Source organism: Felis catus, chromosome C1 (assembly GCF_018350175.1).
Source record: "Felis catus isolate Fca126 chromosome C1, F.catus_Fca126_mat1.0, whole genome shotgun sequence".
Lineage (NCBI taxonomy): Eukaryota > Metazoa > Chordata > Mammalia > Carnivora > Felidae > Felis > Felis catus.
The window spans coordinates 18939447-19079947 of NC_058375.1; the positions used below are offsets into that span (position 1 = coordinate 18939447).

The 140501-nt window shown below is 49.5% G+C and overlaps 3 protein-coding genes across 40 annotated transcripts; 2 read left to right on the top strand and 1 right to left on the bottom strand.

Moving 5' to 3' along the window:
• The first annotated feature begins 3417 nt into the window (after positions 1 to 3417).
• Positions 3418 to 66589, top strand: MACO1 (macoilin 1). Its single transcript, XM_023258318.2, has 11 exons — positions 3418 to 3645; positions 18682 to 18823; positions 20603 to 20729; positions 25383 to 25506; positions 26858 to 27036; positions 28434 to 28935; positions 52411 to 52569; positions 53826 to 54008; positions 56182 to 56302; positions 60517 to 60691; positions 66109 to 66589. Exons 1-11 carry the CDS (start codon positions 3566 to 3568, stop codon positions 66309 to 66311), a joined length of 1995 nt encoding a protein of 664 aa, XP_023114086.1. The 5' UTR covers positions 3418 to 3565; the 3' UTR covers positions 66312 to 66589.
• An 8484-nt stretch (positions 66590 to 75073) lies between these two features.
• LOC109502159 lies at positions 75074 to 102554 on the bottom strand. 34 transcript variants are annotated; one of them, XR_006584031.1, is made up of 11 exons: positions 101137 to 101229; positions 100165 to 100271; positions 99272 to 99413; positions 98511 to 98587; positions 96929 to 97000; positions 90172 to 90352; positions 87618 to 87760; positions 87069 to 87251; positions 82083 to 84003; positions 80725 to 80942; positions 75074 to 75814 (listed from the first exon to the last, which is right to left on the bottom strand). XR_006584031.1 is itself a non-coding variant. In XM_045035326.1 (7 exons), the coding sequence occupies exons 1-7, from the start codon at positions 100462 to 100464 to the stop codon at positions 83940 to 83942; spliced, it is 774 nt and encodes a 257-aa protein (XP_044891261.1). In that variant the 5' UTR covers positions 100465 to 101130; the 3' UTR covers positions 83759 to 83939. The 34 variants fall into 34 exon arrangements, 4 of the variants coding, with proteins under 4 accessions (XP_044891263.1, XP_044891264.1, XP_044891261.1 ...); XR_006584025.1 differs by lacking the exon at positions 99272 to 99413 and adding an exon at positions 99414 to 99587; XR_006584028.1 differs by lacking the exon at positions 101137 to 101229 and adding an exon at positions 100446 to 101130.
• LDLRAP1 (low density lipoprotein receptor adaptor protein 1) lies at positions 101289 to 125483 on the top strand. Of its 5 annotated transcripts, XM_006934412.5 has the most exons (10): positions 106746 to 107090; positions 110511 to 110653; positions 111496 to 111608; positions 113551 to 113665; positions 119153 to 119225; positions 119615 to 119701; positions 120246 to 120376; positions 121831 to 121865; positions 123443 to 123588; positions 124254 to 125483. In XM_006934412.5, exons 1-9 carry the CDS (start codon positions 106949 to 106951, stop codon positions 123585 to 123587), a joined length of 984 nt encoding a protein of 327 aa, XP_006934474.1. In that variant the 5' UTR covers positions 106746 to 106948; the 3' UTR covers position 123588; positions 124254 to 125483. The 5 variants fall into 5 exon arrangements, with proteins under 5 accessions (XP_023114087.1, XP_006934475.1, XP_006934474.1 ...); XM_023258319.2 differs by lacking the exon at positions 106746 to 107090 and adding an exon at positions 101289 to 101466 and having other exon boundaries at positions 123443 to 125483; XM_006934413.5 differs by having other exon boundaries at positions 106743 to 107090; positions 121834 to 121865; positions 123443 to 125483.
• Positions 125484 to 140501: the final 15018 nt, after the last annotated feature.

Sequence of the window (140501 nt, forward strand, 5' to 3'; positions counted from 1 at the left end):
CTGTAAAATGGCCACTGCTGATGTCCCCTGGTTCCTGACTGGTGGTGGAGGCATGGGGAGCTGGGGGCTCTGTGATAGGCAGATGGCCTGCCTCATCTCTGCCCAGGTCTGTGCCCTTAGGGTCCCAAAGAGCCATTTGATGGCTTGGAGGGGAAAGGCTGGCACTTGACTAAAGCCCAAAGGGGCTTGGGCTAAGGTGGGCCAGAAAGAGATTGTCTGGCTGAGGCAGGAGGAGTAAAAGAGAAGAGAATGGAGAAGGACAGTCTTATGATGGCCTGTCCTTGGGCTCTTGGCAAGAGGACCATTCCCATCATCCCCCTGCAGGTAATCGCCAGATCAACAACCCTCATCATCAATAACTATCTACAAGCACCAGAGCACGTGCCTCTAGCATCAAAGCTTGCTCTCATTCAGCTGTTCCTTGAGCTAAACTGTTCTACCAAGCCAATTGCATAACTTTATTTTCTCTGAGCCTCAGTTTTCTCATCTGTAAAATGGAGCTAACATGACCTGCCCTTAAACATAGGGCTTGAAGAGTCTCCGGAGGGGATCTTGGCACAGGACGTGCAGGAACTCAACACCAGCGAGTTGAGACTGGAACCCAGACCTCCAGATTGCTTCTTCTCAGACCATCTCCCTGAGATCTCTGTCCTTTTTCTTTCTCCCACGTAGCCCTATGCCCAACAGTAACTTCCAGGCACTCCACACGTTTGCCACAGCATGGAATGCCCTTGTCGGGATGGTAGGCTAGGCAGTGAGGTTCAGAACAATGGCACGACTCTCCTAGTGCCTCTGTCATCTTTTCCCTGGATTACTCACCTATTGGTTCCACGGTGTGCCTTGGCACTGTCCTGGATAACAGGGACATAAGGAGGAGTGGGAAAGACCACGGATATGGCCCTCTTATCACCTTCCGAGTGGGTTGTTGGTCTCTGGCCCAGGTAATCTGGAACCTTGAACTCGTGGATCCTGGAACCAGGATCTCACCACGTAACTGTCCTTCCTAATGCATTCAAGCCTCCAGCGTATTGATTTAGGCCTGCTTGTATCCACTTCCATGAAACAATTCACCTTGGCAGCCGAGGCCTTTTCCTGCCGCTCCAAACAGAGCATTCCATTCAGACCCTTTCACAATGATGGGCAGCCGTGGTGAAAGTTTGAGCTCACAGAAGTGTGTTATCCTTGGCCACCAGTGCCGCTTTATCGACATGCTGGAGAGAGGTAAGGGATGAAAAACAAGTATACTATTAACCGTAATTGCTTGCTGCTACCTGCTGCATGCCTGGCCCTGAAAGTTCATTATCCTGTAAGCCTTAAAACATACCTGAGTGGAAACAGAGGCTCTAAGATCCTGTAACTTGCCCAAGCTAGTAAGTGGCCAAGCTGGAATTTCAATCCCACTCTGAGAAAGCAGGTACTCCTGCCATTTTTCTAAAAAAAAAAAAAAAAAAAAAAAAAAAAGCTTTCTAAAGAAGCTTTCATCCTTGGTGGGTGAACAAGCCTCACCCAAGAAACCGTGAAATTAGGAGCAGCACTGCTTGAGATGCTCTGTGAGGGAGCAAAGGCAGGAAGGAGGGAAGAGGAGGTTGCAGTGGGTTGAGGCTTGCTGGCCTGGGTAGGCTTGGAAGAGGAGACTGGGTCCCTGGTGTGACGGCTCTGGATGCCATACTAAAGAGAATGAGTTTTCTTTTTCAGGCATCAGAGGATCTTTTAAAGATTTGTGCGCAGGATAAAGTAACACAGAGCAGATAAGCATGATGAATTTGATATAAATTAAAGTTCCTCCTTGGGGTGGGTGTTGATTAAGGGGGTGATTATATAGAGCAGGAAGAGGTCCACCCAACTCAGGACAAAACCAGAGGCCACCTACTTCCTGGAAGTTTTTGAAATGTGCTGAAGACCACCTCACAGTCCCACTGTTACTGTGTGGTTAAGCTGGTACAGGCCCTTGATAGGAGATTTGGCAACCATCAAAAATACTTAGGAAGGATGCATGATAACATGGGAAAACAGAATACAAAGCTGAATTATCTAGTATGGTCATTACTCTGTTCAGTAATAACAGTAATAGTAATAATAATATCAGCCATGGGGGGAAGTAGGGGGAAAAAATTTAGAACGCTAACAGTGATCGTGTGAAGGTGATGAGATCCATGCGCGTTTCTTCTCCCTCCAACTACTTTTCGACAGCTTCCCAGTTTTCTTTAATGACATTCTTTTTCAAAAGAATCTCTGCTGTCATTTCTCATAGTGATTTTGCCCTACCTACGTTGCAAGGGGGTAATGAGTATATGAACAAATCGACGCAAAGCACTCGGCGCAAATTTTGTGCCTGGCACAAAATCGGGGTTCTAGGAGGGTTGGGTGAGACGGGTCACTGGCCCGGCGTCCCAACCTCTGAGCAGCCTCTCGCCTGGCCCTCAGTCCCCGCGGCCCCGGCCCCTCGCCCGGGCAGAGAAGTCCCCGACAGACACGTCGCCGACGCTCCCCCAGTCCAGCAGGCGCGGTGCCCACCGGGCCAGCCGCACAGCCAACCCTGCGGACGTGGAGACGGGGTCGCACCGCCTCACACACCCCCGGCAGCCCAGCGCGACGTCGCGCGCACCCACGGCCCCGCCCCCTGTGACGTGCGCCCAGGGGGCGGGACCGCAGCGGCCCCGCCCCACGCCTCCTCCGATTGGCCGCCGCGCTGTCACCACGTCGCGGGGAGCTGGCAGGGTGTGTGTGTGTGTGTGTGTCCGTGTGTGTGGGGTTTGCTTTGTCATTCGTACCCCTGTCGCGCGCTGACGCGGCGGGCCTGGCCGAACGCTCCAGGATCCGCAGAAAGGGCCCCTGGCGCTGACCCCGGAGGCTCCTCGAGGGGGAGGATGCTGCGAGCCCCTTACATAATGACGCGACTGACTGGAGCACATGTCAGCGCAGAAACGGCACATGCCGCAAACCCAGGCCTCCCGGTTTCATACGGTGCTAGTGAAAGCCTGCAATGAATATAGCACGGTATGCTCTAGCGTGGATTATAATACAATGAAACGCAATCCAACCGTCATGAAGTGTACCTTCGCAATAAGGCAGAATATAGGATGTTATATTTATAGGGCCTATTTATAAGCCTCTATTTAAATCTTTTCTGATAGGCCCAAGCACGGACTCAGACACTATAATGATTGGCGCATTCTTCTGTCCTTCAAAGAGGCGGGTTCTAGAGTCCGTTTTGCCTCAGCGGGCTCTTGGATTGGCCGGCAGAGGCGTACCGGCGCCTTCGATTGGTCCCGAGGGCCGTCCGTCGGAGCCGAGGAGGCGGGGCAGACGGCTGGCTGGTGCTGGGGCGGGCGGGCCCCGGAATTGTCATTTCTTTGTTTCCGAAGGCGGAGGAGGCTCTGAGCCCCCCCCCCCCCGTCCCACCCCCTCCCCCCGGGTGCTGGCTCCATGTCTGTGTGACCGGCCCCAGGGGTAGAGTCCAGGCCCGACGCGGGGCGGGCCGGCGGCGGCGGCGGCGGCGGCGGCGGCGGCTGAGGTGAGAGACGGCGGCGGAGGCGGCGCGGGCACCCGGCCCCCCAGCGGGAGGATGAAGCGGCGGAACGCCGACTGCAGTAAGCTCCGCCGCCCCCTAAAGCGGAATCGGATCACCGAGGGCATCTACGGCAGGTGAGCGGCGGCGCCCCCGCCTCCGCCCGCGCGGGCCCCGCGGCCCCCAGCCGGCTCCGGAGGGGCCCGGCCCCGTTATGTAACCCCGACTAGGCCGCACGCCCGCGCCGGGGGCTCTTCGGAGGAGCGCGGCCCGGGGGGCTCCGGCCGGCCCGCAGGGGTGCGCCCCGGGGGCGCGGGGCGTGGCGAGGGCCGCCGGGCGGGCGGGGAGGGCGCGGCGGGCGCCGGTCGAGGAAGCCGCCGCGCCGCCGTTGGGAGCGCCCCGGCCCCGCAGGGGGGAGGGGCGGCCAGCCCCCTCCCCTCCTGCGCCCCCAGCCCGCGGCGCGGGGCGCCGGGCGCCGCTCCCGGGGCCGCCGGGCCTCCGCTGGTCCCCCAGTTCCGCTCTGGCCTGGGAGTCGCCGGCCTGAGCCGGGAGACGCGTGGACCATATGCACTAGGGGGAAAGGCTGACAAAGTTGGGAGCAGACGGTGGCCCCACGGTCCCCGGCAGACTGGGCAGGTGGCCACGTTGCCCCTTCTTTCGCCCTCTACTTCTCTTACGGGATCTCAGACTTGGCACCGAGGGCTGAAGCCGATACCCCCTAATCATGCCCTGTGGCCCCGCTCCAGACTCCGAAGGAGCTGATGGTCATTTTTCCCAGCAAACATTATTTTGATCATTCCAGGCAGATAGTTTTCTTTGAACCTTTCACAGGAGATTTTCTCCAAACTCAGTTTTATTTTTCTAGCGAAAAACAGCAATGTTTCTTTAAATAGAAATTGAATTCACGGTTCTGAGAAGGGGGGAAGGACGACAACAGGTTCATGGGGCAACTTAGTGACAATCACAGCTTCCTAGGCAGAACTTGTATATGACTTATTTTCTGGTTCTTCTTAGAATGTTCATTCTACACGGTACTGGCCTTGATAAAGCAATGATTTTAGTGGAGAAATAATTAGTTTACAAAGGAGAATGCTCAGCATGTGCATATTGGTTTAATTGAGTCTTTGTGGCATTTTACAATTTAGCTCTCCTAGCTGTGGGACTTAGAGAGAGGTAGCTGATGACACCCAGGTTGTCACCAAGCTAATGACCCAGTGTTAGCATAACTGTACATCTTGCACATGCTGTTGTTTACATACGTGGAAGATTGCTTTTCACAAGCAGCTGAGTGATGTAAACGGGAGGGGTTTTCTTTATTTCAAGTTTAAAATCATTAAGAAGTCAAAGTATAAAGTTCTTCTGTGTATCTGTCCTTACATATAGATATATCCTTATGTAATGAGCCATAGATCATAGGAATAATTCATTCATTCAGTAATATATATATATTATTATATATAATAATTATATATATTCTATGGCAGGCCCTGTTCTAGCTACGAGAGTACAGCAGTCAGTAAAACCAGCCAAAATTCATGCTGAATCAATCAAACCTGACCATTTAAACTGAAAAAGTAGAAACCATTTTCCTACCAAGTTAATGGGTGGGGGAAATGTCTCTTCAAGTTACACACGCTATGCTTCTTGAATAAAGGATTTTTTTTTCTGCCCATTGAAAAAAGATTTGAACAACTTAATAGTGACACAAGAATAGAAAAAGTGTATTAAACAGAATTGTAGACCAAAGACAAGTGTGGCTTTGAATGGCTGCTATTTACAGTAACATATGAGGAGGTACCTTTATTTATAGAAAGAAGATTGGGGATCCCATATTGTTTACATGTCTTCTGTTGTATTTCCCCGTCTCTTTATATTTGGACAAATGATGCCCAATTTAGTACCTACCTGGTAGTAACCACTCAATCAACATGAACAGTGTGAAGTGAATTCATTCTTAATGAAGATCTATTTATTTTAGTGATGATCTCTTGGAATTCGAATGTTCTTACGCTAAAGGTTGGTAGTAAATACCCTATGCAAGTTATTCAGAGTTTCGCTATAAAATTTTAAAACCCCGGTAGCTCTCAAATCTGTTTACCCTTCTCTGTTTGGCATTTTTTTTTAAGTTAAATGTTAATAAAAGACCTACATATATATTTACTGGTCTTTCCTTTTGGAGCATCATATATCAAATGAATGTTTTCATTCACTTACCTGTTTCTCAGTTTATAATATGGTGTATTGGCCCGAAGCACAAGATCATAGTTTTGGTTTTTTCCAATTCTGTTTTTTAAAAAAAGTTTAGGAAGTTCTCCTTTATTTCTAAAGCAAACAGAATGAGTGGGCTCGTTATGAATTATGGTGTTTGAGGATTTGTGAGTATCACATTTCTGTGATCATCCAATTTAACTATACTGAACTGTGTTTCCTACCATCTATTTACCCATTTTGTTTCTCAACATGTGGCCAATTTTGGTCTCATTAAACAGAGAAGTTTGGTTTTTTTCTGAGTCTCTGTGGACAGTTTTGATAACCACTATCTACTGTTTCACAGCATAACCTTTCATGAACATTATTTTCACGTTCTCAGTCTGCACAATGTTTTGAACCTGGGACGGCAAGGAGGCAGCTGTGATGAAGAGAGCCCTGCGCTGCGGGCCTCAGGAGACCTGGGTTTGGACTCCCAATCCCAGCTCTCCCACTTTGAGTCCCAGTTCGCTCATCTGTCAAATGAGTCTTGAGGACCAAAGGAGATCACGTTCAGTTTGTGACACTCTGTAAATTCTAGCACGCAATACAAATATTATTTACCATGTTGTTGTTATCACAGTTTAACATGTTTGGTTTATCCTGTAAGGAGGCAAGAGAGACTAGAAGATTTGGTACAGCTATAAACAGAAGTTGAGTAGTCAAAACAGAGGGTGAGTTGCTTCTTGGTCTTGCTGAAAAAAATCCTGTTGCTGAGACGCTTTTAATCATGGGCTCCAATCCAGCAACTGTGACTGAGGTGATTGTCAAATGATAGGATTATTGTCTGTATAATGGCTGTGGTAGAATTGTTTCAGGGGCAAGGTAGAAGGAAGATGGATTGTAGACCTGTCAACATGATCTCCATTGATATATGTGCCCTTTGTTTGAAAATTGAAATGTATAGAAATATGTTATTCTGGTCATATTAACAATCAAGAATAGGAGAAAAGAAACAGAAATGGTGATGGACTTCTTTTATATTACTAAGGACTAAAATCCAATGTCACTTATAAACAGTCCAAGCCAGCACAGAGCCAGAGTAGGAATTTAGTGCTCGATAAATGTTGAGCGTGTGCATTAATAAATAAATGAATATAAATGAATTTATCCTACTTGGTTAAGGACCTGCGTTGTTCAGGGAATTGTGAAGGATGTAGGATAAGGCATAGTTTCTTGTCTTCAGGGAGTTTACAGCAGACCATCACAATGCCCTCTTAAGTGTGCCCGGTGGTGTGGGGGTTCCAAAGAACTTTATGTGAAACATATTTTTGTTGCATTACATTTTAACTTGCTATTTTAGTTGTTCACCGGATGCACTAACAGCTTAATTTTGCCCGGTGCTATTTTATGATGAAGTAGACGGTCGCCACTAAGTGAGGGAGTATTTTCTAACTCAGATGAGATAGATGTGAAAGTGCTTTGGAAATTGTAAAGAAAGGTCATTCATAAGAGAAAGTAAAATAAATGAGTCCACTTAACTGCGACATTTCAGAGGTCCTCGGGTTTTACGGCCGTGATCCTCTGCCGGCGTCTGCCTTCACACATGCACCAGACGCTCCCCACGGTAACATCTAATTACAAGCAGTGATTTCTCCAGGCCGGGTGGGGTTGGAGTGCTATGTAGTTTTGAAAAGCCTTAAGGGGATTCTGTGTGGTTTACCCACCTGTCACTCCGCCACACTCCCCACTTCCTTCCCCCTGAGAATTACTGACTTTATAATAGGAGGGTGAGACGAGGTGTGCTATGTAGAAGCCAGAGGCAGAAACGCTGAGGTTTGAAGTCTCTGCAGTCAAAATTGCTACTGACCCAAGTAAGTGTAATAAGAATTTTAAGTAAGGCACCTGTGTTAAGCTTCGGGAAGCTATTTTAGATCTTCGTTACTGTTGGTTGAAGGAAGTGCCCCATCACTTGTGAATTTATGAATACTTCCTGTCATCGTGTGCTGGGCTCTGCGTAGCACGCTGCCTGAAGCGTGGGCAGTGCAGGACGTAGCCGGCTCTTAGATTTGGATATCTTAGTGCCTTAAAACCAGAACCGAGGACTCAGGACTTCCCTGGCAGATGCAATACCTTGTCCCATCTTTATTTCAGACCAGAGTTGCCTGACCTTTGACTTTTTCAAATGACCAACATTTGCATCCTTCTCAGCTTCCTAATTTCCTTTTTTGGATCCCAGTCTGAATAATCTGATCTCCAGAGATTTCACTTTCCTGCTTTTCCTGCCTCTTTAATTAATGATGTTTCCTAAGTCTAGTTTTAGCCTCCTCTGGGCTATGCTTATTAAAGCCACTAGAGGCTGGTATGACCCTTGGCTGCCTTGATTGTACATGTGTTCTGCAACCGAAACCCCAGATACCAATGTTGCAACCTCACAGCCTAAAAGCATTTTGGTAATCTTGGTAGGCTTTAACGGCAGCAACGCAGGACCTGACGTGAAAGTGATAAATTCGATATGGTTTTAGAGTGGTGTTGGGGGAGGGGGTGAGGACAATGTAGAAATGGAAACGTTCTAACCTTTCCAGTGACGTGTTTACCTAATCCTTATTTTTGCAGTTTTCATGAAATACGTTTAAACAAATCTGCCATGCTGGAGTTTTGTACTTCGTTTTTGCTAGTAGTGTACTACCTTTAAAAAAAAAAAAAAAAGGTACTTTCCTCCAAGTTTCATTTATGATTTTTCTTGCCTGAGTGCTCTTGGCAGTTTAGTTTCATTAGATGCTTTGAAAATCCCTTTAAATTCCTGCTACAAGTTGAAGCAGGGGAAGGAGGGAATGTGATCTATTTCAGATTATTCGCTTTAAAATTTTTTTAACTTTTTTTATTTTAATTTTTGAGAGACAGCACAAGCAGGGGAGGGGCAGAGAGAGATGGAGACACAGAATCTGAAGCAGGCTTCAGGCTCTGAGCTGTCAGCACAGAGCCCAACGCTGGGCTCGAACTCATGAACGCGAGATCATGACCTCAGCCGAAGTTGGATGCTCAACCGACTGAGCCACCCAGGCGCCCCTCAGATTATTTGTTTTAAAGCTTCCTGTTTTATTAGTGATATTTTCCTTTTTCTTTGATTTCTCATGGCCTTTCTTGAACCTCACTAGATTTGGAGATTGATTTTAATGGGAGACTTAATAACCTATTATTTTCACTTTCTTGTTAGTTGTTTGCCAAATATCATGGAGCCAATCCTTGTTCTATAAGCACTTATATTTCCAGAGGCTTTTTCTTTGGCCATTTCTCCCAGATCTGCCCATTGTTATTAACCCTTTGGGGTTTTGTGTGCGTGTGTGTGTGTGTGTGTGTGTGTGTGTGTGTGTGTTTTGTTTGTTTTGTCATTTTCTAGGCCGTGATCCAGGTGATACTTCAGGAAATATAACAAGATATAACATACCTCATGGAGCCTGGAGAGTCAGATAGAAATTTTATAAACATGGTTAAGACCTCAACGTGAAATACTATAATTGGCTTACTTTTCTTTCTTCCTTTCTTCCTTTCCTCTTCTCCTCTCTTCTCCTCTCTTCTCCTCTCTTCTCCTCTCCTCTCTTCCTTTATTTATTTCTGTCTCTACACCCAATGTGGGGCTCAAACTCACAACCCTGAGATCAAGAATTGCAGGCTCTACCAACTAAGCCAGCCAGGTGTCCCTGGGTTACTTTTCTTGATGAAATTTAGTATGCCCTTCAATATATTACTTTTATTTTCTAGGCTTATAGATTTGGGTATAATTATCTTACTTGGACCATTTTCAAGAAATAGGTCCAGAAGAAAAAAATTGTGTGCTCAATCAACAAGCTACTTAAGCATAGTGGCACATACCAACAGTAGAAACACATCTCCTTTGCTACACATTTTTTTTCCATCATGAATTTCTTCAAGTACCCAAGGAGTGACTGTTTCCTCAAGGTCTCTCACCTTTAGGCACATGGATCCCGGTAATGGAGACTTTAAAAAAACAAACAAACGCAATCAACTGTTTGAATGTATTCTTTGAGGCTTTATATCTTTACTCTGACATTTAACTGATGTCAACTTGGCCTCTGCTCATCAGCCTTCCAAAATGCTTATCATCCCGAGACTTTGAAACCCCTTCATAACTCTGACCTTCATTCCTTTGTTTCTGCTTGCTTCTTTTAAGGGTGATGGACTCACATTGAGTCATGGGATTGTGACGTCAGAAATAATTTATCCCTCGTCCATGTCTTCTGTTGCCTTTTCTTTTTTAGAGGCTTTGCATTTAGTGGATTGAAACAGTGCAGCGAGTCCACTTTAGGTATACCTGTAGACATCACTGATTGATTTGCGCTGCTTGAGATCTGTTTCCTTACCTAGTACGGCGGAGGTGGCTGGAAACAGTTTAGCTCTGTTTTCAAATTATATTATTGCTTTTTTCATCTTCAAAACACTTCTAAAAGCCAAATAAGCTACTCAGTACTAAATTCAGTATTTTGCCTATCTTGGAGTGAGGACACTTGAGTTCTAGAGAGGTGAGTGCCACGTTCATGATCAAACAAAAACTCCTGTCTCAGATGAGAGAAATACTAAGGTTGGAGTCTTCTTTCTCAGGGGTAATAAGCATTATTTTCTTGTCTTGCTCTAGGCTTGACAAGCCGTATACGTCATGGTTCATTGTATTTATGATTTTTTTTTTTTAAATGAGTTGTCTTTTTATTTTTGAAATACATGTTTCCTTATTACAATGACTGTTCTAAGAGTGTGAATTTTGCTGGAAAGCAGTCTTGAGTTGTCCCATCTTTTGTGCCATAGTTATTTCTGTAAAGAACATTTGACTTAATTTTTTTTTTCTGCAGAGCTTCATAGTGTGTTTACAAATTAAGTTTATAAATTCATAGTTTATGAATGAGATACTGAGGATGTATTCTTTCCTAAAGAACATCTGCTCATTTTTTAAAAACTTGGTCCTGTTGGAAAAATTAAAGAATTATATAATTTGAGTATACACATAGGAAAGGATATAAAGAAGGAAAATGGTATTTACTGAATATCTAATGTGAGATGAGAAAGTCCAGAATGAGGGATAATTGTATGGGCTTTAAGTCATATGAACTTGAGTTCAAGGAATGTCCCCGACCCTAGTTGTGTGATCTTGAGCAAGTCATTTACTTGCTTTCTCTCTCTGTTTTCTCATCTATAAAATGAGAATAGTAAATAAGACCACCTACTTTACAGGACTGATATAAGGACAATTGAGATAAGTGACATAAAGAACTTAGCATAATGCCTGACACAGAGAGTTGCTCGGAAAGTTATTTGCTGTTACTATTTTTTTTTTCTCTTCATTCTTTTATTTTGTTCCAGTAAGGGTATTAGCTTTAGTTTCATATGTGAGGAAACCAAGTTTTGCCCCAAGTTTAGTTCCTTTGATAGAGGCCCATATCTGTCTAACCCCAAAGTCTATTCTCTTTTTTGTTGCACAGTATGGTGCTGCTTCATCACTTCTGAGTGTCATGCATGTGTAATAATTCATACAGAGCTCTCAACTCTCTACTACATGTAGGGCAAGTGTCATTGTCCTCATTCTCCAGGTGAAGCAACAGTTACCAGGAGCCTTTTTTAAATGAGAATCTCTGTTAAATTAAAAAAAAAAAATCAGTATAGATATGACAACAATGCAAAATGTGATTCTGGACCAGGATATGTCGATGGCTCGATCTCTATTTATTCATCTGTTGCTTCAAAGGACATTAGTGAGATCATTACTGAAATTTGAATAAGGTCTCTAGATCAGGTAATAGTAACATATCAATGTTAATTTCCTGACTGATTAAAAAAAATAACCAATATGTATGCATGGTAACGGGGGGAGCATGATAACAGAAACTTGATAACTTATCATTTATGGAATCTAGGCGAAAGATAGGAGGGAATTCTTTATACAATTCATGCACCTTTTCTGTAAGTCTAAAGTCATTTCAAAATGAAGAGTTAAAAAAATATAAGTAGTGAGGGGGTACCTGGGTGGCTCAGCCGGTTAAGCATCTGACTCTTGATCTCAGCTCAGGTCTTGATCTCAGGGCTGTGAGTTCAAGCCCGTGTTGGGCTCTGCACTGGGCATGAAATCTACTGAAAAATAAAATAAATAAAAGTAAAACTTAATATGACAATGTAATAGCACAATGCAACAGACCTTAGTGCTCCTGCTCTGGGATAATCACCATTACATAGTTTTTAATTATTGTTCTTCTTTCTCTATAAGCAAATGGGTATATTTCTTCCTTAACAAAAGTAGGATTCCATTTTACATAAAAGTTTCTTGGCTTTTCTCCTCACTTAATCTCTTCTCCATTTCTTACCATAGAAATGTATTTAGGGGCGCCTGGGTGGCTCAGTAGGTTGAGTGTCCGACCTCGGCTCAGGTCACGATCTCACTGCCCATGAGTTCGAGCCCTGCGTCGGGCTCTGTGCTGACAGCTCAGAGCCTGGAGCCTCCTTCAGATTCTGCGTCTCCCTCTCTCTCTGCCCCTCCCCCACTCATGCTCTGCCTCTCTCTCTCTCTCTCTCTCTCTCTCTCTCTCAAAAATAAACATTAAAAACTAAAAAAAAAAAAAAAAAAAGAAATGTATTTATTTATTTTTTTTAGCAGCCGTACAGCATTCCACATAGAACTCACTCTGTTCTCTGTGGTCTCCAAACCCCTATTCCTGTGCTCTTTCAACAGTGCCCTGCAGCCTCTAGGTTCCTGGTTCCTCAGGTTTCTTTCTTATGAAATGGTAATAACTACCCTGCCTATTTCACAGTTGTAAGGCTAAAATGAGATAATTAACATGAAAGCATTTGGAAAAATTACACGTGTGGTGTAAGTGTAAGGTGTGATTAGGTGCGTGATTACTACCGTTGAAGATACGAAGTGTCTTCGACACAAGATACTGTGGCTTGTTCTCTTTCTCCTCATGTGCCTCTGCCCCCTCCCCATCCCAAACCTCATAGAGTCCACACTGTCAGAGGTGTGTGTGTGTGTGTGTGTGTGTATGTGTGTGTGTGTGTGTGTTTTAGATGAAAGTGTTTTTGAAACAGAATTTCTAAAACTCTAAATTCTCCAGCAGCTGTAGGTTCCAGTACCTGTCCTTGATATCTGTGTAGTCGATATAGTCCTTCGTAAAATACTATACCACACAATTCTTAAAAAATTCTTAAAAGCTTTTTTAAGTGATTTCTATCCTAGTTTTTCTTTTTTCTTTTTAAACTGGTTGTATTTTACAGTAGATTTGTCACTGCGGTGCCTGTGTATGTATATATATGTATGAGTGTGTGTGTGCGTGTGTGTGTGTGTGTGTGTGTAATTGACTCTCGAAAAGTTCTCTTTGCGGTCTGCAGGAGGACTAGAATAGAAAAGACAAGTAAGGAGCAGCTTAGGTCTTCTCAGACTGTCCCTCCTCTCTGGATTGCACACCGGGATGCAGGTGCAGAACATAGCAGTGGGTCTAGACCATTTGATCTTGATGCTTGCGCACAACTTTCTATAGTCCACCATTTCTCAGTTGTTTTTGTCTCAGGACCTCTTTCCGCTCTTGGTTTGTATGGGTTATAGCTATCAGTATTTGCTATATTAGAAATTAAGACAGAAACTTTTTTTAAGTTTATTTATTTATTTTGCGAGAGGGACGGCGCAAGTTGGGGAGGGGCAGAGAGAGAGGAGAGGGAGAATCCCAAGCAGGCTCCGTGCTGCCAGCACAGAGCCTGACGCGGGGCTTGAACTCCTGAAACCGTGAGATCATGATCCGAGCCGAAACCAAGAGTCGGAAGCTTAACTGACTAAGCCACCCAGGCTCCCCACGACAGAAACATTTTAAGAATTACTAGTTCATATAAAAATAGTAATAAACCCATGAGAAGGGTGGTGTGGCTCTACATTTTTGCAGATTTCTGTAATGTTAGGCTTAACAGAAGACACTTTGAGAACTCCCGCTGTAGGCAGAGCCAAATGGAATGATAGTCCGGCACCCAGAGCAAGACTGATTAGTGATTAGATTCGTTTGTTCCTAGTGAAGGAGAAAACAGATTGGGAGCATGTGCATGGTAATCTTTGGAGCAGAAGCTGTGTTTGTTTTGGTGGTTGATGTTGCTTTGTTTAAATACCCTTCCCAGTCATCTGTGCGCGATCTCTCCATCTACCTTCATTTTAAGTGTGTGCTTTGGTAAAGGCCTTACTGTCGATTCTGAACACTCTTGTGCATTGTAGGTCATTCATTCGACAAATATTTGTTAAGCTTCTGCAGTGTGCGGGCGCTCTGCTGGGCACTGAGGCTAAAGCAGGGAACAAAATAGGCAGCTCTTTTGTTCTGGTGGACTTTACTTTTAAACAGTGAATGAAATAAAATACTACTTTATTTATAATTGCGAGTAAACGTTCTTAGGGTCCAGGATGCTGTGTGAGCATATCACAGGGTACCAGTCTTCACTATGGGATCACGGAGACCTTTTTTAAGGAAGTGACGCTCATGCTGGGCGCTGAAGGGCAAGAAGTAATTAGAAGTGCGTCATGTGGCTACGTTGTACTTTGGTAGGGATCTTGTCTGTAACTCAGAAAGAAAGGTAAGAAAATGGACGAATTAACCTTAAACAGTGTTCCTAGTTGAGGGAAGGAGAGCTCACGGTTTGGAGAGAAGAACTGATAATCCGAGGAGATGGTTGTTTTCTTTCTGAGACATTGTGGAGTTCGGTGCCGGTACCGTAGCAGCGAGAAGTTTATATGACGGGACAGTACTTCTCAAGTTTTAATGTACACACACACGGTCTAGGGATCTGGTGAGCACGCACGCTTCGATTAAATAGGTCTGAGGCGGGCCCTGAAATACCGCTCTTCTGAAAACCTCGTCCTTAATGCTGATGCTGCTGGTCCCTGGACCACACTTGCAGTAACAGGACTAAAATCATACATAATAAGAGTTCAGCAGGAATATCAGCTGGACAAGGCTGGAGGAATATTCTAGAGGTGATGTCGAGTAGGGAGAGGTATTTGATAGCAGACCAGACAGCAGTCTGGTGTAAGAAGTCTCATGCTACGTACTGAAAGCTAAAAGCAGTTCACAGTTGCCGTCTGAGAGGACGGGAAAGCTAGGAATTGAGATAGATGGCCGCTAGCACAGCCAGTGAAGTGTTCTAGAGAGTCATTTCTGTGGTGAGGACCAAGTGAACTAAACGGCCATTAGTCTGCCGAGGGAAAAGGTCAGGTACTGAGGATTGATGGCCACACTATGGTAATTATGTGGGCTCCAGAAAATGATCTAAGTGACAAGCAGCTAGTGGTAGCAGAGAGAAGGTGCACTTTACTTGGAAAAAGAAAAATGTTCAATACTACTTCTCATTAATCATAAATGATTAATCCATAGGTGGAGAGTATTGCTGAATAGGTTCAGGTAAAAGATGGTTGTGAATGGCAAGGGCAGGAATAGAATGTGTGGGGGGGGGGTGGGGGGGGACTTAGAGCTAACAACCCCTTTGAAAGAGTCACCGCCATTAAGCCTAATAATTACACACATCACTTCTTTATTTCACTGGCATCTAGAACAGAAGCACGTAAGGCCATCAAAAGACATTATTGGTCTGCCTTTGTTTCATTATATTATTATGAAGACTATCTTTTTGTTGCAGTTATGCTTTATGTTTTCGTTCAAGACATTTTATAGTTATTCGTAAATGTATTTGGATCAGAAAAAGTAACATCAAGCTATGAACCATGTTATGAACTGTATGCATAAAAATCTTTTGTATTTAATCATATTTTCTTCATGGTTTAAAAGAAATACTGTGGAATGCTATAATGGCTTAAAACCTTATTTTCTGTCCCTTTAGAATGTCATCTCTTTGGATTTGGCAAAATCTTATGACCTTCAAAACATGGAAGGAAAGTAATTAGTTAGGGTGTCTACACGGAGAGTAGTCATTTTAGATTACTCGTCTCTTGGCTTTTTTTTTTTTTTTTACAGGTACCTATAGAAGGATAATAAGCATAATTTGCTGATAGAAAGAACTAAGTGAATACTGAATCAGGCAATTGTCTTAAACTTTCTAAAACCCTGAAGACGGAAATGAATCAATTCAGTACCAGTCCTAAAGTAAAATCAGCTTCTTTTTAAGACGAGTAAATTGTTTATTTCCATATATTTAAAAGTGTGGCCAAATACATAATGTAAAATTTAGCATCTTAACCATTTTTAATGTCCAGGTCAGTAACCACACGTATATTCACACGATTGTGGAACTAAACTCTAGAACTCTTCTTGTAAAACTCGTAAAATCTACTTTGTTAATTAGATCGCCTCTTGATTTTTAGAGGCAGGTGCTCCTAAAAGGGGAGCCTGACGAAAGTTGAGGGTACGGCATATGTTTGTGAAAGATCAAGTTTCCTTAGATATCTACACTTCTAAACCGTGACTAAGAACTGGGTGCCAAGGAACACGAAAAGTATGAAAGCAGTTTTTTGAAAAGACGAAATATGTGAAAAGGAACTCTTGTGAAGTCACAGACTTGAAAACGAGTAGTCACTGTTACAAAGATGATAACTTCTGTATTGCCTTAGGTTTAGATGATTAGGTCATGAAAAAGTATTCAGCAGCTGTCGGTCTTTGGATAATGGCTGTCTAACTAGTGCAGTGGGATGTTGCTGGCCGGACAGGGGGGCTGCCACGCCTGGGGAGCGTTTGGGGCAGAGAGTGGTACTCCACCTTCACCTGGGAGCGGTGTCAACTCCACAAGTTGACCTGCTCGCCACATCTGCTTCAGCTGCAGTCTGGAGGCAGCCCCATGGGAAAAAGTGTTCACAGGCGAAGTAAAAAACATCTCCATGCGTGCCATTTCTTAAATGCCTCAGAAACATGGCCGAGAGGCTATTATCACACTTCTTTAAAATCTAGAAACAATTCTAGACACAAGGAAAAAACCGTTCCGTTTGAAAGCCAAGCAGCTTGGAAAGCTGGTTTGAAACTAGATTTGTGTTCCCGATTGCCTATTCGGGACTCAGTTGTCTCTTCTAATGAAATATGTCTTGCTCTCCACTGGATCAGTGATAGATTTGTTGAGTGGGAATGGGGCCCCCATCGTCACCCGGCTAATACTGAGTCTAGGGAGATGAAACTAAAACGTGGGGCTTCGAATACAAGCCTGTTTTCTGGTTTGCCTTGGGTTCCTTGATTCTGTTGCAGACCTCTTGATCGAAACCTATTGTCAGAGCCCTAAGAGGTTCTATCAAGAGTTAGTATTAGAAATCGCCCCTAGTTGCAAATTATGCATCATTTTGCTCCTGTATCATTGAGGGTCATACATGTCTGTTCTTGACATCTTTTTACCCTTGTGACTTGAGAGGGCACAGAAACAATCCTCAGTGCTGGATCCTGTTTTTGTTGCCCCCGCCCCCAAGTTTCTAAGTTTTTTTGCAGCTTATTTTAATATATTTCAAAATGATTTATTGAAGTCTTGATTTTGGTGGTGGTGGTATATATTCAAACAGCTAATGTAATCGTATCGATATTGGAATATTTATATCACAAAGCAGCACGCAAGGTTCTAGCCCAAGTCAAAGTGAGTGTTAGGTATTTTCAATCTGTATCTTACAAAACCTTTTTTTTTTAATTTTTTTAACGTTTTTATTTATTTTTGAGACCGAGAAAGACAGAGCATGAACAGGGGAGGGTCAGAGAGAGAGGGAGACACAGAATCTGAAACAGACTCCAGGCTCTGAGCTGTCAGCACAAAGCCCAACGCGGGGCTCGAACTCACGGACCGTGAGATCATGACCCGAGCCGAAGTCGGACGCTTAACCGACCAAGCCACCAGGCACCCCATTTTTTTTTTTTTAATGCCTAGCCTTAGCCTGCTCCAGAATTGACTAGGTTAGGGACATAGAATTAGGCGCTTATTAAATAATAAGGGGCTTATTAATCTGAAGGCTACTCTTATCTACTATACAACTCATGAACTGGAAGAATGGACTTTGAGATTTTAATCCATTTCCTTGTTTTGAGCTACTGGAGTGGTTAAATATGTGTTCTGCCCAGTTTATCAAAGTGTGTTTCTATTTAACATATATCCAGAGGGAAATGGAAGCACATATTTGTATCTTAGCTAGAGCAAGGCTAACATGCTTCAGGATTTTTTCTTTAATGTACATTTTTTTAAGTTTATTTATTAATTTTGAGAGAGAGAGAGAGCGAGCCCAAGCAAGTGGGGGAGGGGCAGGGGAAGAGAAGAGAATCCCAAGCAGGCTCAGCACCATCGGTGCAGAGCCTGACATGGGGCTCGAACCCACGAACCATGAGATCATGACCTGAGCCCAAGTCGGACACATAACCGACTGAGCCATCCAGGCACCTCTCTTTAAAGTACATTTTACATCCTTAGCAGTGATTGGCATCTGCTCCTGAAGTTCATTTCTTTCTGTTTAGGGAAGTCATTTGAGTTTTGTTTGGTTAATGCAGGTGAATAATACATAGAGAGGCAAGAGGAGAAAAGAGGGAAAAAGACAGAACCCTTCAAGCATGTAGGGATGTACATCAAGAATTTCAAAGACTCTTCAAGCAGCTGTAGAGGGCTGGGGAAACAGCAAATTTGAAGCCTTTCAACCGTGACATTTTCTTCTAATGAAGAATAGCCTGAAAGCTGTAATTTTGAGAGTGTTACGGTATTTTGTTAGCACATTTTTAAATAGTGGTGAGATTAAAAAATTTTTTTTATCTTAAATGGAATTAAGCATTTTTGGTCATCACCTTCCTTTGAGGGTTGTGGGTATCGGAGTGAACGCCAGAGCTGTTAAAAATTAAATGGGTTCCAGCGACAACTCTTTTTTGTCCTTTCTCTCCATTGTTTTCATGGTATGTGAAGATATTTTTTTTGTCTCTTAAAAAAAAAAGTGTGTTTTCTTTTTCTGTGCTTCCCAGATGACCTTGAATTAATTCTTTACTTTTATTACTTTGCAGTACATTTTTGTACCTGAAATTCCTGGTAGTGTGGGCACTTGTCCTCCTGGCCGATTTTGTCCTGGAGTTCAGATTTGAGTACCTGTGGCCATTTTGGCTTTTCATCAGGAGCGTCTATGATTCCTTCAGATACCAGGGGCTGGTATGTTTATTAATACGTGTATTTCAAGTATAAGCGATGTAATTTTCTAAGAAAATCTTCAGCAACTGATGATAAAACTGTCTAAAGGACATCTTATTAGCAGTCCTTAGGTGACTGTACTGAGCTAATAGGACCTACGGACTGAAACTGGCCTCTTAAGGCAATTTTGTCTAAACCCACAGATCAAATCGTCACATTCCCTGCCTCCTCTACCATTCTAGAGACAAGAAGAGAAGGGAAGACCTGGGGAGGGAAACAAAGTAGTGAAGGAAACAATAATTACCTAGTCCTACTCCGAAGTATTTCTGGGGCCCCAATCACTGTGTTAGTGATTGGGTTAGAGTTAGAACAGCGGTTCTCAAACTTTCTGGGGGTCTCAGGGCCCCATTACACTCTTAAATTGCTGAGGATTCCAAGCAACTTTTATTTATGTGGGTTAGATCTGTCCATATTTACTATATTAGAAATTAAAACTTTGAAAGCAAATTTAGATATTTGGTAATTCACTTGAAAATAGTCACAAGCCCATCACATGTTAATGCAAATTACATTTTTTAAATGAAAAATAACTATATTTTCCAAAACAAAAAAATGCGAAGATTGACTACATTTTTGCAAATCTCTTTAATGTCTGGCTTAATGGAAGACAGCTGCATTTTCATATCTGTTTCTGAACTCACTCGATTGCAATATTACATACCACGTAGCTTCTAGAAAAAAACCTTAGGCCTGAGTGAATGAGCGTGTAACAGGCAGATGACATCTTGGTATTGTTATGAAAATGATACTGACTTGCGAGACCCACTGAAAGGATCCAGGAATCCCCAAACTAGGTTTGTTTTGTTTTGCTTTGTTTTTTTACATTTATTTATTTTTAGAGAGTGTGCGCACGCGTGCACACACCCTTGAGCTGGATAGAGGCTGAGAAGGAGGGAGAGACAGAGAGAGAGAGAGAGAGAGAGAGAGAGAGAGAGAGAGAGAGAGAGAGAGAGAGAGAGAGAATGAATATCCCAAGCTCCGTGGAGCCTGATTCGGGGCTTGATATGGGCTCTATTTCAGGAACCATGAGATCATAACCTGAGCCCTTACCAAGTGTCAGACGCTTAACTGATTGGGTTGCCGAGGCATCCTCCCCACACAGCCCCAGGCTGTGGTTTGAAAACTACAGGTTTAGAACGAGGGCAAAGACCTGGGCTTGTTCCCTTGGTTGACCTGCAGTTCTCTTGTGTTCCATGACCACACCTTAAACCTGTAACTCTTCGACTTCGAAATCCAGAGCCTAGAAGAGATGGCTTTGAGCTCATGTCCTGTTGGTAATACATAATAGTGGTGTGTCCAGAGAAAGGTTGCATTATTAAAACCCTGAACATCAGCATAATTCTTACTACTGTGGTTCATTTGTGCTCCAACAGCCTCTTCTTTAAGAATGAGGCTCTTTAGGAATGTTTGATGAGGAGAGGAGCCTTTTCTGTGTTAAAATTCTGACTCTTTTAGGTGACCCACCTGTGGAGTCCAAATGAACTCACTGTGATCCAGCCTCAGTGTGGTCTGGTCCGGTTGTTCTTCATGATTTGAGGCCATAAATAGGATTACTCTTTAATGCTCAATTAACCTCTCCTTTTTATATGGTGGGTTTTCAGTGTTTAAAATGTCCTGTTGTCACTTGCTCTATAGCATGGCAGTTTCAGAGATCTTTGTCCAACATGCTTTTAATAACCTCTGTTTAAAAAAGAAGTTCTAAGACGTGTTTTTAATTTTGTTTTGTTTTGTTTCCTTTAGGCCTTCTCAGTATTTTTTGTTTGTGTAGCATTCACGTCAAATATAATATGTCTGCTGTTCATCCCCATACAATGGCTTTTTTTTGCTGCTAGCACCTATGTGTGGGTTCAGTACGTATGGCACACAGGTAAGTCTTAATGGCTTCTTAACATGGATAGAAATCTTAGATTCAACTTTTTAAATGATTTCTTTGAATACATTACTTAGGGTTGGATTTAATGTGGACATTTTTAAGTGGCCTTTTCCTATTAGATTACATCTTTAAAGTTTATTTCGTCTGTTTTTTCATTATTGAATGAAAAGTTTAAGCCTTTATGATTTGACATCTCAGTTGTAGGCATTTCAACGACCAATCCTCATTATAAAGATACTCGTGTGTGTGTGTGTGTGTGTGTGTGTGTGTGTGTGTGTGTGTGTGTGTGTTGAAATGATTTCTCTTTAGGTAGACTCGAAGACAGCCACGTTCCACATAGGAAAAATGTTCCCAGAGTTTCAGCTTTGAAAGGAATGTCTGAGGTCATTTAGTTGAACCCTTGTTCGGTCTAAGAATCCCCACAGCATCACTGACAGTTGGTGGTTTAATCGCTGATTGAAAGCCTACAGTGACAAGGAACTCAGCTTTTGGGGCAGCTGTAATAGAAAGTTCTTCCTGATACTGACCCAGAATTTTCCTCCTGATATTTTTGACCCAGCACATCTTGACTGTTTGGGGGCTTGCTTATCTCACAGAGGACATAAAGAGGCTTTCCCCCACAAATAAAGGGAAGTGCACAGAGCTTTTTCTTCAGATTCGAGGGGTCTACAGACCATCCCCTTGAGCCCAAGCATTGCATCCCTACATGAGAGCCACACCGAATGAGTGTGGTCTCCCATCCACAGTTAACATTTCTTCAGAGATTTAACGTCTTCTCTCTCAAGTCTTCTTTTCTGTAGGCAGAACGTCTCTAGTTTCATGAGCTTTCTTTGTACGTTATCTGGACCACTTTCACCATCCTGACCTTCTTAGCTCTTAGCGGTTCTCTTAACCGAAACGTGCTATTTCAGGTGTGTTCTGACTGGAGTGGAGCCACACAGTCACCTCCGTCCTTACAGCTGTACTTCTGCTGTCTCAAACTAAGATGAGACCAGACATTCTCACATTCTTCCAGGCCACCGTGGCAGCCTGAGTTGGGGGCATGGGGACGTGAGGGCTGGCTCTCAGCGTGCTACGCTTTCAGCAAAGCTGCACGAAGCTTGATTCTTAGGCCCAGCTGCGGAACCTGTTAGGATTTTGATCCTGGAGGGAGTGCCAGCTCCTAAAAGCTCCCTGGAGCATTGTTCATCCTCTTCTCAGAGGTGCCAAGGGGATGATGTTGGCCCGTGTAGAAGGCACGGGTCAGCTCTGATATTTGAAGTATCCACTGTGAGCACGGTTTTCTCCATCTTTTAGCACTCTCTCATATCTGACTTGATTTATAAGCTAACATGACAGTTCCTTAGTCTGCTTTCCTCTAATTAAAGTGATTTTCTTCATACTTTAGTTTTTCCTTGTATTTCCTGGTCCCGGGTCTTGGTTCAAGTGAGTTGCCATTTACACTCGTCATTGTGTCTGGGTTGCAGTTTTTTCTTTGTCATATGAAGGTGAAGTAATCTAGATAATGTCTAGGGGAGCCTTCCAGCTCAATAATCTGTGACTGTGATGAACTATAGTGATTTTCTAAATTACTTTAATAATGTCTTAGTAGTTGGGGAAAAACTACCCCTGTAACAGTTAATAGAACCTATTGGGAACGAGTTTGGTGGGGGACCACAGGGCAGCAGTGAAGCTAGGATCATAAGGTGGCTCCCTTTAGCCTGAGGCTCAGAAATGCGTGTTGGAATAGCTAAGTCGTGAAGTAGGTTTTAATTTGGAATGATTAGTGCTCAAATAAACAAAAAAGCAAACTTTGTATTCTTATTGGGCCAGACAAATACGAGTACAGTTTTTATAACACGGGATACATTTCTCTTGCCACTTGTTAAAATTTAAAATTCTTTCTTAACTTTATTAGGAATAGTTGATGAAATTATATATTGCCACAAAAGAATGATAATATTAGATTATAAACTTCTTTTCCTTGCTATTAAGAGGGAAAAAAACACGATACAAAACTGTGTGTACAATATGACTCTTTCACTTGCTCAAAAATATTTTCATGATTTTATTATTTGACAAGTGTAGAAATATAGATATTTTGTCCAAAATGTTCCATTTTTTTCTATAATGTGCATATTATGTGTATGATAACTTTAGAAATTAATATAAGAAATTAAGAAATATAAATTTTTTAAAAAGCTTATTTATTTTTGAGAGAGTGCAGTGGGGGAGGGGCAGAGAGAGGGGGGACAGAGGGTCAGAAGGGGGCTCTGTGCTGACAGCAGCAAGCCCAACACAGGGCTCAAACTCACCAACCATGAGATCACGACCTGAGCCGAAGTCTGACGCTCAACCAACTGAGCCACCCAGGCGCCCCAGGAATATAAATTTTTGAAAATGTATTTTGAAAAGAATTTGTGAAAATGCCCTATTTTTTATGGGTTAAATCTGTAAGAATGGTTGAGGCCATTAGCTGCCTTGACAGGACTTTGAGTGTCTCTTGCCTCACACACTAGGTCTCAGGAGATTTAGGTTCTCCTTAGGAACAGACTCCGCATCATCTCGGTGATCTTGGACCCAATTTCTATAAACTCTGGGCCTTACTTTCTTCTTCAGTATAATAAGGAGCTTGGACTAAATGATCTTCTTTGTACTTTCAAGATGCTATGATTTTTCTTTTATTTCATCCCAAGATCCTTAGTAAGAAGACCTTAGGTTACTGATTTCCCTCCCCCCACCCATTCCGTCTTCTGTCACTCACTTGTCTTGTACAGTCTCAAAGGAGCTCTTTTCCAGAGTTATTGGACCTCATGCCTGTGTAGTCCATCTTCGTTAAAAAAATCCCATTATTAATCACGTCTTCACATAGATAGTCCCAGCTTGCAGATTTTGATTGTAAAAATCAGTGAAAATTACCCCATTATTTGTATCTTACTTATTCTACTCCAAGCTGCTTTTTCCTCCCTTGAAACTTGTTTTTAGTTACAAAAGGAATATAAGCTTATAGTCAAGAAAAACAATTTGTAGAACAGAACTTAAATGTCAGAAACATTACTTTTAGGTTTTTTTTTTTTTTAAGTTTATTTATTTTTGAGAGAGAGACAGAGCAAGCGAGGGAGGGGCAGAGAGAGAGGGAGACAGAATCCTAAGCAGGCTCCATACTGTCAGCACAGAGCCAGATGTAGGGCTCAAACCCACAAACCGTGAGATCATGACCCGAGCTGAAATCAAGAGTCAGAGGCTTAACCAACTGAGCCTCCCAGGTGCCCCTTAAATGTCAGAAACATTTCTTTATGTTATAACTCATTCTTAAGAATTTATTTTTTATGTATCATTTCATGTTAGTACAGATCTTCATTCTTTTGAAAAGCTGTATCATATACATTATACACATTTATTATAAACAATTCTCTGTTGATAGGCATTTAAATTCTACATTTTTGCTATTGTGAATAAGATAGTTTATATTCTTATATATTTATTCCAGGGAGTTTTAAAATATTTCTGTAGGGTAGATTCCCAGAATTGGAATTTCTGGGTCAAAGTTATAATATTTTAAGTTTAATTATACTAACCAAACGGCTTTCTAAAACTTGTTGCCCCAATTTATATTTTTGTCAAGTATGAGAATGAACCCTTTGGCTTACCCTCCCTATATTATTACTTGTCTTTAAAATTTTTGCTTATCTAGTAGAGTGAAAAATGGAATCTAATTTTTAAAACATTTGTATCTCCCTAATCAGTAGTAGTGAAGTTGAGCATCTTTTCATGTTTTTTTAACCATCTATATTTTTCTTTTATAAGTTGCAAATTCTTTTCTTCAGTTGCCTTTTTATTGATTTGTAGGAGCTCTTTGTAAAGTAGGGCTGTGACTCTTTTCTTTTACATATTGTAAATATTTTTTGCCAGAATGTTTGTCTTTTATTTTTGTCTATGATTCCATTGCATCTTTTGTCATATAAAAGCTTTCAGTTTGGGTCAAACTTCTTTTTAATTAGTTTGAAAGTCTTTTTAAAAATTTTTTAATGTTTGCTTATTTTTGAAAAAGAGAGAGAGAGAGGGAGACAAAGTGTGAGCAGGGGAGGGGCAGAGATAGAGGGAGACACAGAATCCAAAGCAGGCTCCAGGCTCTGAGCTGTCAGCACAGAGCCTGACTCAGGGCCTGAACCCAGGAACCGCGAGATCATCATCTGAGTGTAAGTCGGGCGCTCCACTGACTGAGCCACCCAGACACCCCTAATTAGTTTGAAAGTTTTAATGAAAGTTACTGTAGTTAAGAAAGCAAAGTGATGGTTGCCGGAGGAAAGGAGCATAGGGGAATGGGCGAAATGGATGAAGGGAAGTGGAAGGCACAGGGTTACAGTTTGGGAATGAATAAGTCATGGGCATAAAAGGCACAGCATAGGGAATACAGCCAATGACATCATAATAACGTTGTGTGGTGACAAATGGTAGCTACACTTGTGATAAGCATAACATTACATACAGAGAAATCGAATCACTATGTCGTACCCATGAAACTAATGTAACGTTGTATGTCAGCTAAACTCAGAAAAAAGAAAAAGAAAAAGAAAGTTACTGTAATTGAACTCGTGTCCCAAACAACTCATCTGTTATGTTAGTTTAATGTATCGCTGATGCTTGTCTGTCTGCTGTTTCCCACAGAAAGGGGAGTGTGTTTGCCCACGGTGTCCCTCTGGATACTCTTTGTTTATATTGAAGCAGCGATTAGATTTAAAGATCTCAAAAATTTTCATGTAGACCTTTGTCGTCCCTTTGCTGCTCACTGGTGAGTATTGTGTGTATTCTTAGTCTCTAATTCAGTTCAGTGTTTTCAGTGTAGAATGGTAAGTGCCATTATAAATTTTTTCTTAGAGATTTTACACGAGCCTGAAGACAACATAATATGGCAGTAAAGAGCGTGGGCCCTCCTTTCAGGCAGATGAGTATTCGAGCCCCACTTCTTTCCCCTGATAGCATCGTCACCTTGGACATGTCACCGGCTCTAAGCCTTAGCCCTCTCACCTGTATATTGGCGACCTATCTTGTGGGGTCATGGGAAAGCTGAAATGAGGGGATATATGTATTTAACTTAATTTCAAGCACATAGGTGTCCGATAAATGTTACCTACTTGTATCTTAATCAGATAGTGATTCCAAAATGTCTTGATGAAATAGATGGCTCTCTGATGAAATTTAAATGAACTGACTTAATTTTTGCTGGTATTTATGACAAACCAAAATAAACAGGAATCAACTAAGAAGATATCGTTTCCAATATTTTAAAGTCTTTTCACCAGCAAGTGCATTAAATAAACTTGGTCAATAAAACTTGTCACTTTAAATTTGTAGTGAGAGCACATTTAGACTAATTATAATTTATAAGTTTGAATGTTAATGAGACTTAATATGAGTTTTGACAGTGTTTGCAGAAGCTTTGAAATGATATTAGACAGACTGATGAGTCAAATGAAAATATTTCAGCTTTTTATCCCAGAGGTTGTAAGTACAGCTGGTTTAATTTGGTGGTACAAACCAAATGTTGGCCCTAATAATATCAATACTTATTTATGTATTTATTTTTAAATGTTTATTTATTTATTTTGAGAGGGAGAGAGTGCAAGAGGGGGAGGGGCAGAGAGAGAGGGAGAGAGAGAATCTCAAGCAGGCTCCACGCCGTCAGCACGCAGCCCAGCGCGGGGCTCGATCCCAGGAACCGTGGGATCATGACCTGAGCGGAAATCAAGAGTCAGCGCTTAACTGACTGAGCCCCTCACTCAGGCGCCCCCAGATGCCTAAGTTCTAAAACTGCACAAGGGAGTTTGTTAATCAAAGACATTAGCAACTGTATCCAGCAGTCACTGGGGTAAAGTTCTTGAGTTGGTTTGAAGAATGTCAGAGTCTGGTGAGCAGCCTCTTACGGTCTAGCAGTCCCTCTGTTCCCTGGGGGTTTGCTCCATGTGCCCCCTGCCTGTCACTTCCACAGCAGACATCACATATATTTATGTGTACTAAATGCTCCACTGCCATCATCATCTAGAACGTATTTCTTAATTTCAGTCGTAGGTGTCCTCGTGTGCTTGATGCATGTGTGGTTTGTTTTTAACTGGCAATCACTGGCTAGGTTTTCTTCTTTCTAGCATTGGGTACCCCGTGGTGACTTTGGGCTTTGGCTTCAAAAGTTACGTAAGCTACAAAATGCGGTTAAGGAAGCAAAAGGAAGTGCAGAAAGAGAACGAATTTTACATGCAGCTTCTTCAACAGGCCCTCCCCCCGGAGCAACAGATGCTCCAGAAGCAAGAAAAAGAAGCCGAGGAAGGTAGGTCTTTACCCTAAAGCTGTGTTGGCTTCAGTAGATTAGTCATTATTTTGTCTATCAGTAGATTTCTTTTTTGGCCCTGGAAAAGTTGGTAGGACTTTGGAAGATTACCAAGGATTTTCCTGTTTTCTGGTGTTCCCCTTCAGGGCCGTTGCTTTGTTTGATCATGAAATACAGGGCGTGGATGTTTTCTAGCTAGTAGCTGAAGACCATGTGCTTCAAACATGTTTATTTTGTTTTATTATTTTTATAGCATATTTTCCATTTCAACCTTTTATTTGTTACAAATATTTAAAAATGTTTATTCTCAGTAGCAACATAGCATATATAACTATGTGAGTTTATAATTGAAGCAAGCCAAGAACCAAAGTATAAGCAAGATCGTGATGTGGACATAAATAGTTGTTTTTTAAGTTAAAATTCTTCTGAATAGAGCAAAAGTGGTTTGGCCCCATTCTAAATGGTTCCTATAATGCAGTGCGGCTCTTAAAGTGAGCAGTTTCTAGTAAGACCACTCTAATGAGCACATATGTAATGCAGTAGATGAATTGACAACAATACTAGTTTTCTTTGAAGGCTGGAAGTTTGGAGTCATGTTTTTAGTTGAAATATACCAATCTTACTCTCTGCTATAGTGCAGAAGGATCTCTTCAAGTAGACTTGGACAGACTGGAATGTGTAGGCCTCATACAGAAAATTCTTTTCGAGTGCCCTACTAAATGTCATTGACTTATTACCTCATTGCTAGAGTCAAGAGAAACATAGATGCCCCATATCCTGACCTCGTACCTCTCCTTTTGTTTCATTTAATCACTTTCTTTTCAGTAAAGCTATTAACAGTTTGCTTAGCCTGTTTTAAAAGATGGTCTTTTAAGAGTCTGACCTGCCTGTGTCCTCTCATCCCAGTGGCAGACAAGTTTGATTTGACTGATAAATTAAGTATGACTTAACTGTAAGATCCTCATCTTCTTTTCAAGGCCCAAACTAGAACGGCTTGGTGTTTATAAATGATAGTGATTTTCCATAAACGATAATTTTTTAAGTTTATTTATTTATTTAGAGAGAGAGAGAGAGAGGGAGAGAATCCCAAGCAGGCTCCACGCTGTCAGCACAGAGCCCGACGTGGGGCTCAAACCCATGAACCATGAGATCATGGCCTGAGCTGAAATCAAGAGTTGGATGCTTAACCTTAACCCTAGGCACCCCATGGATTTGCTTGCGCAAGTTAGCATGATGTGGTGTGGTTATTACTGCTTCTAAATGAGCTTGTAAACTGATGGAGTAAGTTTCTAAGCATAGATAATGCAGTTTGTTGACTCTGTCTGTGCTGTGTTTTTATACAACTAAATGTTCCGGTGTGGGTTTTTTTGTTTGTTGGTTTGTTTTTGGTATTGTAGCAGCCAAAGGATTGCCTGATATGGATTCCTCGATCCTTATACACCACAACGGAGGTATTCCAGCCAACAAAAAACTCTCCACAACTTTGCCAGAGATAGAATACCGAGAAAAAGGGAAAGAAAAGGACAAGGATGCCAAAAAACACAACCTTGGAATAAATAACAACAATATTCTACAACCTGTAGACTCGAAAATACAAGAAATTGAGTATATGGAAAACCATATCAATAGTAAAAGATTAAATAATGATCTTGTGGGAAGTACAGAAAATCTCTTGAAAGAGGACTCATGCACTGCTTCCTCAAAAAATTACAAAAATGCCAGTGGAGTTGCGAACTCCTCACCTCGCAGTCATAGCGCCACAAATGGGAGCATTCCTTCCTCTTCTAGTAAAAACGAGAAGAAGCAAAAATGCACTAGCAAGAGCCCAAGTGCTCACAAGGACTTAATGGAAAACTGTATTCCTAATAACCAGCTAAGCAAGCCAGACGCACTGGTGAGGTAAGTGTGCGTGCTGTGTCCTTCGACCACTTTTCCAGGAAACCCAACCTAAGTCTGGAAAAACAGACCCTTCCATACGGGCCTGTGGGAATTGGTGACCAGGTACTGTGGCTTTTAACCCGGCGGTATTTGAAGTGTTTATTTCACATGAGTTTGCTGGTCACCTAGTGCCGTTGTCCTGAAGCATTGATTCGGGCCCTTTTGAGTGTTCTGAGTAAGAGGTGACAGTGTTCTCTTTGCACATGTGACCAAATTTACACGTAACTCGATTCTTGCAGTGGTTTTGAGAGACAGATCTGTGGTCCTGGTCTTGCTCTGTTTGCATATCCAAAGTTCTTGTGGCATAGACACAAGACGAAGAGTTTGTGTCCTGTTCGCACATGTCCCTCTGTCAGACTGGATCCAAAAGGCGGGGTGGGGTGGGTGCGGAGAAAATTGACCTTACCACCTTGTGCTTGTTTTTGCTTGTTTTGGTTAATTCCACTTAAAACGTGGATTATGTCCCCAGATAATTCTGGGGAAATCAAGTTTGAAAGGTAATCTCTAAACATCCCACAGGTAAATACAATGTTAAACTTCAATTTTAATCACAAATGTTCCTTTTCCCATCTTTAACTAAGAGAATAACATCGTTGTATTTACCTTGACTGGCTCAGCCTTAAGTCTGCTGTGTTTTATATATTTTCTAAAATACACATATGTTCTTTTTACCTCGTATCTTTTCGATTTGGAAACTGGGATCTGAACGGGACCTTTTTTTTAAGATTTTTAAAAAATGTTTATTATTTATATTTGAGAGAGACAGACAGACAGACTGCAAGCAGAGGGGGGGCAGAGAGAGAGGGAGACACAGAATCCGAAGCAGGCTCCAGGCTCCGAGCTGTCAGCACAGAGCCTGACGCAGAGCTCGAACCCACAAACCGTGAGATCATGACCTGAGCCGAAGCCGGTCGCTCCACTGACTGAGCCACCCAGGCGCTCCTGAACTGGAGCTTTTTCCACGTGTAACTCAAGAGGACGGTTATAACTCCCTGCCTCCACTAAGTCATCTTCCATTCCTCTTCTTTTGGCTTAATTAAGAGCAGACAATTTCTTCTAGGAGGGAAGGTTTCCAGTGTTATAAATCATATAAAATAGATTATTAATTTGTCTTACTTTTCTGACTGGCAGTTAGATTAAGAGAAGTGTATGTGGGTTCTGCTGCTAAAGGCTCTAGAGGCTTCCTAGCCCCCAGCCACCTTTAGAAGCATACCATGCTGTTGATGATGTCAGGCCAGCATCCACATCTGTTTGTTGCAACATTCTGCCCATGATGCCCTGCAGAGAAAACACTCAGCAGAGAACCCTCTTCCAGGGGCCCGTGGGAGAAAGACCAATTAGTTAACCTTCTATTTCAAATCAAATGTCCCACAAATTTATTATATGCTGTAAGTGAAATATGTGCCACAAGCTTTTTAACATCCTTTCTCCTATCCACGTAAGTTTTTTTGTGTGTTTTAATGTTTGTTTATTTTTGAGAGCTAGAGAGAGCATAGGTAGGAGAGGGGCAGAGAGAGAGGGAGACACAGAATCCGAAGCAGGCTCCAGGCTCTGAGCTGTCAGCACAGAGCCCGACACGGGGCCCGAACTCACGAACAATGAGATCATGACGCAAGCTGAAGTCAGACTCTTACCGACTGAGCCACCCAGGCGCCCCTCCTATTCACTCTAAAGAATAGCAGTCAAGTCAAAACAGTTTTCCGCTGTTGGGTATTACAGAAACAGCAGATAAGACTCAGTCTTGTGATACCATCTCACTTGGGCCCCAGCTGTAATGTTGATTGACTCTGCCACCTAATCTGCCTCTAGTAAAGAAGTTCAAGGACTCAGATGGCCAGTCTTCCTTCCGTGGGTCCAGTGCCCCCATGCCTCGTCCTGGGTGGTATGGCTCTTCCTGTGGTCACTAATGTGTACTCTGATGTGCCTTGATCTGAAGGGCCCCAGAATATTATTACCCTGTTTTAGGGAATACCTGCTGTCAAATACATAAATAGGAAATATTATGTTTAAAATGTTTTATAAGCTTCTGTAGGATTATTTTCAATGTCTAATGTATTACAAAGAATAAGGACACTTTGTAAATATCAACAGGGGAGAAACCTAAATAAATTATGGTCCATCCATTTGATGGACTTTCTTTTTTTAATGTTTATTTATCTTTGAGAAAGAGAGCAGAGAGAGAGAGGGGAGAGAGAATCCCAAGCCGACTCTACACTGCCAGGACAGAGCCTGACACGGGGCTCGAACTCATGGACCATGAGATCATGACCTGAGCTGAAACCAAGAGTCAGACTGAGTCACCCTTTCTGATGAATTTTTAATATAGACGTTACAAAATCATATTTTTGAGCCATATTAAACAATATAGGGAAGTGCTCATGACACAATATTTAATGAAGAAAGTAGAAAACAGTTTTATGAAAAACATCTTTTTTTCTAATATACACAAAAACGATTCGAAGGGGAAGGAACTAAAATGATACCAATAATTACTGCCTCATGATAGTATTGGGGCTTTAGTTTTTCTTTTTACTTTCACGGATTTTCAAATGTTCCAAGACGAACAATAGAAGTTTATAAACAGAAGCTGTCTGAGCACATTACTCAGCTTGGTTGTAGGAGGCCTTATCACATTTCCTCTCGTCCTTCTTGGCCATCTCCCGTTTCCTCTTGTTTGACTTCATGTATGCTTTGGTGAATATTAGTAAGACTATAACTGACCCAAACCTGACGTGCTCGAGTTGTTCGCTAGAGAGTGGGGTTGTGTCTTAAGGTGGAGAGGGGCTGGATTCAGGGGCCCGTAAGGCTCCTTCTGATGCAAACACACTGGGCTGACAGCCTATATGGGAGCCCTGGGCTACCGCAGACAGGCTTCTGGTTGTGCACAAGCCAGGCTGGCTGGAGGGAGAAGACTGATCTCCCGCTTCCTGTTTAAAAAAAAAAATTTTTTTTTAAATCATTTGAAAAACCAGTACTGTAATATAATGGTAAGTTAATTGCAAAACATTCCACAGCTCGTCTGTCTCAGCATCATGATTGAGAGCTGTTCTATTTGAGGAACCGGTACTGTGACTTGGGGGAAAGATTCATTAGGACACCACTTTCAAAGAGAATCCTTGTAGGTCCTTGTGGCTGTGAAAAGGGTTGACGGCCACTCCTTGTTGGAAGGAGCAAGTAGTCCTTCAGGTCTTTTCTCTGTCCCTCTCAGCCCCACGCACGCTCCCCCCACCGTGCACTGTATTCCACAGGTTGGCAAATGACTGCGCCCGGGCCTAATCTGGCCCACTGCCTATTTTTGTAAAAAATAGTTTTATTGGAACACAGCCATGCCCGCTCATTCATTTACGTAGCGTCTGTGGCTGCTTTTGTGCCACAGTGGCAGTTGAGTAGCTGCGACAGAGAGACAGAGACCGTGTGGCCTACAAAGACAAAGATATTAACGGTCCGGCCCTTTGCAGAAAAAATATGCTGATAGATGGCTACGGTTAAAGAATGTGCGGGAGGGTGGGGACTTGGGAAGAAGTGTTGCCTGTAGGATCCTTCCCGGGAAAAGTTTGGGAACGTGCGAAAGCCAGCCCAAAGTTTCTCTTCTCATTTGAAAAATACATCTTACAAAATGACCTGACTTCTGCCAGCTTGATTTCTGAATCCTTTACCCAAGATATTTAGAAACAGTCTTATATTGTTGGTAGCCAAAATATTTAAATTCTGACCTGAGAAAAATTCTAGATAAAAACAGAAAATACAAGAAGGAAGATCAGTTATTTGTTTTTCTAATTTTTTAAAATGTTTATTTTTGAGAGAGAGAGAGAGAGAGAGAGAGAGAGAGAGAGAGACAAAGCGTGGGGGAGTTGGGGGGGAGGACAGGGAAAGACAGAGACCCAGAATCCCAAGCAAGCTCTAGGCTCTGAGCTGTTGGTACAGAGCCCGACGCAGTGCTTGAACCCACAAACCGTGAGATCATGACCTGAGCCTAAGTCAGACACTTAACCAACTGAACCATCCAGGTGCCCCGAAGATCGGTTATTTTAACTAAAAGCTGGGTTAAAAGGAATGATGGAAATTAGAATGAGATCTGCTACATTTCTTCTAAAATCTGGTCAATTTTAAAACATTTTAAATGTGAAAAAATTCCAGAAGATTTAGAGAAAAGGGAGAAATAGTCGCGCCATGTGACACAAATCACTGTTAAAATTTTGTCGTATATTCTTTTCATCAACTAAACTTACCTAGTTGTGGCCATAGTGTTTGTGTAGTTTTCGTGTCCGGCTTCTTTCTCTTAAATTATATCTAAATCATTTTGCCAGTGCAGCCGAACCCTCTTTTTCCCTCGATGTGGAATATTCCATGGCAGTCTGTGAGATCACTCGGCAGCTGCTCTAAGATGGGGCAGGTCAGGGTGACAGTGGAGTGGCTCTCCTGCAGTTTCAGGGCCTGGGAGCGGGAGAGCCGGCAGCCGTGTGTGCCCTCGACACGAAGCTCCCGCTCAGATACAGCCCCAGACTGGAGGGTTCTTCTTCGCCACTCTCTCCCTTGTTTCCAGGTCAAGGGAGAGAATGTAAAACTCTGACTACAAAATGTAAAGTGATCGCTATTCTGTTGAAATGCTGAAACAAAAAAAAGGCTCCTCGGTTCACTTCCAGTCTATTTTTTTTTTTTTTTTTGGTACCCAAGACAGAAGATTCATCCCTTCTATTTTTAGTGCTTGTTCTTAATAAGATATCAACTTTGTCTCTAATGTAGTTGAGTCGTATCTGGTACAGAGAGTCATGAAGGAAAAGTCTCCGGGGTTTGCCTCGCAGAGCTGCATTTAACAAAACCGAGTCGGATTTAGGATGGTGTTTATTTGTTGGAGCTGGAAGCGTTCTCAGGGACGTCTAGACCAGCCTCCCCAACCCTTCTTTTCGTCTGTGAAGTAGATGAGCCCTGGGAGAGTAGACGGCTAGTCTGAGTGACCAAGCTGGAGTGGCGGTGCCAGGGCCGGAACCCACGCTTCTTGACTTCTGCCTTTTTGGTTCTAACCATGCTGCTTTAAAAAGGTTTATCAGGGGCGCCTGGGTGGCTCAGTCCGTTAAGCGGCCAACTTCGGCTCAGGTCATGATTTCGCGGTCCGAGAGTTCGAGCCCCGCGTCGTGCTCTGTGCTGACAGCTCGGAGCCTGGAGCCTGTTTCGGATTCTGTGTCTCCCTCTCTCTCTGACCTTCCCCCGTTCATGCTCTGTCTCTCTCTGTCTCAAAAATGAATAAACGTTAAAAAAAAATTAAAAAAAAAAAGGTTTATCAACCTGCTTTATTTTTCTGCTTTATATTTTTCTTTCTGTGCTGTTATTCATTTTAAGTATACACGCAAGTAAAGCTGGCTCGGTGATTGGCACCAGACCTAGATTTTAGGCTCTCGTGGCTAAAATCCATGGAAGAAATGCTTAGAACTTCAGAATTCATTTTTTATTAATTCATGAGTTATTCAGAATTCATTCATTTCCTTTTTTGTAGAGAGACGCTGTCCTAAGTGTTTTTCAAATTCTTGCTCTTGCCAAAGACACAAGGGTGTACTTAATCTCTGAGTGTAGAGGGGCCAGCCACTCATACCCTTGAAAGCTTACGAGGTCTCTGAGAATTCAACTCTGCTTAGGGCTAGCTTGGTTCAGACAGCCCAGAACCACCCAGCATGGAATTTGCCCTTTTGGGAGGGAGAATTCTGGAGTAGGCTTAACTGGTCACCTGGACAGCCAGGAGCCCTGAACTGGAAGACTTAAGCCCAGGGATGGAACCATCAACTTACCCTGAGGAGAGGCCACTAGCGAGTGACTTCCTGGAAGGCCTGGGATCCTGGGATCCTGGGGTTGGGACACTGCCATGATAGTAAGTTCTGGAGAAAGTTTGAAGCCAGGGAGCCGGGGAGAGCCTTCTCTTCAGGGAAAAATGGGATCTGTGGAAAGTTATACTCTATTCAATACTCTTTTATTCCTCTCTAAATTTATTTGGTTACTTTAGGCACACCAAAACGTGGTTACTTATAACTTAATTTGTTCACATAATTCTGCTTGTTAGGAGACTTGAGATCCTGGGGGTGGTGGTGGGGAGGGGAAAACTTTGTCAGGACCCCGCCTCAGAGGGAAAGGAGGGAAGGGGACGGATAGCGAAGTACTTTAAGAAATTAAAAAAAAAATTTTTTTTTAATGTTTACTTAGTTTTAAGAGGGTGTGAACGGCTGAAAGAGAGGACCTGAGGATCTGAAGTGGGCTCTGCACTGATAGCAGAGAGCCCAGCGTGGGGCTTGAATCCACAAACCGTGAGATCGTGACCTGAGCTGAAGTCAGACGCTCAACCGGTGGAGCCACCCAGGCGCCCCCTTTAAGAAACTTTAACTTGTTCACTGGGGCGCCTGGGTAGCTCCATCGGTTAAGTGTCCGGCTTCAGCTCAGATCATGATCTCACAATTTGTGGGTTCAAGCCCCGCATCCGGCTCTGTGCTGACAGTTTGGAGCCTGGAGCCTTCTTCGGCTTCTGTGTCTCCTTCTCTCTCCACCCCTTCCCTGCTTGTGCTCTCTCAAAAATAAATCTTAAAAAAAAATTAAAAAAAAAAAAAAGAAATTTTAACTCGTTGACTTACACTGAGGAGTATTTAACACTCAGCCCAACGACTGACTTATATTACCAGATCTGGACCTTAGAGAAATATTTTTGGAACATATAGATTGATGACAACATGTTTTATTAAATAGGCTATATAATGTTCTAGTCCGTCAATGAATGTATCGATTAGTATTATGTTTTAGCAGGCTGTGATGTGTTTGTGACTCCTCTCTTTCTGGTTTAAGCGGCGGGGGGGCAGGGGCAGGATGTCATTGTTCTTCATTCCACTTTCTAGCCCCTGTAAGCCTTGTATTTGTATTTATGATTTTAGGTTTCTCTTACAAAGGGGGACGAAGGTGGCCAAAGCTAAAACAGCCAGCTTTCCCCCTTGACCGGACTTGCTGGTGGCACAGATTGCCCAGATGTGACTTGTGACTAGCAGTTTACAATCTGTTGTACTTTAAAACATTTTTTTTTCTTTTTATTTCAGAGAGAGAGTGCGTGGGGCCGGGGGGTGGGGGCAGAGGGAGAGAGAAAGAGAATCCTAAGCAGGTTCCGTGCTCAATGTGGAGCCTGACGTGGGGCTTGATCCCATGACCCTGGAATCATGACCTGAGCTGAAATCAAGAGTCAGACGCTCAACTGACAGAGCCACCCACATGCCTCTGTACTTCTGAATTTAATCTTGTCTTCCAAATACCAGCATTTGAGATTGTTGTAGAACCTCTGACTTAGATAAGCCTTCTTAGTGTGGTCTTGCTCTGTGGGGAAAAACGACAGGAGACCGGTTTACAGGACTTCCCATTTTTCATTACCCCACATTTTGAGATGTCCGTGCACAACTAAAAATTACATATCCTTTGAAAAGAAAGGGCCATGTTTTTAGATTCTGGTTTTTAATCATCAGTGGGTTCAGTATGACCTGGTGTGAATAATTGAAAAAGAGCTAAGCGAAGAGAGACTCCAAGAAACTCGTATTTTGTCATCTCAGAGAAGCTTTTTAAAGCAACAAAGTTAGGGACAAGGGCAGATGCCATGTCCCAGAAGAACAAAGAGACGCCAGTTCTTCTTACAACTGTCCGTCTTTCCCGTCCCTTGTAGGAAGCTGTCCGGGTGTTTGCCCATCTCAGGGTTAGAAGTGGGTGGGGCTGGCTCCTAGCTCCAGAGGCCAGGAAAGACAAGGAACTTGGTGGGTGGTTCCAAGTTGTAACAGAAAGTGAGGAAGAAGATTCAGTGCATGGAACCCAAGATTGTAGGCACAAAGCCATAATACAGTCCAAAGCTGAGACCTAACCGTGGGGAAGGACTAAGAGCAGTGGATTCAGGAGGTAGAGCCTATGAGCATCCCCTTGGACAGGTGCCCCAGGAGGGGATGGCACTTGTATGGACTAATCTAGCCCTCCCCCCAAGGCCTGAAGAGTCCTCAGTGGGGAATCACAGGGGTTTGGGTGAGACAGTTACAGAGGGTTCTCTTGAAAGGTGGAAACCCATCTTCAAAGCGAGTAATGGAAAGCCTCCAAGATTGATTGTTAAAGGGGAGGAAGTAGCAAAACATTGCATTTATGAGGCCATTATAAAATATGGGTGGATATGGTTCTCAGATACACAGAAAATTACTTGAAATAACACATACCAGATGGTCAATTGTAGTTGATTGTAGGGGATATTTACTTTCTATTTACATTGTCTATTTCTGTGGAGTTTGAATTTTTACACGGGCTTGTTAATACCCAGAATAGAACCTAAGCTCAGTGAGGCCAGGGACCTCCTTTTCTCTTACCTGCCATGGTACACAGAGTAGATACTCAACAAATACCTGTTGAATGAGCATTCCCTTCGTGCAGAGAAAATGCTAGAAAGAGGCGGGGAGGAAGATGAGCCTCAGTCCTCGCAGTGCAGTGCAGTTCAAAGTTGAGTGGCAGTGTGGCTCAGAGAGGCTTTTGAAGTTAGAAAAGTTACATATTACATTAGACAGGCCAAGCACCGAACATTCAGTGTCCCATTATTTGTTGCTCGTGAGTAGGTTGTTAACAAGCTTATTTCTAAAAAATAGAAATACTTTCCACTCTAAGCCCCTTTCCTTGGTATTTCCTAGGAAGTTTTGCAATGTAGTACTCTGTCAGTACTATTTTCTAAGGATATTCAGGAGGTTCAAGAATTTCTGGAAGTTACCAGGGACGAGGGGAGAAAACTCATCCAAGGGACTCCTCTCAAAAAAGTCATTTGCTCTGGCAGTGGGTCGGTTGTGCTTCAGGGCCAGGGAATCTAGGCACAAGCCACGCCTCGGCCAAGAACTTGGAGGAGATCTCAGTTTGCTGCTTATTCATCTCTCCTGGTGAGTCTTGCCCTCTCCCCTGCCAGCCCTGGCCAAGCTCTTTGTCTGTGTGGTAGCTGGATAGGGAGCTCAGATCCCACGTTTCTGCTCCAAGGAAATCCCCCAGGTTAGAAAATGTGTTGACTCGAGGCACCTGGGTGGCTCAGTCGGTTAAGCGTTTGACTCTCGATTTCAGCTCAGGTCATGATCTCACGGTTTGTGCATTTGAGCCCCGTGTTGGGCTTTGCCCTGACAGCTTGGAACCTGCTTGGAATATTCTCTCTCTCTCTCTCTGTCTCTCTCTGTCTCTCCTTCTCTCTCTCTCTCTTTCCCCCACCCACAAAATAAATAAACCTTAAAAAAGAAAATGTGTTGACTGTTTATATATCATCTCTGGTGCTAGAGGGAGAATGATAACATTTGTTCTCTTTTGCATCTGAATACATTTTGCTGGGTGCCAGAAACAGTTTGCGGAAGAAAATCTGGGGCTTGGGCCCTGGGACTTTACCCCGGCTTCATCCCCTACGGGTGGCCTCTGCACACCGCAGAGCTAACAAACCGTGGCTGCAAAATGACTTGCTTGCTACTCTCCCCAGGGAGTGCTGGCTACCAAAAAAGACCTTTCTGCTTCTATAGGTGCACAGAGTAATTTATTTGTAACAGTATTATTTCTAGCCCAGAGGTAGAATTTAGTAAAACTGTGTGAAATTTTAGAATAAAGATGATGCAAACCGGGCAGTTAGAGGTTCCAACTAGATTAAATATGTCGAACTTAGCGGCTGCCGAATTATTTGGAAATGATTAAGTGGAAAAAATAAGTAGTAGAGCCATAGTTCTATTTAGTAAATTTGGTGTGTGTGTTTTCTGTCTCTGTGGGAAAATGTTTTTGATTCATGTTTGTGTAGCATTGCCTCTGAGCAGACGTGACTTATTTCCACTTTCTGCCATGCTCATCATATTTACGGTACCTACAGGTTTTATTTGGTTGGTTCTGTTTACATTAATCCACAGTATAGTTTGAGTTGATTTTAACCACCGCAGTTATTTAAAACTATCATATTCTGAGATATGAATGTGGTAATAGGAGCATGATAATTTTATACTTAAACAGGGCTAGCGTGTGACTTGAAAACCATGTAGCTCGGGAGAAACTAGACATCAGTGACTTTAAGCCACCAATTTGCCTACTGCCTTCACATCCAGGTAACCAAAGAAGATAATTATGTTGTACAGATAAATAAATTACGAAATGACACAACTTATTTGCTGTAGGGAGTCCACACTGGAAATATTTTTCTGTTGAGTACTAAGAGTTTATTCTAACAAAACAGGGATTTCTAGTTAGACAATTGGAAAGTTTCCCTCCCTAGAATTCAGAAGGAACTACTATAAAACTTTGTGTTAAATTCTGAGTCAGTACCCCTGCTGGCACATAATGAATTGAGATTTCCAGCTAAGGGGATTAGTGGTGGATTCCCTGAAGGGGACGTACTCCAAGGAAAAGGAACTATATTCTTTAAATGTTACTCACGCCATCATTTAGAAACTAGCTATTTGAGTCCTTTGACAGCCAGTGTGGGCATACTTCAATCTTTGCAAATGTCTGAGACCTTTTTTCCCAGCCAGCTGGGCCTCTCGGGGTTAGAATAAGTTTTGGTTTCTCTTTTATGGGAAGAATGACAGCTCTTCTCTCTCATAAGGTGCATTTCACAACTCCCTTGGCCCAGTGTTGTTCCAGGCTTGCAAAAGAAACAGAGTAATGAACTGGAAAAGACCGTTGCCCTTACTCTCCCCCTGGCCCTAGAGCTGGGAGCAGGACAGGGCACAGCACAGGCTGGGGTTGGCACCATTTGCATTCACTACTGCGCCTGGCCCCTGGGAGTCAGGATGCACGTACCCTTCCTGCGGGACAGCTGATCGTCACCATGGGGGACTGCACGTTCCCTTCCTGCGGGACAGCCGATTGTTGCTGTGGGGGATTGCAGGGCGGGTGTTGCTAAATCTTCTGAGATTTTGAAGAGATGCCAAAGATAGATATCTATGTCAAATCTCCCAGTTTTGAAGTCAGGGAGGGTCAAACAAAACATGTTTATGGGCCAGATTGGCTTACCAGTTTGCAGCCTCTGCACCTGACCCTTCCTGTTATTCTTGTATTTTGTTCCCTCCCACCCCTCTGGCCCTACCAATCAAAACTTGACTCCTATAGGAAGGATTTTTCTGTTACGGAGTATCTGGTAAATCCCGTGAACTCATTTGCCACGTATGAATGGGAACTTTTTGCTTTATCCTCTCCTTCAGTTCTTGGCATTCTTGGAAAACATGCACCTGTTGACAGTGTCTCCCTCCACCCCAAAGACCATCCCCTTCACAGTCCAATGCCCACAGCTGACTGTGAGGCTTTCGGAGCACTTAGAAGGAGAAGGGACAGCCGGCCTTGTGATAAGGGTGGTTTGGGTGTCCGGTGTTCCTCCAACCATACGGTACAGAGAGCTGCTTAGCCCTCCTGGGCCTAGAACTGGTGACTTCTCCCACGCCAACATGTTTCTCTCCCGTGTCCTTAGAGCATAAAATACATCAAAATTTGGGACGGGGATGCTGGTTATTCAGACTTCACGGGCCAGCTGGTTTAGAATCTGGCCTCCCAGCACCATCCCTTATGACGTGTGTATACTTTGAAGCCTGATGTCAGAACGATGTCTGCTCTTGCCTTTCCAGAGGGAGCCAGACCAGGGCAATAAACTGCAGTTCTAGAGTCTAGATTTAGAAAAACTATTGTTTTGATAGCAATTGATGAATGGGAAGTAGTTGATGTCGATTCAGGAAGTGAGGCATTCTCTACTCCAGAAGCTTAAATTCCCCTTTTTTGGGAGTGACCTAAAAAGTTTATAAAGTAGAAGAGTTGGACTTTCCCTAAGGCTTTCAGATTATTCTGAAACTGGCCTGTGACATGGACAAATCTAAGCGTAACAGTGAACATTGAAAAGCCGTGGAAAGCAGATTAATAGCCTCCTCTTTTTTTGTTTTTTAAGTTTTCATTTAAATTCCATTTAGTTAGCATACATCATAATGTTAGTTTTAGGTATACTGTATAGACTCAACACTCCGGTACAAGACCCAGTGCTCACCATGACTAGTAGACTCCTTAATCCCCATCGCCTGTTCAACCTGTCCCCTGTCCCCCTTCCTTCTTGTAACCATCAGTTTGTTCTGTTATAGTCAAGAGTCTCTTTCCTGGTTTACCTCTCTTTCCCCCGCCCTTTGCCCATTTGTTTCATTTTTTAAATTCCACGTGAGTGAAGTCACATGGTATTTGTCTTTCTCTGACTGGTTTTACTTAGCAGAATACTCTCTGGCTCCGTCCATGGCGTTGCACGTGGCAAGATGTCAGTCTTTTTTATGGCTGAGTGGTCTGCCACATACACACCACATCTTCTTTACCGATTCATCAATTGACGGACACGTGGACTGTTTCCATAGTGTGGCTGTTGTAGATAATGCTGCTGGAAGCATCAGGGCGCGGGTATCCCTTTGAATTAGTATTTTTGTATCCTTTGGGTAAATACCTAGTAATACAATTGCTGGATGGTAGGGGGGTTCTGTTTTTAACTTTGTGAGGAATCCGTACTGTTTTCCAGAGCGGCTGCACTACGCCAACAGTGCAAGAGGGTTTCTCCACATCCTCGCCGCCACCTGTTGTCTCCTGTGGTGTGGATTTTAGCCATTCTAAAAGGTGTGAGGTGACAATCTCATCGTAGCCTCCTCTTTTAAAATAAGTTTCGCCCAATCATAAAATAATAATTAAAATGTTAAAAGTAAGTTCCGGGGTCTCCTGGGTGGCTCAGTCAGATGAGTGTCCAACTTCGGCTCAGGTCATGCTCTCCACGGTTCGTGGGTTCCGGCTCGCGTCGGGCTCCGTGCTGACAGCTCGGAGTCTGGGGCCTGCTTCGGATTCTGGGACTCCCTCTCTCTCTGCCCCTCCCCCGCTCGCTCCCTCTCTTTCTCTCTCTCAAAAATAAATAAACTTAAAATAAAAATAAGTTCTATATGTTGATTGTATCTAACTTTGAAGATCAAGAAGAGATAGCCACTGTCTTCATATGATATCCTGTCAGTCTTTTTTCTCTTGCATGCATATATGTTAGTGCATACATATTATTTTTACAAACAGAGCTCATACTATGTGTAATATTTTGTTCTGTTTAATTTTTTTTAATATTTGTTTATTCTTCAGAGAGAGAGACAAAGCGTGAGCGGGGGAGGGGCAGAGAGAGAGGGAGACATAGAATCCAAAGCAGGCTGCAGGCTCCGAGCTGTCAGCACGGAGCCCAATGCGGGGCTCGAACCCACGAACCGTGAGATCGTGACCTGAGCCGAAGTCGGATGCTTAACCGACTGAGCCGCCCAGGTGCCCCTATGTAAAATATTTTGTAACTTGTCTTTTTCACTGACTACATCGTGAGCATTCTACTGTGTCCTCAAATATTCTTCCTTAACGGTTTCTTACTGGCTGCATGTCAGTCAGACACATGAATATACAATTTATTTAGTCGGTCTTCTGTTGAACATTTAAGTGTTTCTGTTTTTTTTTTTTTTCTTGTTCGAAGTAATGCTGCAGCAAACACACTTTTACATAAGTCTTTGTGTGGATCTCCGGTTCTCCTCCGGATAAATGTCAGAGAATGAGATGAACATTTTAAAGGCTTTTGATACAAACTATCAAATCTGACCACATCCTTTAAGGACCTTATTAAAAATACTAGTTGTAGCACTCACAGCTGTATTCTTGAAGGGTTTCAAGAAGTCAGTTCCCCTATTTCCCTATAGGACCAGTTCCGTGAATGCCTCTAGCATTCCTTTTCTCTCTTTGCATTCTTAAGGACAATGAATGTGTTTACCTTTTGCATTTGACAGATTAGGGAGCAGAGACGTTAAGTACTTTGTAATAACGGTTTTACTTAGTAATCATCAGTCTGTTTCGTGTTTTGGGATATCTGTGCCTGGTAAGCAATTGTAGTAACCACCGTGAGACCCGAGGCAGCTTCAGGTCACTGTATCCAAAGCTGTGATCTATAGGACATGTGGGAGCAACTTCAAGTCAGCATCGTAGGCCTTACTGAAGATGAAGTGCATTCAGGCTTGTGTGTGCCTGTCCCGTGCTGCCCGTCCTGTCAGCGAGAATGACCTGGAAAGGGGGAAGGGAAGGAGATGGTGGAGAGGGTGAGTACTGTTTCTTCTGGAGACAGAGCTTTAACGTATGAGCTCAGTGTTCCTCATAGACAGCTGTATGGTCCTAAACAAGTCTTGTCTTGTATGATTAATGTGTAACAGGGGATCTCCTAATGGAATTAGGTCCTTAACAAGATGAAGCAGTTGACCTTCATTTATTCTTTTCATGTACACCTGTCTTCTTCATAAGCAAATGCCCGTTTACCCCTGTCTCCTTCAGCCACTATTAACCGAAAACTCTGATGGCCTGCTGTAGGTAGAATGTTGCCAGGGCTGACCCTGTTCTAAGCACTGTGAGGGTTAGAGACAGTGGCCTATAAGGACTGGAAGAAACTTTAGAAATACAGTTCCAGGGGTGCCTGGGTGGCTCAGTCGGTTGAGCATCCATCTGACTTTGGCTCAGGTCATGATCTCACAGTTCGTGAGTTCAAGCCCCACATCGGGCACACTGCTGTCAGCTCAGAACCTGGAGCCTGCTTTGAATTCTGTGTCTCCCTCTCTCTGCCCCTCCCCTGCTCTCGCTGTCTCTCTCTCTCCCTCTCAAAAATAATAAATATTTTTTTAATTGTTAAAAAATAGAAATACAGTTCCAGGGGTGCCTGGGTGGCTCGGTCAGTTACCCCCCGATTTCGGTTCAGGTCATGATCTCACAGCTTGTGGGTTCGAGCCCCGTGTTGGGCTCCATGCTGACAGCTCAGAGCCTGGAGCCTGCTTTGTGGATTCTGTGTCTCCTCTCTCTGCCCCTCCCCTGCTTACACTGTCTCTCTCCCTCAAAAATAAATAAGGATTAAAAAAAAGTTAATAAAAAAAAGAACTACAGTTCCGGCTTCTAATTTTATAGCACATTCAGCCCCTGGCTTCAAAGAATATATAGTCTTTGGAGAAAAAGATACATACACAGGAAAATATTAAACACCAAAGCAAATTAAAAAACAGCACAGGGCAACAGCTTAGTGCCCAACAAGGATCACCCCCAGTAAAGGCTTTCACATATCGGGGGGAGAGAGAGGACTTTGGGCCCTGGAGATCTGCACCTTGTGCTGGAGAGCTTGCTTTGTTTTGTCTTAATTTTTTAACTGGGCCTTGAAGAGTGAGATTTGAAAATTGGAGGCCATTCCTCCCCAAGGGCTGGTATAATTAAAGGCAGAAGATGTCTGGAAACCAGGAGTGGGTAATTTTGGCTGGTGCGATGAGGTTGTTAGAAGCACCTATCTCTCAGCCACTCGGCTGCATGATTTGGAGACAATCTTCTGAAGCCCCTTTTCTTACAGAGCAAGCCATGTTGTAAGTGGGGTTTTTCTTTTGGAGTGTGGTTGACATAATATTGAATTAGAGTCTCGGGTGTACAACGTAAGTGATTCAACAATTATATACATTATGAAATGCTCACCATGATAAGTGTATTGTATTATTGACTGTATTCCCTATGCTGTACTTTTTATCCCCATGACTTACTTATTTCGTAACTGGAAGAGTGAACCTCTTCATCCCCTTCACCCATTTCACCTCTCCCTCTTCCCTTTGGCAACCACCAGTTTGTTCTCTGGATTATGAGTCTGTTTCTCTCTTTTTTGTTGTTGTTCATTTGTTTTTTTAGATCCCACGTATAAGTGAAATCATACGGTAGTTATCTTTTTCTGGCTTATTCCACTTAACGTAACTAGGTCCATCCATGTTGCCATGAATGGCAAGATCCCATCTCATTCTTTTTTATGGCTGAGTAATATTCCATTGTGTGTATATACCACATCTTTATCCATTCATCTACGGATGGACATTTAGGTTGCTTTCATGTCTTGGCTATTGTAAATAACACTGCAGGAAACATAGGGTGCATATATTTTTCAGATTAGCATTTTCGTTTTCTTTGGGTGAATACCCAGAAGTGGAATTACTGGAGTGTATGGTACTTTTTTTTTTCCTTAAAAAAATTTTTTTCAATCTTTTATTTATTTTTTTTTTGAGAGAGAAAGACACAGAGCGTGAGCAGGGAAGGGGCAGCGAGAGAGGGAGATAGAATCCGAAGCAGGTTCCCGGCTCTGAGCTGTCAGCACAGAGCCCGACGCGGGGCTCGAACCCACGAACTGTGAGATCGTGACCTGAGCCGAAGTCGGACGCTTAACCGACTGAGCCACCCAGGCACCCTGATTGTATGGCACTTCTATTATTAGCTTTTTGAGGAGGCTCCATACTACTTTCCAGAGTGGCTGCCTCAATTTACATTCCCAGCACCAGTGCAGGAGGACTCCCTTCTCTCCACATCCCTGTTGACACTTGTTATTTCTAGTTCTGTGTTGTGTTGCAGAGCCTGTAGCCTCTCTGTCACCAGCTCTTTAGCGTTCAGGGCTAACCAACAGAGCTGAGAGAGCCTCTCACCTTCCTGATGGGTGCATGGGGTCAAACCAGCAGCCCTAGAAGTATACACTTAGGTAGTTTTCTGGAGTGGGTATAGACTGTGACTCATAGTGGATATAGCTACTCATCCCTGGGTGAAATCCTGGCTGAGAAAAGATCTCCTCCTTTTTTTGCAGGACTTACTTCCTAGGGAAATTTACCGCCCCAAAGCCTTAAGTTTCTCTGAGCTCTCCATTAGGTCTCATAACGCCTCTGGGTTTATAAAAACCCTGAAGTTCTTGTCAGTACCCACTGGAGACTTTTAAACCTTCAATGAAGTCACAGTACTGTGGGCGGTAATTCAAGTAATTCACAGAAGCTAAGGATTATACACATTTAGACACAAATATCTCCCTACCTTTTCACATACTTAAACACAAAACCGCTTTCAACTAAAAGCTGACACTTGAATCCCGTACTTTGGTTTACTACCAGATGTACTTCAAGATCCTCAGAGATATTTTTCCTACTTAGCCTGCCTGACAGACTCATGTTTGAGCCTCATTCTTTTGGTCGGCTAGAAGATTACCCCTTATTAAAATGTAAATCTTTCCTCTTAATAACTACCAACCATTTATATTACGGCTTACCTTAGTTGAGTGGGACGAGAGAGAAAATGAGATAGAGTTAGGGTCTGGAGTGGGTAAGAGGGATCCTTACCCGGCAGCTGTGCTTTGAAGGCGGCCTGCCCATCGGAGTGACGTCCTGAAGGGGCGCTGCTCTGGACAACCCCCGCTGTGGCTGGGAGGGAGGTAGCTGCCGGAGGTCAGAGGTGGCTTCACAGGTTACAGGTTGGGTGCCATCTTTTAAAATCACCCGTGGGACGCCTGGGTGGCTCAGTCGGTTAAGCGTCCGACCTCGGCTCAGGTCATGATCTCGCGGTCCTTGAGCTCGAGCCCCGCGTCGGGCTGTGTGCTGACCGCTCAGAGCCTGGAGCCTGTTTCAGATTCTGTTGTCTCCCTCTTTCTCTCTCCTCCCCCGCTCATGCTCTGTCTCTCTCTTCTCAAAAATAAATAAACGTTAAAAAAAATTTTTTTTTTTTTAATCATCGGTAAAAGTGGCCTGGAAAGGTGTCTGGACCTGATAGGTAACATTTTGAGTTGATTCGAACCCTGGCTTGGCTAATTGGGTACAAGTGGACATAGTTAGGCTCTAGACTCTAGACGCATAGACTCTAGACCTTTGCCATGCTGCAGTCTGTCTCCCACGTGGGGACCTCACTGGGCAGACCTCGCAAGGGTGGCAAGTGGGGCCACAGGAGTTGGGCAAGCAGGAAGTGCATTTATTTCCTGCCTGAGCATTTACCAAAGTTTTGTTAAGATCTGTCTGGCCCAATTTTTTTTTCTTTTTGGTTTTTTTTGGGGGGGGGGTGAGATTGCAGGTCTAGAGTAAAGTTCCCTTTTATATCTTAATCGTCTGTCGTATAGGGAAGGGAGTAGAATTTAGCTCTGATAAAAGGGCCTGAGTTTATGGATGCATTGTTTCTTTTTCCTGCTTTCTTTCGATCCCTATTTACAGAAATCAGTTTTAAGGGTTACAAACTGTTACTTCTGCCTCATTTTCCTCCTGACCACTTGCTTCTAATTCACGTGGCAGCTATTGACATTTTCGTAAAATCCCATGAATGCATTTGAAGATTTAGCATTAACCTCTAACCCCATTTAATCAGTACCTCTTGGACTTCACACCAATAAATTACATATCTGCATTTTACCCAGGAACTTTTGGCCTTCAGCACCAAAGGGTTAAGTATACCATTAAGGCAAGTAGCAGGTATTTGTCTGCTGAATGTCCCTGGCGCTTTGACTAGCTTGATTCAGTTCAGTTTACTAGTTCACAGAATTCTTTTAAAACTTGTATACATTTTTCCATTGAGCATATCTCAAAAATTGAGATATACCTTAGAAAACAGGAACGTATAGTGCATCGATACAGTGGAACATTATGCAGCAGGTAAATTGTTTATGCAAAATTCCTAATGGTGTGGGAAGGCACTTAAGATATGTGTGTGGTACTCTCTCACCAGCATGAAACAATATTAACGTGCATGAAGAAAGAGAAAAGAGAAACACACAGAACGGAAGTAAACCAAATGTGAACAGTGAATGGTTCCGTCTGGACGAGAGAACTAAGATTATTTACCTTTTTATTCTAGATTTGTGCTTTTCTATTACATGCGGTTCTTACTATTGCCTGGGTGTCACTTTTGCAATAAAAAATAAACCTAATAAGGGATTGTAAATTACCACCTACCTCAGTAAAGATTTAAAATATAGTGAACATTTAGGGGCACCTGGGTGGCTCAGTCGGTTAAGCATCTGACTTTAGCTCAGGTCATGATCTTGCAGTTCGTGAGTTTGAGCCCGGCGTTGGGCTCTGTGCTGACAGCATAGAACCCGCTTTTGACCCTCTGTCCCCGCCTCTTTCTGCCCCTCCCTCCCCTGCTTGTGCGCGTGTGCATGCTCTCTGTCTCTCAAAAACAAATTAACATTTAAATAAATAAATGAAATATAGTGAATATTTAAAAATGAAATAAAATACAGTGAACATTTGGGGCACCTGGGTGGCTCAGTAGGTTAAGCATCTGACTCTTGATCACAGCTCAAGTCTTGATCTCTGAGTCATGAGTTCAATCCCTGCATTGGACTCTGCACTGGGTGTAAAGCCTACTTAAGAAAATACATGTATGTATGTATGTATGTATATATATATATATACACACACACAAACACATATATACACATATATATACACACATATGTATATATATATATTTTAATATTTATATTTATACATATATTTTTATATATACACATATATGTAATTGTCTCTCAGGAAAAGCATCGGTTTTTTTTTTAAGTTTATTTATTTAGTTTGAGAGAGAGATTGCATGAGTGGGGGACATGCAGAGAGAGGGAGGGGGAGAGAATCCCAAGAGGTCTCTGTGCTGCCAGTGCACAGCCCAACATGGGGCTCGAACCCACGAAACCCCAAGATCATGACTTGAGCCGAAACCAAGAGCCAGTCACTTAACCGACTGAGCCACCAAGGCACCCCAAGAAAGCGTTAATTTAACCTTGAATGTTCACTATATATGTATAACATTCAAGGTTAGATTCACGCTTTCTCTGAGAGACAATGAAAAATCTCCCCTCGTAAGTTTTAAAAATTCCTGAGAGTTTTCCATTTAACACTTTAAGGTATCTTGCGCATCACGCGGTGTTCGTACAGATCGGCGTTTCTTAAACTGGGAATGCTGGTGTCAGCTCACAGGTTTGCTGTAGCTGTTTGGAGAATAGCAATTCAGAATTTTACAAAATCAAGGGCAGTTATGAAAATCCTGAAGCATTTGTTTTTTATTAAAAGAATTTTTTTTTGATGTTTATTGATTTTTGAGACAGAGGGAGACAGAGCACGAGTGGGGGAGGGGCAGAGAGAGAGGGAGACACAGAATCTGAAGCAGGCTCCAGGCTCTGAGCTGTCAGCACAGAGCCCCATGCAGGGCTCGAACTCATGGACCGCGAGATCATGACCTGAGCCGAAGTCGGCCGCTTAACCGACTGAGCCACCCAGGAGCCCCCTGAAGCATTTTTTTAAGTTTATTTATTTATTTTGAGAGAGCACAAGCAGAGGAGGGGCAGAAAGAGAGGGGGAGAGAGAATCCCAAGGAGGCTCTGTGCTGTCGGCGTGGAGTCCAATGTGGGGCTTGAATTCACAAACTGTAAGATCATGACCTGAGCTGAAATCCAGAGTCGGACACTTAACTGGCTGAGCCACCTAGGCGCCCTGAAAATCCTGAAGCATTTTAATTTCACTTCTCTGTCTTGTAAGATTAGGTGATTTTATTTTAAAAATAAATAAACTTTATTGAAGTACAACACACATCTGCAAACGTGCACAAATCCTAAGTATACAATTTATGAATTTTTGTAACCCTCGTAGCCACACTGTTCTATTTTTATTGCATTGTCTTTGACAAAATTTCATAATTATACATAAGAAAATATATTGTTGTTCAGGGTTCTATGGTCTCCTGAAGTTACGCTTAAGATATTTTGCTTTTTGGGGGGCGCCTGGGTGGCGCAGTCGGTTAAGCGTCCGACTTCAGCCAGGTCACGATCTCGCGGTCCCTGAGTTCGAGCCCCGCGTCGGGCTCTGGGCAGATGGCTCAGAGCCTGGAGCCTGCTTCCGATTCTGTGTCTCCCTCTCTCTCTGCCCCTCCCCCATTCATGCTCTGTCTCTCTCTGTCCCAAAAATAAATAAACATTGAAAAAAAAAAAAGATATTTTGCTTTTTTGTTCTCATGATTACATTAACTCTCCGAGTTTTTACATATTTCAAGGAACTCTAAATTTCCATTCAGAATATTGTCGTTATTCTTAGTTCAGGATAGGGAAATTGGCCTTCAGAGATTAAAGATGCAAAAAAGTGAAAACTGCAAAATCATTGACAGCTAGGCTCAGCAGATTTAATTTTTCTTTCATTCCCAACTGCGGCTGGTTGTGTGGAACTTGATTCCTGTGCCTCTGCATATGATACAGCTCAGGTTGCTAATCTCAAGAAGCAGATCAGCAGCCAGCGGTAAGTGTGTCAGGCCTAGAAATCCTAGACCGAGCTGGGAGGGACTTTAGAGGTCATTAGCCCAAGATAGGGAAACTGAGTCCTGGAAGGTTACATGCCTTGCCCAGGGTTGCGGAGTTGGTACCAGCGCTGAATCTAGAATCCTGATCCTAAACCCCATTAGTAAACCACGCTAAGCCTCTATGCTCCTCTTAAAACTCACCCTTTCTACTAAAAATGCAGTCCTCAGACTTTGAAATCGACTTCTCCGGAAAGATGAATAACCTAGCATGTTTTTCAGCCAAACTTCTTAATGGGGATAACCTGACAGCATTGACCTGCTTTGGGTTGCTTCGGGTGAATGAAGGATGGTGTCGGGTTGATACAAATGCCAGTCTGTAATTGTTTAGAGCAGTTCTGGGAGGACATTTATCTGGAATAACCCTGGCAGTAGGCAAAGTATGGCGTGATGTCGACTTGTGACCCCTTCCCTGGGGAGTGAGCTGTGTCAGGAGACCCAGCAGTGTTCTGGAATACTGGGTCTCAAGTCTCTTCCGGGACACAGGACAGGGGGACAGGCTACTGTTCCTGGGCAGTGACCATCGATGGCTTACGACTTTTTTGCTTTTGAGATTTTGTTTCAGGTGACGAAAGGTAGATCGGTAAATAAAGCTGCTCTTTGGTTTTCTAAGGGAGGCCAGGCAACATATGTTTAGTACGTGCTGATCACTGTGGCGGGCCCTGGGGACTTAGTACTTAACAAAACATGGCTGTAAGGACTTCGTCTGTGGGGCCAGCCGTTCCAGGGAGAGATCACCACTGCCATCCAGAAATCTCGGTTCTGTTGGAATATCAGATCAGTGAAATGCACAAGGGTCTCATCGTAGCAGACTGACTTTTGCCCGCCTGTTTGTCAGAAAGGATATCCTCTCAGTCCCACATGACGGCCAACCTCGGCCTGACCTTCAGTGCCACCCTCCACAGTCCCATCCACCAGACCCTTTCTGCCCTTTCTCACTTCTTCCCAGAGTCCAGGCTTTCCTCAGAGGTCAGGCTCGTTCCGTCCCCAAACATCTGTGACCGTCCTTACTTTTGAGTATGTTTTCCCCTTGTTTAGAATGCCCCCTCCCCCTCTTCTACTTCTCTAGATCCTGCCCAGCCATCAAGGCCCAACCTGGTTCTCATCTTCTCTTGTCAGCGCTCCTGTGGCACTTGTACCCATACCACGGGGAGATGACAGAGCCGCAGCTCAGCCTGCTGAAGGAGAGAATGGGCTCTGGAGCCTGTATAACCGTGGGCTGGAACCTTCCCTGAATCTAGACTTCTTCATCCATGAAAATGGGAGTCATAATCTACCCTTAGCCCACGGTTTTGTGTACTAAATGAGTTCATAGCATTAAAGCCTGTAGAACAATGCCTGGCACATAAGTTCTCATTAAATTTTAGTTATCATTCCTTCTCGCATATATTTAATCACGGCCTTCCTTGCGTTAAGTGTTTAATCACTTTAAGTAGCTGCTTATTGGCCCCTAGTGAAATTATAAAGCCCTCTCATGAAGAAAGAATCCTGATTTTATACTTTCTGTTGACGCTTTTCAGTCCTACGTGTGCATATAAGAGTTCCCCAAGACATAGCGCTTAAAGCGAAGCTATTACTGTATTAAAGAAAACAGATGGAGCCAACGTAAGAAACTGAAGAGAGAAGATAGGCTTCAGTTCACAGATGGAGTTTGCTTATGATTCTCAGAGCATGTCATTTGTTCTTTTTTTCATTGTTGTTGAGTTTGTGAGTCCTGCTGTCATAGTCACCGGAAGTGGGAACATCATTTAGCAAAGACGCGAGTAATTTCAGAGGTTGTCTTAGACACTCCTCTAGGCCCGTGGTGGGAGGGAATCTCAGACGGTAAATTCTGCTCTGTCAGAATATACCAGGGCAGGTGGGTCATAAGCTGGTTGTTACTAATACATCCCCCTTGCTGAGGGGCAAAGGAAATTCACCAGGGTGTGTGGGTGTTGCAGGGGGAAGGGTTGGGGGGGACCCCAAGCCTTCAGCCACCCTCCCTCTGTCTTTCCTTCCTCCTTCGTTAGCAGCTCAGGAACTCACAAGCACCTCACCTGTCCGTGTTCACAAGCATTTGGAGGAAACCCACAGTTACTCTCTGGTGGTGGGAAGAGGCGGGGGCCCAGGCAGAAAGAAGCACTCCATAGAAAGCCTGTCGCAGGCAGGCATCCCGGTGCTGGCAGGAGCCACCGAAGGGAGGGGTCTTCTGCCCTGTGCCCGGCGGTCTGGGACCGGAGCCAGGCTCTCCCGCAGAGGCCCGTGTGTGTCCTTTCCGGGATGAAAATGCCACATTTCTCCCTCTCCTAGGCTGGAGCAAGATATTAAAAAGTTAAAGGCCGATCTGCAGGCCAGCAGACAAGTGGAACAGGAGCTCCGCAGCCAGATCAGCTCCCTCTCCAGCACCGAGCGAGGGATCCGCTCAGAGATGGGCCAGCTCCGGCAGGAGAACGAGCTGCTGCAGAACAAGTACGTGCGCCGCGCGGGCCTTCGGTCGGGAGCCAGGCGGCCGCACCGTCTGTGGCTTGGAGCACAGGATTTGTGATGACGGAGGGACCTGGCAAGGGGGTTTTTCGATGAAATGTTGAAAATGTTCAATTTAGTAGTAGGTACCAGCATATTATAAAATCTATAAAAACTTACTACATTGCAACCAAACAGTTTATTAATATTACTATTTTTTGCTCATTTAGTATCTTTGCTTAGTTTAAAATAGTTATTGCGCCTTTGTGATAATATCAGTAAAAGTGACGAGAAGTAGTTCCGCTACAATGTGAAAATCTTGCTCCTTTGAATGAAAGTTTCCAGGGGAATAATGCACTCTATTTACCTTCATCTCTGGAACTCAAAAATGACATTGAACCTTGATTTTATTTGAAGAGGCAAGCAAAAAGCCAGCTCTTCTGTGTGAATTTGTTTATGCTTCCCATTGATTCATCCTGGAATTTCTTCTTGACTCAATATGAATGTGTCATTTTTTTTATTTTCTTCAATCTCTGCAGTGTGTGCCTGGGGTAGTGATGACTATTCTAGGCTGTGGGCTTTCCCCATTGAAAGAGAAGTCCTTCAGCATTTTTGAACAGCATAACTCGAGCGTTACAGCTTGTTATAAGCAAATAACTTCTCCATTGCTTCTGGCTCACATGTGGGATGGAGAACATCTCACCTTACACTGAGATAAACTCACCTTATGTTGATAGGTAAAGCTGGGGGTGGTGGGAGGCAGGGAAGGGACTATGGCTAAAATTTCTGTCTGAAATGAAGCACTGTATGACTCTTAACTCCAGGATCTATGTTGGGATCCTCAGAAAACATCTCACAGCTGGAAAGGAAAGGCTGTATTCAGGCAAAGAAAAACCTCCCCTTCCCACCCTTGACCTCAGTTTCAGTGGGGCTGGATAAAGTTTCTTCAAGGTGCTTTGGGGCACTAGACTTAGTTCTACAACTATCTTTCCCTCTGATGGAAACTTGTTTTATGCTGCTTTTCTGGATTACCTTCTGTAGATCACTTACCTTAACAGGCTAGGTCTTACTCTGTATCTTGGTAGGCAACCTCTCTGTTGATGTTTTGGAATTGTTAAATAATAACAACAACATTATGTTTTTTCTGGGATCTCTGGGAGCTGACTCTTATGATTTGCTGTTCAAAAGAGGAGCCATGTTTCTCCAGGGTTCCGAGTGGGCATTTCTAATTACAAAACTCTATGATAATCATTTCCATATAGATTACATAATGCTGTGCAAATGAAGCAAAAAGACAAGCAGAATATCAGCCAGCTGGAGAAAAAGCTAAAAGCTGAGCAGGAAGCCCGAAGTTTTGTAGAAAAGCAGTTAATGGAGGAGAAAAAAAGGAAGAAGTTAGAAGAAGCCACTGCTGCCCGGGCCGTTGCATTTGCTGCTGCGTCGAGGTATGTCTGCGTCACCCGAGCGCTTCCTCTGAGGTTGGCCTGCCTTGCAGCAAGACAGGCATGGGGATTTGAGGCCTTGGGCGGGATTGGAATAGAGCGATCGTGCAGGGATAGGTGGCCACCGAGCACTGTTGCATGAGCTGGCCAAGCCCCGTCTGTGCAACTCGCACTGTCTTGTAACAGCTTCGTCCTTGGCGACCTCATCGATGGAGTGGGAGGAGGGACTCACCATGGTTCCCGCACCCGGGAGCAAAGTGCTGCTTGTAAATGGGTTTCCAGTCACTTTGTGTGTGGCCAGTAACTACTAAACGCTTGGAGAGATTCCAGTCTGGGATTTTATTCCCTTTATAGAGCTGTCGCTACTCTCTACTCTCAGGTGTGTGTGTTTCTGGAGTTTTTATCTTAAAATAGAAGACAGGGAAAATGTTGCTTGCCCAAGCACTTTGTACTGATCGCTCCTGTCTTTGTTGAATATCAGCAAACTGTCAAATGAACTGGAAAAGATGAAAGGAAACTTAGGTCACTATTAGATGTCATTGAATTTGTGGAGTGAGGAGAACTGGGGACTACTTCTACACCATTGAAAAGGATGTAAGGATTCCAGAAACTGATATGTAATTGCCACCTGAATTCCAGCAGGGGGAGAAGACCGTTTAGAGAACTCTTGGGCGGGGGTAGAGCGCTGGCAGCGGAGGGGAGGGGGTGCTCTGCTTCACTTTATCACTTTTTCCCTTCTGTGTTTGTTTTGACTAGTGAATTCCATCTGTGTGTAGGGGTCAGTTATGGGTTTACAGTTGCAGAGCGAGGGTAAACTATTATTTATTTCATTTTAAGTCTTGACCCTAATTTGTATCTACGTGATACATCTCTACTGTCGTTCTTCCTTAAGTTTTGCTCTTTGCCTTACGACATGTTAAAAGCCTTCTCTTGGGCTCTGTAGAATAACTGATGGACCATCGTTTCGCATTTAAGGAAATAACAGCCAGAGAGAACTCGTTCCTCCTGTGTGAGCCCGCCACCCCCAGTAGACTCTCCAGTGCACATAGCTGAGCTCACTTGGCCCATCAGCGTCTATACAGACCCACAAGACACTTTACGAGCCTGCCTAGCACGTGGGGGTTTTGTTTATTCATTTGTTTAAAGATTTGTAAGCACAGACTTCTGAAAAAAGCCCAAGTTTCTGAAGCACTGACACTGGCAGGAGATTTTTCTGAACAGTCACCTGGTGTGGCTTGTGCTGTCCTTAATTCGTCCAGCACCTACCCTGAAAAAAAAGTCCACTGAGGAGGATATGACAGTCCCTTAACCAAGTTGTTCAGTGCCTGATGCCTGAGACTCAGGACCTTGGTTTCAGTCTCTTCCCTGACTCCCTTTCGCTTCCAGTCAAGCCTGTTTGTTTTGGTCTTCCCCTTAGATGGCCCTTGTCTGCCATCCCTTCCGTAGACGCCGTCTGTATTCCCGAGTAAATCTCCAGGTGTAAGTCTCTCGCTGGACCTTCCTTTTTGGTAGGCACAGGACACCTGCTTTCTCCATCTGGCTGTGTCTGTGATGTAAATGCTTAATCAGCTTCAGAGTGGCCATTGCCATCACCTTTTTTAGTTTGTCCTTATTACCGCCCTGAGAAGCAGCCTGATGCTGTGGCAACTGCATGATTCCAGGAAGGTGAACTTGCCGATGCGTAGACCCTCAAAAGTGAAAACTTTTTAGCTCACTGCCCCCTGCTGGAGACAGCACTTGCCCGGGGCTCTCTTACTCAGCTCCTGGGCACCGCCTCAGGTCACGTGGCCTGGTGGAAGCCGGCTGCCTTAGGAAGCTGGAAAACCTCACTTCTCATCCCACTTCTGAGAGCTACCAGCGAGGTGGTGTTGGACTAGTATTATATCTGTGTGGTCTCAGTTTTCTTATCTGGAAAATGGGACAATATGTCCTGCCCTTGCAAAGAAGGCAGAATGGGTGAAGTACCTCACTTTACGCCTGGCTTATATTAGATACCCAATTAATGATAATTATTTTAGATCATTGTTGAAACAATCAAGGAACAGAGAATGAGCAGACTGAGCCAAAAACTAAAACCTGACCAACTCCGGAGTAGAAGAGAAATATCAGTCCTGCAGTGTAAGTAAACCATATAGTCTTTTAAATCCCTTTCTTTCCTTCTCTTTTTTTTCAAAAGGGGGGAGTGCACCGAAACCTTACGGAATCGGATCAGAGAATTAGAAGCAGAGGGCAAGAAGCTCACGATGGACATGAAGGTGAAAGAAGACCAGATCAGAGAACTAGAACTGAAAGTTCAGGTACGGGGGCACAGAGGACTTTCTCGTACTTGGGTTCCTCTTCTGTGTTAGCTGTGTGTTCACTGCTGCAGTGTGGAGATGGTGCCTTTTGATAAAAGGCCAAATCCCACCACCTCGGAAAATCTCTGAAGGCCAAAAAGAAGCTCTAGCCTCATGCAACTCGTTCAAGTCACATTTAATTAGCCGGATTCTAACACAACCAGGAATGCTGATGGTCCTTTGACACGGTTTATACCAGAATTTGACTTCCTGTGGATTCATCTCATTCTTTCAGGTTATAGGCCAGACTAGTGATCTCTGGAACGTGTATGCCTCTTCTTAGCCCTAAACCTCTGTCCATCACCAGGGAATTCACCGTTCTGGATGGCTCGGCACCTTGCAGATTGCAGTTCTGAGCGGTGCATGAGCGGAAAAGCTGCCAGTGCTATGGACACAACCAGTTTTCTGACCCATGTGGACTTTAGCCAAGTGTTTGGCATTGGTTCTGCAAAGGGACATTTAAAAGTAATGTTAGGGGGCGCCTAGGTGGCTCCGTCGGTTGAGCGTCCGACTTCGGCTCAGGTCACGATCTCGCGGTCTGTGGGTTCGAGCCCCGCGTCAGGCTTTGTGCTGACGGCTCGGAGCCTGGAGCCTGCTTCCGATTCTGTGTCTCCCTCTCTCTCTGCCCCTCCCCCGCTCATGCTGTCTCTCTCTCTCTCTCTCTCTCTCTCTCTTTCTCTCTCTCTCCCCCCCTCTCTCCCTCTGTGTCAAAAATGAATGTACATTAAAGAAAAAAAAAACCAATGTTAGGGTCCCTGGGTGGCTCAGTCGGTTAAGCATCCGATTCTTGATTTCAGCTCAGGTTGTGATCTCACAGTTTGTGAGATCGAGCCCCACGTCGAGCTATGCGCTGACAGCGAGGAGCCTGCTCGAAATTCTCTCTCCCTCTCTCTCTCTCTCTCTCTCTCTCTCTGCCCCTCCCCTACTTGCACATGCACATACGCTCTCTCTCTCTCTCAAATAAATAAACTTAAATTAAAAAAAAAAAAAGGGAAGTCGCTAGAGTAGATGACACAACTTGGAGACCAAGCCCAAAGTGTGTGATAAAAGTGGCAGTACAAATGGATGGGACAGTGAGGATCAGTCAGAAAAAGGCTTTGGGACAGTTAAGTGACCAGGAAAAAAAATTAGAAGCTCATCTCCTACCACACAAAAAGAAATTCCAGATGAAGGGTTGAATTCGGGGTGAAAAGAAGCATTTTGTTTTAAACTGAGTGAAAATATACTAGAATTTATTTGATCTTGAAACCAGGAAAAATGTTCTAAACGAAAATAATGGGGAAAAAAATCACAAAACAAAAAAAAAACAAATCAAAAAAATCCATTGAGGGGGGTACAGGTATTGCAACAAATATAAGGAATTAATACTCTTGATATGTAAGTAGCTCATAAAATTTGTTAAGTGAAGCTCAGTTGGAAAAATAGGCGAAAGATGTGAACAAATAATTTACAGAAGAAAAAGAAATGGCTGAAAAGAATATAAGGATATATCCTCATCAATCACCAAAGACCTATAGATTAAAATTAGATATCATTTCTCTCCTGTAGAAATTTCTTTTTTTTTTTTAATTTTGTTATGTTTATTTACTTTTGAGAGAGAGCGAGAGAGACAGAGCATGAGCAGGAGAGGGGGAGAGAGAGAGGGAGACACAGAATCTGAAACAGGCTCCAGGCTCCAGGCTCTGAGCCGTCAGCACAGAGCCCGACACAGGGCTCGAACTCACGAACCGCGAAATCATGACCTGAGCCGAAGTCGGACGCTGAACCGACAGAGCCACCCGGGTGCCCCTGTTTCTTTTTTTTTTTTTTTAATGGCATTATATTTGGCATACAATGTGACATTAGTTGCAGGTGTACAATGTAGTGATTGCACACAACTCTGTACGTCATGCTGTGTTCAGTGCAAGTGTCCCCATACAACACTAGGGTGTAGTTGCAGTCCCTCGACTGTATTCCCTATTCTGTACCTTTTTATCCTTGTGACTTATTTATTCTGAACTAGAAGCCTATATACCTCTCACTTCACCCCTCACCCATTTTGCCCACCTCACAATCCCCTTACCCTCTGGCAACCACCAGCTCTCTGTATCTTTGGGTCTCTTTCTGCTTTCGTTTGTTTCTTTGTTCATTTGTTTTGTTTTTCAGATTCCTTACATCAGTGCCGTCACATGATACTTGTATCTCTCTGTCTGCCTTATTTCACTTCGCATAGTGTCTTCTAGGTCCATCCATGTTGTCCCAAATGGCAAGATCTTGTTCTTTTTTACGGCTGAGTAATATTCTTCTCTCTGTGTGTGTGTACAAATACATATCACATTTTATTTATCCACTCAGCTCTTGATGGACCCTTGGGTTGCTTCCATGTCTTTGCTATTGTAAATAATGCTACCAAAACACATAGGGGTGCATGTTTGGTGTTTTTGTTTTCTGTGGGTAAACACCCAGGAGTAGAATTACTGGATCATATGGTATTTCTACTTTTAATATTTTGCGGAACCTCCATACTGGCTGCACCAGTTTACATTCCCACCAGCAGTGCACAAGGGTTCCTTTTTTATTTAAAAAAAAATTTTTTTTCAACGTTTATTTATTTTTGGGACAGAGAGAGACAGAGCATGAACGGGGGAGGGGCAGAGAGAGAGGGAGACACAGAATCGGAAACAGGCTCCAGGCTCTGAGCCATCAGCCCAGAGCCCGACGCGGGGCTCGAACTCACGGACCGCGAGATCGTGACCTGGCTGAAGTCGGACGTTTAACCGACTGCGCCACCCAGGCGCCCCCAAGGGTTCCTTTTTCTCCACATCCTCACCGACATTTGTTATTTCTGGTCTTTTTGATAACTAGCCTCTCTGACAGGTATAAGGTGATTTTGTTATTTTGCCTTTTTCTGACGATTAGTGATGTTGAACATCTTTTCGTAGTATGTCTTCTTTGGAAAAATGTCTACTCAGATCCTCTGCCCATTTTTAATCAGATTGGGTTTTTTTGGTTTTGAGTTCTGGAAGTTCTTTATATATTTTGGATATTAACCCCTTAATATCTCTTTTGCACATATCTTCTCCATGTAGTAGGTTGCCTTTTCATTTCGCAAAAGTATTTTGGTGTAGTCTCAATAGCTCATTTTTGCTTTTATTTTCCTTATCCCTTGTGAAATTAGCAAAGAATTTTTAAATGATAATATCAGCCTGGGTGAGGATAATAGAAACAGGCCTCATAATTGCTGGCAGAAGTGTAACTTTCTGGAAAAGTTCATACACTTTTTAAGTATTTCCCTCTTCAGAACTCCTGCCTAAGATAAACATTGTAAAATCTCATCATTGATTGATAAACAGAGATGTTCATCATAGTGGTATATAAATGAAAACAAAATCTTAACAAAGGGAGATTCATTTAATAAATTATGGTACATATACAAGAATATTATATAGCCGTTAAAAATTACACTTTCAAAAACCAGTTGATTTAAAAAACTATACAAAACTACATATGGTGTGATCTCATTTATGCTAAAAGATATACATATGCTTCTAAAAGACTAAAAGTATATAAAGTTTCTTATGCTGTCAGGAGTTTGAGTAATTTTCATTTTCTCCTTTGAACTTTAACATATTTCTAATTCTCCGTAATAAGTTTGGATTTCTCTAAAATGAAAAAATTAAAATATCTGTATGTGTGTGTATTTATATTTAAATGTATGTATTTATTGGCTACATTACCAGTTGTTTTAAGTGGGCTTACTCTGCAGTATGTCCTATCAAAATAATGAACATTTTTTATAACTTTTTAGTGCAAATTGAGAGTAGACTTTTGGCAAATTGATGACAGCATTACATCAGCATTTGCAACTGGCGGCAAGGAAAAAGTTCTTTGTACGTTCTGTACAAAGTACAGCTTGTAAGAAAGTGTTTTATTTGGAAACAGAGTCCACTGTTACTAGAAACAGCCCAACACCATCAAATTCATTTACTAAGATAGTTTTGTATGTCATACCATCATATAAATACATTTTTCACTCCCTCTAAGTGGTGAGATTCTTAACCCATGAAACACCCGGATTCTGTATTCTAGGGGCCAGGTCAGTAATAGTGGGACTTTATTTGTGATTTCAGGCTAATTTGTAGACATCGATGCCAAAACTATCTTGTAACATCTTGCTGCTTTGATGATGTTGATAGGAGCTTCGGAAGTATAAGGAAAATGAGAAGGACACTGAGGTGTTAATGTCCGCCCTCTCGGCCATGCAAGACAAAACACAGCACCTGGAGAACAGTCTGAGCGCAGAGACGAGAATCAAGCTGGACCTGTTCTCTGCACTGGGGGACGCCAAGCGACAGCTCGAGATCGCCCAAGGTAGGAGAGCAGCGGGCCCCAGAGGAGGTGGTGTGACGAACAATGCACAGGAAGACAGCACACGTCCCTTAGAGCTCAGAACCAAAGACATTCAGTTTTCTTGGTTTGTAAGTGCCGACCTTGACATCTAGGAATTATCACATTAATTCATTCCGCAGACGTATTTTGAGGTGAGAGTATGTCAAGTGCAGGGCACACAGAGAAGAGGATGAGTTTCTGTGCTCAAGGAGTTCACGGTGTTGTTGAAGAAAGGGACAACTGCGGAGTCACCCAAAGGTGGTGGTGTAGGAACATACCGAGGGGCAGGGACTGAGCCAGTCTGGGAGTTAGAGGGCTGTTTCTCAGGGGAGCTGATGTCTGAGTTGGGTTTTGAATGATGAGCAGGGGTTAGCTCAGTGACGAAGCAGTGTAGGAGGGCGAGGGGCAGAGAGGCATCTGAACAGAAGAAACAGCTTGAGGGAGGCCAGGGAAGCTAGGAAGGCCTGACGCGTTCCAGGCCGCAGCCGGCTGTACGTGGTTACGAACGAGGGAGCACTGGGAGCAGCTTCTGGAGAGTAGGCCGTGCGCTCCACAGCTACTTCCTGAGGCCCTACTGTGTGCTGGGCACTGCAAGACGCCCCAAGGGGACAGGCGATAACAAGCAGGCATAGAGCGTATCAGGTGCTGATGGATGCGGGGATAAAAATGAGGCGGTATCCAGGCAAGAAGTGTGAGTGTCTGTGTGGGGCCACTAGTTGGACACGGTGGTCGTGGAAAATCCTTTGAACAGGTAGCATTTGGGCAGAGGCTGAAAGTAAGAGAGTGAGGGAACCACGTAAATCTAAAATCTCCGGGGGAAAAGCACTTCAGGCCTCAGGAGCACAGGCCACAGCCTGAGGGGCGGGTATGGTTGCTGGCGTCAGAGTGGCCGGGCCACATGTGTAGCCCTTGGAAAGAACTTGGGACTTTGCTCTGAGTAACACGGGAAGCTTTGGAAGGCTTCTGAACAGAGGCCTGATACAACCTGATGAAAAGAAATTTAGATTTTGTCCAAGAAACTAATTAGCCAGCATAGATTACTGAAAAAAAAAAAATCAAACAGCTGACTTAGTAGGAGAAGGTTATTTCAACAGGCACTTAAAGAACATTCAAAGCATGCGTACGAGAAGCTGAAGGAGAGAGAGGTACAGATAAGACACGGTGTGGTGGGGGATCTACTAGGGTGTTCAAACTCTTTGGTCTTGGGGACCCCTTGACACTCTTAAAATTATTGAGTAACCCAAGGAGATTTTTCTCAAGTGGGTTATGTCAATCAGTATTTACCTATTAGAAACTGAAACTTGGGGGCACCTGGGTGGCTCAGTCAGTGAAGCATCCAACTTTGGCTCAGGTCATGATCTCGCAGTCTGTGAGCTCAAGCCCCATCTCGGGCCCTGTGCTGACAGCTCAGAGCCTGGAGGCTGCTTCGGATTCTGTGTCTCCCTCTCTCTCTGCCCTTCCCCGCTCGTGCTCTGTCTCTGTCTCTCAAAAATAAATAAACATTAAAAAAAAATTTGTTTAAAAGAAATTAAAACTTAAAACGTATTAATTCATTTTCAAATAGCATAATAAACATATAACTTATTTGTATGAGAAAGAACTGTATTTGCCCAAAACCCCAGAGAAAATTTAATGAGGAAAAATGGCATTGTTTTACTCTGAGCCAATCTCTTTAGTTTCTGGTTCAGTAGAAGATAGTTCGGTTCTCATCCCTGTTTCTACCTTCAGTCTGTTGTAATTTTACTTGCATGTGGTTTCTAGAAGACTCCACTTACCCCCAGGAGGGAATGAATGTGCAGAAGGCCAACGATGTATTAGTATGATCACAAAGATGGTTGGACCCTGTGGGCCCTGTGTACAGCAGAGAGGCCTATTGCCAGTGGGTAGAGGTGGGGGACTTGAAGGGCCAGAGCAGTGATCAGGGGTGGCTTCACGAGGGAGGGGACATTGAGTGGGCTTTGAAGGATGGATTCTGAGAGCAGAGAATGGCAGGGGAAAGACACTGTTACCTGGGGGGCTCGTGCAAGCAAAGGAAAGAAAGTGCTGGGAACGTCCAGATGAGCGGTGGCCACAGGCTGGAGGACTTGGGAGATGAGGGGGACCGTGAATGAAGCCAAACCAGACTGTCTTCCCTAGATTCTTCAGGAGGGACGGGGTGACGTGTTCTGGCCATTATTTTGGAAACGTCTTTCCAATAGCAATGTGAAAGATGGATCTGGAAGGTGAGATTGAGGAGAGGCAGGTAGACTCCCTAGGAGGCTGTGACTGTCTTTTGTCTCAGAGGTGGGGAGTGTGGGGGAGGGAGGGTGGTCCAGACAGGGAGGGAAGGAAAGTGGAGGCACCTGGGGGGATGTGGGAGGATAAAGTTGCTGGGAGCAGAGAAGAAGAACAGAACAGAATCAGGGAACGAGAAGAGAGAGTGACTTTGGTTGGAGATGCTCTGAGTTGGAGTCGTTTCCTGGACACCCAGGTGAGAGATCATCGTCAGTCGGGGCATTTGGGGTCTCATCTCCAGCGAGAGGGCCCAAACCCCGGGAGCAGGGGGGAATATACAAGTTGTGAAAAGTTAATGGAGCCGTGGGAGGGGCTTGGGATGGCCCAGATGATAGAGCAAGAAGAATGGCAGGTTGGGAGTCGGGCTTATTAATCTGTGGACTCAGGGAAAAGCATTTAAGAAGAAGGTTCCTGGGAATTCTGTTCTAAAGCTGACCTTCTGGGGCGCCTGGCTGGCTCAGTTGGAAGAGCACGCAGCTTTTCATCTCGGGTCATGTGTTCAAGCCCCACGTTGGGTTGTAGAGATTACTTAAACTTAAAAAATTTTTTTGGTTTAAATAAATAAAGCTGAACTTCCGGCCACACACCGGTTCCTTTGCCCTCCTGGCTCAGCTGGCTGCGAAAGGGGCCACCTCATTTCAGTTGCTGGGATTTGCACTGTGGGAGGACAGCCCCCTGGAGTGCGGGAGCACCTGGTCTCTGAATGGCCAAGGGGAGTTTGGCTTCCCAGCACAGACTGGGCTTCGGTGTCAGCCCAGGAATTCTTGCAAAGAGACAAAAAAGCAAAGAGAACTGCCTTTTTCAAAGCTCTGGGAATGTTTGCATGTTACTGATTAAAAAAATCAAACTTGCATCTGCGTGGGGAAAAAAAAGGATACAGTGGCTCACAGATGCCGTTAGGTATTTTATTCATCTGAGGCTTATTTTGTTCAAAGGGAAGGAGGATATTTGATGCGAACTTGAAGCTGAGGGGCCATGAAGGAAGTCAGAGCAGTTCCTTTCTACTGCTCTTTGCTGGGCCTTCCCACTACTTCCCTCCCTTGTCAAGCTGAGAATATTCTAATAAGATCCAACTTTGTAATTCAAATCAAACCCCTTGTTGCTTTTCTGCTTCCTACTTTCTGTATCATTTGATTCATCCCAGTTCCAAAATGACTTTCATCTCTACTACATGCTTTTTAAAGATATGTCACTGCGCCCTCTTGCATTTCAAATACATTACCACCTTCTGCAGGACTCAAAATGAGTGCAACTCAAATGCAACCTCTTTTTTTTTTTTTTTTTTAATTTTTTTTTTCAACGTTTATTTATTTTTGGGACAGAGCATGAACGGGGGAGGGGCAGAGAGAGAGGGAGACACAGAATCGGAAGCAGGCTCCAGGCTCTGAGCCATCAGCCCAGAGCCCGACGCGGGGCTCGAACTCACGGACCACGAGATCGTGACCTGGCTGAAGTCCGACGCTTAACCGACTGCGCCACCCAGGCGCCCCTTTTTTTTTTTTTTTGAAAGCATTTAAATTTCTGAAGTTCTGAAGGGCTACTCCTGAGTGTTCTTCCCGCAGTAGACCAGGGAGCTTCAAAGCGTGATGCAAATTGCGTGGGCTCTGGAACAGTGGTGCCAGTTTTAAATCCCGCTCTACCTCTTAATCACGGAATGACTTTGGGCAGGAGACATAACTTGCAGAGCCTGAGCTTTCTGGGGGGCTGGGCACTTAGGGATGTGGCAGCGAACAAAGGGACAAACCCAGCTTCTGCCCTCATGGAGCAGAGGCCACTGGAGATGACGGGCACAGAGCATCACCCAAATGAGTAGTTACAGGAGGTAAAAGAATGTGGTACGTGGGAGTGCACACTGGAGCCAGACCGCACAGAGTTGAATCCTGGCTCTGTCATTCGGCCTCTCTCCGCCTCAGTTTCCTCATCTATAAAATGGATGATGATGATGGTGATGGTAATTCCCACATCCTAGAGTCATTGTGATAAGTGAGTTTGTCTGTGTAAGCACTTAGAACAGTGCCTGGCGCTTGTGTGTTAGCCGTTGTAATTATTATCCTTATTAGAAGAAAAGGACAAAAAGGAAAGCATGGGATGTGTTGAGAATCTAGGGATTGGGGGGGGGTGTGTGCAGGGTCGGGTCCGATTTTAAGGGGAGGGTCAAGGAAAGTCTGGTGAGGAAGTGAAACCTCAGGAGTGAACACAGAGCAGGAGCAGCACAGAAGAGGAAGCGGCCCAAGGCAGGAGTTGGTTGGGTCAAGAAGCTAAGCCTAGCGGGGGGAGGGGGGGATGCTGGGCGGCCGAGTCAGGTAACGTGAAAGTGTCCAGCAGGTGCAAAGTGGGCCGACAGGCCGAGCGGCACAGTGCCAAGAGGTGGGGACGAGCACACTGTGTCACTCTAGACCCCCCAGTGCAGCCGCTGCCGGGCTTCGTGTGCCTTCTGTAGGGGAACCTGGAGGCCCAGCGGGCGGTGATGGATTCTCAGGCCTCAGGTGTTCTGTATCCCTCGGTCTGACACTCAGATGTCCAGCCTCCGAGAAAAATATTCCCGCTCAAGAGGTGCAGCCGTGGTGCACCCTCTCGGCTGCCGTGGGTGACTGCCGTGCTCCACACGTGGCTCAACGTGTCGCTTGTCACCCCTCCATAAGCAGAATCCCTTTTTAAACACCTGTAAAACCACGGCCCACAGGCCAGACTGGCCTGCCACCTGTTCTTGTATTCCCCATGGGCTGAGAATGGTTTTTGCATGTTAGAAAAAGGCGGGGGGAGCGCCTGGGTGACTCAGTTGAGCATCTGACTCTTGACTCGGCTCAGGTCATGAGATCGAGTCCCGAGTCGGGCTCCACACTGACAGCATGGAGCCTGCTTCGGATTCTCTCTCTCCCTGTCTCTGTCCCTCCCCCACTGTGCTCCCTGTCTCTCTCTCAAAATAAATCAACTTAAAAAAAAAAAAAAAAAGTGTGTGGCTCACAATGCCTAAAATATTTACTGTTTGGCCCTTAACAGGAAAAGTTCCTACCCTTGGAAGCCATCAGAGCTGGAGGCGAACTCACTTGGGATTGGGCCTCCGCGAGGGCATTGTGTTAGAGGGGCCCTCCCTTCTCACTCACGGTGGGTCTTTGCTCTTTCAGGACAAATTCTTCAGAAAGACCAGGAAATCAAGGACCTTAAACAGAAGATAGCCGAAGTCATGGCCGTCATGCCCAGCATAACGTACAGCGCCACGACCAGCCCCCTGAGCCCCGTTTCCCCCCACTACTCTTCCAAATTTGTGGAGACCAGCCCCTCCGGACTTGATCCCAATGCCTCTGTTTACCAGCCCCTGAAGAAATGAAGGCCAGCTGTGGCTTTCGCCCAGCCATTTGGTTACCAGAAGGCATCCCAAAGGAGCGTCTCTGGCAGTCAAGATAAAAAAAAAAAAAAAAAAAAAAAAGTTTATATTGTATTTTGTGGGACTGTATATGTTGTCGTTTTTAAAAAGGGGGGAAAGATAACATCCAAGTCTGATTAGAACTGCCCATCAGTTTTTCTTGTAAATTTTTAGAAGACCTCACAGAACTTTGCAGTTTATTTTTTCTCGGCCAACACATTAAAACCATTCTTGGATTTCAAGTAGCCCGTTTTGCCTTTTATGTATTCTTACAGTTTCCTCTTGAAGAAAACAGACAAACAAACAAAAGCAGGGTTTTTGCTTCCCAATCCTTTATTTTTGTTCGGTTTTGTTCTTAAATAAGCAAGCAAAACCTGCACGTTGGATTCACGTGGGATGCTAACAGAAGCGTTTCTTTTTTAGAGTGGAAGGGTTAATCACCTCACACAGCTTTGCTCTCATAGCTGCATTATCCAAGATGATTATTGACATGACAGAAAACAAAAGGTGATTGATTACCCCTCCGAGGGGCAGACCGACCCCAGGAGTGTCCCGGAAGCCGAGGGGAGCCAGGTGATGGGACTTAGCTCTCGAGCGTCCCTGGGGTCGAGTCTGAAATGCTCCTATCCCCCTCGGGTGTGCAGTCCTAGAAAATCGCTAGCAGTGCCTTGGGAAAAGACATTTCAAGAGGAAACTCGATGACTTTAAACTATCTTCCCCCTTCCCCGTCATCTGTCGTCTATCTGTGTCGAGCTCACTGCGGATCCTGCTGTACAACTGGCGTGTAGCTGGGCTCTCGGACGCCACCCCGGCTGCATCCCGTGTCCTCTCAGAGAAAGCACCCGGGTGTTCTGGACTTCTCGAGGCAAGCACCTGGGGGCGGGGAGCCGGGCCGTGTGTGTGTGTGTGTGCCACAGACCTGCAGAGACAGCCAAGGAAAGCTGCAGTTCCGGGTTCGGGTTTGTTGGGTTTCGTTTTTTAATCTTTCGTTTGTGCTTTTCCTCTCTTCATCATCATGTGTTGGATGATTTAAAAGAAACTTGACTATTCCTCAGCTCTTGTGCCAAGGAGGGTTTGTTGTTTTTGTTTTTGTTTTTAAGAGTTTCAAACTCAAAACTCTGCACAGAGATTTCGGTTTCAAGTGTATATTAGACACTGGTAGAAAAGTGTTTGCACTGGCCACTTTTGGAAGTGTTTAAGAATCCGGGTGGGGGCGGGGGGAGGGCCGGGGAGAGGGAGGGGCGAGGCAAAATTGTATTGGGAAACTAGGAAAATTAAGGAACCAAATAGATTGGTTTTGCTTCCTTGCCATGGATTCTGGAAGGACACCGTTCTTCTCAAATTTCCTGTCAATTGGCGTGTACGTCATATTTAAAGCAGATTAAGTGGGACGCGCAAGTCAGCAAAATCGAAGTATTAAAAAGAATCATCCTTTTAATCACAGATCTTATTTGGGGGTAAGAAAAAATAAAAAAAAACTTCTAGCTTTAGCCAGGTGTGCATGTTGCTGCCACTTTGCATTTTTGAATCATCTTGTGTAATTGTCACCATGGAAGTGTTAACTCAGAACTGTCATAGGTTTTTTTCATCCTTGTGCAAAAACATGGAAAATTGTCACTGACTTTGTGTTGAGGTTTCCCCCACTTTGCTGCCTTTTGGGACACTATTTTCGTTAAACACTTGGTCTTGGCTGCATTCTTTTTTTTTTTTTTTTTTTCTTTCCTGTGGGGTTCAAAAGAATAAAAACATTTTCTTACAGATAAAACTAGTTTTCTGCCTTTTTAAACTTTGCAGGAGGGACCACAAGGTAGATTGTTCTGAATGGGCCTTCGATGGTCGCCCTTGCTCTCTCCCCATCCCGGGCCCTGTCAGGGGGCAGTGCCCCCCCACCCCTGTGTGGTGGGGCAGAAACAGGATTTGGGATGAATCCATCCAGGGTCTCAAGTTGGTTTTAGTTCTAGTCCAATTTAAGACGTATCCATACTCATTCTCCCTCCCACCCTCCTCCCTCCCTCCCTCCCTCCTTCCTGGTCCATCCCTGCCCACTTTCTTTCTCCCTGGCTTCCTATGAGAACCAAGGCTGACCTGTTTTCTGGTACAACCCTCCTCTCCTGAAAAGGCAAGTCAGGGGTGGGGTTGGAAGGGAGTTGGCAAGGAAAGACTGAGAGCAAATTTCCTTCCCGTTTTCCAGAATCTTCGGGGCCGCTTTGTGACCGATAGCCTGTTGGGTCTCCTATCTGCTCTAGATCCTGCGCTGACCTCCAAGGTAGCCACTTCTAAACCCTCCCTTGTTTCTAGAGGCTTTGTCTGTTTTCATCTTCTGACAAGCCAGCCTCCTCTCTTGGTCCCTGCTTTCCTCTCTTGGCCATTGTTACAACTGATCTTGGCTCCAGTTTTGGAAAATTCTGCTCTTGGCACCTCACCCTCTGTCCCCGTTGCTGCATGGCCTTCCTGAGTCTCAGCCACTTAGGCTCTTGCCGACACGCCACACTTCATACCGTGAGCAGAGCTCCCCGGGGGAAGCACCTTGGCCTGGCCTTGGCCTTCGCCTTCCCGCAGGAACGTGTCTGCCCACGGCATTCTCACCGGCACGTTCTTTTACACCAAGAAAGTCTCCAGTTGTTGTCTTTGTTGTTTTAGGCCCATGACAAAGGGGTTCCGCTTCTGAATACACTAAACACTTGTTACGTGCCATAAAGCCGTGTTTGCCATTCTGGATGGTTAAATATTTACAGAAGGGGCAGGGCTGAGTGTGTTTTGACTGGCCGAATAACCTCTCTTTATTGCCATCCTCCAACCTGCCCAGGAAATAGCCGCCGTGTGTCCATTCTCTGTGACAATCTTTCCAGGGGATCCTATGAAGTGAGAAGGAACAGTTCCTCGGGGCTCGGGGCCTGAGGGGAGGGAATCGTCCTTCCTCCTCCCATCCCAGCTCGCCAGCCTCACCTGGCTGTACTCATGGGGCCGTGGCGAAAGCCACCGGGGAGGGCCGAACATGTCTAACAGCTGCTATCGGGCTGCTGCTTGCGAAATTCACAGCACGTTAGAGGGAGCCGAAGAGGTAAACCGGAAGCCCACCGGGAGCCAGTCCAGTGAAGGGCACAGTAAACTTTTCCAGGCGGCCTGTGGCAGCTACAAGGACCTCTGAGCCGGTAAGTGCCTGGTCTAGTTGCTCTCTGCCGCTGAGCTGGCCTCCTCCCAGGCTTGCTGCACCTGCCCGAGGGCACCGCTCTCTAAAGGCCCCCGTCTGCCCCAGGCCACGCAAAGCCCGGTGGCTTAGGCAAGCCCTCTAGACTGGGATCCAGTTCCGTGACCTCCCGCAACCTCTCTGGGGTGGGTGCGGTTTCCTCACCTTTAAGAAGGAGTATTGTTCCTGGTCGCCCTGCTGGCCCGGTGGCTGGAAGGAGTTGCTATGGGAACTGCCAACTACCCAGGGCCTCCCCCTGCAAGTCCAGAACTGCAGCAAGGAGTCGTGGTAGGGCAGGGAGCTGGCCGAATTCCTGTTCCTGGGGCTAGCTGCGTCCCCCACAGCATCCTGGGAGCTCTCCCCAGCCCCCACCCCACCCCACCCCACCCCACCCAGCCGAATCTGCATTTTAACAAATCTCCAGGTGATTTGGTGGCTTTGCAGTGTTAATTGTTTCAAAGCCTAACCTGAAGACCAAAGCACTGTCTCTCTCTTCTAGTTCAGAAAAAGCCAACTCTCAGGCTTTGAAAATTCAGTTAAGAGCTTAGTAGATGCGGGGGAATGGGGGCGGGGGTGCGCCTGGGTGGCTCAGGTCATGATCTCGCAGTTCGTGAGTTCGAGCCCCACGTGGGGCTCGCTGCGTCAGCGCCTGCTTCAGATCCTCTGTCCCTCTGTCTCTCTGTCCCTCCCCCTCTCGCGCTGTCTCTCTGTCCCTCCCCCTCTCGCGCTATCAAAAATAAACATATAGAAAAGAGCCTAGTCGATGAGCAAGCTGGAGATGATGGGCCCTGAGCTTTATACATTTTGCTTATTTTGTTTATTATTCCCCTCCCCCATCGGGATGTAAGCTCTGTGCGGGCAAGGGTTTTCAACCATTTATTTACTGCTGTGACCGAGAACAATGACTGCTACATAGTAGGTGCTCAGTAAACGCGTGTTGAATGAATAAGGCTAATCAGCGGGTTAGACGTGTTAACCTGAAAGACCGCCTCTTAACAGCGTCTCCGTAACAGTACCGTGAGGATGTCAGCGTGCACGGAACGGTTTCTAGAAGATGGGACAATTTACCATGACATCTCACATCTGCCTGGGTCTCGTTCCTGCCGAATCCTTGTTTTCTTGTCAGATTTTCTCGACAAACGCCTGCTTGACTTCGCCAGGGGCAGGGATTTCCTAAACAGCCGAGTGCGCAGAGGCCGCTCACTTCTCCGTCAGGGAAACCTTGCCGCAGGGAACCTGCTGGGCCCATCCATCCGTCCAGCCGCCCATCCATCCGTCACCCCGTTGGAGCCTTAGACCGACTTCCCCCAGTTCTGGCACAGCTGCGTCTTGAGTCAGTGTGGGTTTTTCATTTTGGTAGTGATCGGACTATAAAGCGCTTCCTCCAGGAAGGTTAAAAGGACTTTTGAGGGGCTTCTTCGATCTGACTAAGGAGGCCACACTTCGCTGCTGGCCTCCTTTCCTCTCGGGCTCCTTTGTCCCTGCTCTGTTCCTGTCTCAATGCTTGCTTTTCATTCCTCCGCCTTTACCGGAGGGAGCACTTACGTTCCCTCAGCTTCTGGAATGACCCCTGCCAGTGTACCTCTGAGCTCTGGCCTAAGAATCCCGGGCCTAGTTCCGCACAGTGCGTTGTGGCCTTTTAAGCCCCACTGGGGAAGCCTGGACGGGTTTGTTCACTCTGGGAGCCCCGCCTGCCCCCAGGCACCTTAGGATGGAGAGGGAGGCCACGCGGCCTGCGGCCGGGGACCTTTATGAGCTGGTTTGGCCTGGCGCCCGCCCCTGCAGCACCAGCACGTCTTCAGCATTGCCCTCCCGCTTGTCCTCACAGGCCGACGCTGTTTGACACGCCCTCCGGTCCCAGGCCTGTACTTACCTAGAACAGTGGTTCTCACACTTCAGGGTTCATCAGAACCCCCCGAATGGCTTGTTAAAACCCAAATTGCAGGGTCCCACCCCCAGCGGTTCTGATTCCGGAGGTCCGGGGTAGGGCCTGGAACGGTGTGTTTCTAACAAGGTCCCAAGCGAGGCTGGGTCCTGGAACCCCACTCTGAGAACCACGGACTTGAGAGCAAGGGCTGGCCCTGGGGCCCCGGCCCGGCCTGACGCCATCCCCTCCAGCTGCCACCAGAGGGCACATGGGAGTCTTTTCACCTCCCCCGGCCGGGCCGCTCGGCGGGACAGCAGATAGTTTGCCCTGAAGATTTCGGATGGACAAGCCTTTTGAAGGTATTGAATATCCCAGGTTTCGGGAAATGGAAATGTGTTCCCAGGAGAGAAGACGACTTCCTGGCCCCCCCTCCTCCACACCCCGAAGGACTTTCTTGCAGAACTTTCTTGCAGAACGTCCTGAAGTCATTCCATATTCAGAACCCAAGGGGCAGTTAAGATTATAGATGATTTTCATTTTCTTCTGTCTACTTCATGTTCCAAACGTTCTACAATAAACGTAATAATACTTTTATGGTAAAAAACAGTAATTGTTTTAAGTGTAATTAAAAGCTAAAAAACCATCAACTCAAAAAACAAAAACAGAACCAAAAAAAAAAGCCAACAACAACCCAAGGGGGAACACAGGGTTGGGGTAAAGAGAACTCCCAGCCGGAACTTGCCCCCCACTCTGCGGCTTGTTGGTTCTGCCCAGGTAGCTACCTGAGGGGGAAACACAGCAGCCCGCATGCTCAGGAAGGCCCAGCAGGGACCGAGGGGTAGATGATGACGTGTGAGGGCTCGGTCACCTCTGTAATTCACCTGTCGCCAGAGCTCATGGCCTGATGCCCAATCTCAGCACAGCCCTAGGTCACGTCCAGTGCTGCTGATCTCACGCACCAGCGCTTCCTGCCGGCCAAGCAGATGGGAGCAGCCCAGAGCTGTTAACACTTGGTTTATGGCCCAGAGGTTCCGAATTAGTGGCCTGCAGACGCATTTTGTCTGACCTGCATAGAGTTGAGTAACTTGGAGCTAACATTTAAAAATGGCGAGGGGCGCCTGGGCGGCTCAGTCGGTTAAGCGGCCGACTTCGGCTCAGGTCATGATCTCACGGTTCGTGAGTTCAAGCCCTGCGTCGGGCTCTGTGCTGACAGCTCAGAGCCTGGAGCCTGCTTCCGATTCTGTGTCTCCCTCTCTCTCTGACCCTCCCTCGTTCATGCTCTGTCTCTCTCTGTCTCAAAAATAAATAAACATTAAAAAAAATTATAAAAAAAAATAAAAATGGCGAGGTTTCACACTATCCAGATTTTTTTTTTCCCCCCTGTGGAAATATCCATAGATCTGAAATCGCAGGGGCTGACATCCCTCTCCAGGCACAATGGAGCTTGGGGGGGCCTCGGGTCCCCACCCTGGTTGCTCATTAGAGTCACCCGGGGAGCTCTTTGCACACCCTGGTCTCCAGGGTCCCCAGAAGACCTGATTTAATAGGCTGTGGAGGAATCTGGGGAGGAACAACATTGTTGTTGTTGTTGTTGTTGTTGTTGTTGTTGTTGTTAATTCCCCAGAGATGTCTCCTATGCAGCCAAGGTTGAGAAATGAACTCGAGTATAAGAGGAAGCCTCTGTCCTGGCTGGGGCCTCGGAGGATATGTTCTGGGCATCTGGGGGCCAGGAGCTGGGGCCAGGTCTTTGGGTGTTCAGCTGACCAAGTTGAGATGTGAGGGAAGGGGGTCTGTCTTCCTGCCTTCCCTGTGCAGACCCTTGTCAGCTCCCTCCTTCTTCATGACCCCTGGGCTTCCCTCCAAGGCCCGTGTCCTGAGTCCCCTTACCAACCACATTTATCCCACCGATCTTTACCAATTTAAAGTGTTGGCCCTCCGGTTTCCAAAAAGAAACTCTGCTAGCCTCATCTCGAATTTGTTGTTATTTTGTGTTCTTATCTGAGGTGTTTTATATCGCAAGCCATATGAACACACTGTGGCCAGTGTAAATCCAAGAGGGAATTGAGTGGAAAGGGAGGTGAGCACGTCCAGGAAGCCGAGAAGCCGGCTGGGAGGGACAGGGGTCAGCCAGCTTCGGGTCTGGGAGGCAGAAAACTGCTCTCGGGCCAGGGCCCTGCCCCTGGGGTGAATGAGTCTTGAGCAAGAGCCCGGAGACTGTGGTAGACTTGTATCACTGTTCCCCAATTATCCACTTTAGCCGCATGGAGAGAGTTCCACCTCCACCCTCCCCGGTGTCAGAACTGGCTTGTGGAATGTGAGTGGACATCACATGGGCCCAATCTGAGCAAAGATTTTATTTTTTTATTTTTTATTTTTTTTAATATATGAAATTTATTGACAAATTGGTTTCCATACAACACCCAGTGCTCATCCCAAAAGGTGCCCTCCTCAATACCCATCACTCACCCTCCCCTCCCTCCCACCCCCCATCAGCCCTCAGTTTGTTCTCAGTTTTTAAGAGTCTCTTATGCTTTGGCTCTCTCCCACTCTAACCTCTTTTTTTTTTTTTTCCTTCCCCTCCCCCATGGGTTCCTGTTAAGTTTCTCAGGATCCACATAAGAGTGAAACCATATGGTATCTGTCTTTCTCTGTATGGCTTATTTCACTCAGCATCACACTCTCCAGTTCCATCCACGTTGCTACAAAAGGCCATATTTCATTTTTTCTCATTGCCACGTAATATTCCGTTGTGTATATAAACCACAATTTCTTTATCCATTCATCAGTTGATGGACATTTAGGCTCTTTCCATAATTTGGCTATTGTTGAGAGTGCTGCTATGAACATTGGGGTACAAGTGGCCCTATGCATCAGTACTCCTGTATCCCTTGGATAAATTCCTAGCAGTGCTATTGCTGGGTCATAGTGTAGGTCTATTTTTAATTTTTTGAGGAACCTCCACACTGTTTCCAGAGTGGCTGCACCAGTTTTCATTCCCACCAACAGTGCAAGAGGGTTCATGTTTCTCCACATCCTCTCCAGCATCTATAGTCTCCTGATTTGTTCATTTTGGCCACTCTGATTGGCGTGAGGTGATACCTGAGTGTGGTTTTGATTTGTATTTCCCTGATAAGGAGCGACGCTGAACATCTTTTCATGTGCCTGTTGGCCATCCGGATGTCTTCTTTAGAGAAGTGTCTATTCATGTTTTCTGCCCATTTCTTCACTGGGTTATTTGTTTTTCGGGTGTGGAGTTTGGTGAGCTCTTTATAGATTTTGGATACTAGCCCTTTGTCTGATATGTCATTTGCGAATATCTTTTCCCATTCCATTGGCTGCCTTTTAGTTTTGTTGGTTGTTTCCTTTGCTGTGCAGAAGCTTTTTATCTTCATAAGGTCCCAGTAATTCACTTTTGCTTTTAATTCCCTTGCCTTTGGGGATGTGTCGAGTAAGAGATTGCTACGGCTGAGGTCAGAGAGGTCTTTTCCTGCTTTCTCCTCTAAGGTTTTGATGGTTTCCTGTCTCACATTTAGGTCCTTTATCCATTTTGAGTTTATTTTTGTGAATGGTGTGAGAAAGTGGTCTAGTTTCAACCTTCTGCATGTTGCTGTCCAGTTCTCCCAGCACCATTTGTTAAAGAGGCTGTCTTTTTTCCATTGGATGTTCTTTCCTGCTTTGTCAAAGATGAGTTGGCCATACGTTTGTGGGTCTAGTTCTGGGGTTTCTATTCTATTCCATTGGTCTATGTGTCTGTTTTTGTGCCATGAGCAGAGATTTTAAATGCACCTGAGTGGTTCAGGTTAGCCTCTTGCTTCTGTCTGCCAGGACAACAGTATTTCTCATGCCTGGCTGAGAGCTGAGCGGGGTCAAAGTCAACCCTCATGCCCACGAGCCAAAAAGAAAAACAAAAAACCCCTGAGATCTGGGGGCTCTTTGTTACTAGCACAAAAGCCGACCAATACAGAGGAAGAGTCCAAACCTGGGTCCTAGGCCCTCCCCTTGGCTGATCCCTAGGACAGAGAGGAGCCCGGGGAAGGAGGTGCTGGGCCCTCAGCTCCACATGGGAGACAGAGCTTATGCCCCCAGCACGCGTGCGCGCGCGCGCACACACACACACACACACACACACACACACACACACGTGGTTACAGAAGAGAAACCAAGGTGCTGCGGGGCTGGAGAACAAGAAGCCCACACGTCAATCGTTCCAGTAGCCAGAGCCCAGGGCAGTGGGGTCCTGGCCTTCCCACCGCCCCAGCCCCTTGAAGATCCTCGTCTCCCATGAGCTCCATGTTTTCAGGATTTTGCCAACAGACAGAAGTGACTACACGTAGGAATCCGTTACTGGCAACGTTGTGCGTGTTCAGAATGCAGCCCGTAGAAAGTTCCGATCGACCGCCGTGGCCAGTGGAGCTGAAAAGCAAGAGAATTCGACCTTTTAAGTCACCCGCGCAGCCTTTCTGAAATACCAGAAACAGCTTTGGGGACGCAAGTCGCAGCCTCCAGGCCTCTAGATCTGGGCCCCCAGGTGGGAACGGGCCGCCTAACATGTTCCCTCTCCTGACGGCGTGTCCTTCCAGCCACTGCCCCGGGAAGCCACAGATGCGTCCAGCACCACAGCAACCGGCCCAACGGGGGCGTGGGGTGTGTTTTGGGCACAGGGCAGGCTGGCACAGCGGATACAGACAGGCTTCTCCGGGGAGGCCCTGTGAGTAAGCCTGCTCTCTGCCCGCTAAGCAGCGCTGACTGCAAATAAACCAAATCCCTGTGAGAACAGAGAGGCTTGACGTGACCCGCCCACCCACCCCGGGATGCTTTCTGCTGGAAAGAGATTGGGCCACGTCACCTAAACTCCCTGTGCCTCACTTTCCTCATCTGCCAAATGGGGATGATGAAAATGGTCCCCAGGTCAGAGGGTCCCCAGATTCAGTGGATTTGTCCCTGCCAGACTCTGGGCTGGTTAGCCCTTGACCTCACCCCTCCCTTCCCTCTGCCTCACCACCGATTCAGGAGGAAAGTACGAGAAGCAGGCAGGGGAGTTAGTTGCTAGGAGGACAGGGGCTAATGCACACGCGCCTGCATCACCTCTCCCACTCCCCCCCCCCACCCCCGCAGGCAATCTCACCTCCCTGGGTTTTAGAGTTTTAAATTGTTTCTTTGCTGATGACACCCACATTCATAATCTCCAGCTTAGACCTCTCTCCTCAGCTCCAGACTTGTATTTCCAGATGCCTCTTGACATCTCTGACTCAGGACGTTTAAACTGAATTCCTGATTTGACCCAAGCCCATCTTTCCCCTATCCCTCCGGTTGCTCAGGCCGTCCCTGGGTGAGGAAACTGGGGCGCAGCGAGGCAGGGTCACACAGACAGGAAGCAGAGAAGCATCTGGCCCCCAATTTCCCAGCCTCCCTGAGACCCCCACCCGGGTCCCCAGCTGGGACTCCTCCTTCAGCCATCGGGGCGAGGGGCTTTGTGCCCAGGTGTGCAGAGGGAGTGTGATTCAGCCCCATGAGAACATCACGCACGTGCAAGGAAGGGTCTGGAGGGCGAGGGGCCTTCCTGGGTGGACTGTCACCACAGCTCCGGGCAGGCCAGCCGACGGAGGCCCTGTCTGGGCTCCAGCTCCCAGCCGACAAGAGGAGGAGCTGGGCGGGAGGAGTCAGGGAGCTCCCTGACTCGGAGGGCCCAGCAGTTAGTTCCCTAGAGCGAGGCGGGGGTCTGTGCAAGTTCTCGGCTTCCGGAAACAGGAGTGAGCAGGCAGGTGTGGCCACCTCCAGCATCTACCTGCTTCTTCCCCCCCCCCCCCCCCCAGACCCTGCCTTTTGTTCAGGGGACTCGCCTCCCTGCAACTCTGGCCGGAATCAACGCCTCCCTGCTTCTGGGGACGGAGCCAGTCCGCCCAGGCGTCCTTCAGGTCACCCTGACTGGTTCAGGGATGGAAACGCAACCCAGCGAGGGCCAAAGGGATTCGAAGAAACGTTGTCCGTCTTGTGGGCAAGAGCCTTCCTTTCTCTCACACCCAAACTGCCCCTGGGTGCGAAGGTATGAAGTTCAAGGTGGCAGCAGCCATTTTTGGTCCGCTGTCGCGGGCCGTACGGGAGGCACTGCGGGAAGAGCCCCACGCGAGGGCTGGCCGAGCTGAAGAGGGGACACAGGGCGGTGCTTCCCTGGTGCTCACTGACCACAGGACCAGCACGTACCAGGGATCCCAGACACACCCGGCATCTGGCTGCGGTAAACTTTTCCCGAATAAATGAATAGATGGACGAAGATACCTCCTCTCGGCTCCCCGTCCCAAAGGAGCCTCGGTTCCCTAATACGCGGGTGTGATACTAGTCTCTACCTGCTGGACTTCTCGTGGGAAGTTAGTGAATTACTACACATCTGGCACACAGTAGACACGCAGCAAATATCATTATAATTATCATCCCCATCCTCCTCATTTCCCTCTGGAGCCTCAGTTCTCTCCTCGGTGAAACGGGAATTCATGTATTCAACAGACTGCTGGCCATCACCTTGTGCCAGGGAGTCTGGTGAGGATCTGAGGCAGGGACGCAGATGGACGGGCTCTGGTCTCTGCCTGGGAGAATCAACCTTCTGGTGTGGCGGGCAGTCAAGAGTTAAAACCCAGCGGGAAGAGATCCCGCGGTATATGGAAAGTCGGCTGTACGGGTGTGGGGTGTCCTGGGGTGTAAACGGCCACCTCCCGAGTTGAGCTAATTGAGGCGAGGGACAGGAGCTGAGCCCATGTCCTCTGATCTTTCCGGTGCGTTGGCATGAAACCATGAGGGATGGGCTCCAGTTGTCGACCCAGGTCAGACAGGAAAGAGAAGATAAATGACCAGAGAGCCCAGGGCTTAGAGTAGGTAGATAGATAAAAGTTGAAGGTCGAGGAGGAAAGAACCAACTTGTAGGTCAGGTGTTTTTCTCTTGAAATATTATATTGGTTTTTAAAAGTTATGTGAGGGGCTCCTAGGTGGCTCAATCAGTTAAGTGTCCCGACTTTGGCTTTGTCATGATCTCACAGTTCCTGGGTTCGAGCCCTGTGTCGGGCTCTCTCTGTTGTCAGTGTGGAGCCTGCTTTGGATCCTCTGTCCCCTCTCTCTCTGCCCGTTCCCCACTCACACGCTCTCTCTCTCTCTCTCAAAAATAAACAGTTTTAAATGTTAAAAATTATGGGGCGCCTGGGTGGCGCAGTCGGTTAAGCGTCCGACTTCAGCCAGGTCACGATCTCGCGGTCCGGGAGTTCGAGCCCCGCGTCAGGCTCTGGGCTGATGGCTCAGAGCCTGGAGCCTGTTTCCGATTCTGTGTCTCCCTCTCTCTGTGCCCCTCCCCCGTTCATGCTCTGTCTCTCTCTGTCCCAAAAATAAATAAGCGTTGAAAAAAAAATTATGTGAAATAATGGCAAATCTAATTCTTTAGACTTTTATCTTTTTTGAAAAATGAGTGAAATTTTTATTTTAATGGCAGTTAAGGTTATGAGCCGCCAAGTGACACCGCCACCTGGTGGCAGCATGCTAAAGTCCCAGGTTTGTTTTATTTCGTTTGAGGTAACATAACACTGCGGGCCCCATTTTTGGATGTGACTAGAGATCTCAGAGCCATTCTCCTCTTACCCCTTCTCCCTATCCTTTCGCTGCAACCAGGCTGCCATAGTCGAAGCTCCCAAGTTCTTAGCTTTTTGCCTGAGCCATGCCTGCTCCAGTTTGAGAAGTCAACTTCCTCCTCCTCCTTCGGTGCTGACACTTCCCTAAGCCTGCCACCCTGCCCACCAGGGGGATGTGGGAATAGGGAGAGAACCTACCCCAGTGGTCACAGTGAAAGAGCACAGATGCTATGGACTCCTGTGAGTTCAAATACTTACTGGCTATGGGTCTGTGGACCTCTCTAAGGCCCCTATGAGCCTCAGTTCCCCCACCAGAGAAATAGGAACTCAAGGGACTTCTTATTCTTTCTACTCCTTGGCTTTCTCTTTATCCAGAGCTGGAGTGAGTGGGGACCGAGAAATGAAGGGGAGGAGTGGGTGGAGTGGAGCAGAGAGGCAGAATGCCCCTGCGTTGCACTTACCCCTCTTGGGGACCCTTTCCAGAAATGCCCAAGGCCGCTTGCTTCCTGGGGCCACCTCCCAGGTTTCCCTTCCCGTCCAGTTCACCCACTTTCTCTTCCAGTCTCTCTCCGAGCCTGGTTGCTGACACCCTGCACTGTCTTATAATCCACTTAGCTCTGAAGGGACAGCGACCGAGCAAAGGGCCATCGGCCCTGCCTTGGGCTCCAGAGACGGCAATGCTTCATGCTTCCCCCCTCTCAAATGGCTCAAATGCACTTGGGAGGGAAGAGTTTCAGAGCTGGGCTTCCCCAACCTTGGCAGCCACGAACGGTTCGGGAATCCAGCCTTCCAGCCCGAGGCTGCTGCTGCCTGGATCCTGTCGTGTGGCCTTGAACAAGTCACTTCCTCTCTTGAGCTGCAAATTCCGTTGGTAAAAGGGAGCTCTCCAGTCTAGGTCTAGTCCGGCTCCCATGACATGGCAGCCAGGGCTGCTGAAGAGGTGGGCAGGGTTGGGGTGTCCTCTCCCCTCCCTGTCTCCTTGGGGAACGCCAGGCCCCTGCTGGGAGGGGGAGACCCTGCTTTCCCCTGGGGAAGTGAGTCCCGGGGCAGCTCTGTGATGCTCCCCACACTCGCTGTGGGCAGCAGAGCTGAGTGCTGTATTAATTATTACCAGCTCCCCCTGGGAAGAAAATTCAAAGTCAGGTCACCATGGTAACCTAGATGGTGGCAATGTGACCAAATTTTTTAAGTGCTCAACGTGTTCCAGGCAAATTACCTCTCAGTGGAAGAGAAAAGAATGGGGCCTCAATCCCACACTTCAGTGGCCGGGGGAAGAAAAACGCAGGAACTCCCACGGGGCCCAAACCTTTCTAAGGGAGAGGGCGAGGTGGGCGTAGGGCTGTTGCAAGGCCAGAGCAGAGCTGCAGATGACATCCAGGCTTCTGAACGAGGGCCCGGCCAGAGAGCCAGACGCCTTGGGGTTCAGTCCCAGCTCCGGTCCCATCGTGTCTGTAGCCCCCCGCTGGTACCTTGACCTCTCTGGGCCTCCAGTAAACCTTCACCCGGCAGTCTCTCTCAAAGGCCCCATGAGATGAACGAGCCAGTGGGTTGTTGACCTCACTTGTTGGGGCTGGGGGTACAAAGGGGAGGCCCAGGGGGGTTTGCTCATCAGACCTTCGAGGCGGAGAGACTTGGATTCAAATCCCACCTCTGCCACCTAGCAGCTGTGTGACCTTGGGCCAGTGACTTCACCCTTCCGAGCTCTGGCTTCCTTACCTGTAAGAGGAGGCTGAACAATAGTCCCTCTCCCTCGGCGTGACCGTGATTAAGATAATCCATGAATGGGCGTCTGGGTGGCTCAGTCGGTTAAGCGTCCGACTCTTGATCTCGGCTCAGGTCATGATCTCACGGTTCATGAGATTGGGCCCCACGTCGGGCTCTGCACGGACGGCCAGAGCCTGCTTGGGATTCTCTCTCCCTCTCTCTCTGTCTCTCTGAATAGATAAACATTAAAACAAAAAGATAATCCATGTAACGTGCTCAGCACAGCCCCCTGGACACCGTAGGTGCTGATGTCATCATTGTTGCCGCCACTTTAATAAGGGTCCCATATGCCAGGCTCTGAGTTGAGCAAGTTTTACACAGGACCTATCATCAAATCCTCCCCCATTCCTCTCGCGAGATGGCAGTTGCTACTAACCACAGTTCACAAGCGTGGAAACTAAGGTTAGCGAGGCGAGGAGGGGCTCAGACACACCTGACCCGGGTCTGCCTGCCTCCGGACATTCCCTCCGCGGCCTGAGGATGACACGAGCCATGTGTCGAGTGCCCTCACTGGATAGTGAACCAGTGGGCACCCTTGGGCACGTCCAAGTTTCGTGTCACGGCCCCTGTATGGCCCCGGACTCCCATCTTCTGGGGTTTGGGATACTGGGATACTGGTGGGCTGAGGCAGTGATGGGGAATTAGAGGCAGGACCCCCCCCCCAAAAGGCCCCCCCTTCAGGCCACCGCCCCAGGGGGTGCCGGTGGCCATCGGCATTACAATGGCTCTGCCTGTCCCTGGGCCCCTCCCTGGTTGCCCTCACACTGTGGGACGCAGACAGCCAGGAGCTGTCTCTGACCTCATCGCGCCCTAGCCACTCTGGCCTTGCATGGCCCTCACCTACCCCTTCCTGCTGGGTCAGCATCCCCCCCCCCCCCCTTGAAGCTGCCCCCAGGCAAAACTGGCTTTTCCAGGACAGAATGAGGTCAGTCCTGTAGGGTGACGGATGGATTTAATAACAGACCATTCCTACCGCCAGCCCATTTGCCCTTCACAGTCCCGGACCCACGTAACGGCCAGAGTCAGCCCCATCTGTCAGGGGACAGGAGTCAGAGGGGGTAGAGACCATCCTCCCAGCCAGCTCAGGGCCCCCCAGGAGCCCAGAGCAGGTCAAAGCCAAAATCCTGGGATATGGGCACCCTCGTTCTAACCCTTCTCCTTGACGGTGGTACGCCCTTGAGCAAATCACTGCTCTTCTCTGAGCCTCAGTGTCTCCATCTGCAAAATGGAATGGACAACGCCCCGCTGCTTGCCTCCTGGGGTTTCCGCAGGGACGGAGCCAGCGGCAGATGTGATCTCCATGCACTTACAGAGGTGATCCTGGTCACTGCTCATCTTGGTTGGGTTCCCCCAGAAGCCGATCCTCATAAGGATGAGAGAAGTTCCTTTGGGCAGTGATCCTATGATAGGGAAAGAGGGTAAAACAGGCAGAGAGGGAAAGGTTAGGACGTGAGATCCCTGGGTGGGGAAAAACACATATTTTGAAACAAGGCTGGGAGCGTCTGACCACAGCAGTCTCCCGGGGGCATAAGGTTCCTCTTAAGAATGTTACAGACACCGCCTGCTCCCCCTCAGGTTCCCCTCAGGAATTTGACCAAGGACCTGACTAAAAATAAGCAGTCGACCATAAAATGTATGACCCACAAGGAACGGTGTGGCCCTAGACCACCCCTCATACGATGGAAACCAGCCAATCAAAAAGGAATGACTAGGCATTTAGAGTTATCACGCCGATAAGGGTAAAACCAGAGAAGAAATGAGTGGGGGCGGAAGGGGGGGCGACCAAAACCTTACAAAACAAGGACCCTTGCCTGTAGTCGCCGGCATTCACTCCCTTCTCTGGAAAGAGAGCTTTCCTACTATTCTTGCTTTCTGACTCTAATAAACTTTCGCCGGCTGCTCGTTTTATTCGGTGCCCCCCCCACCCCCTTCATTCTTTGCGGCGAGACAACGAATCCTGGGCATTGAGGTTAAAAAAGCATCCTGCAACAATCCCGGGACGCGCCGGTAGGGAAAGGGGGAAACTGAGGCAGGGAAGGAAGAATCCCAGAGTCAGGACGCGCTGGTGAACGAGCCGCAGCGGGGACAGCCGAGGCTCCTCCGCCCCTCTGGAGACTTCCAGGAGATGGGGTGGAATGGGCCTCACGTCTGTCCCAGGAAGGAGGGGAGAAGGCTGGGCTATTTCCCCACCCCCACCCCCTCAGCTCCCACCCGCCCTTGGCCGAGGTCTGCTCCCACAGACATCAAGGTCCCAGCACTCCCCCAGCCTGCCCGTGTGGGTGAGCAGCCCCTCCGGCCAGCGAAAGCCCTCAGAGGCTGTCCTGTGCACGGGAACGACGATCCTGAGGGGACGCAGGCGGGGCTCCACGTGCACGGTCTCATTTCCTGTTGCCCGCGGTCAGCCTGGCAGAGGAGGCAGGGTGATGCGCCCCATTCTGCGGATGAGGAACGTGAGGCTTAAAGGGCTCAGAGGGGGCAGGGTCTTTGGTCCTTGCACGGCCTCTCCGATGGGCAGGGTCCACTTGCTTGTGAGCTGTAAGCAGTAGCATGCTGATAACTGGATAATAGGAGGAAAGAGCCCTGGCTTAGAGTGTCTGCCGGTTGCCATGGCGTAAATACTCCCACCATGGCCGATTTCATGCCACCGCAGTGATGGCTGTCACTGAGCCCCGAGTTGGGAAACGATGCTAACCATCGGCTGCCCGGAGCCGGGATGGGCTGGATTCAGCACACCCCTGGTTGGAGCCCAGGGCAGCCCTCAGTACCGATCACGCTGACTTTCTCTCCAGGGTGCAAACACATCGTCCTGTTCCGGCTCCCACCCCTTTGCTGCCCCCGTCCCTTCCCTCTGGAACGTCCCTTCCCGCCTGTCTACGTCGCCAAACCTTACTCGCCTTTTCAGAGGCTGCTCTGGTGCCGCTTCCTCCAGGCTGCATTAGGGGAAGCACCGCCAGCTGCTACGACGAACGTGACCCCGTAACCGCAGTCATTCAACAAACACAACCTAAGTTTATTGCTGCCTGTGGTGGTGGAGTGGGGGCGGTTCTGCTCCCCCTGGAACGCACCTTCCTTCCATCGCGGACGCCTCATGTCCAAGTTCACCCCAGGACGGGGAGAGAGAGAGAGAGAGCGAGCACAGATTCCCCCAAGTTTTACACAGGTCACTTCTACCCACTTCGATGGCCAGGTCTGCCTCTCCTGACTGCAAGGGGGCCAGGAAGGGTAGTTTCACTGAAAACCGAGGAGAAAATGAAACCGTGAAAACCAACCAAAGCCAGCTTCTGCTTCTGTTTCCCCCACACCCCAACTTCCACAGTCCAACCAATTTCCTTCTCTTCTAGATTCTTCCACGACATACCATCCAGAAACTGTTTTTCTTTGGTCTTTGGCTCAGACTGCCCAGCATGGTTACTGGGGTGGTCTTTTTTGCCTCCATAAACTCACAGAGGCTGAGCTATAGAAGGTTCCTAGAGGCTGGGTTCCCAGTGCTTTCTTTGGGTACAAATCATCTGTGAACTCAGGGTTCCCAGACCTGATAATGCATATCTTGGGAATATGCATATCTTGGGAAGATTCAGTATCTTTAACCAGTTTAGGTAGTTCAGATGTCCAGCTAACACTGGAACTGCTGATTTAGTTAAAATGTCCCACTTAGGGGCACCTGGGTGGCGCAGTCGGTTAAGCGTCCGACTTCAGCCAGGTCACGATCTCGCGGTCCGTGAGTTCGAGCCCCGCGTCAGGCTCTGGGCTGATGGCTCAGAGCCTGGAGCCTGTTTCCTATCCTGTGTCTCCCTCTCTCTCTGCCCCTCCCCCGTTCATGCTCTGTCTCTCTCTGTCCCAAAAATAAATAAACGTTGAAAAATAAAATAAAATAAAATAAAATAAAATAAAATGTCCCACTTAACGGATGTGAACACTGAGGCCCAGGGGTAGGGGGAGGAATTTGTCCTAAGCCATGGAGTAAGCTAAAACTGGATCTGAAAGTTGAACCCAGGGCTCCTGACTTTTAACTCTGGGCTCTGTCTATATACTATGGTGTTATCTCCCGTAGAAGATCTGATGGTAAATTCCAGCACGAGACACTGGTAGATGCTGAGTTGGTCATGGGTCATCAAGATGACTTTCGTGGTCAAAAGATAGTGACTTGAATGTGAGCTCTAGAAGAAGGCCGACCTAGGTTCAAACTCTGCTTTTTTGCACCTACTTGTTTTGAGATCTTGGGCAAGACTTCTTACCTCTCTGAGCCTCAGTTTCCTCATCTGGAAAATGGGGGTGATAATAGTACCTATCCCATAGGGTGGTTAGGAGGTTAAAATATAGGAAAAGTGCTCAGTGCTGTATCTGGTAAATTCTCAGTGTGTACTTATTGTTGACTCTGATTATCCGCCAAGGTGAGTGGTTGTTCTCAAGGAGCCTGAGAGGCATCTGGAAACAATCTCAAGGGTGAGCCTTATCCAGGATTGAGAGCCTCATCCGAGTAAAGCTTCAACCACTGTGCAGACAGAATTTTCATGAAAATCAGCTCCCCAAACGTACAGGCCAAGCCTCTGGAAATTCAAGCCGTACTGCTTGACCTCAATTTTTATCCAATTTGGTGTATAACTCATTGTTTCGAAAATATACCCAAGCTCTATGTGTGTGTGTAAGCAAGTCTGAGCGAGCATTGCTTCTGTGCACAGAGGCTGCTCGGGTCCCAGCCCATGGAAACGCCAGGTCAGTCGGGGAGGGCTGGGCTCTGCTGCAGAAACAGATCACCCCACATCTCAGTGGCTATGGACAACAAAGGTTGCTCTCTCGGTCACTGTCCCTGCCCTTCGTGGCTTGGTCGGAGCTCTGCCCGTGGTAGGCACTCTGGCACATAGGCTGAAGGAGAAACTATCAACTCAATTGTTGCTGTTCCTGTAGCCAAGGAAAAGAAGGCTCTGGAGGAGAGCTCAGGCAATGAAGTGCTATGGCCTGGAAGGGATTCACATCCTCACCAAGTCTCTCTCTTATCTTCATGTTTATTTTTTTTTGAGAGAGACAGAAACAGAGCACGAGCAGGGGAGAGGCAGAGAGAGAGGGAGACACAGAATCGGAAGCAGGCTCCAGGCTCCGAGCTGTCAGCACAGAGCCCGATGCGGGGCTTGAACTCATGGACCGCGAGAGCATGACCTGAGCCGAAGTCGGAAGCTTAACCAATTGAGCCAACCAGGTGCCATCCTCACCAAGTCTGAATGCAGATACCACAGCACGGAGGCACATCCTGGAGCCCATCTCCTTCCTTGTCTGCATAAAGTGGCATAGAATAGTACCTACTTCAAAGGATTGGTGCGAGGGGCTACCTGGTATAATGCTGAATAACTCTTGAAATAGCACCTGAGAGGGGCACCTGGGTGGCTCAGTTAAGCGTCTGACTTCGGCTCAGGTCATGGTCTCATGGTTCATGAGTTCAAGCCCCGCGTCCGGCTCTGTGCTGACAGCTCAGAGCCTGGAGACTGCTTCGGATTCTGTGTCTCCCTCTCTCTGCCCCTCCCCTGTGCTCTCTCTCTCTCAAAAATAAATAAACATTGGGGCGCCTGGGTGGCGCAGTCGGTTAAGCGTCCGACTTCAGCCAGGTCACGATCTCGCGGTCCGGGAGTTCGAGCCCCGCGTCAGGCTCTGGGCTGATGGCTCGGAGCCTGGAGCCTGTTTCCGATTCTGTGTCTCCCTCTCTCTCTGCCCCTCCCCCGTTCATGCTCTGTCTCTCTCTGTCCCAAAAATAAATAAAAAAACGTTGAAAAAAAAATTTTTTTTTAAATAAATAAATAAACATTAAACACATTTTTTTTAAAAAGGTGAAATTTGTTATATGAATTATATCTCAATATTACAAAAAAATTAGGATCTCAGTATTATTAAAAAATTAAAAAGATAATAATGCTGATAAATAATAAACAATGGGGAAATCCCCCTCCCCCTGCAGGGTTGTTCACCTTCACCCCAAAACTGCCAGCTCCCATCATAATCCTCATCTCTGGGCTGTCATTTCTGTGGGCTGGTGTCGCCCTGGCCGGGGCGCCCTTCAGCGTGTGACCTGTGCTCTCTTTCACTGTCAGCGACAGAACTATGCCCACACCACGTGCATGTAGGGGTCACACCCTGCCACAGGACGACCTCCCTTCTCCAGTCTCCCCAGGCCCTCCTGCTGCCTGGGATCCTATGGGATGCCTGGGATAGCAAAGCCCTTGGCCATCAGCCATCCAGCCCCTTCCATTCAGTAATGAGGAAATCCAGGTCCGGGGCGGGGCGGGGGAGGGATTTGCCTGATGTCACACCGTGAGATGGTGGCGGAGCTGGACCCAAAACCCAGGTGCCCCACGGTACACCCGGCGTCCCTCCTATGGTGGTGGTGCGTCCGCGGGCAGGAGGCGGGGCTGGGCAACGGCTGGGAGACTCTCGGGGCCTCTCTGAGGTCCTCACACCAGACAGGTGCATGAGGACAAGGAGGAGACAGCAGGCTGGCGGGATAGAGGAAAGCTGAGGTCAGACGAGGAAGGTCCCTGCAGCTTGCTACTTCCTGTTTTGCTCACGGCTTTAGTCGTGGGAAACAGTTGTCACCACAAAACTGTAACGCCAAACCCACTAGCTTCCCTTCGTGCACACCCATTCCTCCCACTGGTCTCTGTCTGGGAGCACGTCCCCCCCTCTCTCTCGCCCCAGGCCCACAGAACCGGGGGCCCCCGCCACTCCCACCCCAACTACGAGAAGTAGCTCTGGCTGTCATATGTTCAGGACTCCCTGGGAGCAGTGTTTGAGGAGAAGGGGACACATTCATGAAATGGGGCCGGTGGGCACAGATGCCACATTAAAGGACACAGACTCACAGAGGGTGAAAAGGGTTCCATTTCTGACGTGAAAGTCTCAGTGGATGCTGTCTGTCTTTCCGACCTTTCTGACCTTTGCTAACCTCCCTTCGAACGCAAAGACCGGCCCTCAGATTGAGAACAGCCAGGGCGCTGGGATCCAGCTGGAATTTAAGGACACTACTCGATTACCATTGTACTCACACGATTGCTTCGCTTCTACTTGGGGCAATCACGCAAGTCCTCCGTTTACATAGTTTCCTTTGAAAATAAATGATTTCAGTAAAGACGAGGTGATTTTTCTAGAAACACTGATCGGCCATCAGCACAGGCAGAAGGGAAAGTGGTTTGGAATGTCTAGGAGTCTGGGAAGCAGTCGGCGGAGGTTTTCCGCGTCTGGGAGGCCGGTGCTGACTTAGTCCTGGCTTTCCCCTGCTGGAAGGACCCCGGCCCGGACCTGTCTGATCCTCGGTGGCCTGAGCCACCCAAAACTGACTCTCGGTGGCCTGAGCCCTTGACTTGCAAAGCATCCAGATTCAGGCTCCCTGCCTGCAGAGCAACACCGGGGTGGGCGCTGGAGGCCCTGAAGGCGGGCTCCTGGGTGGAAGCCACCCTCCCTCGGAGGCTGCCTCCTCCTGGGTGTGTGAGCTGCCTTGTCACCTGCGGCCCAGGACCCAGAACCGTCATCCTCCTCTCTTCCCTACCCCCCCTTCCCCACAACTTTTCCTACAAACCCCTCAAATCACCAATTACTTGGGCTTCCCTCTCACTCCCTACCGTTGTAGGTAAAGTTGAGGTTCCCTGGCACCCTACTTCCTGGACCGTGGTTCACCTTCCCTGTGCTTCTTCTCCCAGGTGCAGTCCCCTCCCTGTCTCCCCACTGCCCAGGGAAGCTGCCCTCGAGTCTGATGTGGTTTTCTGGCACCTTCCTTTGAAACCCTACCACCACCACCGCCACCACCCAGATCTGTGGGACCCCTGTAGAGCCGGGCCAGGACTAGGGTGAGGATAGTGAGGTGCCCAGGGTGCAAAATTTATGCCGACGTCCATTCTCAGTGGCCACCCCGACGGGGAGTGTCTCCTTAACTATGTGTCCAAGGTACCTCACTTGCCTCACCCTAGTCCCACACCTGTTGCAGAACACGGGAGAAAGAAAACCTGCTTGTGAAAGGATGTTCCGGGGATTACTGGGGTTCTGAGTAATGTTCATAGCAGTTACCCCTTTGGGATCCTACAACATCTCCCAGGAGCAAGGCTGTTGCCTAAACACAGCTGCGTGGGGTGTGCACTGAACAAGGGTGTGACGCCAAGGGGTAAGTGTGGCTGAAATCCACCTGTCTCCACTCTGTGTGTCTGAGCGTGGGGCCTGCGTCGCCCTGGAAAAGGGGGTACCTGGTGGTGTTTTATCCGCTGGTGACGGAGGCTTTCAGTACCTCCCGCCAGAGTATGGAATGTGCTAGTGATGGCCCTGCAGACAGCAGGAAGCAAAGGTGACGTGAGAGGGAAGGCACTTGCCCGGGGACACAACAGCAGGGCGCCAGGACCCGAGTTTCTTGAGTCTTCACTTCATCTGCCCTTTACTTTTTACCGCTCAAGTACAATATGTTAGACGACTGAGTGCTCTGCACAGGCAGAGCTGAGTCGAAAGCAGATGTCCCTTTTATGCCCTTTCTTGCCTGCCCCTCCCCCGCCTTGCCAAGGCCGAGTTAATTCCCTCCATGTCTTTTCAAGCAGCTTGGGCTCGCCTCTAATCCCATGTCTGCCCTCCCCACTGGACTGCGGATTCCTAGAGGGCAGAGACTGTGTCCCGCGGCCTCAGTCTCAGCACACGGCCTGGTAAATTCTAAGTGCGCTGGGCGTGCATCACCCACATTTCCTGGGACCCCTGGGGACCCAGGCTCGGTGCCACGAGGCCAGAGCACTTAATAAGACACAGACCATTAAGCAAAAGTAATTTAAAAATAATGCCAACTGTGACTTGTGTCCCTCTAATACCCTTACAATCCTTCTCCCTCCGTGTCCCCGTCCCTTTCTCTCTCTCTTTTCCATTTCAGGCCCTCTCCACCTATTTTCTTGCTTCTGTGATACAAAACCCGGAAACCAGGTTGTCCAAGAGCCGGAGTCACATTCCAGAGGGAGGGCAGGTGTAGCGGATCAGCCGGTTGTCCTCCAACCCTGTCCCCCTCTTCCTCACTGGCACGTGGCTGCTCTGCTAGACGTGATGTTTCCCGGCCTCCCTGGCAGGAGTGGCCACGGGACTAAGTCCCGGCCGTCGGAACGTGAATGCAAGCGAGGGAGGCCACTTTGAGGCCGAGGCCTTAAGTCACCCGGTGCCTTCTTTTTCCTCTCTGCTTGGCTGCGGCCAGCCGTGGCGACAACCCCCAAAGGGGGCGATGAAGCTTATGGGATGGAAGAGTCCCACCGCGGAAGGGTCTCTGAATGGCCAGGGCCTCCTTTATGAGAGACGGTGTCCTCGCATGGGGCCTGCTGTGCGAGAGGCCAGGACACTTCTATATTCCTTACGCTGTTCTGTGTTGGGGTGTCTTTGCCCCAGCGGAGAGCAGTGTAGGCTTACCCGTAAGTAAGAGAGCCAGGAAGGGGAGAGGCTGGCTGAGCAGTTATAACCAGAATCTTCTCCAGGAGAAAGGGCGAGCGGAGTCCGGGCCTCCCACACGACGGGCTCTGTCCCATCACACGCTTGGTGGAATGACGGAACGGCCAGGGGTGCTCCCAGCAGAAACGAATGATGACGGTTTCTTGTGTAACCAAAGGGGAAGGGGAAAGAATGGGGTCACCTGGCATCCGGGGTCAGCGCTGTCAGACCCTCAAAAGCAACAGAAACAACCTCCGTTCTATCCGCCACTGTTCTACAGGACTCTTACTTACCCTGCCGGCCTTCCCTGAGGGGAGGGCAACAGCAGGCCCCCTGCTTTCCCAAGGGCCTCCCCAGAGGAGAGTGGGAGGCTTGCCCAAGGTCACCCCGGCTGTTGGAGGCGGAAGGGCCATGGAAACCCCAAGAAGGGATCTGGAGCCAAAAAGGATTTGAACCTGGGAGCAGATGGGGAAACCAGCAAGGGAACCCTCCCCAGGTGGAAAGATTAACTCAAGAAGCTGTGGCCAAAGACAATGGATGGAAATGACCTAAGGAATTGCAGGAAGGAGAGAAGCCTGCGGTCCAGGCACCTGGCGGGGTTCCTCACAGCCTGCTGAGCGGCCACCATTCACACTGACGGTGGCGCTAGGGCTGGAGGAAGACGCCAAGGCTGAAACACTGAGGTCTGAAAAGGAAATGCAGGAACCACAAAGTTCTGTGAATTGTCTGAGCCAAAAGAGACAAAACGGCCTTGGGGAGGGCCTGGAGCCCAGACGGCCAGGGGGAAGGAAAACCTGATGGGCCTCCGATCTTCCCAGGTAACGTCCTTTCTTTTCAACATTCCCTGCACATTTATGGAGCACCTATAGTATACCGTGCACCTCTGTACCCGAGGGATACAGCCATGAACCAAACAGGAAAAACAAAACAAAACAAAACAAAACATCTTCCAGGGGCCCCACCTGCTAGTGGCGGAAGCAGACAGTAAAACACAACCACAAGAAATAAGTCAATTCTGTAGTGTCAAGATGCAGTAAGAACAAAAAACAAAAATAAAAACGAAAAACGATGGGGCCAGGAGTGACGGAGATGAGACAGACCGCGTAATTTGCAGAGCCCAGCGCAGAACGAAAACGCGGGGCCCTTGTTCCAAAGGCAGAGAAAAGAGCTGTTAAAGGTACACAGGAAATTTTCCCTTCTTTCTGCAGTCTCCTCTCTCCCTCTCTCTCTTTCTCTGTCTCTCAACTTGTCACTGTGTTTTTATTTGCTGTTTAATGTCATTCTAAGTAAAGACAAATCTTAAATTATCAGCATGGGTTTTACCTCTCATCTTTGTATTGTACAATGCCAGCTTTGAAATGAAAATATCAGAGCATTTAACTCGCACGCGGAGTCACAGAAATTACACAATTTGTATTTCATGGCTTGTCCCCAAGGGTGCCCCAAGCCTGCCAGAAGAGGCCAAACAGAAAGAACTGGAGAGAGGAAGAGCTGATCCGCCCCGCTAGAGATTAAGTGAGCTCTTCTGGGAACAGAGATACCCTTGGGGTAAAAAGTCTCCTGGGTACCCGCGGGCCCTGCCACACTATGGTGGAGGCACCCACTCTCCAGAGCCTGACCGTTGCCAAGTTCCCCTCACCAAATTGTCCCTCCCCCCAGATGCAGGACTGATGGGTAGCACCCAGGTGAGGGTGGGGCCTACGGAACTCAAGCCTGGCCTCTCCTTCCCACGGGGCCACTCTTCCAACCGTTGGCAAACGGGTAACCCCCAAAGGTCTTAAAGCTTCCATTCTGGGCTGTGCTCAGGACCTGCATCAGGGTCTTGCCCCCACTGAGATGTGGCCTCTCTGGCCAGTCACCTACTGGACGCGCCATGATGCTGCCAGTGCAGGGTGGGGATAGCCATGCCCTGTCCCAAGATGCTGTGGGGTGTGTGCACCTGACCTCCCCTCCCCTGTCCCGGGTCTGTGATCGGGGTCCTGCCAGCCACCAAAGACAGCCACAGTCTTCGAGCAGGGCCAGAGAGGGGAGGTGGAATGGGGCCGGAGGTGCTAATGGGCAGGGGGCCAGGTGGCACATGTGAGCTGAGGCCAAGTTCCTGGCGCGTATCCCCTTGTCCCATCAGGCTTCACTTACAAAACACAAATTCAAAGATAAAATTATTAAGAATTTCGAGACAGTGATAGTGGAGCATAAAATGCAAAGTGTGGGACCCATCTGAGCATAGGGTCCTGAGTCGGGGTGCTGGCTGTGCTCCCAGAAGCCAGCCCTGGAGGGAGGAGAGGTTGTCACTCTGAACAAATGTTCCCGGAAGGCTTTGTTAAAAAGATGATGTCTGAGCAAAGACTTGAAGAATGAGAAGGAATGAACCACTCAGATTTCAGAGGGAAGGGTGTTACAGGCAGAGGGAACAGTACGTATGAAGGCCCTGGTTTGGGCACGTGCCTAATGTATCCAGGGGGCAGCCAAGAGGCCCATGCGGCTGGAGTGGAGGGGTTAGGGGCCAGTTGTGCAAGGCCCTGGGGGACAGTTAAGGGATTGGGGCTTTTGGTCTGAGAGAAAGGGGGAGCCAAGGAAGGGTTTTCTACAGAGGAGTGACATGATCAGATTTAGGTTTCCAAGGGGCTCCTGCTGGGTTAAGCCTAGACTGAAGGAAGCAGGGAAATAAGCCAAGGGCTACGGCAATAACCCGGGAGAGGGATGATGGTGGCTTGGACCACCAGCCTTTAAGGATGGGTGGTCAGAACCTGGGTATTTAGTAACATTCTAACATATTTATTCAGCCCCCGGTACACCACCTATGGTCAAGGCTCAGGGGGTTAATGAAGCAGGAGACACCAGGTTCCAGCTGTTGTGGAGCTTTCCAGTGAGGTAGAAACAGATGATAAACCAAAACAGAAGGGCCTCTCTGACATGTCATTTTAGCTGAAATCTGAGCGACATAAGGAGCCACCGTGAGATCGGGGAAAATCGTTCCAAGTAGAGGACACAGCATGTGCTTTAGTCAGCTCAGGCTGCCATAACAGAATATTGCAGACTGGGTGGCTTAAACGGAAATTTATTATTATTTTTCCCCAGGTTTGAAGGATGGGAAGTCCAAGATCAAGGTGCCCGCCAATTCAGTTCCTGGTGAGTGCTCTCTTCCTGACTTGCAGACGGCCAACCTTTTTTGCTATGTCTTTGCATAGCCTTTCCACAGCACCTACAAGTGATCTCTCTCTTTCTTTCCTCTTCCTATTTTTAAAAAATGTTTAATTTTTTGAGAGAGAGAGCTAGAGCAGGGGATAGGCAGAGATGGAGGGGGCAGAGAATCCAAAGTGGATTCCACACTGGCAGCAGAGAGCCCGACGTGGGGCTTGAACCCACGAACCTGTGAGATCACGACCTGAGCCGAAATCAAGAGTCAGACACTCAACTGACTGAGCCACCCAGATGCCCCTCCTTCCTCTTCTTATAAGGCCACCAATCCTATCAGATTAGTTCCCCACACTCTTGACTTCACTTAACCATCCTTGCCCTCTAAAAGCCCTAGGTCCACATACAACCACACTGGGGGGCTTCAATAGGCTCAACTTATGAGTTGAGGTTGGGGAGAGACAGTTCAGTCCAAAGAACCCTGAGTTGGCAAATGAGCTTGGCCAATCCGAGGCAAGGCAAAGAGAAGGCCAATGGGCACGGGGGAGAATGTTTCAGACACAGGTGGGCAAGGCAGGCAGCAGGCAGCTCACACAGCCTTACAAACTAGGCCAGGAAATCTGGATTCTACTCTAAGGGCTGACCATTTCTGAGCACTCCCTATGTGCCAGGCACATGCTAACGACCCTACGGGCATCATCTCATTTAACTGTCACAGTCATCCTAAGAGGTAGGTGTTCTCTCTGCCAATTTCACAGTAAGGAGACCGAAGCCCGAGCAGCAGTGTTCGCAGAAAGGAGGCGCCCTGTGCTTGCCTGTCGTGGTGCTCAGCCCCGCCAGGGGAGGAGTACAGAGCAGCCCTTAGCTGAGCCCCTGGAATGGGCCCTCCAGACTGGGTGGCCTCAGAAGCAAACGTTGGATTCCATCCAACGGAGGCATATTGAGCATCTGATCCCGGTGAGGGGTTCCTCAGTGTGAATCAGCCACAGTCCGGGCGAGTTAGGACAGGGCTTCTCAAAGTGAGGTTCTCAGTCTTCTATATCCAAATGTCCTGGGGCACAGATTCCTGCCCCACCAGCAGCTAGTAGCTAGGAAAGCTCAGAGGGTGTTGCCAGGAGTTTGCATCTTAAACAGATGTCCCCACGGGAACCTCTGCTGCAGGGGGAGGGGCAGGCAGCTGGGCAAGCAGCTGGCGAAGGGGGCACAGGAGACAGGCATCAGCTGCACCTGCAGAGGGGCCTGGAGCCTTCTGCTGGTGAATGACTTCTTGAAGTAATGTTGCAGCCGGGTGTTGAAGGAGGTGGAAAGTGGGGAGGGAGGGAGAGGGCATTCCAAATGGAGGCACCTGCACAGGCAAAGACTTGGGGGCTGGGCACAACCAGAGGAAAAGGGGAGAGGGGGAGGGTGAGAGGAGGTTGTGCACCAGCTTTCTTCGCTCCCCACTGGGACCAAAGGACAAAGTGACCAAGGTTAGCTTCGTCAGCCTGCAACAGCTGTGGGGACAGCTTTATTGCAGAGGCCCCTGCTGGCTGCACAGGCAGAGCCCCCTTTGCCCAGGCCCCCGGAGAGGTCTTCCTGCTGAGGGAGGAGGTGGATGGGCGGATTTCACAGAGAACAAAGGGGCTGGAGGCTTGGGGGAGGGGATGAGCGAGGACCTCCGTGTGGAGCATGGTGACCCATGGCCCTTCCCTGGGTGGCCCTCAATGGGTTGGCTGGGCAGAGGGGACAGGAGGCGGCCTGCTACGGGCCCCAGAGCAGTCACACCCAGAGGGGTGCTGGAGCTAGGTGCTGGAGCTGGCGGGCTCACAAGAGCAGACTGTAAAAATATTCAGGAACTTTGTAAGCCGGTTGTTAAATTTTGGTAACTTGAAATTGGCCTTGATGGGTGTTTCTACAGCATGGAAATTGGCAAAAAATCAAGGATTTTTTTTTTTTTTTTAATTCTTCCACGGAGCTGATTAATCAGCACTTCACTGACAAGGGAGCCACAGCCACTAGCATCATGGGGCGGGCGGTAGCCGGAGACCCTTATCCAAAACACACCTTCCTGTGCAGGGCACAAGAAACAGCCGGGTACATCAGACACATTCAAGTGTCCCTGCTCTCAAGGAGCAACCGGTCTGTAGGGAGGCAGCAGCAACAACAAAAAAACCACAACCTGGGATGTTCTCAACCAGGGAAATAATGCTAACAACAGCTGCTATATCTTGAGTCCCTCCTACGGGTCATGGTGCTGGGAACTTCTCCATCATCTCCGCTCCTCACAGCCGATCCCACTACACAGATGGGAAAAACGAAGCTCGACAAAGTCACCTGCCCGGGATCACACGGCTGGCAAAGTCACGTCCAAAAGCCACACCGTTCTCCCTCGAGCTTGTGTGAAGTTCCTTAACCGCTGCAGCGCCCTGCCTCCACACACCATGCTGCATGCCTGGGGCAGGTGCAGGGCTGGCAGTGGGAAAGGCTTCCCAAGAGTGGTGACATTCAGTCTGGGCTTTAAAGGATGAATAAGAACTTGCCGGTTTTAGGGCGCCAAGAAAGGCATTCCAGATGGGAGGAGAAGCCCAGGAGAAGGCATGGAGGAGTAAGAGGGCATGGGAAGTTTGGGGGAAGAGAGAACACGGTCGGATTACAAGGTTACATCATGGGGAAGCAGGCAAGATGGGAAGGTAGGTGGGACTTTAGTGAGAGGGGCCTTGAATGCCAGGCTAAGAGATGTGGTCTTTTATCCTAAAGGCTTGGGGGTCACGGAAGTGGAAGGTCCTGGGACCCATATCCGAGAACTATGTAAGTATTTCGGCGAGATTGCTACTATATCCGTTTTTACAAATTGCCCTGGAGCAAATGCTTCTCAAACCATCTGTGGAGAAGGACCATTTTTGAAAAAATTCCTAATCTGTCCCAGACTAATACTTTTGTAAAGTACAAGGAAAAAATGAATTACTAGAAAAATAAAATGAAAAAAAAAATACCAGCCATTTGTTTTTATTATGAGATTCAAGACCTACAATTACTCTATCGGATTGTGCTACAAGTTTTCAACCCTTAGTTTCTGCGTTCACTTTGATAGAAAAGAGCTGGTCCAGGCAGTCTCCGTTATAGGCACACATCTAGGACAAATAAGGGTTCTCCTCGTGAGAGTGAAGCACTGCCAAACAAATGCTATTTTGGAGATGAGGAATCTGTCGTCCAGAGAAGGTAAAGTGGCCTGCCCAAGATCACATAGCTGGTGAGAGGCAGGGCTGGGACTTAAACCCAGGGCTGTCTGCCTTATTGAGGCTGTCTGCCTCAATCCACCTGCCAGGTGCAGCCCAGACCCTCTCAGCAGAGCCCGCCGGCCTGGCCCTGTAGCCTTGTCCCTGCTCTTAACACAAGGTAAAGAGCCCTGCAGTGGGGGGAAATGGCACCATTATAAGAAGGGAACTTCCTTGCCCAAGGTCCCACGCCCGAGGTTGGCGGAAGCAGCCAGCCTCCGGGTCTCCTGACACAAGTCTGTCCTCAGTGTCGCCACTCCGCCTGCTTCTGTGCCTGTGCGCTGACCTCTAGGCCAGACAGAGCCAAGGAGGGCAAGGGAGGGAGGGGCACGAGGAGGCAGGGGACTCACCAATTGCTGGCAATTACACAGTGCTTTGTCATTCTTAATTAGCTCAGCGGCTCCATAGGCAAAGACCTCCCCCTGGAAGCAGAAGACAGTGGCTGGTGCTACCCGGGGGGGGCAGACTGGGGGGGTAGGGGTCCCCCAGGAGCACTTTCCCCAACGCGTTTAGGTGCTGCTGCTTCTCCAACTGCAGAGGGCCACCCACTTGCTGGGCACATGCTGAGCACCAGAAGAGAGAACTTAAGTCGAGTCCTTAGATGCGTACTGGCCACCGCCTCGGTGCCAGGCACTGGTCAGCTGCTCCAGGGAACCCTGGGGTGAATGATGATTTCCAGCCCCCAGGCTTGAGACATACCCCGCTGCTGGGGGAAGCAAACAGGTTCAGCCATAAAACATGAATGACAACCAGAGTTACCATTTACTAAGCACCTGCCACATGGCAGGCACTAGGCCAAGCGTTTCCCACATATTATCCAATAGAAGCCTTACAAAACCCTCTAAAGTGGGTATTATTCCTGCTGTACGGATGAGGAAACTGAGGCCCGTTAGCTAGGATTGCATATATATATATATAGATATAGATGGAGAATTTGGTTTTAAAGTTTTTGTTTGTTTGATAGAGAGAGTGAGTGGGGGAGGGCCAGAGAGTAAGAGGGAGAGAGAGAATCTCCAAGCAAGCTTCTCAATCTTATCGTGGAGCCTGACGCGGGGCTCAAACTCACGAACCGTGAGATCATGACCTGAGCTGAAACCAAGAGTCGGATGCTCAACTGACTGAGCCACCCAGGCGCCCCTGGAGGATTTGGTTCAGAGCCCAAGTATGTAGAACTCCAAGGTCAAACAGTTGACGAGGGGAGAAAGAGAGAGTGAGAGCGTGGGCACGCGAGAAGAGGAAGCTTGTGAGGGAAGACAAGTGTGTGGGTAGCTACGACTGGGTATTGGGGAGGAGGCCAACTAGACTTTCAGGGCAAAGGTGGGTAGGCTGGGAGAGTTGAGGAGGCCATCTGGCTGGATGTTTCTGGAAGAGGAAGCATCATGAGAAGGGTCTGAGGAGGGAAGGGTTCAGAACAAATTGGTTAGAGTTGTTGGATCAGTGGGACACAGGAGGCAGGTCAGGTGAAAAGTCAGAACCAAGTCTCAGGAGGAATGTCTGGGCTCCTGACTCATCAGTAACCAAGTTCCCTCCGATTCCTGGGGAGAGTGCTGTCTCAGACCTGGGCCTGAGGTGGAGGGGGAAGTCCTACCTCTCCAGTCGGGAGAGGGGGTGGGGGCTCTGGGGTGAGGCTGGACGACCCGCAGCTCGGACTGAGCCAGGTCCCAAACCCAAGAGGGCTCCCTTCCCTGGGGGCCAGTCAAGAACCATGATAAGAACAGTCATTCCACCTTTACTATTCAGCCAGTCAGGAGAGTGACTCCGATTTTATTAAAATACACAATATATATAGCACTCATTATAGGCCAGGCATAATTCTAAATACGTTCCAAACTTATAAGTTCCAAACTCTTTTAATCCCTACACTAATCCATGAGGTATAATCCCCACTTTACAGATGAGGAAACTGAAGTCCGTGGAATTTAAGTGACTTACCTAAGGTCACGGAGTAAAGAAGCAGGGGAGACAGGATCCCGGGCGCCAGTATCCATGTGTTTAACTACTGTGCTCTGCTGGTGGGGGAAAAGAAAATACACTCTGCTGTAAAGACTCCCATTTTACAGATGGAAAAACTAAGGCCAAGCCAGGTAAAGGGACTGGCTCAGGCAAGGAGGGAGGACAGATCACTGGAGGCAATCAGGGCTCCTGATCGTAGGCTAGGCTTCTGTCTTGGTCCCAGTGCAAGTCCGAGTGATAGCTGGAGAGCAGCTGAGAGCCCTCCCAACCCCTGGCACCCACTATCTCATCTGGGGTCCCAAAAGGGCCCAGGTCGGAGAAAACAGTAAGATTACAATCCTGGCACCCTTTCCTAAAGACAAGAGCCAGTTATAACCACAGGTAGCTTCTCCCTCCCTTTTATTTATCTTCTTTCTCTCTTTTTTTTAAAGTTTATTTATTTATTTTGAGAGACAGAGAGTGACCAGGGAGGGGCAGAGGGAGACGGAGAGAAAATCCCAAGCAGGCGCTACACTGTCAGTGTGGAGACCGACCCAGGGCTTGAACCCAGGAATCGGGAGATTGTGACCTGAGCTGAAATCAAGAGTCAGATGCTTAACCGACTGAGCCACCCAGGCGCTTCTATTTTTCTTTCTGATTGCTAAAGGCTATATGACCACTGCAAAAATTTTTACAAAGTTAGATCAGATGAGCAAAAAGAAAAGAATAAAAAAATCGCCTTAAAACCCCTCCTTGAATACCGGTATATTTTCAAGACTTGTCTGCTCCCTCTTGGTTTTTATAAGCATCCAAGCTGTGAAGCAAGAGACTTGGCTTCCGATGCTGGCTTGCTGTGTGTCCTTGGGCAAGTCCCTGCCCTTCCCTAGGCCTCAGGCTCCTTACCTGCGAAATAAGGGTTTGGACACGGTGACCTCAGAGGAGGCCCCTTGCCGCTCTGACCTTCTGTTTCTGCTTCTGTTCCTGGATTGGCAGAAGGGGCACGAGCCGGCTGCCCCTCTGCGGGGGATTCATGGCTGACAGCTCCCAGCAAGCCACCTCCGGGACGATGCGATGGCCCTGGAAACAGCCTTCACTGCAGTCTCAGCGTTCCCAGGCCCGCCTGCTCGCTAGGCCCATATGGTGCCCCCTGCCAGCTGGACACCACCAGCTGCCCTTCACCTGCCAGCCCTGGGTGACTGCTTTTCCTTCAGGCTCCAGAATGCTCTCTCTGCTGCCCCGGAACCTAGCTGGCTCAGGGTAAGAGAGCTGGGGGCCTCTGCCCTGAGGACCTATCTACCCATCGCCATAGCCCTTTGGGGAGAAGACAGCCTCATACGGTAAAAAAGATGGAGGGAGGGAAGAAGACAGGAAGGAACACTGACTGTAATCCAACTCCATTTGGACCCCTTGCTAGGCATTCAGGAATGAATCCGAAAAACGCACTGCCCTTGAAGGATCCAGAGTCTAGTGGAGGCAACAAGAGTAGAAACAGGCAGCAGAAACACTTGCAATGCTGAGAGCTCAGGCCTGTGAGATCCCAAAGGGAGAAGCCTACTAGATAGCAGTCAGGGAAGGCTTTCTGGAGGAGGCAACTTCATAGGTCAGTTCTCAAGAACAGGTGTCTGCCTTTCCAACTCAAGTTTTTAATTCTTACCGGCAGCCCTGTGGAATAGGTGTTGTTGCCCCTTTTACAGATGATGCTCGGAAAGGTGAGTTCACAACCACCAAATGAAGAAAAGCCAGGTTCAAATCCCCATGAGCCTGGGACAGAATGAGACAGAATGGCTGAAAAAGCACTTGGTTTATACTCTGAGAGAGGAATGTCAGTGGGGCCTCACTACCCAGCTGGGGATAGCACAGCCCCATTTCCCGCCCAACACAGGAACAGGACTCCTGTCTTCTGTGCGAGGAGCAGTCCTAGAGGCTGAAGTTCACCTTGCTGAAGCATCCCCATCTAGAAGGAGCAAGGCTGTGGCATGAACACAAGTGCTCTCTTTTGACTCCCTTCCGCAAAGCGTAACGGGAAGGCATAGGATCCTAGAGAGAATCCTAAATCCTGGCCTTAGAACATCTGTGCTTGAGGAATTCTAGAATCCACACTCCCCTCAAAATGCCTCCTAGTAACCATGGCAGGGTCTGGGTCAAGGTCATGCGGCACCTGGCCCTTCCAGGTCGGAAGGATGGCTAGAAATAGGATCCCATTTCCTTTGACAGATAAAGATGAAGACATAGTGGGGGGGGGGGGGGGGGAAAGAAATTGCCTAAGGTAACACAGCAAGTCAGTGTCAGAGCATAATACCCAGGTCGTATCACTACCTGGGGGGTGGGGTGGGACAGCCCAGATGCCCAGGTGGTGCCAGAGAGCATCCTGGGTGCTGTTGGAGGAATAAAATCCCCAACCGGTCTTACTAAGGCAAACTTTTATAGTCCTGCGCAGTACTCAGCAAAGTTCTAATACCCCCAACTCTCCTAAGCCTCGGACAAGACTCTTCTTTCCCACCCTAAGTCTACCCATCTGTAAAATGGCCCCCAACTACCTTTCAGCTGGGCTGCTTAGAAATCCTAGGAATAAGGGGATTGGAAGAGGGAAGAAAAGAGGGGGCGTCTTGGGCTTTAGGCTCCCTACCTCAATGGCGCCCTTCACCGGGACAGCCTCGGGGAGGAGAGAGCAGGAGCCGGGCCAGGCGTGGCGAGGCAGGGCCGTCGGGGGCGGGCCCAGGGGCGGGGCCTAGCCGACCATCGCCCCGCCCCGTCGGACGCCTGCGCGGCCCTCGCGCCGCGGGGGGAGGAGCGCGAAGCCCGCGCGCCGCGCGGCCCCGGCGGAAAGTTTTCCCTGACGGAGTTTTGGCGGCGGCGGCCGGAGCGGCCATGGACGCGCTCAAGTCCGCGGGGCGGGCGCTGATCCGGAGCCCCAGCCTAGCCAAGCAGAGCTGGGGGGGCGGCGGCCGGCATCGGAGTGAGTGTGTGCGCGTCCGCCGGGCCGGGCGGGGGCCGGGGTGGCGGGGCGGGGGGGGGGGGGGGCTCGGGCCGCGCGGACCGGCCTCCCGCGGGTGCCGGGGACAGAGGCGCTGCCTGCCCGGTGCCCTGCGGCCCTGCCGGGTCCTGCGGGGTGGGGGGTGGGGGGTCGCCCGGGGTCAAGTTGTGCTCCCACTCCTGTGCCCGCTCTGTGCGGCTGGGGAGGAGGGGCAGAAGCCGGGGGAGAGCGCGGAGCTCGGGATCCCCAGGTGCAAGCGGCAGTCGGAGGGGCCGCAGGTGAGGCGAAGAGACCTGCGCGACCTCCGGCGCCTGACCCCCTCGCCGCCCGGGGCAGCTGAGGGGAGACCGGAGCTCAGCGTCGGTGCCTGGGGCAGGAGGAGTGGGCACCGGGGCTTAGGGGAGATGCCCGCACCCTGCGCCCCAGCCGCTCGGTGCGCGGCCGGCGGGCGGCCACGTGCCCCCTCCCCGCAGTCCAGCCCTTGAGGTTGTCTTTAGACGCCCAGAAACCCACTCAGGTGCGAGCGGGGGTTCGCAGGTACCTACTTGAGGTTGGGGGCGAGGCTCAGCCTGGGGTCTCAGGACGTAGCACACACCGAGCCGTCCAGACCCTTGCGTCCCCTCCTCTTCCCACGTTCTGGCTGATTTTGAAACCTGTTTTCTCTCACACTTTCCCTCTCGGGCCTCCGAAGTCCCGCGGCGCCCAGGCGAATGGCAGGCTCGCCGCCACCCTCTCTCGGGGGCGTCTGGGAGGCTGGGAGGCCGTCCCCCCTCCTCTCCTCGTCTCGAATTACTCTCAGGGAACCCGTCACCTGGCACCTTCCCCTGAGGCCTGAGAAACCCAGCCCGAGTCCTTCTTTTCTGTCCAGGAGAAAGAGCGTGGATTGCCTGGGGTCACACAGGCCTTCCTGGTAGATGTGGAGCCAAAGGAGGACTTCCGTACCCTCCCACCCTCCTGTCAAACACCTGGGCTTCTCCCTGCACCTAGAAACCACTGACAGTACAGTTGCACCCCACCCCGCTTCCTTCTCTTTCCAGGGCTCCGCCAGGGGAGCCCGAGTTCCCTCGAACCACGAGTGCCAGCGTGTCTGGGCCTAGAGAACCCGCCCTGCCCCTCCCTCTTGCCCCCACTCTGCTGTTCCAGTTGTGGCCACCCCCTAAACGGAGACTGGCGTTCAGAACTTGGGCTGGTGACTGCTGGTAGGGGTAGGGTCAGAGACCCATTAGGGCTGGTCCGGGCCAGGCCAGGGATGCACCCTCTCCCACCCTTATTGGCCTCCCAAACAGCCCCTTTAAATATTTATGGGATTTGACTAGGACTTCTGAGAATAATGGTTTGTTTCAGCGGGGGAACCCTACAGTTTTTTTCCTGGGATGGGAGAGGGACGGGGTGCTGCGTAAGGGAAGAACACTTAGAGGCGTCTTTGATTCTGGGGAAAGGGGAGAGGTAGCCACCTTGGATGGTGGAAGAGAGTTTTTCCTGCTGCTCTGATCTTGGGCAAGTCATTTTCCTTTCTGACTCTGTTTCCTCGCCTGCAAAATGGGGATGAAAATTCTAACCTGACAGGGGTGTTGAGAAAGTTATTGATAATGCTTCCTGCTGGCACCTAATTGGTGGTTTCCTTCTGTCCCACACTCGCCTTTCTTGTCATGTGGGCCCTCAACAGGACTGTTGCTCTGGTGGAATAAGTTTTGGGGGCTCAGAGCCTATCTACACCTGCAGAGGAAAGGAAAGGAGAACTCCTGCCCCCTGCAGACCCCCAGAGTGCTGTTCTGAGCCTTCTGGACCCAGAATGATCTGGGTGGGATCTTCACCTGTCCCCCGTTATTAAGTGTCAGTTTCCTTATCTGTAAATTGTCCATAACAGTAGTACCCAGCTGGGTGTGTGTGTGTGTGTGTGTGTGTGTGTGTGTCTTAAATGAAATAGTGCTTGCCTGGAATGGCAAAAGAATTCAATAAAATAACAACAACTGCTTTTGTCACTTTATGTTTTACACAGTGTTTTTGCTTCTGTTATTTCATTCACTCATGTCAGGTGATAGAGCCGAGATTCTTATCAGACATCCCCCGTCACCCCTGTCAGAGATTAAAAAAAAAAACCCTGAGCCTCAGGCTCCAACACAGCTTCCTAGAAGCAGCCCTCCAAATTTCCCAGCCCAGGGGTCTTACCACTGTGCCTCCTGGGGCAAGTGCCACCCCAGGTTGTGCCGACAGTCTCTGAGAACAGTGGTGGCCACAGGGTAGAGAGGGAGGCCGTGGGGTGTGTCTGGGGTGGAGGTGCTGGGGTAGCCTGGCCTGGGGGGGTGTTCCAGACAGGCCCTGGACCCATCCCTCAAGGCCAGAGCCCTGTGGTTGAGTTTTGGGGCCAAACTGAAGCCAGTGGAAGTTAAGGATAGACTTGACACCTGCTGTCAGCTGTGACTTGCTCCTACCCCTCAAGATCCTAAGCTGGGATTAGCGTGATCATTGTTTTATTTGTGGAGAAACTGAAGCCCAAAGAAGGGAGGCAGTTTGCTTGAGGTCACAGCAAGCTAAAACCCCAGGCTTTTTTCTTTTTTCTTTTTTTTTTTTTTTTTGCTGTGAACCTCATGGCCCTCTGTCTGCCAACTAGTCCTGAGTTTGAAGGAGAACTCTCCTTCTCCCACACATGGCCTTTTTCCCATCTCTTCGGGAGCGTTGAATATTTGATCTCAGTCCCTGGCCAGGGATTTTCCTTTCTTCCATCTGCCTGGAAAGGTGGCTTATCCTGGCCACACAATACCCTTTTTTCCAAGAGAGATCCTCTGACCCTCAGACTTGCTTCTTCATGGGTTGTGCCAGGCTGTCAGAGAACTCCAAACGCGGCACAGTTTCCGGTAAAGCTAGTTTATGGTAGTATGTGGGGGACAGAAGATCTGTTTGTACTTACTTGTAATATTTACAATAAAAGATATTATAAATAACCCCCCTAGTCATATTACTTATTGGTCACAGACTATATGTCATGCACTGATAGGTACTGGGGAGTCTGGTGAATAAGCCAGTCTGTCGGCCCATTGTGCTGCCGTCTGTTGGAGGAGGCAGACAGAATGACCAGGGTGCAAACGAAAGGTATGGTCATAAGTAGTGAAGAAAGATCGAGGAACTGCGCTATGAACTCGGCGCTATGAAGAAAGATCGAGGAACTGCGGAAATGGGGACGGCTTCCGTAGACTGGTATGACCACCCCGCTTCTTCTAGAAAGCAGATGCCAAGAGAAGGATCTGAGCGTGAGCCATCTATCTGGGAAGAGATCTCAAGAAATACCTTTAGGAGAAGTGAGAAGAGAGTCCAAAAAGTGGATAAGTCACCAGCGTGAGTGACTGGAGTGCCATCCTGTGGAGAGCTTTGGGAGGCAGTGGAGAATGTGCTGTTCGGGAGCTCCATCTGAGGGGCAGTTCTCGGCAGGGGTGGGCACAGGGTGCTGGGGCTGGAAGCCCTTCATGCCCCAGTCTGCGTGGGCATTGGCACCTCCAGGAGCCAGAGAGAGCCGTAGGCAGAGAGGTGGCACGTCGGGTGACATGTGTGGAAACGGCACCCAGGGAGGGGGTGGGGGGGGCCCTGACGGTGTTAGTGCAGACAGGGGTGGCCTCTCCAAGACGGTGACTTGGAGCACACATGAGAATACAGGAGGGAGGAATCTGGGGATAGCATTCCAGCCAGAGGGAACAGCAGGGGCAGGGGACATTTAACTGGAGGCTGGGGCCCTGCTTCTCACAGGTCTGGTGGCCGAGGGAAGGATGTGTGCCTTGCAGGAGTCAGGTCACCCCTGCCCACCGAAGGGCACTCTGTCCAGGCAGCCGTGCAGGACACGATGCCCGCCCTCTGACCTCTGCGTGGCCCGGGGAGGGGCTTGGTGGGCCGCAGGAGTGGGTGGACAGCACTGTGGGAGGCCAAGACCAGCTCTGTCAATTATGAGTCATGGCCAGACTCCTCAGAGCTGCTTTATCTGTGAAGTGGGGGTCCTGCATATCCTTGCCTCTCCTCACAAAATACTGCAGGTGGCTATGTGCACATCCAAGCTCTTTGCACTTGACCCGTGGTGATGACAGTAGCTCACACTTCAGTGGCCCTCAGTGTGTACCAAGCATGATTCTAAGCCCACCTGGCATGTGAACTCATTTCACCCTCACAGCAACCCCACGGGGTGGACATGCTTCTTGTCCCAGTTTTTAAGTGAGGAAACTGAGGACCAGGGAGGCGGCGTGACTGAAGCCCACAGCCCGTCTCCAGACCGCATGGTTTTAACCTTGACAGCGTGCTTTTCTCTTACAGACTAAGGAGGTGCCTAGGAAGTGAGAGCTTGTGCCGTTACCATTTAATAATTTTCTTTGGATAATCTTAACAACTTCGGAAATTTGCCTGGCACTTTTTACATGCTGAACCCGTTTCTGAATGATGCTCTTGAGGGACTGAACCCATTTGTCAGACAAGAAGGCTATGGCCTAGAGAAGCAACCGCATTCCAGGTCATGGCAGAGCTTGAGTCCCCTTCTGAGATGTCACTCTGTGGCTTCTGAGGCCATCTCCCCACCAGGCCGGAGGAGGCTGGAGGCCAAGGCCCTTCGAGATTTCCCCATGGCCCCTGGGTTTGGCTGTAGCTCTGATGTTCCAGACACCAGCCAGGCTGGGTCTCCTGGGCAGCAAAAGGGGCACAGGGTCCCTTCGCCCAGCTCTGAATCCCGGGCAGGGGACCTTAATGAGGAAAGAGCACACGTTTGCAGCCGCAAGTAAAACTGGGCATATGGTCCATCCCCAGCCAACTCTGACAGCAGGGTCATCTGTAAAATTGCTAAGTTAAAATAGCACAGTCATTACCCACCACAGGGCCAAAAATAACCAGGACCGGAACAGGGCTGTGGACTCAGGCCTGTATTTGCCCAGGGGCCTCTGGGAGTTCTTCCTGAAGTCCCAGGCTCTTCCTAGGGAGGAGCATGTGGCCTCTAGTCTCTGGATGGTGAGCAGGCGTGAACTCTGTGTTTGTTTTATCCAGTGCTCTTACGTGTTGGTTTCTTCAGGGAGGGTGTGGGAGACCTTATACTGAAAGGATGAGTCATACCTAGAAGGACAGGAGCCTAGGGGGCGCCTGGGTGGCTCAGTGGGTTGAACGTCAGACTTCAGCTCAGGTCATGATCTCATGGTTCATGAGTTCAAGCCCCGCATCGGGCTCTGTGCTGACAGCTCAGAGCCTGGAGCCTGCTTCTGATTCTGTGTCTCCCTGTCTCACTGCCCCTTCCCCGCTTTTGCTCTGTGTGTCTCTCTCTCAAAAATAAACATTCAAAAAAAAAGAAGAAGTACATGAGCCGAAGCAGGGTTCCCTCCTTAGAGGGGAAGGAGGATCTTGCTGGGCCTGGGAGGGCAGCGTAATGGGAACGGGGACAAGGACGAAGCAGAGCAAGCAACATTAGCCAGGAGTTCACCGTTTCCAGTTGCTGAGGGAGACAGACATGACTGGAAGTCTTTCAAGAAGGCAGATGGAAGACAGCTGCTGGCTATGGGTGATGTGGCTGTCGGAGGAGGAGAAGGAAGTCCACGCTCGAGAGAGGCACAGGCAACCCACTGACAGGAGGGATGAGGCCCCATCAGGAGGTATGACCATGGGCAGGCCCTCTGCTAAGCACATTACGTTTAATAATTTCATTATTATTTCACCAGAGGGTGGAAACAGCAGCCCTGTGAGCTGGGGACTGTTGTTACCCTCATTGTATGGATGAGAGAACCGAGGCTCAGGGAAGGGAATTGATTCGTTCAAGATCACTCAATGTCAGAACTAGGATTCTTGGATTAAGGCCTTTGCCCTTAAGGAAGGCTTCCTGGATGAGGGTGGATGCAAGGGGTTTCAATCAAACGAAGGGAAAGGCATTTCTGGTAGAAGGAACTTGAGCAAAGGCGTAGGAGTGGGAAAGTAAATGTTACATCAGGAGGAAGAAGTTCTACATGGTTGGAGCTTCCGTGTGTGTGTTCTGTGTTGGGTGTGCATGTGCCTGTCTGTGCACGCAGGGCTATTGTGGGAGAGGAGACTGTGGGAGAGGAGACTGTCATTCCCCAGTAGTCATTGTGAGAATTGCCTGTAGTAGATTAGGAGCTTGGGGTGGGGGTGGGGGTGCAGGGGGAGAAAGCTCTGACTTGCTGTGTGATCTTGCACAAGTCCCATCCCTCTCTGGGCCTCAGCTTCATCATCTGTCATGTGAGGAGTTCTGGCAAAGGGTCTCCATGGCTGATGAGTGGCAACCAGCCTACTGGGGCCCTCCTCATGCAGGAGGCCATAGAATAGGGGAAGGGTCAGGCCAGGGAAGGAAGAATGCAGACTATGACAAACATTTCAGAGGTCAGGGAGGACTGGGGAATATTTTGACAGCAAAAAGGTCATCTGTGACCTTGGCAAGCTTTGGCCCTTTGGAATGGAAGGAGCGGAAGTGGCTTTGGAGAGGGGCCAGGAAAGGCTGAGCCTGAGGAAATGGGAGAGTAGGGACATAAGAATGGGGGGAGCAAGGATGTTTGCTGTAGAGCAGGGGTGGATAGGCAGATGAACAAGGCCACCCCTGATTGATTAGTGTTGCCTGCCTGGAGCCTTGTATTGAGAAACAGTCCAAAGCCTGTAAATCAGAGGGAATAGAGCTGCAATTGATTGGCAGTGTCTGCCAAGGACACTAGTGATAGGCATGGCGACATGTAGTTTGCCGTTCTTGCTTAGATGCATGTTGGGTTGAAAGTGCTGTTCTGAGTACCTACAGAGAGGAAGCCTAAGGAATTAGGAATTGTGGGAGGAAATATCTCTGGCTCTAGGAACTTCCTCCTAACCTTTTGCTAAAATGAAGGTAGCTTGCCTCATGGGAAGTTAGTATCGGCTAATGGTCAGGAGCTTCAACTTGAGAGTCAACCATTGTGACAAATTACTGGTCCTTTGAGCCTCCCTTTCCTCTGTGAAACCGGAATGAAAGAATGCCTGCTTGCAAGGCAGCTGTGAATGTTAGAAGTAATGGTAAGAGCTGCTTTGTTATTGTTGTCTGTGTTACTTGATAGTTCTGTTCTGCGCTGATGATGTGGTGGTTTTCTCGGTTTCTTTAAGAACAAGGCTCGGGTCTGAGTTGCTCCGGGGCCCCTGTCACCCAACGCAGGACTGGGACACCTCAGGGACTTTCTGATTCTTTTTTGGAAGATCAAATGAAATAGGCCTCATGGTTGATACAGCAGAGGATAAGGTCACTTTGGGGGCTTCTCAGCAGGGACTGGGCCTCGTGTTGGGGTGGTGGCCCAAGTGCACAGGTTGGAGGGCAGTGGGCCAGGGCCCAGAGCTGAGGGTGGCCCTGCAGGCCTGAAAGAAGACTTGGAGTTGTCCAGGTCATTTCTTCTCTCAGCAAATATGGAGTGCCAGCTGCATGCCAGGCTCTGGATGACCAGTCAGCAAGTCCCTGCTCACCTGGGTCTCAAATAGGGGGACTGGGTATACCTGTACCCTCCCTCAACACACATGGATTCTTTTTCATGAGGAAGCAGTCTCGGAAAGGGACAGTGGCCTGCTCAAATCAAACCCAGAGAGATATGGGTATACAAGGCTCCTTCTGGCTGGTGGAGAAGGAGGCAGAGCCCCTGGAGGACTAGAACTCCAGGACGGTTGTTGTAAGGAGCAGCATGGGCCCAGACAGGGTAGAGGACCCAGTGCTTCCAGCTGGGCCCAGTAGCACAGGAACCCCGGAACCTGCTGTGCTTTGTAGGTGGGGCCCACTGCCCTGTGCTTTGTAGGTGATGCCCAGTCCTGAGCTTTCTTCCTATGGCTCTTCCTTCAGAGCCACTGAGGGCCCCTGGAAGAGCAGGGAGGGCACAGGATTGTCCTAGCTCCTCTCCCAAAAAGTAGTCCAGAGAAGCTGGCCCTGGCCATCTCTGTGGTGGACCCTGGAAACTGATTCCTATCTGGATCCTGCCCTGTCCTAGATTGTGTGTGAGCTGAAGAGCTCACAGTTTTCTCATTTGTAAAATGGGTAAAATCATAATACCTCCTCCATTGCAGCATCAGAGATGCTGACTGACAGGATCGTGGAGTGTTCATTCGTCCTGCTGATTGGGCTTGGAAGGATTCCTAGAAACCTCCTTCCTCTTCGGTCCTCATTACTTCCCTGCTGAGTGATCTGGTGCCTCTGGGCCTGAGCTGCTAAGGAAGAACCCTGGGGATGGTTCAAACCACTCATGAAGACCACACTTGCCCTCCTGTTCCTCTGTCTGACCAGGGTCCTCTCTCACATGAGTAGGGCTATGTAGGGGCTTTTCCAGTTCTCTCTCCCAGTCTGTTCCCCTACCCAGTGAGCTGGCCTTTTCCAACCTTCCTGACTTCAGTTGTGGGTAGAGTTTTCAGAGGACCCCTCCCATGTGCCCTGCTCTAGACTTGAACCCAGGTTTGCTGATTCAGGCAGCCTTCATACAATGTCATTTGAGAAATCACCCCCTCCCCACCACAACCACACCTCTCTTCCTCTCTACGGCTATGCAGAGCAGGCTGGGGCCATGGAACCATCCAGGTTTGAATTCTGTTCTGACTCCAGCCCTTTACTCACTGCATGTGGACTTTGATGACTTTGCCTCTCTGAGCCTCAGTTTCCTAATCTGTAAGGTGAGGATAAAATCCATCTCACAGGATTGTATGAAAGATTCAGGAAGAAAATAGCATAGTTTGCTCTCAGCAAGTTTGTGTTAAAGAGTTTGAACTTGAAAATACGGGTTCTGATTTTGGCTCTTGTACTTGCTGGCTCAGTGGACTTGGTTGGGTGATTTCACCTCCCTGGGCCTCAGTGTCTTTGTAAGTGGGTATGATAAAAGCGTCCTACCTCATAGGTTGTCCTAAGGATTAATGAGAATATTTTACGTAAGACTTCTTGCCATGGTGCTTGGTGGGTTATTCCTTTATTATAGATAAAAAGTAATGATAGATGGACGACCCCAGTGCGCCTTGCTAGGTCTTCCTAGGAAATGTGGGCCGGGAGGACAGGGTCTGAGGCCTGTCCCCGTCCTGCCCAGAGCTGCCAGAGAACTGGACGGACACTCGGGAGACACTGCTCGAGGGGATGCTCTTCAGCCTCAAGTACCTGGGCATGACGCTGGTGGAGCAGCCCAAGGGCGAGGAGCTGTCGGCTGCTGCCGTCAAGAGGATTGTGGCCACGGTGAGCCCCGATCAGGGTGGGGGAGCCGTGAGCCAAGGGCCAGCTTCTTCCTGGGGTGCCACTCATCCCCTGCTCATTCCCCTGATTGGATGCATCTGAGCTGTTCTTGCCCTGAGTCCCCTTGCATCTGGCCTAGGGACTCTGGTAGACAGGAGCCACTGGGCTTGTGGGGTCAGGGTCAGTGTCCTCCTCTCCCGTTGTTGTGGCCATGGCCCCTCCTAGTCTCCCCTCCCCCCAACTCGGGTCCCCTGCCTAAGGGTTAGTGACTTAGTGCAAGGAGTAGTGGGGAGGTTGCTGTCACCCAACCACTTGCCCTGTGGCCTGAGGGACAGGGTAGCCCACCAGAGACCAGATCTCCCCACTCCCTTACTCCCCCTCCTGAGTAAACGTGGCCTAGAAATGCTCTTCCCTTGGTGGTCTCAGACCCCTCAGCTCAGACCCTCACAGGTGCAGTGGGTAGAGTGGAGAGTCCCCAGGAGTGATCCTGCTGGGTTGAGATAGCCCACTCAGCACTCAGAGCCTGAAGTCCCTCCTAGCTGTGTGTCCTTGGGCAGGTCCCTTGACCTGTCTGAGTTCACTTATTTCCTCCTCGGGAGGAGCTCTGTTGCCTATAAGATGACTCAAGTTCCAGTGTCTGGCAGACAGTGGGTACTTAATGAACAGCAGTTGTCCCTGTGTTTATTAGAAGAGAGCATTGTTGACTAATGTCTTCCCCGGTTTGTCTGCCGTCTCTGAGACCTCACATGGGCCTCAGGTCTGGGACTTAGACCAGCTAGGTGTAGCCCATGAGAGCAGCTCCCAAGTGAGGCAGGCAGGCTTCTCTGACCCATGTCTGCCCCAAGGCAAAGGCCAGCGGGAAGAAGCTGCAGAAAGTGACTCTCAAGGTGTCACCACGGGGGATTATCCTGACCGACAATATCACCAACCAGCTCATTGAGAACGTGTCCATTTACAGGTATGCTCAGCATTGGCCACCCTCGCTCTGTGCCTTGGGGCGGTGGGTGGGGTGCCCTTCCTGAATCCATGCACCAGCACTTCCTGTCTGGGTGAACTTGGAGCCTCAGTTTCCTTGTGTGTATGTGGGGGAGGAGCCAGATCCCACCTCCCAGTGCTGTTAGGAAGTGCTGAGTACACAGCCCCTGGCTCACAGTGGGTGCTTGGTTAAAAGGCAGCTGCTGCTGTCATTATTGCTAGTTGCAGCAGGCAGCTGAGGCCTAGTCAGGGCTAGGACCCTCCTTCCCACTCCCCTTCCGCAAGCATGCTGCTGAGTCAGGCTTGGAGCAGAGGGCTGCGGAGTCGCTGCCTTTTCCTTCTGCTGTGAATATAGCAGCTCAGCTCTGGACATCTGGCCAGGCATTCAGGGAGGCCTCAAGGCAGAGTCCAAGGCCAGAGTATAAATGGTATGGGGGCAGGGGGGTGGCCATTCTCAAGGAGACAGAGCCTAGCCCTTGGAACCGCAAGCTCTTCCCACTCCCTCTCTTGGCTGATCAGTTGTAGGATTTCAGCGCTGGAAGGGACAGTCCATTTTATAGATGGAGAAGCTGAGGCCCAGGGAATTGCCCAGGGCCCCACGGTGAGGTAGTAGCTGAGCTGGGAGCACCGAGGCTGGAGCTCTGACCAGCAGGCACCCAGCTGCCAGGCATTCCTCCACCCTCTTGCTTTGTCTCCAAGCAGGTGGTTCCATCCGCTGAAGCATAAGCAGTGTTGGGGGCGTTGAGGGTGGGGGTGTGTTGGAGGGTGTGGCTTTAGAGTTTCTGGCTGGTGTCTTCCTCTCACCTTTCTGACTCTGCCTGCCTCCTTTAACCAGGGGAAGCCTCAGCCCCTGCCCTCAAGGAGGGAATGGAGGGGAAGAAATAGGAGATTAGAGTGTTTTCCAAGAGGGCAGAGAAGAAGGGGCCTGTCTGAGGAAACCTGGGAAGGCCTCCCAGGGGAGGTGGCAGGAAGCTTGATCCCCTGAGATAAAGAAGAGGGAGCTGCTGGCCTGGGGGTCTTAATGGTGCTGATCCCCGTGTCCATGTCTGATTAAAGCTGGGGCCACACTGGGGAAAGAGTCTGCTGAGCTCCTGTCCCACCTCTGGGCTGCCAGTTCCTCTCAGATTGAGATTCTCAGGATGAGCAGCCAGCAGGGAGGCAGCAGACTGGGGGGGGGGGGGGGGGCGCGATGGGAGGGCAGGTTTTCCAAGAGGAGGGAGCTGTTCTGTGTTCCTCCTGGACCCAATGGGGCTCCTGGTCTGGCCATCTTCACACACCCTCATGCTACTCCCAGCTCCTCCGCCTCTGCTCACAGCTCTGGGAGAATTTGCCAGCAGTCTCAGTCACCCTGGGAGAGAGGACCTAGAACTCCTCCGACCTCTGGGCGGGAGAGGAGGCCTGGTGCAGGGCATCAGTGGGCGGGGAAGTGTCCAGCTTCCCCTTCCCTGTCTAGTCAGCGCAAGCCCTGAAGGATTCCAGCCTCTGGAATCCTCAGGTGAACGCACATCTCAGCTCTGCCACTAGCTTGGTGGTCTGAGACCGTAAGCTTCAGTTTTCTCATCTGAAAAGTGGGAATAATGGAGCCCATCTCGGGCAGCTCTGAGAATTAAATAAAGTGATATCTAGAAAGAAGGGCTTAGCTATTACCATTTTGAGGTGTGGCTCAGTGGGGGGCAGCGGGGGGAGGTGCCCTCAGTCTTTCCTTCCGCTCCTTTGTGCCTAGCCTGGGTACCCGCCCCCCCCCCCCCATGCCATCAATGACCCAGAATGCCAGGCCCAGAGATCAAGGCCACATCTCCTGAGTTTTACCTTCAGGGAGTGGGATAGGAGGCTCTGGAGGACTCAGAGGAGATGCCCTATGGGGCATCCCAGATGTGGTCAGGCCCCATGCCGGGGTTTGGTGACACTTCCCACTTGCCTTTCAGGATCTCCTACTGCACAGCAGACAAGATGCACGACAAAGTGTTTGCGTACATCGCACAGAGCCAGCACAACGAGAACCTCGAGTGCCATGCCTTCCTCTGCACCAAGCGGAAAATGGTCAGTGCGGAGAGGCTGGGCCTAGGCAGGCTTTAGCTTTGCCTTGGCAACCCTGCCCTTGGGGGCTCTGTGTGGTAGGGGAGGCAGGACCCAAAGATGGCATCACTTAACAGGAAGTGTGAAATCCCCGGGGACCCCAAGAGGATGCTGAGAGCACTGAGTAAGGCCGCAGCCCTGTCAGAGTGGGCTGCCCTAGGCGGTCAGCCTGGCCTGTGGGTGGTGACAGTCCCGTGTCCCCAGTGAGTGCCCTGGCACCTTCCTCTCTGTAACGTGAGTGATTGGATTTGAGATTTGGGTGGGGGCGGTCTGTAGCATGGTCTGGGGGTGCAGGGTCTTGTAGGAATTAGTCCTTGGGGAATGGTGATCAGAGGGTCCCGGGAATGGCAAAGGGACCTGGCTTGCTGTAGCCAGAGTGGGGAGGGAAATGGCTATTTTTCGCATCTACGATGTGTGTCTTTCAGTGGTAGGCTTTAAGGGATCTTTTTGTTTAACCCTCTGTGAGGTGGCGGCTGTTACTGTCTTTATTGTTTTTAGCTTTAATGAGGAAGCAGACTCACAGAGGTCAGCTGTTGCTGAAGATGACACAGCCAGCTGGGCAGAGTGAGGGTTCGAACCCATGTTCTTCCCCTCCCGGCGCGACCGTGAGGAGCCACGAGCTCCCTGCCCCAGTTTCCAGGCTACAACCTGGCCGTGTCCGGCTGAGATGGGTGGGGCCTCAGTGGTCTCTGGGCATTTGTCTTGAACTTTGGGACAGCAGCCAGGCTGTGTCCACCTTTGGTGTTGGGGCTTTCGTTTTGGAGGCCCCTGAGGTCTGAGCATCTGCTCTGTGAGGAGGTTCCTGACATTTGCTCGTTGAGGGTTGGCCTCCATTGACCTCTGTGTACAGAGTCCAGAGCCCCAGTCCCCATGCCCAGTGGTCCTTGGATCCTCTCCCCTACCCCTCTCATCCAGGACTCGTCAAGGACATCACAGTCTTTAAGTGCCCCTCAGGCTTCCTGCTATGCATCAGGGCCTGCTTGAGATATAGTATTAGTTTCCTATTGCTGTTGTGAGAAATCACAAACTTAGTGGTTTAAAACAACCTGGATTTATTCTGCTACAGTTCTGGAGGTCAGAAGTCTTAAGTGGGTTGGCAGGGTTGTGTTCCTTTTGGAGGCTCTAGGGAAGAACACACTTCCTTGCCTTTTTTAGTCTCTAGAGGCCACCATTCCTTGGTTCCGGGCCCCTTCTCCAACCTGAGAGCCAGCGGTGAAGCCCCTTCCAGTCTCCCTCCTGCTTCCATTGTCACATTGCCATTTCTAGCTCTGACCCTCCTGCCTCCCTCTTACAAGGCCCCTTGCGATTGGGCCCTCTAGGGAATCCAGGATAATCCCCCTCCATCTCAAAATCCTCCACTCAGTCACACGTGTAAAGTCCCTTTTGTGGTGCCAGGTAGCACTCAGAGGTTCCAGGGATTAGACATGGACATCTTTTGGGGCTGTGATTCACAGGTCTCGTGTAGGGAGCACTATGGGACAAGACCAGTTAGGGGTCTGATCCTGGCTGATGTGCTGTGTGACTGTGGATAAGACCCTGCCGTTCTGTGGGCTGCCCGCCCATCAGCAGAATGAAGAGATCACCTCAGTGACCTCCAGGATTGTTCTGAAAGGCCCCTTTCTTTTGTGCACCTTGTTTCTTTCCTGCAGACTCAGTGTCGCCAGACACTCACCCGAGGCCTCGTGATGCCCCAGGTCCCTGAGCTACAGTGGCTTCTCCCATGACAGCCTTGTTGTCACAGTGACTCTTGGCTTTGTCTCTTATGAGGCCACACTGACTTAAAAATACAGGCTCATTACGTCTCCATTGTTTGTCTCTTCCTCTCCACTGACCAGAGCAGGCGCTGGGCTGGGGCAGCTGGCCCACGGCCACTGCTGCAGAATGTGGACCCTGGTGTGGAGGGGCTCTGAGTTGCAGAGGCTTCCTCTGGGAAGGGAAGGTCGGAGGCAAAAGAAAGCGGATGCTGGCCCAGGGGCTCAAGGGAGGCCTGCCCTCGGGCCAGAGGACTTTAGACAGGCCTGAACAAAATCACCCTGCCCCAGGCCAATAGGTCAGTTATTGAGGAAAACAGCCTACCCGCTGCTTGGTGCTGACAACAGCGCCCTAATCCGGCAGAGGGAACGGCTCCTGCGGGCCACCTGGGCCCAGGCTCTTCACTTTTCCCGGCACGTTGTCCTCTGTGCCAGGGGCTGACTGGCTCGATCACAGCGTACCCATCCTTCCCCCAGCTGGCCTTCCCGCTTCAGGGAGCCTCGGGGAAGCCCCTCAGCCCGCCCAGCCCAGGGCAGTGTATGGGCCACCTGATGCAGATGCGGTGTTCTTGTGCCCTTCCTAAGGCCCCAGCCGAGCGCAAGCTGGCAGGAGCCTGGCCACGTTGGAAATGCTGAGATTCTCAGGGCTTAGTGGACACATCTGAGAAGGAGGCAGAGGTGAAACGAGGGCCTCAGGTTCTGCAGCCCACCTGCTGACAAGTGTCACTTGTCACTCCACAGATGTCACTGTTGCCTGGCCCGGGGCTGAGCCCTGTGGTGGGCACTGGGGCCCCAGGGGATCGGCCATGGAGACACCAACAAGATGGTTGGGGGGGGGGAAGAGCCAGGATTCAGTAACTGGGGGGCGTGGCTCTAGGGTGGAAGTTCTTAAGTCTCACTGGAGGTCCGTAAGACTTCCCAGAGCAGGAGACATTTTGAATCGAGCTTTGAGAGCTGAGTAGTGAGTGGGAGTTTGCCGGCCAAGACAAAGGGGGTCCGGGTGGTGAAAGGCTGCGTGCACCCCAGCACAGGAAGCAGCATGTGCAAAGACAGGTGCAGAATTAAATGGTAGGATTGGTGGGTGAGGACTCCCATGTCACTGGAGCTGGGGTGTGGCAAAGCAGAGGCAGCCCGCCAGGGGGAACTTGAATTTGGATGCTGACATAGCCCTCATTGCTTTTGGCCGGCGGCCCACAGTCTCCACCTCCCCACTCTTTCTCGCCTGGCTGCCTGCATAAGTGAGAAGCTGTGGCCACCCGGGGTCAGGGGAAGGGGTTCCTTTCTGGGTCACCCACCGGTTCAGCTTAGCTTGGGCAGCATGCCACCAGGCCTCCCTCTCCCGGTGACTGCTGTTAGGCACGGCCAGGATGAGTTTCTCTACAAGGAAATGTTTCCATCTGCCCAGCTGGGAGGCCTCGGCCAGCACTGCAGCCTGCCTCTGGGTTCTGAAGTGAAGGTGGGGTTAGGGCTTCAGTGGGGGACCCAGGAATACAGTGCAGGTGGACTGACAGCAAGCAAGGTGACACCCCCTGATTCTACCCCGAGCAGGCGGGGGGCAGAGCTGCTCTCCCTCACGTGGGCACTGGCATGCCTCGGGTAATCCTTTTGTGCAGGATTTATGCTTCTGGGGCAGCAGGGCCATAAGGGACACGTGGCCCGACTTGGTGGGAGTACCAAGCTAGGATCTGGGATCCTGGGGGGGTCCTGAGCTAGATAGACCTGGCCCCTTGAAGGAGCTAACAGCCTGGTTACTGGGAACGAGACAGGGACATGAAACACTGGGTGTTAGAACCCAGTCCTGGTGAGAAGAATGCCACGGGCCAGAGGCATTCTGAGGAGGGCTGGGCTCGCAGCCTGTGGAGTGAGGGAAGGCAGGCCTCCCGGGGGTTGGGGGGTGGGCAGGCCCTAGCAGTCCTTTCTTGTAATGCTGCCCCAGAGAGCCGGGCCCACCCCGCTCCCAGTCCCTGCCCAGCCTGGGCTTGCAGCCACCTGCACACATGTGCATCTTGGGTTATATTTGGTTTACTTACAGCTCGGGATTTCGGGGCAAAAGGGCGGGGATGTATGCAAATGAACAAGTTGATTTATGCAAAAACAGTATCAGGATTGTGCCCGCAGATATCCTGGAGGCAAAAATCGCGGTGTTTCCATCTCCCTGCCACCTTAGGTGACCAGCCCTTTCTTGGGTGTATAGTGATTTGACTCTGGCTGCTAATCAGCCCATATTTTTAGTTCATGGGCAATTCTCAATGGTAACTGGGTCTATTAAACTTGATTCAGACGTGACAGCTTAAATTGTAAACAGCTGTGAAGAGTTTCATACTTAATTACCATATTTAGGTTTTTGCCATAAAGCGCCAGTACTTCCATCAAAAATGTAAATGACGGAGACATTCAAATGAGATTTTATACTTCGTGAAGTTTAATTGGCATGGATCAGTCAGCTTGTTTAAGGATTTTAAATTTAAAAAAAAAAAAAAAAAGCCTTTTGAAGGCAGTAGCCACAGCTTCATTTCTCAATTAAACCAAGTTGTCTGGTGGATGGTGTGAGAGTGGGTCTGAGACTGGTTAGGCCTGAACTTGTGCACTTGAAAGAATCTGGTGCTTTCTTCCCTAGGCCCAGGCTGTCAGATGGAAACTAGATGCCGCTTCCGGCTACAGCTGAGCTCTGGGACTCCCGCTCCCAGAAGCCGGACTGTGATTAACCCTGAACTGGAAGCAGAGAGAGGAAGGGGCTGAGATGAATGTGGGCTGGGGCAGGTCCTGGCCAAGAGAGGCCTCAGGAGGCCTGCCCCTTGGGCAGATGGAGTGCAGCCAGCCTATTGCACCTCTGGAGGGCTTTGGCCTGCTCTGGGGATCAGGGGTGTTTAGACTAGATTCTTGCCTTTGGGCAGCGGCCCGGATAGGGTGACACAGGCATGTGAACTGGTGACACTTCCATATGCATGATGCCAGAGAGAGGTAGGTGGAGCTGTGGGGCACCAGTGCTGGTGACCTGAGAGAGCTGGTGACGTCTGAGTCGGGTTTGAAGGGGTGGATGGGAGTTCCTCAGGGGTGAAAGGCCAAGATGTGGCCCCCTCTTACAGGTATATGGCGCTGAATGGTTTTGGTGCCCTGACACAGGTACACATTGACATTTTGCTCCTGTCAGGCAATGTACAAGCCTCCTCCTCCCTTTTTTGGGATCCAGTTGTAAGTCCCTCCAACCCAGCATAGGGCTAACCAGAGTGTAACCTTTGCTTCTGACTGTGGCTCATTCAGGCAGTGACTGGGCCCTTTCCAGTTCTGGCTTTTCTGTTCTCTAATTTCAAGGACTCAGTTTCTGTGTGAAGTCCTCAGGTAATTAGGGAGGGCTCTTGGAGGAAGTAAGCCTCCTAGTTAATTGAATATAGGGAAGCCCAAAGGGAAGGGGAAAAGGTGGAGGTGAGCAGTCATTGCAAAGGTTGGGAATGGAATAGAGGTGGGAGCCGTGGCTGGGCTACAGGTGCTGAACCTGGGGCCCCCAGCTGCCTGGAGTGGCTCTGGCCTCATTACACCCCAGGCTGCTTTGGTGACCTGGGCGGGGCCAGGACTCTGCTTTTGCCTGTCTGGAAGTTCAGAGCCTTGAAGGAGCGGAGCCTCAGCCTCCGGGCCTACATTTCTCACTTGCTGTTACCTGCCTGACCTGTACCCATCCCCCACCCCGCTTCCTGTTTTTCAGGCCCAGGCTGTCACCCTCACAGTAGCCCAGGCCTTCAAAGTTGCCTTTGAGTTTTGGCAGGTGTCCAAGGAAGGTGAGCCTTGTTCAGGGACACTGTGGTGGGTGGGGGTGGAGCTGGGGAAGCTGACAGAGTAGAGAGGAGTTGGCGGGAGCGGGGGAGGCGGTGGGGTGGGTGGTAAAGTCCCTGGAGTCCAGGCCTGACTCTCCACTTCATCAGCTGCCTGGTTGGTGACTTTGGACAGGTCCCTTCACCTCTGTGAGTCCCTGTTCCCCCTGTGAAGAAATGGGAACAGCTGTCCCCCCCCCGCCCCGCCCCCAGGGTGATTGTGAGGATTAAGTCTACAGAGTTTCTCTCCTCTCTGCTGGAGATCTAATGCCTGCCGCCTGAGAGTGGCCGCAGACCTCCCCTGCCCGGCGAGTGCTGGGAGTGGGGCTCCAACGCCCTGTGCCTTGGTCCCACAGAGAAGGAGAAGAGGGAGAAAGCCAGCCAAGAAGGAGGGGACGTCCTGGGTGGGGGCCTCCGTGACAACACCCCATCGTTGAAGAGCTGTGAGTCCTGGGCAGGGGGTGGGACCAGAATCCGCTGCATGTCTCTGGGTCTGCCCTTCATCCTGAGGGCCCCCCTCCCTCCTGGGCTGGGGCAAACCCTTGGTGTTTTATTTGTCTTTTATTGTTAAATAAATAATACATGTTCATTATAGATAAATTAGAACATGTGGTTAGAAGGGAAGATTGCTCATTTTGGTGCACGTTCTTGCAAATATGTTCCTGTGCAGCTATATAAATGTATGTATACATCTCTCTGTATACGTATAACATCTTATTATGTGATCGCTTAACAAAACTTAACACCTGTTCCGAATGTAAAAGTTTCAACCTAAAATGTTAGTTGGGTAGAGGTTCTCACCGTCCAGCTGCTTCGGGAGGTGCCCAGGTGGGGCTCTGGGTGGTCTGCTTGATGGGCCTGGGAAGGCCATGCCTGAGGAGGGAGTCAAGACCACAACGGCCCAGGAGGCTCCAGGATCGGGCTGGGAGATGGGGCTTGGAAACAGGCGGTTCCTCCCACTGACACACCTGACTGGACCCCTCCTAGTGGTTGCCACTGGGAACCTGCTGGACTTGGAAGAGACGGCCAAGGCCCCGCTGTCCACAGTCAGCGCTAATACCACTAACATGGATGAGGCACCGAGGCCTCAAGCCTTGAACAATAGCAGCGTTGTCTGGGTGAGTGGTCATGTGGCCTGGGGACCCCATAGGGATCTCACAGTGAGCCCTGATCCTGGTTGAGGCCTAAGGCTGCTCCAGGACCTGGGCCCTGGCACGCATGACTTCAGTCCTCCGGGAGGGCCAGACCCAGCCCAGCAGTGCCCAGGCCCAGGGTGGGGGGCAAACAATGTCCCCTTTGAACTCGGAGCTGCCTCCCCAGCAGGCTTGGCTCCCAGCACAGCTGTCTCCACACAATGGCCAGCCTCTTGGTCTGAGCATCCATAGTCGGCCCACCACAGGACCAGCTAAAGGCTCCCTTGTTCTTGGTGTGGGCACAGTTTGCTCCTGACACCCGTCCCCGCCCCACCATCTAAAGGAGGAGTCTGAGGCCTGGCGGTCAGCAGTTGGCCTCTGACTCGCTCTGTGACTCCAGGCAAGCCCCCTGACCTCTCTGTGTCTCAGCTTTTTCATCCCTTCAATAAAGATGATGACCTCTGCCTGCAGAGTCTCCCAGAGGAACCTGGGTTGTTGTTTTTTTTTTTTTTTATCAAAAGTTAAAATTTTTTTTCATCTGAAAATAATTTTAGAACTACAAAAAGTTGTAAAAACAGTACAAAACATTCCTGTTCACCCTTCATCCAAATTCTCCAAATGTCAGCATCTAACATCACTGAGTTACAGTGATCAAAATCATTAACATCAATCTGATACTGTTATGTAATCTACAGGCCATAGTCACATTTCTCCACGTGTCCCCCCCCACCGCCTCCCCGTGTCCTTTTCCTCGTCTAGAATCCATTGCAGAATCGTTATTTTGTCATGTCTGTTTAATTTTAAAGAATCTGGAATGTTGGCAGACTTGAAAACTCATATCCTGGTCCCTGTTGGGGGCCACCTGTAGGCACCGCGAACCTGTTCTCTGCTGCCTGGGATCCACCCTTGGCACCCACCCATCCACTCAGGAAGGCTGCAGGGAGCCCTTGCCAGTGTTTTCCCACCTAGGCCTGGGATTCCTGCCATCATTTAATCCCTCATGAGCTTGGAATTCTGGCATGGCTTTTGGAAGTGGATGAAAGCAAGAACACCGTCTTCCCTACCCTCTTGCTCTTGGAACTTGAAAGCCACAGACCTCATCCAATCCAACCCACTCATTTTACGGAAGGAAAAGCTGAGTCCCAAAGAGGAGCTGCAACTTGCCCAAGGTGTCACTCGACTAGTGGCAGAGCTGGGAATTGTACCCACCCAATTGTGCTCTTTTTCCTGTTCCGCATCCCAGGTTTGAGTCACTGGGTTGAGATGCACGTGGCTGTCGCCAGGTGGGGGGGTCTGCCTGTGCCTCTTTCCCCAGGCACCCACCAGACCCCTGTGCTTGTGTCCAGAGTCCCTGTGGCTTATCCAGGGCTGGGACACCCTGGCTGTGAGCATGTGCTCCCCCACTGAGGGTTCATATCTCCTGCTTTGTTTTCCCCAAGGAGCTGGATGACGGCCTGGATGAAGCATTTTCAAGGTAACGTTAGCTGGGCTCCTCGTGCTGGGGAAGGAGGTGTGGGCTGCTCTCCGGGGTCCTTTGCCTGTCTGAGAACATGAACTCTGATCTTCTCCAGAGCAAAAATCTCAACTCGGATACTTGCAGGGATGGGGAACTCACTATCCGGGGTTGCCTGTGTCTGCTAAAAAGCCCCTGCTATTGAATCAAAAGCTATTCCTGTGGCTTCTCTACCACGGCCTGAGCTGAACTGAACACTCCGCAGCTCAGGCTGATTTCCTCGCCCTGCACCTGGTGTCGCCTTCAGAACCTGGCTTTTTGCAGGCTTTGTTCCCTCCAGAGGTTCTGCAGTTGTGGAAAGGGGCAGGGAGGGGGCAATGCTTAATTAAGCCCGTAGAGCGATAACACAGAGGAGGGATGTCAGGCACAGCAAGGAGGTATTTTGGTCTTGCCTGAGGGTGGTGGCATTTCCCCATCTTCCCAGGGGCCCTCCCTGTAGCCATGACTACCTTCAGCTTGGGGACAGGGCACTGAGAAGGCTGGGCTGAAGAGAGGCCTGGGCAGCTCAGGGTTCTGAGCACTGGGCCTGGTCATCAGGACCCCCTGTCTCCCTGGGGACCCTGGGCAGCCCCCTGCAGCCCTCTGCTTCCTCCCCAGCCCCTTCCTGCTGGAGCCTGGTAGATACCCCTCGACGCAGCCCAGGGAAGAGGGGGGGTGTCAGCACGGTTGGCCCTTTCGTGGAGGCAGACATTCTTTTCACTGTCCTCCCTGCTTCACTAACTTCACTAACTGACTGCAGCCCCCTCATTTTAAGAAAATCTTCCGTTCGCTTTTTCCAGATTACTTAAGTATCATGTGCCCTTTATTAACAACTTCGAAAGTCAGCAGAGCATTAAACAGGAAAGAACACCATCCTATAATCCCACAGCCCAGACTTTTGGGCTTAATTCACGCTAATCCTATACATATACACTTTTTTTTTCTTTTTCTTTTTTCTTTTTTCTTTTTTTTTTTTGGCATTGATCAGCTCATGGTATTTGCATTTGGGGATCCCGATTTTCACCTAACATTGACATACCAGGAGTGTTTCCCCAGGCTGTTAACAACTCCTTGTAAACACCTCATTTGTTCACTGCTCCCTCACGTGCTTCTAAGGACCTGAGCCGTAATTTACTTAACTCCCCCCTGTTCTTTGGATGTTTGGGTTCTCTTCCTTTTTAAGTCTGTGTTTTGAACAGCACTGTATTGAACACAGCTCTAGCCAGTAGTCTCCTAGTTGAACTGCCTCCGTCCCGCACATGCCCCTCACTGACCTCGCCAGCACGGCCCTTCCCTGCCCTTTCCTGGTGGAGCCGGGGGTGTGGAGCCCCTCTCTCCGTGGCGGGAATGTCACTGCCCCCCAGTGTTCTGAGCCGTTAGCCCTCAAGGGTAGACTGTGGTCAGAGGCTCCACCTCTCCTGACATCCTGGGGTTTCCCTTCTGGCCCCGGTGTCCTGGCCTTCTCCCATCCCTGCCCTCTCACTCTGACCCTGGACTGGCTGCTCAGGCCCCCGCCAGCCCCTTCGGGGACCCTCGGCTCACACAGCTCTGCCTTCCAGGCTTGCCCAGTCTCGGACGAACCCTCAGGTCCTGGACACTGGATTGACAGCACAGGACATCCATTACGCCCAGTGCCTCTCACCTGTCGACTGGGACAAGCCTGACAGCAGCGGCGCCGAGCAGGATGACCTCTTCAGCTTCTGAGGTCCCCGGGGCTGGCGGGACACGTGACAGACCAAAGCCTCTTGTGGCCGGGGGGGGGGGGGGGGGGGGGTGGCCAGCTCCAGGGCCCTCAACCACCCTCTTCCGGTTGGCAGCACCGTTGGCCTGCAAATCAAAGCCGCGTCCGGTCAAGCAGGGGGAAAGGAGAAGTTGTTTTTTTTTTTTTTTGCCACACTCTTATCCTAAGAACTGAAGGATGCCTTGAATATTTATTCAGCGACTCCTGGTTCACCTCAGAAGCCAGTTTTGCATCAGGCACAAGTGCAGTGTTTTAACCAGCTTTTTGCCCTGTCCTGAGAAAGCTCTGTTCTGCTGTGGGTATCAGGACAGTGACCAAAGCATTTCTTGTCCCTTCTCTTTTTCTAAGGACCCAAATTTCCCTGGAGGTGTCCCCACACCTTACAGAAAGCTGTCATTTTTGAGCACAGGAGGGCCCTGTGGCTTCAGGAGAGCCCCGAGTCTTGTGCCGGGGCCCCAGCAGGTGTGGGCCTGAGCCCCTGGCCCTCCCCGGGCCCTGAGAGACAGAGGGGCAGCCCCTGACCAAAGACAACGCGTAGCTGGCACTTTAAAGCACACACGGCGGGTGTGGCCCCCGGGGGCTCCTCGATGGTGCTGTTGGCATAGAGCTTCCTGTCTGGCTGCCCGTAGGTTCCCAGGGTCTGACTGCAACAGTGGAAATCATCTCTGTGTGACTGCCCTGTCGGCGTCCCCCGCCCCGCCCCTCCCCCCGTCGATGAGCGTGTGCCCACTCTCCTGCTTCGTCTGCGCGGGTGTCTCTGAGCCCCGAGTCCCCATGCTCCCTGGGACAGTGGGTGGAGCCCAACACCTAGACTTGGTCGGGACTATCTGGTCGCCGTTTTACAGGCAAGGAAATGGGCCCCAAACGTGGAAGGGGTGGAGCGCACACTAGAACCAGATCCCATGCCAAAGTTGCCTTCTCACCCTCCCTTCTCCCAGCTTGCACCTCCTTTCTGGTTTTGTTGTCCTCCCAGGAACCAAAAACCCCAGCTATTTTCTGACCAAAATGTGTTTCATAACAAACCATCTGGTGCCTTTCCACACAGAACTGGCTTGAGCCTCCGTGCCCTGCTAGCTGTCTGGCTGCCGACTTCCGTGCAAATGGAAGTACTGATGCTAATTTGGAGGGTGAAACAAAACCAAACTCTGGAAACGTCACCCTCTTCCTGACTCTCACCCCTGGGTCGGGACATGTCAGCAGCAGTCTGTCCTCAGTCTTCCTTCCTCCCCCCTCCCCCCCCCCCACCACGTCACCCCTCGGGGCGCCCATCAGAGCTGCCAGAGTCTTCTCCACCCAGAGGTGCCTCCCAGGCCTGGCTTTGCTAAGCTCAAGTCACTGATCACAGTTCGAGCAGGTTTCACCAGCCCAGGAGACACACACACCATTTCTCAGAATCTGCTTGTCCAAGCACTTGGATCAGCACAAAGACAGAAGGGCCTGGGCAAGGAGTGGGGTGGCATTTGTAGAGTCTGTCAGAATACGGGGTCATTTCTTTCCCTGCCCAGCTCTTGCACCTTGCTGCCCAGCCCAGACCTCCTTGGTATTGGCCCCTGGGTTTGTTACGCGGCAGCACATGTTGGGCCTGACAAGCTGTCCCTGGCAGGAGGATCTGGGAGCCCCAAGAGAGGCCATGCTTGAGAGAGAGAGAGAGTGTGTGTGTGTGTGTGTGTGTGAGAGAGAGAGAGAGACAGAGAGACAGAGAGACAGACTTGACCTTCACAGTGGTCTTTGGCTGATAAGCCTTTGGGTATGCTCCAGTGTGTCTGCAGATAAGTCTTATGCTTTACTTTGTGTTGCTGTTAAAGTTGTTCTAATGAGGAAAAGAATAAGTAATAAAGGTTCTCTTTTTGAAATACAAAGAGCACTTGCAGGGAGCGGCCTGGGGCCATGTGGGAGCGTGGTTGGTTTGGCATTTCCTGGTTTTAGTGGTTATAACAGCAGTGACCACGGGCCGAGATGTGGTGGTGGGGAGTGCTCTGTGGTCCCCTGGTGGAAGCCCAGCTGGGAGCCCCTTTTCACCCAGCAGATGTGGGGTGTGGTGAGGTCGTCCCTGGATAGCTCAGAGAGGCCACACCAGTGATCCAGGGCCACAGAGACCTAGGTCAGGGCGTCCTGGTCAGGGGTCTGTGAACCCATCGAATGTGCGTATGATCACGTGTGTGTCCACATGTGCGCTTTTCTTGGGGAGGATGACCATCGTTTCCATCTCATTCTCACGTGGGTCCGTGACATTCATTCATTCGATGGACTCTATTGCTAAACACAGACTGGGCTTGGGGCTCCGTGCTGGGGCTGGCAGTCCAGGCAGGGTCCAAACGGACTCCGGAGGTGTGGCTTTGGTGTGACTAGGGACCAGGGTGGAGGACGGTGGAAAGTGTCTAGCTCAGGCGGTGACACTGGATCAGTCACTTCTTTCCTGAGCCTCAGTTTCCCTGTTTGGGAAGAGGGTTCAACAAGCTCCATGCCCCCCACCCTCCCTGGGTTTTGTGAGACTCGGGGGGAACCATTATGTCATTGTGGCTACTGAGAGCTCAAAGCTCATTCAGAGCAAAAGGCATTTGGACCAAATACATTTAAGCAGGCTCCACACCCAATGTGGAGCTTGACCTGGGGCTTCAGCCCATGACCCAGAGATCAAGACTCGATGCGGGGCTTGAACTTGCAACCCTGAGGTCAAAGCCTGAGCTGACACCAAGAGTCGGAATCTGACTGAGCCACCCAGGTGCCCCTGGGCTAAGTACATTTAAGGAAGTCCAAGTAAAATGGATATAGCAAAGGCACCTGCTGTTAACTGAGCTCTTACTATGTGCCTGGTGCTGTGCTAAACATAATCTCATCTGAGCCCAGGTGCTTTTTAGCTCCTTTCCTGCAGGCACTAAGGCTGGGGAGAAAGTCAGTCATGTGCCCAGTACTTTGCAGAACCATAGGGCAGACTCAGTTTTGTCTGACCCTTGACCCCACCACATCCTGACCTCCCTGGAGCCACACCAGTAGTCCTGTTGCTCCTAGCCTCTTATTAGCCCCCCGGTGTCTGCCACAGAAAGGCCCCTCTCTTCAGGCTCCGGTGGGGGTGTCCAACATTTATCCCTTTGTCCCTTCCAAACAGTGATATTTAAAATGCCTGGAACCCAGAGGTGGTTCACAGGTCCCTGTGATGTCAGCCGGTCAGGCAGACTCACTGTGAATTCTGAGTGGATCGTAGATGACCAAGAAATTCTCTCCTTTCTTCTTCTCCCATAATCTGAAAAGACACCCAACAAGTTCATCTTTCGGTTTAAATTTGGCCAGTGCCTTTAGTCTCCGGATGTCTCAGATTATGAATCCCGAGCACTCGCCGTCTGCTCTTTCATGCATAACGGATGAAGCCGGGAAGAACAGAGTCGCCTTTCAGATTTGATGTGACCTTCAGCTTCACCGGGTGGGTGTTGAGGTCTCCTCTCCCAGGAGGAGATACCATCCCAGTTAAACCTCTCCAAGGACTTCTCAACAAGCCCAGATAAGGAATTGGGGTGGATTCCGTGCCCTCAGTTATGGCTTGGGGTCTGGCCTTCCCCCGCTGCCACCGCGTGTATACAGATCACAGCAGGTGGCCCCTTTATCTGTTAGAGGACGTGAACCTTTCTCCAGTGTTGGATACCTGCCAGGCCCTGTTAGGTCCTTTACACCTAACATTGGTGATACTGGTTGTAACAACCACACTAGGAGATGGGTGGTCGCGGTCCCATTTTCAAGATGGGACAAGTTGAGGGTCAGGGAGGATAAATGAGTTGAGCAAAGTCTCACAGCCAGTAAAGAGCAGACCTTGTTTCCCACCCCGGGGGGTGGCCCGACTGCAGTGCTTGTGTACTTAACACGGCACTACCCACCCTGTGGAGTGAAGGGCAAGTCCAAGCCGAGCCGCCCGCACCCAGCAATGGGCAGCCTCTCCCAGGGGACAGATGAGAGCTGCCGGCCAGTGGGGGCGTCCACGGGCAGAGTGGCAGGGTCTGGGACAGGGGCCATCTTCCAGACTGGTCCGAACACATCCTGCCTGCCTGTAACCAGGTAGCTGCCCTGTGGGGCTGCTTCTCTGGACATGCCCAGTTGAACGCTTGGCAGCCGTGTCTCCTCACGTCAGCGCCAGGTAGTGCCCACCCCACCCCCCAGTGGGCATTGCCCAGCCTGTGGCGGGCAGGGAAGGGGTGGCCAGAGTGAGCTTGGGGGTCTCTGAGAGGAGGAAGGCTTCCTCTGACAGCAGACTGCACTCATTTCTGGTGGTGAAGGGCAGCCGCAGAGGAACCAGGAAGGGGAAAACAGCTCTGGAACACTGGTAGCACCTACACACATCAGCTAGTTGAAGCAGCTGCACAGTGACTGGGCTAGTAGGCATTATACGCCCATTTTAGAGACCATGAAACTGAGGCTCGCTGAGCTTATGTGGCCTGCCAGCCTCCCACACGTGGTAAGAGGCAGGCCTGGGATTCAAAGCCTGTGTGTTCTCCACCGACCTGGAATGGCCCTGCCTCCCTGTGGGTCACTTGAAACGTTTGGACGATACCTTGCTTCCTTAGGAACATTCTGAGCCAGGCGCTCGGCACACAGATGCTGGATCAGGTTGGTGCTTCCAGCCCGGACAGATGTGAGCTGTGTCACAAGTCCTGGTTGCCAAGCAACAATTCTGACTGCACCTGCTGAGCCCCCGCGTGGGGTGGGGCCACCGGAGCCCGTCCTGATCGCTTCACAGTCTAGGGGTTGTGGGTCACGATGCCCCAGGGAGCTGGGCATGGGCCAGGTCTGCACCACACCAGGTGGACATTGGAAGTCAGAGCTGAGGAAGCCAGCAAGAACTTCTGGAAGAGGGGAGCGTTCCTGCTGGGTCTTGAAGGGGGGGTACAAAGGTTGGAGACTGCCTTCGCTACCCTGAGCTCTGGGCAGCCAGAGCCCGTGTTTGAGACCCCTGTGGGCCCAGTGTTCAGCATAGCACCTGGCACAGTGGCTGTCATTCACTGGAGTCAGCTCATCCAAAAGGGGTCAGCCAACCTGGCTTCCTAATGAGGACCCTGAAGGGGGAGGCACCCTGGATCAGCAGGCAAGACCCGCCTCTGGGGCGCCATGGTCCATTTGGCAGGGTATCTGTTCTGGAGACAAACCCATCCTAGGACAGACTTCTCCAGGTGCCCCGGACTTGGTGCTCTTAGTCTCCGCCACGCACGGCCCAGCCTGGTTTGGTAAAACGTGTGTGGTCTGCTTCACTGCCCTGACCAGACATCTTAGTTTTCCAAATGTCTTCAAAGCGGCATTCTAGAATGTTAGTGCCAGAAGAGCCCCTAATGGTCCTCCAGCCCACCCACTTTGCTTATAGCTGGGAAACTGAGGCCCACAGAGGGACTGGACTTCCCCAAGCTGTGCGGGAAGTTAAGCAGAGCTGATATTCCAGCCATAGTTTTTTGTTTTTGTTTTTTTTTTCCTGCTCAATCCTCCACCCCAGAGGGAGGAAAGAGAAGTCCCTTCCCCACATTCGCTGGGAAGGACCATGTGCTCGAGGCCCGGGGGCTTCTGGGAAAGTGGAAAAGATTAGAAGAAGGGCTGGAGAAAGGGCCTGGTGAATTCCCAGGCATGGAGTGGGTGTCAACTCATCACCTCTTCAGCCCCTCCTCGAGCCCCGAGGTCTCATCTGCAGCTCAAGCTGCCGGCTCACAAGCCCTGGAAGAGAGAACCAAGAGCTGTGGTTATGAGCACAGCCTCTAGAGCCAGCCTGGGCCCGAATCTCAGCTTTACCGCTTCTTAGCCGCGTAAACGACTTCATAGTCGGGCCTCGGTTCCCTGTCGGGGAAAGTAGGATGATAATAGTATTGTCCAAGCCAGGGCGTTTTGAGGAATGAATGAGTTAAGGACTAGTTGGTATCATAAGGGGCCGAAGACACCGTCCACTGGCGCTGTCCCTCTGTCCTTGTTGTGAGGGCGGCTCTGGGGGCGGGGCGAGGCAGGGGTGGGGAAGACCAACCTCACTCAGCCCAGGGGAGAGGCTCACCCCACCTTTCCCGGCGGCAAAGTGGAAGAGGAGATGAGTCGTGTCCCCCCACCTTCTACCCTGATGCCACTCGAGTGCACAGTCCGGCTTGTCGCCACCATCAAAGTGTGCCCTCTGGGAAAACTTGAGAAACTTCCTTGTCCTTTTGGGATTCAGTCAAGAAACATTCTATTCTAGCAGTTTCAAGTAGGAAATACATCTCTTAATAAAGAGACTCTGCTGGCAGGGCTAGGGGCATGAAGGAGGCCCCAGCTAGGTCTCGGGGAGTCGGGGAAGGTTGGGGTGGAGGGAAGTGCTGTCAGGGATCTTGGCGCCCCCTCTCCTGCGGCTCTCATGTGATCCGGTCTCACAGGCGGAAGCTGCTTGGGGTCAGCTCACAAAGGGAGGTGGGAAAGTGGTTTGTAGGCCTCTAGCCCTGAGATCCAACAGGGCACATAGAAGGGAGGTGGTGCTGGGCGCCTGGGGGGGCTCAGTCGGCCGAGCGTCCAGTTTCGGCTCAGGTCAGGATCTCACGGTTTGTGGGTTCGAGCCTCACATTGGGCTCTGGGCCGACAGGGCAGAGCCTGCTTGGGATTCTCTCTCTCCCTCTCGTTCTGCCCCTCCCCTGTGCTCTCTCTCTCTCTCTCAACATAAATAAACTTATGAAAAAAATTTAGAAGGGAAGTGGTGCCGAACAGCCACCAGACCACCTGGCACCCCTCCCACCCTGCACTCCGGGGGGTGGATAGTCCAGAGAAAACCTACCTGCCACAGTGACCCCCCTCAGGTGCCGCACCAAGAGTCACACGGGATCGTTGATCCTCGTGACAGCCCTGTGAGAGCCAAGCCTCTGAGAGGCAAAGTGACCTGAAAAATGACAGAACGAGGACCGCACCCCAGGGCTGTCTGCACGTGAGCCTGGCCTCTGCCCCTGGATGCTGGCTGGGCTCACCATTGAGTACCCCCGTATGCCGGGCAGGGTTCTAGGTGGTTGGAACATGGCAAGAAACGGGAGTTGACGTTTCACTATGGGGAGGGGACACCGAACCCCCTCCCCTGCAAATATGAATCAGTCTCTGGTGCTCAGGCCTATGAAGATGCTCACCTCAGGGCGAGGGGATGGGCGACAGGGTGGGCAGGGGACCTTGAGCAGAGACCTACAGGAAGCAAGGAGCCAAACTTGTGGCGTATTTGAGGACGGGGCATTGTAGCAAGTATAAAACCCCTGAGGCGGGCAGAAATGCGGAATGTGTCAGGGACAGAAGAAGGAACAAGATCCGTGTGGCTGGAGAGGAAATCTGGGAAGCGAGGTCCGAGAGCAGGTCAGGTGTGTGGGGCCTCCATGGCAGGGGCCTTCGACCGGCTTCTGAGCAAGACAGTCATGAGGAAGTCCTGTGCGGGGAGAGACGAGAGTGCAGACAGGCCACACGCAAAGGTGGTGCAAGGGCCCCAGGGGTACCACGGTCATCCGAGGTCAGGCCCGTGCATGCCCGAACGTGAGCCTGGGAACACATGAGTCCAGCGGGGAGCGGGCGTGTGTATCCCTTTGTGCATATATGTGGGTCCCTGCTTGTCTCTAGGGGGCAGCAGTAGGGAATGTCTTTGATTTTGGCTCACTCGCTGTCCGGGCCCCCTGCTTGCCTGACATTTCCACAGAGCTCAGCTCTAGTTTTTAGAGTGAATCAAAACAGATGGCCCGTGGGACCCGGCAGAGCTGGCATGTGGTTCTTGGGGACTTGGGTCGAGGGTCTGCCCCCTGGGGGGTCTCAGTTGAAGTAGGGAGGACTCCCAGCCATGTGCTGTAAACCCAGAGACCTCCTCCTCCCCCCGGTGACCAAGTTGGATGAGGGCTCCCTCCACCCAGTCGGGAAGACTGATGTTTGATCCCTGCCAACCTTAAGTAATAGCCAGATTCCTAAACCCGAGGGCCTTCAGGAAAAGCCACGTACGTCTTCAGTACTAACTGTGGAAAGGACACAGAGCTAGGACTCAGAAGGACCTGAGATCAGATCCCATTTCTGCCACCTCCTACCTCATAACGTTGGTCGGATGACTGCTGCGTCCCCATCTGTGGAGTGGGGACCCACCTCAGGGCGTTATTGTGGGGTCTAAGTGAGCACTCCCTGTGTGCCAAGGGCTCTTCATGAAGCCACCGCATTTACTCCTCACAATAACCCTCTAAAATGGCTGCTGTCCCCATTTCACAGAAGAGGAAACCGAGGCCTGGGGAGGTGCAGTTACCGACCCCATCACTCTGCTGGGAATGGGCAGAGTCTGGGTTTGGGCCAGGTAGTCCGGCTGTAAAACCAACAGCATGAGACGGGAGAGGAGAAAGCAGGGTGCCTGACTCCTGGTCAGTGTTTGGTCAGTGGTAGTTGTTATTATTGAGGCCAAATCCTATTCAGGATCAAGCTCCTGACCCCAAAGGGTAGCTCGGGGCTCTCTTTTCTCATTTTAAATTTAAAGAAGGTAGTGGAAAAGCACCAGGCGCAGGGGACAGAAGTTCAAACCCTGGCTCTGAGAGTCCTTCACTGTGTGACCTTGTGAGCCTCCACGTGTTCTCATCTTACATGAGGACGCTCACACCGGCCTGCCTGTAAGGATCAAATGTGTACAAAAGGGCTTCGCTTCCTGTCATGAGTCAACTTGTGCCCTCCCAAAAAGATACATGGAAATTCCAACCCCCGGTACTTCAGAATGTGGCCTTAGTTGATGGTTATTTGTTGGGAGAGAGAGCAAGAGAGAGAGAGAGCAAGAGAGAGAAACCAGGGGAGAGGCAGAGAGTGAGGGGGAACCGAGGATCCAAAGCAGGCTCCACGCAGAGCGCCTGACATGGGGCTCGATCTCACGAACTGTGAGATCATGACCTGAGCCGAAGTCAGATGCTCAACCGACTGAGCCACCCAGACGCCCCAGAATGTGGCCTTATTTGGAAATAGGGTCTTTACAGCAGTAACTGAGTTTAAACAAGGTCATTTGGGTGGGCCCTCATCCAATGTGACTGATACCCTTATCAAAGGGGGAATTTGGACAGGACGGACGGACACACGCAGAGGAAAGACGGAGGAGACACAGGGAGAGCGCCATGTGAAGGCTGGAGCCTCGCTGCCGTGAGCCGGGGAACTCTAGGGCAGTCAGAGGCTGGCAGAGGCAAGGCGTGGTCCTTCCCCTGCAGGTGACAGACGGAGCACCGTCTTCTGGCCTCCACAACTGCGAGACGATACGTTTCTGTTGTTCTAAGCAACCCCGTTTGTGGTGCTTTGCCATAGCAGCCCCAGGAAGCTAATACACAGCTGTACCAGGACATCCAGAATGCCCTCCGTTTTTTCTGGGGATACAAACACCCCACCCCGCCCACGAACCCTGTGAAGAGACCCAGGCTCACAGAGGCGCCATCGGTGGCCGCGTCACACATCAAGCGGGTACAGTGCCAGGACTCGAACCCAGGTCTGCCTGACTCCAAAGTCCGTGTTGCTCTGCCTGGCAGCAGAGGCCGAGGCTGGAGGCCAGGCGGCCGGGGGAGCCCGGAGCAGCCCAGGAACCGGGGCGCCGCTCTTCAGCTTTGCTCCGCGGCCTCTCCCCGTCCTCCTCCGCACCCCTGCCTGCCTCCGTGGCCGTTGGGTCTCACGGCCTGGGCCACAGGGCACTTGGAGGGGGAGATGGCGGTTAGTGGCTCACTGGTGTCAGAGCCAGAGCTCCCGGGTTCCAGTCCTGACTCCTGCTGCCCAGTTGTGTGACTTGAGCAAGTCACTGCCCCCTTTCTGAGCCTTGTCTTTGGGAAAAGGGACCAGGAATGGATCTCTGCCTCGCGTGCAGGGAGGTTGTGAGGTCAGGCACAGGAACGAGTTCACAGGATGCTGTAACTGGGGCCGCTGCCCGGGCGGGGTATAAAGTCGTGCCTGAGGCCACGAGGGTGCTGTGTGCCACACTAGCTGATTGGTCTGGTCTCACCCAGGGTGGGAAGGCAGGTGGGTCAGATTTAGAAGATTCTGAAAGCTCTGAGATGGACTGGGATACTTCGTGGTCATAATGTATCAAGTGCTTTGTGCCTCATTTTTGTTTTCATGCAGTTTTCACAAGAGCTCTGCAGAGGAGGTGATGTCGGTCCCATTTTATAGATGCGGAAACTGAGGCTCAGAGAGATGAAGTTTGCCTCAGGTCACACAGGCGGGAAGGGCCAGGACCAGGGTATGAGGCCGGGCCTGACTCAACACACCCGTGCTCTTTCTGCTTCACAGAAGCTCCTTCATGCCAATACCAGCCTGATGGTTGGCGAACACTGGGCTGGGGCCCGGAGAAGGGAAGGAACTTGTCAGAGGCCACACTGAAGGGCCGGGGCCAGACTCAGGTCCAGGCTTTTCTTCTTCTTCAGAGAGCAGGGCCGAAGGGCAGCTGCCCATGCACTTAGCAAACCTCGATCGGTCTAGAGCCTTCGGCCACCCATCCTGGTGTGGAGGAGGCATTGTGGGGCCATCGGGCAGGGGCATCGAGGCTGGCCTGAGACATAGACCAGAAGAGGGCCGGAAGGTGAGGTCCAGGCAGATCTCTGCCTACAGCGTGGTGCCCCAAGGTGGCTCTGTCAGGGGAGGCCTCAGCCGGGCTGGGGGTGCCAGGCCAGTGTTTCTGGCCCATGATGATGATGTCCCTGGGGCGTGGTGTCTGTCCCAGCCCCGCTGGGTCCCCCGGGGCAGTAAAGGCCCCATGCCTCCTCACTTGCACTGCCGCAGAGAGAGAGCAGGAGAGAGAATGTCTTGAATGTTGCTTTATTGCAGTAAGTTTGTCGATCCAGCTCATTACATTTCATTAGAATTATTTAATTAGAATCTTAATAAAAGAGTAAAGCAGGAAGGAGACAGAGGAGCGGAGGTGGGGAAATCCGTGCCGAGCGTGTGAAGTAGACCCAGCTGGGGAAGCGGGGCGGCAGGAGAGGGGACTGGTCCCGCTGAGGACACCGGGCATGTGGAGCAAATGGGTCGGACCCATTTCCCGCCCTCACGGGAAACGGACAAGACGCCAGACGGTTACAAGGCCCAGCGCTGGGGACTCCAGTGGGGGAAGCAGAGATGACTGTGCCAGCCATAGAGGGGGCGTCTGGCCTGGCGTGGGGTTGGAAAGGCTTCCTACAACAGAGATGCCTTCGGTGACACCTGAATGTTGAGTTGGAGGTTGGAGTTTTATGAGGAGGGGAAGGGCTTGAAGCAGGTTTGGAGAGAAGGCAGTGACTTTGAGGCTCCTGGGGGGCGGGGGGGGGCAGGGCGGAGTGGAGTTCTGGAGCCAGGACCTGGAGCTGGGGAGCTGGGCTGGTTCCCCATCCCAGTGCCACCACTGGGGACTCTGGCAAGTTATGCCACCCCTCTGAGCCTCCTTTTCCTCATCTGTGGAGGGGGCAACAGGGGCACCCACCTTGTAAGGTCTGTTCTGTGATTAGATGAGCTGATAGGTGGCCAACGCTCTGTGCATTAGCTGTTAGCATTATCATTCTTCTCCCTCCTCCTCCTCCTTCTTCTTCTTTAAATGTTTATTTATTTATCTTTGAGACAGAGAAAGAGAGAGAGAGGGAGCGATGAACAGAGGGAGGGAGGGCGAGAATCCCAAGCAGGCTCTGCACTGTCAGCACAGCGGGGCTGGGAGCCCATGAACGCGGAGATCATGACCTGAGCCGAAATCAAGAGTCGGATGGTTAATGGACAGAGCCACCCAAGTGCCCCAGGATTATCTTTCTTATAATCCAAGTGGAGATTTCCAGGGCTGGTCAGGTATGTGCGTCTGGGCGGGAACTTGGCTCTGGTAGTGAAGCCACGGGTTGTGGGTGGGCACCCTAAGACGGGGTGGCGGGTACAGGTGCCACCCATCATCTCCACTCCCTCTTTCCTCATTCCCTGAAGGCCCCATGTTGTTCAGAGACCCGCCCTCCACACAGCCCGTGCCCTTCAGGGCAGCTGACCTGACTCTAGCTCCAGAGCAGGATCTGATGAGACTCCGCCAGTCGGGTCATGGCACTCCCCCAGGTTCCGGTGCTCAGCGAGGCTGAAAAGCTGACCTGGTTCCGTGGTCGGGGGAGCGAGATTCTCCCCCTCTCCGTCTTCAGGACACACACCAAGAAGCACGTGGCCCCCACTGCCACCCCTTAGGGAACCAGACCTAGCAGGAAGCCGGTCTGTGCTGGTATCCCGCCTTTCCAACTGAAAAAAAAAAAAAAAAAAAAAAGGGAGAAAGGCGCCGATTTGTAGCGTTTGTGGATTTCCACGGTGTAAATATCCCCTTCAGGGCCAATTGCAAGCTGCCAACAGGACGTCCCTGAACGCAGGGCCGTAGAGCACCTGCAAGCCCGCATAAGCCAGCTCCAGCACCGCTGGATGAAGCCGACCCCGAGGCAGGCAGAACTGAGAGAGAAAAGCAGTGGTGCCCCGAGGGCTCTGGGAGCTGCTGGTGACTGTGCCCTGCCCAGGACCGTCCCCCCCCCCCCCCCCCCCCCCCGTCCCCACCCTGAGCTTCCTCTTTCCCAGAGTGTTCAGTCACCTGCAGCCAAATGCATCCCGTGTGCTGCAGGGTGCGGAGCGAGAAGGGACCCGGGGACCAGCCTTGACCCGTGGGCGTTAATGCGGCAGAGGAAGAGGAGGCTGTGAACCCAGCTGCCACTGTAGTTTGGCAATGCCAAAGGTCACGTTTGCATTCAGGTTTCCTCACACTTAAACCTGCTGCAGGAAAAGATAAGAGAATTTCCTAGCCCAGCTGTAAAAAAAAAAAAAAAAAAAAAAAGTTCCTAGGCTCCAGTCCACGCCCGGAGCCAAGAATTTAGGGATGGAAGCTGTTATTCTTTTCATTGTCCAGTCTCATGGAAGCGGCCGCCCGATCTTTAAGATCTCTGTGCCGTTCATGTGTTCAATGGCAGGAGCAATTCAGGCCCTCCAAGCTATGCCTTCAATGGCACTTTTTTCCAGATGGCCACGGGCCATAATGTAATTCATTAATTTAATTTAATTAGCTGTTTCACCACGACATACCACAGCCTGCTAGATTCTCGTCCCTGAGTACTAACTGGATTTTTGCTACCTTCGGCCCCAGCTAGACCAGATAATTATCTTCCCCATTTCCCTGAGGGTGTGTTGTCTGAAACCCACCCCCTCGGACCAATTTCTAAACCAGTCAAGCTTTTTTAGGTGGAAACAACAGAAACTGACGCTCACTGATTTAAGCAGAGCAGGAATTTGCTGGAAGGGCACCAGCCGGGCTCAGGAAAGGGCAGGCGGCGGCGGAGGCTGGCAGCTTAGGACGCGTCAAGGGGCCCCTGGAGATGTCTGGTTTTGATGCTGCTGCTGGGGCCCCCATCGCTGGGTGTCACGGCCTGGGCGCAGCGGCTGTCCCCCACGAATGATGCCTGCTGTCCTCTGCAGCACCGTGGTCATCCCCGAATCCAGGGCGGGCTCCTGACTGACGAGTCAGGTCACATGCCTGCTCCTGGCGGATGGGGCGAGAGGGTCAGCCTCAGCATTGGGATGACAGCCGCCTTCCTATAGGGTTCACCCCATGAGGTAGTCCCCCAAACAAGCAAAGGGTTTGGATGCCGAACAGGGAAGAAAGAACCCATAAAACAGCAAATGCTCCACTTGGCGAGGCACCGTGCTAACATTTTGCCTGCCTTACCTTTACTCTTTCTCAATTCTCTTTTGAAGGGTGTTCCTTTTACCAACCTCATCTGACAGCTGGGGAGACAAGCTCTGGGTTTCTTCAGCATTAATAAACCTGGATTTTCAGGGGGTGCTGTGAGGACCAGGCGGGACCATGGATGCTAGACGGCTCAGAGCCAGGTTTCTAGAGCGGTTGTTCTAGAGCGGTAGGCCAGCCTTGGGTTCTGGGCCTTGCACAGGCGGAAGGAGCCTATCCAGTCTGGGCACTTCCTTTTTTTTTTTTTTTTTTTTTTTGATATTTATTTATTTTTGAGAGAGAGCAAGTGGGGGAGGGGCAGAGAGAGGAGGGGACAGAGGATCCGAGGCGGGCTCTGTGCTGATGGGCTGACAGCGGTGGCCTCCTGCGGGTGGCCCAGGTCTCCCCCAGCAGACTAGGAGTTCCTGAATCTGAGATGCTCTCCCTCTTAGACTGGGGGGAACCTTCCAGTGACGTGACACCTCTTCCAACAGGTCAGGAGGTTGTGTGCGCAGGGCTGTGTCTTGGATTGGGGCATCTCAGGGTGGGATGTCTCTTCCCTCAAACCAGGCAGGGCTAGGTGTTCTCAGAGGTCAGTGTCCGCTGAGCCATGCAGATTGGGACTCACGGAACTGGATGGAGCTTGAGTACCTTGAAGGGGAAGTTGAGACCCAGGGAGGGGCAGGGACCTGCTGAGTTCATCCCCCCCTGGGAGCAGCAGACTACTCATCATCTCCAGGAGGATCCCAGGACTCCTGCCTCCCAGCCAGGAGGAATTCGGGTGACAGGGTGAGGTGTGGCCTCCGGAATGAAGCTCCTGGAGCCAGGCAGGAGGAGGCAGCCCTGTGGGGCCCCGGGCTTGGCCCTAAGCTGCCAACCCCGCCCATTGGAAGTGCCTTCTGTTGTTCTGTCCTGTACGTCTGAGTCCTTGGCCGGGCTCCTGGGTGATTGCCTCATCCCAGTGAGGCCAACAGATGTGCACAGCTGGAGGAGGGGCTGTCCGTGGAATCCAGCCCTGCCCGTCATGGGCCTGGGCCGCAGGAGATGGAAATCTGGGTTCTGGTCCTGGCCGCCATCTTTCCCTGGTTGTGCGGCCCCAGGCAGGGCCATGGCCTCCCTGGGCTTCAGTTTCTTTTCTGTCTAATGAAGGAGGCTCTTCGTCCGTACGTCAGATGTTGACTGAGGACCCACGATGTGTTGGCTCTGTGCTGGGCCCTGGGCTCGAGCCAGACCCAGTGGTCCCTGCCTTCAAGGAGTCTATGCTCCAGGGGGAGCTGACATTGAGCATCTGTAGTCAGTTTAATGAGCAACCTGACTACAGGGGTATTAACAGCAAACAGTTCCATTTTTCTGCAGTCACTGGCCCCAACTGTTCAGTGGCAGATCCCAGGGTGTTGTGGTCACATTCAGTTATTACAGGGCCATCTGTTTGAGATCCTAATCCCAGGGGCAATTCAAAGCTTTCCCTTCCTTTGTTTTCAGATAACAGACTTATGGGATATGGAGTGTGTGTGTGTGTGTGTGTGTGCACGTGTGTGTGTGCAGCATGGGTGGGGAGGCAATGGGTTCTCCAGTCCCTTAGAGGATTTGGGTGTACACAGTCTTGTTCTGGGATACTTCCCTCCCCTTCCATTTTTTTTTTCAAATTTAAAATTAAATTTTTATTTTAAAAAATTGAGGTAAAATATATGTCACATAAAATCTATCATTTTAGCCATCGTTAAGGGGACAGCTCAGTGACATTACGTACATTCACGGTGTTGAGCAGCCGTCGCCCCTGTTGATCTCCAGAACTTTTTTTGTCACCCCCCAATAAACCCACCTCCATTTTGAAATAACAGCCGTATCGAGATACCATCCACACAGCATGCAATCCACCCGTTTAAAGCGTACACGTTAGTGGGTCTGTGGTATGGTCACAGCGTTGTGCAGTCAGCATTACAAACCGTTTTTGAGCATCTTCATCGCCCCCACGAGAAATCCCCTCTCCATCGGAAGCCCCCCACCCACCCGCCACTACGGGCTCCTCACCTTACCCAGCTGCCGGTCTACATTCTGCCTACGGTTTGCCTGTTCTGGGCATTTCATAGCTATGGAATCATACGCTACGTGGCCATTTCTGCCCAGCGTGGTGCTTCCAACGTCTGGCCGTGTTGTAGCACGTGTTGGCATTTCATTCCTCCCTCCCTGTGTTTAAGGCTTAGATGCAGGGACTGAGGGGATCAGGGCTCAAGAGGCAGGATCTCCATGTAATCTGCCATGACTGGGCTCCGCTCTGTGAACCCCTCCTGCTGGCTCCCAGTGCCCTCAGTGTGGCAGGTGTCTGAATGCTGGCTCTCCGCTGGGCGTGCACGTGTGCTCTTGGGTCCTAGGCAGTCCCGGCCTCCACAGCCCCCTGATGTGGGTGTCTGGCTCCCCCATAGCCTCCTCTCCCCAGCTCCCCCCTGCAGGGATCTGCCCCCGTGGATCCTGTCACGGGGCCCTTGTGCGGTGGGGTGCCTTCTTGGGCGGGTACCGAAGACGGCACAAGCCCAGCTCTCCTCTGCGATGCCTCAGGACATGGCAGGTGTGCAGGCTGCCCCATTTCCGGTCCTTTCCAGCCTGCCATTCCTCTCTGCTTCTCTCCTGCCCCACTCAGGGGGGCCCAGGTCAAGTCTGCCCCACCAGCAAATATTCCCAGGAGGGAGCTGCCACCCTGGCCTCCTAGCAGGGAGTTTCTTATTTCCATAATAATGCGTGATGTTCTTGGTGCCTCGCCCACAGGTTTCTTTGGGAGGAGTCCCTGGGTGAAAAGGGGCACCCGGGCAGGGTGTCTGTCCTGTCCCCTGCCCATTCCCTCTCTGGCACTGCCTTTCCCTAGGAACCTGCAGGGGCTGGGACACGAGCAGGGTATTGGTCAGCCTCAGAGACAAAAGAGGCCAGGTTGGCAAGAGAAGGGTTTTGGTGCTGTAGGAGGCCTGGGTCCTGGTCCCCACACTGCCTCACTGGGCTATGTGACCCAGGATCAGTCCCTTGCCTCTTTGATTGTCAGTCTCCTTATTTATCAAATCCTCACCCTTCTTGATTTAATTTATTCTCGGGGCGCTTGGGTGGCTCAGTCGGTTAAGCATCCGACCTCAACTCAGGTCATGATCACGAATTTGGTGAGCCCGAGCTCCGCAGCAGGCTCTATGCTGACAGCTCAGAGCCTGGAGCCTGCCTCAGATTCTATGTCTCCCCCTCTCTCTCTGCCCCTCCCCTGCTC

What these genes read in the sequence shown, in the direction of transcription:
- LOC109502159 (XM_045035326.1), bottom strand. An exon ending in TCTTTACTCCGTGACCTTAG is followed by an intron (nt 90,353 to 98,510) that starts GTAAGTCACTTA and finishes TGGTTACACAAG; the next exon opens with AAACCGTCATCATTCGTTTC. An exon ending in AGCTCCGCCACCATCTCACG is followed by an intron (nt 84,004 to 87,068) that starts GTGTGACATCAG and finishes CTCGGTTTTCAG; the next exon opens with TGAAACTACCCTTCCTGGCC.
- MACO1 (XM_023258318.2), top strand. Translation starts at nt 3,566, where the DNA reads ATGAAGCGGCGGAACGCCGACTGCAGTAAGCTCCGCCGCCCCCTAAAG. An exon ending in CGTCCCTTTGCTGCTCACTG is followed by an intron (nt 25,507 to 26,857) that starts GTGAGTATTGTG and finishes TCTTCTTTCTAG; the next exon opens with CATTGGGTACCCCGTGGTGA. An exon ending in AGAAAAAGAAGCCGAGGAAG is followed by an intron (nt 27,037 to 28,433) that starts GTAGGTCTTTAC and finishes TTGGTATTGTAG; the next exon opens with CAGCCAAAGGATTGCCTGAT.
- LDLRAP1 (XM_006934412.5), top strand. Translation starts at nt 106,949, where the DNA reads ATGACTGGAAGTCTTTCAAGAAGGCAGATGGAAGACAGCTGCTGGCTA. An exon ending in CACCCCATCGTTGAAGAGCT is followed by an intron (nt 119,702 to 120,245) that starts GTGAGTCCTGGG and finishes GACCCCTCCTAG; the next exon opens with TGGTTGCCACTGGGAACCTG. An exon ending in ACAATAGCAGCGTTGTCTGG is followed by an intron (nt 120,377 to 121,830) that starts GTGAGTGGTCAT and finishes GTTTTCCCCAAG; the next exon opens with GAGCTGGATGACGGCCTGGA.